This window comes from Staurois parvus, unplaced genomic scaffold (assembly GCF_062004578.1).
Source record: "Staurois parvus isolate SC_StPar_1 unplaced genomic scaffold, SC_StPar_1.0 ptg000014l, whole genome shotgun sequence".
NCBI classification, from domain to species: Eukaryota; Metazoa; Chordata; class Amphibia; order Anura; family Ranidae; genus Staurois; species Staurois parvus.
Window position 1 is genome coordinate 2,496,322 of NW_028317810.1, and position 144,179 is coordinate 2,640,500.

The 144,179-nt window shown below is 42.9% G+C and overlaps 1 protein-coding gene across 5 annotated transcripts; it reads left to right on the top strand.

Moving 5' to 3' along the window:
* Positions 1-2,844: 2,844 nt before the first annotated feature.
* ATXN2 (ataxin 2) lies at positions 2,845-109,845 on the top strand. Of its 5 annotated transcripts, none has more exons than XM_089676790.1 (24): positions 2,845-3,390; positions 37,010-37,043; positions 42,431-42,490; positions 46,279-46,350; positions 46,466-46,616; positions 48,525-48,670; positions 50,197-50,288; positions 50,548-50,745; positions 50,854-51,038; positions 51,414-51,623; positions 58,981-59,163; positions 65,167-65,364; positions 71,691-71,795; positions 87,789-87,859; positions 88,014-88,327; positions 89,490-89,553; positions 93,934-94,101; positions 98,739-98,799; positions 99,344-99,528; positions 99,819-99,951; positions 107,472-107,617; positions 108,363-108,587; positions 108,772-108,937; positions 109,221-109,845. In XM_089676790.1, the coding sequence occupies exons 1-24, from the start codon at positions 3,293-3,295 to the stop codon at positions 109,247-109,249; spliced, it is 3,294 nt and encodes a 1,097-aa protein (XP_089532916.1). In that variant the 5' UTR covers positions 2,845-3,292; the 3' UTR covers positions 109,250-109,845. The 5 variants fall into 5 exon arrangements, with proteins under 5 accessions (XP_089532916.1, XP_089532932.1, XP_089532910.1 ...); XM_089676806.1 differs by having other exon boundaries at positions 93,949-94,101; XM_089676784.1 differs by having other exon boundaries at positions 2,846-3,390; positions 98,739-98,805.
* The last annotated feature ends 34,334 nt before the right edge of the window (positions 109,846-144,179 follow it).

The following is a 144,179-nucleotide window of genomic DNA, read 5'->3' on the forward strand; positions in this document are numbered from 1 at the left end:
GCACACCCCTGGATCTCTAACTATACCCTCCTATAATCTCTACTATTTGTTGAACTATTTCCTGCCAAAATTCTTGTATTTTGGAACATTCCCACCATATGTGTACCATTGTGCCCTCATTCCCACATCCCCTCCAGCATAGCAATGAGTTCTCTGAATGTAACTTATGGGCTCTACTGGGTGTAACATACCATCTTGCTAGAAATGTAGAATTCATCTTTACTGTGTTCATATCGACTGCCCCGTTAAAAAATCTAAATATTTTCTCTTTCTCTGCTGCTCACTCAACTGTTTTCAACTCTTTTCCCCAATTTACCAATATACATAACCGGTTCAGCAATTATAGAAAGTGTCTCACAAATATGCGAAGCGCAATGTTTTTCTGTTTTCTTTAAATTCAATTACAATTGCTCCTATGGCCACATCATGACGGGTGCAAGGCGGTTCTCTCATTCTGGGAGGATGTCATATGACGTCCTCCCACTCTAACTGCGCATGCGTGGCTCCAGAGGCGCGCAGTGTGGCGATCGGTCGGTGCGCTGTGTCCCTCGGACACAGCAGATCACCAATCAATGTAAAGAGCTGAAGACGTTGGCTCCGTCATGTGATCAGCTGTGTCCAATCATAGCTGATTGCATGTAAATAGGGATATGCCAGTTATCAGCATTTCTCTCCACATTAGCTGACAGCTCGTGAGGAGAGGAGAGACGGTAATCGGCATCCCTCAGAGAGGCCATGTACACTGATCATCAGGGCACTGATGATCAGTGTAGCCCCAACAGTGCCATCTGTCAGTGTCCATCAGTACCAGCTGTTGGTGCTCATCAATGCCACCTGCCAGTGCCCATCAGTGCCACATATCAGTTCCCATCTGAGCTGCCTTTCAGTGTCACCTATCAGTGTCAGTCAGCGCCACCTATCAATGTTGCCAATCAGTGTGACCTAACAGTGCCAGTCAGTGCTGCCTAACAGTGCCAGTCAGTGCCGCCTAACAGTGCCATATATGAGTGCTGCCTTTCAGTGCCCATTAGTGATGCCTGTCAATGCCCATCAGTGCCACCTACTAGTGCCTCCACATCAGTGCCCATCAGTACCACCTATCAGTGCAGCCTCATTAGTGCACATCAGTAATGGAGAAAAATCACTTATTTACAAAATTTTATAACAAAAACGTTTTTTTTTCAAAATTTTCAAGTTGTTTTTGGTTTGTTTACCAAAAAATAAAAAACCCAGAGGTGATTAAATACCACCAAAAGAAAGCTCTGTCTCAAAAAAATGCTAAAAATTTCATATGGGTAAAGTTTTGCATTGTTATTCAAAGTGTGACAGCACTGAAAGCTGAAAATTGGCCTGGGCAGGAGGGGGGTATAAGTGCCCTGTAAGCCAGGGGTTAAAATTTCGAGTCCCGACCTACTAGCCGGTTACAAAACTTACTCTCCACCAGTTGCCCCACCCAAACTTGCCCAGGTCTGCCCCCAGCCCCACCCCCTTAAAGCTTATGAAATTAAATTTTTCTTTAGAATAGAGTCCAAAATATAAAACTACACAGTAGCTCCCCTGTACTCCATTATAGTGATATGACATGTATGCAGTATGTATATCCCAGCTCCCCTGTACTCCATTATAGTGATAGGACATGTTGTATACAGTACTTACTGTCCCCCCCCCCCCCCGAGTCCCCCCGCTGCGGTGGAAAGGGTGTCTCCTCTCAGCGGAGGAGAGTGGACCTCTCCTGTACCTGTCCCCTCGGCGGTGGTGCCGCAGAAGCCGAAAGTTGTAAACCGGAACTCGGCTTCACAATGAGGCTTGGAGCGCAGGTGCAGTCGTTCCATGCTTCATCTGTGCTCGCTACAAAGGAATTTCTCCTCGCATTTGGCGAGCGGCTTTTTCAAGCCCTGCTGTAGGCTAGTGGGTAAACACAAAAAGTTGCGTTTTTGGTTCTATAGACTGCAATGAAGTGCTGCAGAAAAGCATGTAGTGCACTTTTGATGTGTTTTGCATTTCAATCTGCCTAGTAAGAAGGAAAATAAAACGCATGTGCAAAAATGCAAAACACACTGCAAAAAGCACAGTAAAAACGCATCAAACGCTAACTGTATGGGTGTAAACCTAGCCTAAGTAAATAAACCCGTGTCTCCATGCAGTTTGCATGCGCCTGAAAGGGTTTCCTTCCACAGTCCAGACATGCTGGTGGGCTAATGGGCTCCTGAGTGAAAGTGGCCCTTGTATGTGCGATAGGAGCCTTAGATTGTAAGCTGTTGTCCTAGGAACCCATGTGCACTATGTAAGGCACTGTGTATGTGGTCAGTGCTATAGAAGTAGTGGCAGGCTCAGGGGCAGACTAACCATTTGAAAACTCGGGCACTGCCTGAGGGCCCGGGGTCAGTAAGGGGCCCCATGAGATGCCCCTGGTACCTTTTTCATAGGGTTTTTTGAGTTTGGGCAAGGACACAGGGGCCCCATAATCCCCTATTGCCCAGGGGCCACATGAGTGGTACGTCCGCCCCTGGTCAGGCTAGAACTAGGAGTGCTCCCAGGCATACAGTACAGAATGTATTTATATACCCATGGTGCTCTGCGTCAATATCCAGCATGATGAAGAGTCAGCAGTCCCTCGCACTGCGTGTAAACAGCGCCTTGTATCTGTCGGTGTACAGACAGTCCATGTGCCCCGAGCAGCCTGTACACACATAGCGCGCACACACTGCTCGCTCCCTTCCCCGCACCGCTTCCACTTCACAGCAGTAGCAGCACAGACCGGCTCACGTGCTGCCAGTCTACTCTCCGCCTCCCTCCGCTCAGGTATCCTTCCGACTTCCCGTAAATAGTCCCTACCCTGACACCTCCCCTTTCACCTACACTTGTTCCATCGGTCTCTCCGGCCCTCAGTTTCGGTCAGAAGTGTCACGGACGGATTTTATAGTCGTCTTCTGCGGTTCTTCTGGGCGCTCAGCTCTCGGACTCGGTGTCGGCGGATATAGTAACGGCGTCTGGCCCCGTATTCCTCCGCGGGCCCGTTCTCCTCCTCAGACTGTTTTGGTCTTGCTCGCCTGTGGCAACGGTGGAGGCTTCTCCCCTGGCTCCGCTCTTACCTCACAGCAGCCGGCGAGGCCTCCAGCCACAGCCCCTAGCCTCACGTATTCGCTAGGCCTCGAGTGTATTGTGCTCACACAGACTGCCATCCTAACCCGGAGGAAGACGAAGAGGGCAAGCCGCCACCGCTCTCCGCTCTGTCTATCGGGCTTGTCAGCAGCTGCCGCCGACTCCGCTGGTGGTTTATGGGACCGTCATCATGTCCATGAAGCAGAGCGGTAATAACAGGAAGCCCGGCGGAGGGAGTAGTGTGCCGGCACCCGGAGGAGGAGGAGGTGGCAGGCAGAACATGGGCAGGTGGGTGAGGAGCTCTGCCAGGCTATTATTATTACTAAAGGGCGTTGCGGGTGTGGGAGGCGGAGGGTCGGGGCACTAGGCCGCGGGGCTCTCTGCAGGCCTCACCTTCATCCCAGGCCCAGCGGGGAGGACGAGGCCTCGGGCTGTCCCTGCGCCGACCTGTCAGGCCATCCGGCCTGAGCGCACTGCAAGGGACAGTCCCACACACCAGGCCCTAGAGGCCACTCACTTTATCGGGTCACCCTCTGTACACTGATCGGGTCACCTCCTGATCGGGTGACCCGTGTCATGCTGTAGATGGGGTCGTGTTCATATATTTGGTGTGACGGACGGGTGAGATCGGGCACGGTGTCCCGAAAAGGCAGTGTCCGCCCTATGATCGCAGCCTGTTTGCTGCAAGTGCTGGGTGCCCGGCCGGGCTGTCAGTGGAGCAGTGCGGTGTAAATGCCGGCCGATCCCCGGGGTGTGTGCGCCTGGTGACATTGGTGTGTGATGCCGGGCTGTAGTGGTGGGGTGTGCATGTCACAGTAAAGGACGGCCAGGCCCGGGGTAGGACATGGGTTGTAGTCATGTGGAGGAGGAGGGGGGGGGGGAGCTGCTGCTGGGATGGTTTCATGCCGCACATGTGACAGCGGAGTGTGGCGGCGCTGTACGGGTTAATCCGCAGTGCTCACCAATGGCAGACAGGGCGGTTTTGCCGGCTGCGCATTATTCTAGGTGTTGCTTCCTGAACCCCTCCAATCCCAGCCCCCCTTCCCCGGTAATATTGCCTGTATTCTGCATCTGTCTAACGGGGCTCCGCTGACATCCAATAGTGCGGCGTGTCCCCAGTACTGTCCTACACCCGGCCGGGGGCTGTGGCACCTTGTAGCCGGGCCGTCCTGGATCTGCCGCAGCCTGCAGTGGAGGTAGGGGGTCCCCGCCAACGTCTGATCTGTGTAAGGATCCTGTCATTGGTCTTCTATCATCACTGACCTGTCACACTGGTAGAGACTGAAACATGGCACACAGGTCTCCGTGTGTCTGCAGGTCGCATCACTACTATGGGCCACACTGTGGAGGTGTACAGCAAACCTCTGTACCTGTCATCAGTGTGTATGTATGTGTGTGTATGTATGTCAGGAGCAGACTGACCATTTGGAAACTTGGGCACTGCCTGGGGTCAGTAGGGGGTCCCATGAGATGCCCCTGGTACCTTTTTTTTTTCAATAGGCTTTTTTGAGTTTGGGCAAGGACACAGGGGCCCCATGATCACCAATTGCCCGGGGGCCCATGAGTTGTCAGTCCGCCCCTGATATATATATTATTTGTGCAGCGTGTGTGTGTTTTATATAGTGGTGTTCCATTCTCTAGATGTAAGCTCCCCATTGTCCGTATTGTGTGACAGGTATCAGTCTGGTTGCAGCATGTGGTCCTGTTTCTGATGCGTATGAGTCGCAGGAAATAGTTTATTCCATAAAATCGAAACCTGTGTTTTTATATGCCAATTTTTGTTTATCGTGTGACCGTGTCAGGTGGTCGTGTTTTTTTTTTTTTTTTTTTTTTTTTTTTTTTCCCTGTTACACAGTTTGTGTGAAAGGGATTTAAAGGTATGATACTTTTACTTTTCAGGGGAAAAAGTAATAAATGCGCACAATTTGGCACAAAATAATGTGCATTTTTTAAATTTATTCCTACAGGAGACTGCAAAACATTGCACCCACAATCAGTGGATCACACAGGTGCAGCTTCAGGCTCCTGCAGACAAGTCATCCAGCTTTCTGCTTGAACCTCTGTACAGACTTTTTGTTAAGCTGGAGGAAGTGTGAATGGGTTAGGACACTCATCAGTACACTCTTAGGCCATTGAGAGCTACAAGCTGTCTGTCACACTTGCAGATGGGACTCGTAGTTTATTCATTTACAGATTCCTGTAACTTTGAATGTGACAGCGGCTGCAGGAAAGAAAAACTCCCACTCACTGTCATGGAGAAGGGGGTACTCCTGAAAATGATTGATGCCTGGATGCAATAATGACCTTCCAGTTAAAATAATTTCAAAAATCACTGAACCCGGAACATGGTTATAGATTGCTTCATGTGTATTACAGGTCTGTGAGCCATCATATTCAAGCCTGAGACGGCCAAAAAGCCAGTATTTTCATAGAAAGGCCAGAAGCGGTAGTCTTAAAGCCAAACGCTCAGGAATTCAGCCAGTCTGTAAAATGTGTTGCCATACTTAAAGGATACGTTCATCAACACGCCATTCACAACACTGCCCCTAACTACCTCACCGACCTGATTCCCAAGTACCACCCTACCCGTACCCTTCGCTCTTCACAGGACCTCCTTCTATCTTGCTCCCTGGTCTCCTCCTCACACGCACGTCTGCAAGACTTCTCCAGGTCCTCCCCCATCCTCTGGAACTCACTACCCCAATCCATCAGGCTGTCACCTTCCCTCCTCACCTTCAGGCGCTCCCTGAAAACCCACCTCTTCAGGGAAGCCTACCCCACCCTCACCTAACTGCTGCTCTCCTTCATTCCTCCTACCACTCCATCCCCCACAGCCACTTCCTCCTGTACCACTACCCCCTCCCTCCTAGATTGTAAGCTCAAAAGAGTAGGGCCCTATAACCCCTCGTGTGCTGTTTGTAGTTGCTGTAATGTTTCATGTATTGTCCCCCCCTCTATTGTACAGCGCTGAGCAAACCCTTTGGCGCTATATAAACTCAATGTAATGTAATGGAAGGCGTTAACATCCAGCTGAAACATGTTCCATTACCTGCCCCGCTGGGTTCCTCTCCTCGGCACCTGTTGTCGCACTTAAAATGAGTACAGCTGTGCAGGGCTCTCACATTCATTCATGGAGATCTGTGAATGAATATCCTGCATGTCCCATCTGCCACTGCAGGAGATGGCTTGCAGTTCTCATTGGACCTCAAGTGTGCTGATCAGCGGCCTAATGCTTTGCAGACAACAGCAGGAAAAATAATAAATGCACTTTGTTTTTTTTTTCTGCAAAATTCTGTGCATTTAATTTTTTCCCTTCAAAAGTGAACTTAGCCTTAGGTCCAACAAAGTGAATGCTAGTGAAATTTTTATGGTTCTCTTTTAGTACAGCCACACTCTCGGCGCTCTGACAGGAGTGTCACTACATTCTTGCACACAGCATCTCTGGTCACCCTTCCTCCCTGCTGCCCGTTCACAGCAGCCTTTTTATTTTGTCAGTAAGTTCATATAACACAAAGCAATCTGTGATTGGGCAGAAGGAAGGGAATGGTGGGCACAGAGACTGCATTAGGTTCTTCAGCTGCTGGAGCAGAAACCAGCGGGTCCAGGTATAGCAATGTTTCTAGCGCTCTGTAAAAATAGAAAAATGTAAATGAATAAAGAGATGAGTCCACAAGGTGGTCTTTGTTAGACCTAACTCTAGTAATCCAGAACACCTGAAGTTTAGATGTGGCAAGTTTTTACATAGATTCATTGGTCCAGCTTAGACTAATGTACAGTTGTGCTCAAAAGTTTGCATACCGTGGCAGAAAGTGTGACATTTTGGCATTGATATTGAAAATATGACCGATCATGCCAAAAAATTCTCTTTTATTGAAGGATGACGATCATATGAAGCCATTTATTATCGAATAGTTGTTTGGCTCCTTTTTAAATCATAATGATAACAGAAATCGCCATGATCAAAAGTTTACATCCCCTGGAATGTTTGGCCTTGGTAGAGACACAAAAGGTGACACACACGGGTTAAAATGCCAATTAGAGGTTAATGTCCCACATCTGCGGTTTTTTAAATTGCAATTAGTGTCAGTGTATAAATAGTCATTGAGTTTGTTAGCTCTTACGTGGAAGCACTGACTAGGCTAAATACTGAGCCATGGCGATCAGAAAAGAACTGTCAAAAGTCTTGCGTAACAAGGTAATGGAACTTTATAAAGATGCAAAAGGATAACAAAAGATGTCAAAATCCTTGAATATGCCAATCAGAACTCTTAAATCCCCTATTAGGAAGTGGAAAGTTCAGGGATCTCTTGATGCCAAGGTCAGGCAGACCAAGAAAGATGGGTTTCTCTTTGTATCCCAATTCTACTGGCAGTTGTGGCTGCAATCTTTCTTGGTCTACCTGTACTTGGCTTGGTGTCAAGAGGTCCCTGGAATTTCTACTTCTTAGTGGAAGTGATGACTGACATATTCAAGGCTTTGGACATCTTTTTATGTCCTTTTCCATCTTTATAAAGTTCCATTACCTTGCTACGCAGTACGTTTTAACAGTTCTTTTCTGATCCCCATGGCTCAGTTTCTAGCCTAGTCAGTTCTTCCACAGTAAGAGCTAACAAATTCCTTGACTATTTATACACTGACACTAATTGAAATTTAAAAAGCCACAGATGTGGGACATTAACCTCTAATTGGCATTTTAACCCGTGTGTCACCTTGTGTGTCTGTACCAAGGCCAAACATTCCAGGGTATGTAAACTTTTGATCCGGGCCATTTTGGTGATTTCTGTTGTTATGATTTAAAAAAGAGCCAAACAACTATTTGATAATAAATGGCTTCATATGATCATCATCCTTCAATAAAAGCATTTTTTGGCATGATCAGTCATATTTTCAATTTCAATGCCAAAATTCACAATTTCTGCCAGGGTATGCAAACGTTTGAGCACAACTGTATGTATGCATATACCATACCTGAGGGATCCCCCTGAAAGCTGCAAATCACTGTAGAAGCCAAGACTTTTACAGCGATCACCACTAGCTTCCAGGTTCTGTCTCGAATAGCTTGCCTGCTGCTTATTCAACACTGAAGGTCGATTACTTGGCATAATCACTATTTAGGGAACACTTTGCATTTCAACAGTGAATGCAAGGCATTCTCTGATTGGACAAGGTGGGTATCATGATTTTGCCACCCCACCTCTCCAACTTGTCCAATCAGAAATCTTTGCGATCATTGAGGAAATGCAGAATATTCCCTTCATGGCACTCATGTCGAATGAGCAACCTTTTGTGTTCACTAAGCAGCAGGGCAGCTTCTTGGCAAAAGACCCGGAAGCTAATGGAGACTACTACAGTGACTTCCAGCTACCTCTGGGTTCACACAGGCATGTTGCATACATACTTTTCTGTTGATCCAAAATGAAAACTGTAGAAAATCATCTTGCCTAAACCTGTAGTTTGCTTGTTCAGGGTAAAGCAATAGTTTTTATTTTAACTTCTTGGCGCCGGCGCCTCCTGGCCCTTTAGGAGTTTCAGAAGCCAGGAGGCGTGTGGGGTTTTAGGGTCATGTGACCACCGTGATTCGCCGTCACGATTGGAAAAGGTCCCGATCAAAAGGGGAGATCGGGACCTTTCCGGGAGTCGCGGACATAAGTGCTGGGAGCGCGCAGGGCGCGTGCTCTCAGCACATATGTATTTTCTAATTGCACGCAAATATGTGGCTTCTTGCGTGTGATCAGCGTCAAGGGGTTAATGTTAGTTCCACCAGAAGTCCATACTGATTTTCGTTTGCTAACATTTGGATCTGTTCAAATGCTGGGGGTGAACGAAAATACCCAGCATATCTTTGTAAGGGTGAGCATGTGACCCCCTTTGTTGTCTCTCTGTTCTGTGAGCCATGTGACCTTTTGTCCCAGAGCTGGTGACTGGCTGTTCAGACAACTAGCACTATATCATGGTGAGAGGGAGAGTACTCAACCCTGTGTAAGCTCTAAGTTGCAACTTGCAGCACATGCAGGTCTCCCACTTTCCCTTTTTGTTGGCCAAATTCACCTGCAGGAGAAAAGTGAAAGGATAGTGTGCACTTCAGGTGGGACCATCAATAAAATTAACCTGTTGCTGTGCCCAGTACTGGCAAAAAAACCCAGATTCAGTTAAATATCTTTCAGTATTGTAATATGTCTGTGGCCAGAGTTGGAATTTTTTTGTTCCATTGAAGGCTAAGTTCACCTTTTGTAACATGTTCCACCTGTATTTAGGGGAGATCTTCTCCCTGCACCCACTGTTGCAATTTTAAAACCGCACTGTCATGTTGGGTTCCTCCTACACAGCCACATCATTCATTCACAGAAATCTGGCTTGTAGCACTAAATGAACTAAGAGGGAGCTGGTGAGCATTCTCTGTGAGTGCTCTTGAATGCTCTAGAACTGACTGTAAGGAAGTAGGCAGTGATCAGAAGGCTTATAACCATTTATAAAAAAAAAATGTGGAAAGATATTATTGACCTCTTTTTGAGGAGACTAGTTACCTGGCTGTCTCTGGCCTCAGCATGGTTAATGACCTAGAATAAATATGCTGTAAGTCAAGTGTCTTGATCTGCATAGTTATGTGTCTGTGGTTCAAAAGATTAAAGTAGTTTGAGATATACGGAAGTTGGAAATGCGTGTGGGTTTATTTATTTTTTTTAAACTAAACACTTTTGGATAAAGTAAGGTAGGGTTAGGGTTAGCAACTCTAGATTTTGGCTTTAGATATATTGTATAGTAGACAGTCATCCTTCTTTGTAATTCAAAAACAAAAAAAAAGGTTTTATTGGATTTTTTAATAGTTGTGTAACAAGGTACAGAAGACTGAACACACAATCACATTGGAAGGCATAGGAAAACTAATGTACAGCAATCAAAATGGGTATTTTCCAACTGGCCCATGTAAATTTAAGAAAGGTATACAAGAACTCTTCACAGATTGAAAATGGGCTTAGAAATTATACAAGTCCAGTAACATAGGCACATTGATGGGGAAATGTGTTGCCATTGAAAAAATAGACCTCAAACGCTGTCAAAAAATAAAAGTCAGCAGCTACAAAAACTGTAGCTGCTGACTTTTAAAAAACAGCCACTTGCCTGACCCTCGGTCCTGTGGTGTGTCCCTGGCAGCCTGTTTCACCGGCCATCCTGTATTCCAGTAGGCCGGCATCTTCAGTGTGGGCACCCGGCTGTGATAGCTTGTGGCTTCACACCTGGGTACCCACTGCGCATGCGTGAGTAGTGCTGCGTTTCATGAATGGTCCTGTGGTCTTCTGTGACTTGTCACGTGTCCCAAAAGACTACAGGGAGGGAGGCAGGACACCTAGGCGATCGGACCAGAAGTGGGAGCTGGTAACTGTCAAATTTGGGTACCCCACCCTCAAAGGTGCCAATCCTTAATGGGGAGCAGTCCTTAAAGTGGAACTTCCCCTTTTGGGTGGAGCTCCGTTTTAAGGAAAGTGGAGGAGGAGGGGACCAAGGAGCCCAAATCCAGTAAGGGCATCTAAGGCCAAGGAAAAGGATGGTAAAGAAGGGCTGCCTAGTAGATTGAGCAGCCCAAGGAAAGGGGGGGGGGGAGAAGGGTGGAGAACATCCTGTGCGGTGGAATTTATTGTGCCACCCTAAGACGATTTTTAGACGGTCAGATCATAACAGGGTGTGGTTTAGGTCCACATAATCATAAGTGAGCCAGGGGTCCCATACCTTTTAAGAACTTGGAATGGGTGTCTGTGAAAATAGATGTGAACATCTCATGCACCGTAGTTCCCATAAGGTGCTGTTTAACCTGTTGTAGTCGACAGTACGCAAATATGTAGCCTCTCGGCGGCTGGACCTTGCCACCAAGCAACCTCATATTTGCGTACCAAGTGTAAACAAACGGGTCGAGATCATGCGTTCTACGCGGTTCCGGCATATATTTACAGGGGCCTCGTGGAAAGGTCCCCATCACTACTTGCGAGCGGGACTTTTCCGATCATGTAACCGCTATGACAGCCAATCACGGAGGTTCTATGAACATAAACCCTGCCTTCCAGTGTCGCAAACCCCTTAAAGGGCCGAGCGGCATCAAGGAGTTAACCTTCGCAAAGTTGAGGAGTGGTTGACTCAAGGCCTTAGCTATAGTCTGCCATGCTGCCAAGGAGACAAACTCCACCAGCTTTCTCTGGGCTTTAGTCAAGGATGGGTGGACTTGTGCAGCAAGGCTTCCCAGGGTTTGCGTGCTAATGTGATAAGCAGAACAGATCTAATCAGGGAGTAGACTTTGGTCCAAAAGCTTGGAGCAGCAGTTAAGAGCTTTCAGGTAGAACCACAAGGTGCAGAGGAGGGTGCCAGACTCCCTGCAGCCTTGGAAACAGGAGGGGAATGCCAATGAAACAAACTTGGCCACTCTCACCAGGGTCATATAGCAGCGGGAAAGTAGCTTTTAGGCATTCTCTTAAACAAAAATGTTCATAGAGCATTTAGAGTTCAGCCAAATTTAATTCCAGGAGGACTGACCCCAGGGCCTCTGTGAATGAGCCATAGAGATCCAACACCAAACCCTTTAACGATCGGTCCTTGCGGCATCTGTTTTCAAAAGGGGTTAGGTGCTTAGGGGATTTTGCTTGAAGTTTGCACAGAGTACATGTGGTGCTATATTTGGGTATAACAAAAGATTTCTATAGCAGGGATATGGCGATGGTCTCTTAAGTATTCAAACATTTTGATACCGTCCAGCGGCAGAAGCTCATAAATGTATCTGGTCCCTCTTGCCCTACACCATAGATGCAGTGAGTGTAACAAGATGCAGACTCTGGAAGTGTTGGACACGGCCAAAAAAATGTGCTTGTACACAGGGCATGTGTGATATGCCCGGTCTTGCTGCCCGGCTTCCAGGACATCCCGTCACAGTACTGCGCAAGTCAGCTCTGATTAATCAAAGAGGCATTGCCCAAAGAGAATTCTGACAGCTGGAGCAGTCTGGCAATGTTTATCAACATTGCTCAAAAGAAACTACGGAACTTCGATCTGAGGATGAAGTCGGCTCGGGCACACTGATCTGAATTTTTTTTTTTAATAGAGCTAAAAATATAAAAACCACACAGGTGATCAAATACCACAGAAGGAAAGCTCAATTCGTAGGGGAAAAAAAAAAGATGTAAATTTGATTTTGGTGCAGCGCTGCATGACCACGCAATCCCGCTATAAGTCGCTGATCTCCGCCATTACTAATAAAAATAAAAATCCCAGTGTATATACCGCCATTTGTAAACGCTATAATTTTCATGTAAACCAATTAATTTACACGTGTTTTTTTTTTTTTTCTTTTTCTCAGCAAAGACATACATTTTGGCCTAAACTTATGACAAAATTTTACTTTTAAAATGTTTTTACTGGACATGTTTAAAAAAAATTAAAACCGCACAGTGTTCTGTCCTAACGAGCCTCTCGGGGCCATACAGCGGCACGATCTATCATCGGCTGTGTCCACGTGACACAGCTGATGACATATCACTACATCGGCCTGTTGCCAGTGTCATGTGACTGCTGTAACCAATCGCAGCAGACCACATGTCAATTGTATACAATGGATGGCTTACTGTCATGGCATCCATTGTATACAATTATGTTAGCTGTGACTGGTCAAAGCAGTCACATGATACAGACAGGGCCAATCACAGCTTATCTGTATCATGTGATGAGCTTTGCCCAATCACAGATAATCACAGCAAAAGACTGAATGAATCAGTTTCATTCAGTAACAATGATTGCAAAAATCAATTAAATACATTGGTATTAGCAATCTTAATGTGTTAAAAAAAACAAATCCTGATCACTTGCCCAGAGTAGTTCAATGTTATGATGGTAACATTGTTTGCTTTGGTCACAGTGTGTTGGGGAAAAAAAAAGAAAAAATTAATGAAAAATTTGAAAAAAAATATACAAATTATAATTGTTTTCTTTTTTTTACGTACTGTCACCAGTCAGTGTCTCTGATCACCGCTACACACCAGTTATAAATTTCTACATTTTCCAAAAAATGTTAACAAAAAATTACAACCTCCAAAAAACTCACCATGCCTCTTACTAAATACCTTGAACTATTTTCCAAAAATGGGTGATTTTGGGGGTATTTTGTACTATCCTGGCATTTTCGGGCCTCAAGACATGAGATGGGCCGTCAGTACATCAGGATTGATCGGTTGTCAGATATATATACCTTGGTTTGTGGAGTCTCTAACTTTCCAACAGACTAAATATTACCTAACTAATTTGGGGTATTTTCACAAAGGAATTGTAGTAGAATACATTTTTACCTAAATTTAAGAAGAAATGTAATTTATTTGCAAAATTTTATAACCGAAACCAAGAAATGCGTGTTTTTTTCCAAGTTTCAGGTTTTGTTTTTGTTTTATTTAGCAAAAAATAAAAATAAAACTCAGTGGTGATTAAATACCAGTAAAAGAGCTCTATTTGTGTGAAAAAAATGATAAACATTTCATATGGGTACAGAGTTGCATGACCGCGAAATTGTCATTCAAAGTGCGACATTGCTGAAAGCTGAAGATTGGCCTGGGCAGGAAGGGGGTAAAAGTGCCCGGTATTGAAGTGGTTAAGGATTGCACAAAAAAATTTAAAAAATATTGTTGCAAGACAATATTCACAAAAAAGCCCTGCTCTGGTCCAGTAAAGTAATTAATAGGGTTGTATTAGGGTGGGTCTATGCTGCGGTGGCATTCAGAGGAGATTGTGGACCAGGGAGCAGTCCATAATCACCAGGTGCACCCAGTAGAAGTATGGAAGGAGACAAATGGAGCATTTTGTACGTAATCTGAATTGTGATCTGTGGCGGATTGCTTTGCAGAGAGCAGTTACACTGTGGCTTCCATGTGTTTGTGAAGCAATCCTGCCACCTCCTGTGCCACAACAAAAACTGTGAATGTGCCCCAACTGTAATCCAAACAAGCACAACAAGCTAAGGCCTTTCACATGGGCCTTAGTTTTTCATCTGTCTGTTTAGGGATGAAAAACGTCCCCCAATGTATTTCTATGGACTTGCGGATGTAAACAGATGAACCTTTTTCTTTTTTTTTTTTTTGAACGGAAGAAAACCCTATTTTTCTTCTATCAAAAATGGATGGTAAATGGATGTACACGGATCAAAAAACGGATGTAAACTCACCTGTTTTTTTTTTTTTTTCTTAAAAAAAAAAAAAGTGACTAAACTGAAGATTGCTGGGAAGCTTCCCAACTGTCACAACACAATAGCACAGCAGGGAGGATTGTCCCTTCCCACTGGTTGAATGAAAAAAATGATTTATGTATGGCCAGCTTTAGGGGCAAGCATAGCCATAGTGTTTCATGTTGCAAGATTTCCTTTATTACATTGGATCCCCTCCAGAAATGACTTTTTAGTATTGATGCCACAAAACGTAAGACCGTCTGGCCCATATTATGGGACTTCCACAACTGTAATTAAAAACAGTTTTTTAGGAACCTTCCTGACATTATGCAAGTATTCCTCTGTGCAGGTCTGCAATGTTTTAATTGTATAGCCAATGTATTAAAGGCTTCATAGACATGCTTGCGGCTCCTCTTCTCAGTACGCACCATAGTAAGGGAGGTTCACCTCTATTGACACACAGCTCAACTCTGCACCACCTCCTGCTCTCTGCTCACAGGATTTGATTGACAGCAGTAGGAGCCAATGCTCCCACTTCTGCTTCTGAGAGCAGGGAGAAAGGAGAGAGCCACTGCAAATGGGCACAGTGCTTGATGGAGATTGGGCTCAGGTAAGTATGCAGGGGCGTAATGGGGCAATACAAATACAGGGACATTTTTTATATTCATACAGGGGAATGCCTTAGGGTAAAAAATATCCAGCCTTTAGGAGACTGGGTGAAGATGTCAGCACTGGTAAAAGTGAAGTGAGATTAGTTCTCACCAGAATCACTTAGGTACATGTTCCAAGTTCCTGTGCTTTTTCCTGCAGTGCAATTTTTCAGCCAACATATTTCAAATCTCCCTGGAATACACAAAAAGTAGTGCACTACATTTGAAAAATTTGCATCAACAAATCACATTCTGAGTTTGAGTTGCTGTTAACAATGTATTGGCACCAGCAACAGGTTGGAAAAGGCAGTGCATTTTGAACACTGTGCTGGAAACACATGGAACGTACCTTTCCAGGACCAAGTTCTGGTGAGAACCAGCTCTAAGTGCAGAAATTCAGAGCTATTCGGTATACGCTTCAAAGGATTCTAATTGGCCGCCTTAGTTTTTATCTTGGGCTTCAGTATCATTGTTTGTCTTTATTTTGGACAGCACAGTGGCTAAATGGTTATCACTTCCACCTGGCAGTACTAGGGCCGTTAGTTCGAATCCCAACCATGGCACCACCTGCCTGGAGTTTGCATATTCTCCCTGCGCCTGCGTGGGTTTCCTCCGGATACTTCGGTTTCCTCCCACACTCCAAAGACCTGCTGGTAGGTTAATTGATTCCTGTCCAAATTCGCCCTAGTATGTATGATTGTAAGTTAGGGACCTTAGATTGTACACCCCTTGAGGATCAGGGACTGATGTGAATGTACAGTATATATGTAAAAGCGCTGCGTAAATTGACGGCGCTATACAAGTACCTGAAATAAATACATTTTGCAGAGATGAGGATGGAAGGTTTTGAGCAGTTTAGGAAGGGTTGACACCATTCAGCCCATATAAAAGTGGTGTCTTGTCAGCTTACAAAAGGACTTTGAAACTTAGAGTGCCTTTCTGGCAGACAAACAGGTATTCTTCATAAGGGATTTTGTATAAGCATCTTGTAGTTTCTGTACAGTGGAGTTTAGATTGGGGGAAGCAGCACAACGAGCCAATCAACTAGACTGCAGTGCCAATAAGGGGCAAACTAAAGCTGGCCATACACTTGTAGATTTTCAAATGAAAATTAACATTCCATTTTGGAATGAGTGGAGGTTAATAAAGGAAATACCAAATACATTAGGAATTTGTTTGAGTGGATATTTCCATCTTTGAGTTTTTCAACACTGGTCGATTTTTAACCACTTTAAGACCAGCCACTGCATTAAAATGTTTGCAAGGTGGCATGGCTGCGCAAAAGCACGTTTTTTTTAAAACGTGCTATTGCAAAACAGGTGGGGGGTGCGCGCGTGCGAGGCGCACCACCGCCCTACCTGTCTCACCAATCGCGGCCGCGGATGTCAGTCGCCGGGTCACGGTCAGTCATTACCAGCCGTTTCCCGCGATTAGCGGCAAACACTGACAGAGCAGGGCTGCATTGTTTACACACAGCTCTGCTCTTTGTCAGTTACCTGTCAACTCCTGACAAGCTGATCAAGTTTATCTGTCAGGATCAGCATGTCTCCCTGCAGTACACACCCTCGCCCCCTAGTAAAACACTCCCCTCACACAGTTAACCCTGTCATTGAATAAAAATGTTAACCCCTTCCTCCCCAGTGCCATTAGTACAGTGTCAGTATTTTTTTTTTTTTTTTGCACTGATCACTGTATTGGTGTCACTGGGGATGTCAGTGACCCCAAGTCAGTTCCCCCCTAGTGTCAGAATGTCCGCCGCAGTCCTGCCATAAGCCGCTGATCGCCGCCATTATTAGTATAAATAAAACTTAAACATTCCAGTATCTTTCCCGCCATTTTGTAAACGCTATAACTTTCACGTAAACCAATTAATTTACACGTATTTTTTTTTTTTTTTTTTAGCAAAGACATGTCGCAGAATACATTTTGGACGAAATTTATGACGAAATTTTATTTTTAAATTTTTTTTTTTTACTGGACATGATTTATAGCAAAAAGTCCAAAATATTTTTTTCTCAAAATTGTCAGCCTTTTTTTTTTTTTTATAGCGCAAAACATAAACGCACAGGCGATCAAATACCACAGAAAGAAAGCTCAATTTGTGGGGAAAAAAAGGATGTAAATTTAATTTGGGTGCAGTGTTGCATGTATGCGCAATTGTCAGTTAAAGTAACGCAGCACCGTAACACAAACCTCTTCTGTAACCGCTTCCTGATCACCCTATAGCAGAAATACTGCTACAGGGCGGCATGGGTGCGCAAAATCACATATATATCATATATACACATGATTTGCGCTCCCATGGTTTTCACGCCCCTCCCAGATAGCGTCAGATTGCCCTTCAGTATACCAGTCATCACATTTAACCCCTTGATTGCCAGGAGCACGCTCATGTACAATAAACCTCCATTGCTAGTATAGTGTTTGAACGGGTCAATATCTTTGATCAGATCAGCACTATACCAGTGTTCACATTAGTATAGCGTCCCCAAAAACGCAGCATTAGCGGGATCAGCCCCGGCACCTGCCAGCACCTGTGTTTAGCCCCTACGCTTACCCCCCCTTCTCCCCCAGCAAGTGCAGTGTCAGTAGGTCACTGTCACTTGATACATTGCACACAAAACTGCAGTGTTCGCAGAATCAGTCCTGATCTCTGTTAGCACTTGACGGTAAATTTTGATGACTCATATGCAGCAGAGTGCCAGTACTAGTGCCGCGCTACCTTTTGGTGAACTGGCGAGTACCAGCGGTCTAGTACATCCTGGTCTTTCACATACCTCCTTCATTTTTGGAGCGGTTTTTCACGGAAGATCTTTCTGCATTGATTGTGGATCAAAGCAATTTATATGCACAACAATTTATCGCCGCCAGACCATTCGCATGGAAACTCATTACGGTTTTCAAATTTACATTTTTTGGGGGCCTAACCCTCAACATGGGCATAACTAAAAGAAATGTATTGCGGTTGTATTGGTCCGCAGACCCGATTCATCATATGCCGTGTTCTCTGCTGCCATGGCCAGGCATAGATATGAGAGTATGTGTTTTATGCATTTCAGCGACAATACACTCTGTCATCCTCGGGGTAACCCTGAATTTGACCGGCTCCACAAAATTCAGCCCCTCGCAAATCGCCTTAACCAAAAATTTGCAGATGTCTATACTCCCCAGCAAAACATCTGCGTTGAGGAGTCCCTTATTAATTTTTCTGGCCGCCTTGCATTCAAACAATTTCTCCCCTGCAAGCGTGCCAGATATGGGGTCAAGATGTAGAAGACCTGTGAGAGGGCAACAGGCTATACTTAGAAGTTTTGGATTTACGTGGGAAAAGATAGTCACGTGGAGCCCCCTGGATGCCCAGACTACATGGGGAGCAGTGACAAGATAGTTTGGGACTTGGTGTCATCCTTTTTCCATATGGGGTACCACTTATACGTGGACAATTTTTATTCAAGCGTGCCACTATTTAGACATTTGTTCAATCTTGGAACTGGCGCTTGTGGCAAATTGTGACCTAATGTGTGGACACGGGGCGGTATATTCTAATGGTGGGCATACCACATACTTTTTCTGGCAGAGATTTCTTCTCATTTTTGTCATTCAGTCCACAGGCTGCATACAAAAAAAAAAGAACATAGTATATATACCCAACAAGGACCAGCGACGTACTGGTACATCACTGGACTTTGGTTATACCAGGATGATGCCTACAGCTGCAGGCATCATCCTAGTATCGTTTTTTTCAGCCGGTGATCGGCTTTCATGTAAGTGCAATCCTAGTGGCTAATTAGCTGCAAGATTGCTTTTACAAGCAGTGGGAGGTGATGCCACCCCTCCCCCGCTGCCTTCCACGGCCTTCTCGGGCACTCTTGTGCCATCGGGGAACCTGAGAATGCAGCCAGTGTTTCTGCCAGCTGACCATAGAGCTGATTGGAGACCAGAATGGTGCCAATCATCTCTATAGCCTAAGAATTCGGAAGCTACAAGCATTTCATCACTTCAGTTTCGCAGGATATAAACAGTGCCATTTGTAAATTGGGAAAGCATCTGATCACACCGATTTTGGTTTGATTAGATAATGTAAGGGCAGAGGAGATAACTAGAGTCTGATAGACCCCAGATTTCTCAAAAAAGAATATATGACAATGCCCATTGAAGTTATAAGGGATATTTGCATTCCCTGTTATAGCTTTAGAAGTGATCAAAGCAAAAAAAAAAAATGAAAGGCACAAATGTAAAAATAGTAAAGAATCAAAATAACTAAAAAAAAAAAAAAAAAAATCGCCCCTTCCATGCGCGCACACCTGTGTGCACAAGCCTTGACCCTGTGGCGGTATGTAAACAGCGGTTGCACCATGCATGTGAGGTATTGCTGTGAACGTCAGATCAAGGGCAGTAATTCTAACACTAGACCTCCTCTGTAAATCTAAAATGGTGGCTTTTAAAGCGTTGCCTATGGATATTAAAAATGTTTGCAGATTGTCGCCATTGCACGGGGCATGCGCAGTTTTAAAGCATGTCATGTTTGGTATCTATTTACTCGGCATACCATTATCTTTTATATTTCATGAAATAATTGACCAATATATTGTGTGTTTGTGCATTAAAAGTAAAAAAAAGTGTTTTTTTTTTTTTTTTTTTTTTTTGAATTAAATTTGCTTTTGAAAAATCGCTGCACGAGTACTATGTGCCATAAAAAATTGTAGTACCCACCATTTTATTCACTAGGGTGCCTGCTTTAAAAAAATATATGTTTGGGGGTTTAAATTAATTTCCTAGCAAAAAATACTGATTTGTTTCATGTGAACAAAAAGTGTCAAAGGCTTGATCTTCAGGTGGTTAGAGTGAGTGATGTGTGGCATAAACTCCTAATGCTGGGCATAAAACACCCCCACCCCCCAAAACGACCGCTTTTTGTAAAGTAGACTCCCCAAACTATTTGCTGAGAGACATGTTGAATCAATAGAAGAATTTTTTTTTTTTTACCACAAGTTTCTGGAAAATGACAAAAAAATATAATTTTTTTTTTTTATACAAAATTGTCACTTAAATGATTTACTGCTCACACATGACATGGGTATATGTGGAATTACTCCCCAAAATACATTCTGGTACTTCTCCCGAGTATGGGGGTACCACATGTGAGAGACATTTTGGCAGTCTAGCCAAGCACAGGACCCCAAAATCCAATAAGCAACTTCAGGCTTTTAAAGGGCTTTATTTCCTCATTACACTTCCTGACTAAACTATCACAGTTTTGGAGGCCCTGAAATGCCAGGATAGCACCTAGCCCCCCCCCCCCCCCCCCAAATGACCCCTTTTTGGAAAGTAGACACCCCAAGGAATTTGATAAAGCACGGTAAGTATTTTGCAGATCTCATTTGTTGCCACAAGTTTTTGGAAAACAAAAACATATTTTTTCTATTTTTTTTTATATTTCAAAACCTCATGAGAAAAAATGAGATCTGCAAAATACTCACTATGCCTCTTTTTAAATTCCTTGGGGTGTCTACTTTCCAGAAAGGGGTCATTTGGGGGGGGGGGGGGGGGGGGGGTTGATGCAATCCTGGCATGTTTGGGCCTTTGAAACTGTGATAGGTAGTGAGGAAGTATAATGAGGAAGTTACGCACCTTCAGACTTTCAAAGTGGTCATTGGATTTCAGGCTCCTGTATGTGGCTAGGCTCCCAAAAAGTCTCACACACGTGGTATCCCCATACTCTGTAGAAGTAGCAGAATGTATTTTGGGGTGTAATTCCACATATACCCATGGCTTGTGCGAGAAATAAATCATTTAATTGACAACTTTGTGTAAAAAAAAAAAAAAAAAAAAAAAAAATTGTCATTTTCCAGAAACTTGTGGAAAAAAAATAAATCTTCCATGGACACAATATGCCTCTGAGCAGATAGCTTAGGGTGTCTACTTTCCGAAAAGGGGTCATTTGAGGGTGTTTGTACTATCCTGGTATTTTTGCACCTCAAGAAATGTGATGAGCAGTCAGAAAGTAAAAGCTGTGTAAATTCCATTATCTACTGTATACCATATTTTGTAGACACAAACTTTCACACAAAGCAATCAATATACACTTATTGGGAATTTTTCAATCAAAAACATGTAGCAGAATACATTTTGGCCTAAATTTATGATGAAATTTTAGTTTTTTTTAATATTGTTTGACCAAAATGAGAAAATATTGTTTTTTTTAAAAAAACAATTTTCTGGTTATAGCAACAAAAATAAAAAGCGCACAGGTGATCAAATACCACCAAAAGAAAGCTCTATTTGTGTGAAAAAAAAGGACGTAAATTTTGCTTGGGTGCAGCATTGCATGACCGCGCAATTATCAGTTGAATTAGTGCAGCGCCGAGTAGCAAAAATAGGCCTGGTCATTAAGGCTACGTTCACACTAGCCTTGTGTGCAGGCGGCAGAGAGGCGTTTGGGAAGCGTTTTTTACCGCTTCCCAACGCCTCTGCCAATTCTGCACATTACAGCACATGGTGCTGTTCGAACAGGAGCGTTTGCGTCGCGTTGCGTCGCGGCAAAACGGACGCCTCTGGTCGAGTCAGGAGGCTTTGAAGCCTCCTATTCTCGTCTATGGTGCCGCTCCGCAAACGCCCGGCCGGCGTTTGCGGTGCGGTTGCGGGGTGTTTGCGTAGCGGTAACACCACTTAAATGCATTATAGGCGTTTGTGGGGCGTTATTAACGCTCGGCAAACGCCTAGCAACCGCCGCTAAACCGCGTATGCGGCGTTTGCGGAGCATATGCCGAGCGTTTTTAACGCTCCGGACCAACGCTTGCCAAACGCTATAGGGGCGTTTGGCAAGCGTTGGCAAAACAGCCTAGTGTGAACGAGCCCTAAGGGGGGTAAATCCTCAGGAGCTGGTTAACAAAAGTTGATTTGAACCCAGTGATTAGAAAATCAAACAAACATTCCTAAAACCAAAACATTTCAAGTGGAATTACAGATGAGTTCATTGCTGTGCTGCTAAAAAAAAAAAAAAAAAAAAAAACTAAAAAAAGATGGCTCCTGGCTTTAGTGTGGTAATGTCTGTAAAGCAACTAGTTCACGTCTGTGGGCTTTAGTAGTACAGAATGTGGTTTTAACTTGAGAAAAAATAGGGGGGGGGGGGGGATTCTCTGACAACTAAAAGGGTTAAGCCTTCTTCATTTCAAGGTTCTCTCCACATTTTTGTTCAACTTCAAAATCGTTTGACTTTGACCAAGGATGATTGTGCTGTACCAAGTCGCATCTATATCATTCAGATGTGACTGAAGGGTTTACACTGAAGTCTATGGCCCTCAAGTCACATGAAGTCAGACCAAAGTAGTACAGGAACTGCTTTCAAGTTTCAGTGACTTTAAGTCCCACAGATATGAATGGTACTCATTGGGAAACATGTGGTGTGACTTGTCATGCGACTTTGGGGTCAAAATTCACATGACAAGTCGCACAAGTATGAATGGGCTCTTAAACCTCAAGTTGCCTTCACATTGGATGGATATAGAAAAATGCAGAACTTGGATAGTGACTATGAATTGCTATTTGTATTTACTAGTGCAAAAGCACTTGCTCAGCTATACTAAATATTGTTATATTTTTGCACTTGTGTTGATGCTTAACCACTTGAGCTCTGGAAACATTTTACCTCCATCACCAGACCATTTTTTTTTTCCGTTATTCAGCACTGCGCTACTTTATGACAATTGTGCGGTCATGCAGCTCTATACCCAAATAAAATTGGTATTTGATCATCACTGTTTTTTTTGTTTTTTTTATTATGTAAATAAAAAAAAAGATATTCATCTTAAGTGTTACTAAACCCAGGACCCTGCATTCACTATATCTGGTCTCCCACAGTACACGCTAAAAGGAAGTGCAATTATTTTAGTAAATATAACCAGCTAAATACCTTTTAATCATCAGCAGTTGGAGCAGTCTTGTGACTTCTATCAGTGTTCAGCAGAGCACTGGTTACAGCTTGCAGGAGGAGCGTTCTTTCTGCTCTAGGCGGATGTAGAACCCCTGGCCTCTGTCTGGACAGTGCTCATTGGCCCTGTGCTGATCACGTGCCCTCTCCCAAGATTAAAAAGAAATAAACCTCTATAGCAATACTCACCAAACTGAGCATGTGCAGTGTCTCCACACGATATGTCTTGTCAGGAGATAAGAGGGGGACACTGGAAGAAGGGGAGAATTAGAGGAGTCAGAATCAAATGGCCTTTTTTACACAATGCAGAGGATTAACCCCTTAGGTTCCACAGTGAGTATATCAAGCTTGCTTTACTGCATATACAGACTGATTTTACTGTTGTGGGTTTAGTAACACTTTAATGCCTTCTCTGCATTAAGGTATAAAAAAAAAAATGTTTTAAGAGCAGCCCACCCTAAATACTCATCTGAGCTTAATCTCAGTCCAGCGCTGTGCATGTCTTCAGCAGCTTCTCTCTCGGCTCTCACAGCCTTGGATGAGAGCATTGGGAGCCATTGGTTCCTGCTGCTGTCAGTCACACCAGTGAGCAGGGGCGAGCTGGGCTGTGTGTCTGAATAGACGCAAGAATCAACTTCCTATGGCAGAAACCCGAGAAGAGGAGCATCAGGGCTGCTCTGTGCAAAACCATTACACAGAGCAGGTAAGCATGAGACTTTTAATTTTAAAAAACCTGAACCTTTTAATGTCACTTTAAATCCTGACTCTTTCAATAAAAGAATATTTGGAAATCCCGCCATATTTAGCTCCTTGTTCAGGAACATCTGTTGTGCTGACAGGGCCACTTGTAGTATCCATTAAATCATATGTTTGTCAGGCATGGTCCAACATTGTTTCTCTGGAAATTGGTCCAAAAGCAATGGTATGTATGTAGATGGGAAGTAGCTGGAGACCAGCAGCATTGAGATGGCAAGAAGGATGAAAAAGTTGAAATGCATCCTTAGCAAAGTGTTGTCTAGTTAGGGTGGTTTGGATGTATATTACACAAATTCTATTTGTCATTTAGGTCTGAATGTGAAGGAAAAGGTAATCAATATATACAGAAATCAATCTGCGCAAAAGCCAGCTTTGTTTTGTTTGTTTCATGTTGAATTTTTTGTGACGATTGAGGTGACAATACTTTTATATAATACTCAAATTATAATGAGAGGAACTTATTTTCACTCTGTCACCACACTGCACAGCAATCTATTGGCCTATTACCAGGGACCTACTTGACTTTCCATGAAATCTGCAATATCTTAAAGCTAAACTCTAGGCAGATATAAGGCACAAAATAATGCAGCTTTGTAATAATCTATATCTCATTTTAAATGCAAGCTGCTTATGTACTTGAATTGGATCTGGCATTGGCCTCTTGCAGTCCCTGCAGGGCTGGTGTGTGAGAAGAAATGCTGCAAACGGCCAATCCATTCATGGGGTGACCAGAAGCATGCTGACAGAGGAGCTCATCACTGTGCTGCTCTTCTTTTTCACGGTCTAGTCCAGGGATGGGCAAACTTTTTGACTTGAGGGCCGCAATGGGTTCATATATTGGACCTGGGGGCCGGACCAAGAGTAGATGAACGATGTGTATGTGTCATCCATAGTAAGTATAGTAATATTCCCCCATAGTAAGCATAGTAATTCATCCCCCCTATAGTAATTCATCCCCCCTATAGTAATTCATCCCCCATATAGTAATTCATTTCCCATATTAAGTCCCCCCTGTGTCAATTCACTTACCTTTGCTCCGCGCGTTCCTCTCGCCGTGTTCCCGCGCCGTTCCGGTGTAGCATGAAAATCTGTCTCCTATGAGGATCTGTCCCCCTCGACGTATCTGCGCATGTGCCAGTTTCAGGCATTAGCAGCTGATCGGCGATCTCCGGCACATGCGCAGATACGTCGAGGGGGACAGATCCTCATAGGAGACAGATTTTCATGCTACACCGGTCTTCAAGGCGGACTGTGAGAGGAGCCTAGCTCCCCTCACGTTCTCCGCGGGCCGGATTAAAAGGTCCGCCGGGCCTTATATGGCCCGCGGGCCGTAGTTTGCCCATTGCTGGTCTAGTCATAGGCTTGGGTGAGTCCACGAGAGTTATACCATGGAATGGCAGGGCTATTGGTGTGGTGTGTGTGTGTGGGGGTTTTTTTTTTTTTTTTTTTTTTTCTTTTGCAAGGGTCCAATCCCCCTGTGCCCCTCAAATTCCTGCACAAAGCCAGGTTCTGAAGACCTGTTTGAACAATTTCATGTGACATAAGTGACCTGCAGTGCTCTGACCTCTTCTTCTTCTTCTTCTTTTTTTTTTTTTTTTTTTTTTTTTTTTTTTAAAAACGGTAGTAAAGTCATGGCTGAAAAATTAAAAAGCTGGTTTCTCTGCGAATTTAAGTTTTAATGTACTAGTATGCACTGCTTACTAGAACACTGACAGACTTGCCTGTAAACGGAGTCCTCCAGCACAGTGCTGTCACAGCTTCCCTAGTGCTTCCATTTTCACCTGTGGTCTTTCTGGGTTTTTTTTTTTTTTATCTTTTGGCTGCTTGAGTGGCCGGGCTGTGGTGACGTCACTTCCACACATGTGCACGGGAGTTACTTTGCTGCGGCTCGCAGAGCGGACTGTAAATGTGATCTCCAGCATGCTGTCAATCAAGTTGTGGGCCACATCCTGACTGACATCCTGTCAGAATTTGTGGGGTGTTTGTTTTTTTTTTTTTTGTTCACCTACCTCTTGAGGATTGACCACAAGTTCTCAATGGGATTAAGGTCTTGGGAGTTTCCTGGCCGTGGACCCATAATTTCGTTTTTTTCTTTTTTTTTTTTTTTTTCCCCTACAATGATGGCTGGGAACTGCTGATTGGCTATGTCAAATCACAGCTCAGATGCTTATACAGGACCCTGAATTGGAGAAAAGGTTAAGGCAAGAAATTGAGCACTTTTTTGAGTTCAGTGAGACTGAGGAGGTGTCGGTGGCCACAATCTGGGAGGCACATAAAGCATATATCAGAGGAATATTGATTTTGATGGCCCTACAAAATTCAGCTAAAGGAAAGCGCCCTGGCCCAGACGGATATACTGTGGGTTATTTATAAAAAATTTAGCGATCGCCTAGTCCCTAAAATGTGTGGGTATATGAATGCATCAGGGGAGGAGCTGGAAATGAGGGAGGAGTCATTGCAGGCACATATAACGATTATACTTAAAGAAGGAAAATATGGCACACAGTAAGCAAGTTACAGGCACATATCCTTACTAAACATAGACTCCAAATTGTATGCTAAGGTGTTGGCAACCAAACTGAAGGAGTTGATGTTGGAGTGGATACACCTGCATCAGGTAGGATTCATTCCTGGAAGAGAAAGTAGGGACAATGGCCTGAGATCATTGCTTCCTCCTACAAAGGGTAAAAAGAGAGAAACTGCCGACATTATTCCTGTCAATTGACCCCAAAAAGACTTTTGAAAGGGTTAACTGGGGTTTCGTGATTGATACGCTAGAGGTCTGAGGAATTAGAGCCTAAAATGTTTAGGTGAATAAAAGGGCTTTATAGCGCACAGTCAGCCGCGGTTAAGCTCAATGGATCCCTCTCTGTTCTTTAAAATGTACAGTTGTGGCCAAAATTATTCAACCCCCACTGAAATTGAGTGTTTTGGCCAGTTTGACATTGCTTTTGATCATTCAGTCATCTTGCTTACATTTACATTAAAGAGGCACTTGTAGGTCAGACAAATATAACATAACAGTTATAATGAAATAACCACAAATGTCTTTTCTGTGCTCACAGCATTATCAGTTTTATTCAACCCCCAAGTGACATTCAATCTTAGTACTTAGTACAGCATCCTTTTACAGTTATAACAGCTTTTAAACGTGAAGCATAGCTTGACACAAGTGTCTTGCAGCGATCTACGGGTATCTTCGCCCATTCTTCATGGGCAAAGGCCTCCAGTTCAGTCACATTCTTAGGCTTGCGCACTGCAACTGCTTTCTTTAAGTCCCACCAGAGGTTCTCAATCGGATTTAAGTCTGGTGACTGCGATGGCCACTCCAAAATGTTCCAGCCTTTCCTCTGCAACCATGCTCTAGTGGACTTGGAGGTATGCTTGGGATCATTGTCCTGTTGAAAGGTCCAACGTCTCCCAAGCCTCAGGTGTGTGACGGACTGCATCACGTTTCCATCCAATATCTCCTGGTACTGAAGAGAATTCATGGTACCTTGCACACGCTGAAGCTTCCCTGTACCTGCAGAAGCAAAACAGCCCCAAAGCATGATTGACCCTCCACCATGCTTCACAGTAGGCAAGGTGTTCTTTTCATCATAGGCCTTGTTCTTCCTCCTCCAAACATAGCGTTGATCCATGGGCCCAAACAGTTCTAATTTTGTTTCATCAGTCCACAGAACACTATCCCACAACTTTTGTGGTTTGTCCACATGGCTTTTGGCATACTGCAGTCGACTCTTCTTATTCTTTGGAGACAGCAAGGGGGTACGCCTGGGAGTTCTGGCACGGAGGCCTTCATTACGCAGTGTGCGTCTTATTGTCTGGGCTGAAACTTCTGTACCCACATCTGACAAATCTTTTCTCAGTTCCTCAGCAGTCACACGGGGACTTCTCTCCACTCTACGCTTCAGGTAGCGCACAGCAGTCGAAGTCAGCATCTTCTTTCTGCCACGACCAGGTAGCGTTTCAACAGTGCCCTTTGCCTTGAATTTGCGAATGATGCTTCCTAAGGTGTCTCTTGGTATGTTTAACATCTTTGCAATCTTCTTATAGCCATTGCCCTTCCTGTGAAGAGAAATCACCTCTTCTCTTGTCTTCCTGGACCATTCTCTTGCCTTCACCATGTTTGTAACCACACCAGTAAATGTCTAGAAGGAGCTGAGTATCACAGTCATTTTAAAGCTGCCTAATTGGTGCTTATTATGCTTGATTGCTGCTCGGTGACATCCACAGGTGTTTTCAATACCTGATGGAAAGCACCTGTATGAACCTCTGTTCTTCAGAGTGGTAGTCTTTAAGGGGTTGAATAATTGTGGCAATGAAGAAACCACATAAGAACCATTTACTACTGTATTACATAAACAATTGATGTCATTTTAGTTGCATTTGGGTAGTTACAACGTCCTTGTAGGATTTGATTCTGAATACAATTCCAAATGTACACTATAGTCCCTAAACCCCTTTACAGCATTGGGGGTTGAATAATTTTGGCCACAACTGTATAAGAGAACCAGACAAGGATGGCCACTTTCTACATTATTTGTTTTATTCCTGGAACCTGTCTTGGCGAGGGTAAGAAAGTGTGCAGACATAGCACTGTTGAATGTAACTATAGTTCCTAAACAAGGCACCTCCAGGATTTATAAGAGTCTTGTGGATATGGAGGATGCGAATCCTCCCCAGTTCTTGGAAAAATGGGAACAGGAGCTTGGAACAAAATTGAACAAGCAACAAAAGAATAAAATATTCAAATTAACACGAGATGATGAATTTGATTAGCACAGTTGAAACGAATTACAAATGTTTGGCTAGATGGTATATTACACCGAGTAAGATACATCAACATAAAGGTGAAACCTCTACTTTTTGTTTGAGAGGATGTGGGGAAAAGAGAACAATGGTACATGGTGGGATTGCCTGAAAATACAGGAATACCAGAAGGGAATATTACAATATATCCAGGAAATACAGGCATACCTCAGGTTACGAATTTTAATTTGTTCTGTGGGACTATTTCGTATAGTGAAAAATTTGTACACTGAAACGCTGTTTCCCATAGGAATACATTGAAAATCAATTAATCCGTTCTGGAGGTCAGAAAAAAGTAAACGCTCCTAAAATACTACATGAGTACTTATCAAGTCATGCGGTATTTTAGTAGTGACAACCATGTGTTTAATGTTTCAGCTGTCAGCGGGGTTCCCCACTGACAACTGAATATAGAAGAATTGCTGGCAATTAAAATAAAAAAAATGGTCTGGGGTCCCCCACTTCCATCCATACCAAGCCCTTTGGGTCTGGTATGGATTTTGAGGGGAACTCCCACACCAAAATAAAAAAAAAAAATCCATACCAGACCCTTTTATCCGAGCATGCGGCCCGGCAGGTCAGGGGGGGAGACGAGCGAGTGCCCCCCCCTCTCGCACCTTGTTCCCATGTTGATAGGGATAAGGGTCTCTTCCCCACAACCCTGGCCAGTGGTTATGGGACTCTGCGGGCAGGGGGCTTATCGGAATTTGGAAGCCCCCGTTAACAAGGGGGGCCCCCAAATCCTACCCCCCTCCCCATGTGAAAAAAGAATTAAAAAAAAAAAAAAAAAAGGCTCCCCTTCTGACGATGGCCCCCAGCTGTCTGCCGGCTCCGGTGGTTTGTCAGTTCTTAAATATGCAGGGGGCGGGGCCACCTGGGGACATCACCCAAGTGACCCCGCCCCATGTGACATCATTGGGGGGTGCGGTCTCTGGGTCATCGTGATTGACTTTGGATCTACTGCGGGGGACATTCTTTTATTTTCTTTTAATAAAGGACTTGTAAAGACCGTGTCCTGTCCTGTCCTTTTTTTTTTTTTTTTTTTTTTTTTTTTTTTTTTTTTTTTTTTCATGCTACACTTTTGTGAATGAGTAGCAGTACCATGTACCCCATACTTATTCACATGGGGGGGCGGGATCTGGGGGCTCCCTGCCCCCAGACCCCTACAACCACCGACCAGGGTTGTGGGGAAGAGGCCCTTGTCCCCAGCAACATAGGGACAAAGTGCTTTTGTGCCCCAAAGCACCCCCCCTCCTCATGTTGAGGGCATGTAGACTAGTATGGTTTAGGAGGGGAGAGGGTGCTCTCTCAACAACACCCCCCCCCCCCCCCCCTTCCTGACCTGCCGGGCTGCATGCTCGGATAAGGGTCTGGTATGGATTTTTTTTTTTTTTAATTTTGGTGTGGGAGTTCCCCTCAAAATCCATACCAGACCCGAAGGGCTTGGTATGGATGGGAGGGGGGGAACTCCCACGCAGTTTTTTTTTTTTTTTTTTTTTCTTCATCACTATAGCTCAGAGATTCAGCTGCCGCTTTCCTAAGAGTTTTATTTCCAAGAGTTTAAAAGAAACAATGTTTCTTTTTTAGTTTCTTGACTCCAGGGAAAGTGACAGCTAATTCTGTGAGCTATAGTGAAGAGAAAAAAAAAGCCATCAATTGCTTTTAATAATCAGCATCGACATACACTTCATATTGCGAAAAAATTCGTAAACAAAGGCATTATTTTCAGTGGATACTCATTCACAAACTGAAAAGTACATCAACTGAGGCGTTTGTTAACCGAGGTACACCTGTATGTGGGATTAATGTACAGAGAAACCCGTGGACATGTTTATTTTATAAATTTTAACCTTTAACCACCTCCCGCCCGCCATATAGTCCAATGACGGACGCAAGGTGGTTCTCTTGTTCTGGGAGGACGTCATATGACGTCCTCCCATTCTCACCGTGCATGCGCAGCTCAGGGAGCACACGGCGATCGGCAGTGCGCTGTGTCCCTCGGACACAGCGGATGATAGATCACGGAAAGAGCTGAAGATTTCGGCTCGGTCATGTGATCAGCTGTGTCCAATCACAGCTGATCACATGTAAACAGGGAATTGTCGGTTATCGGCATTTCTCTCCTCTCGAGCTGTCACGCTGACAGAGGAGAGGAGAGCCGGTAATTGGCTTTCTGCGGAGGGGACATGTACACTGATGATCAGTGTAGCCCCAGCAGTGCCACGTGTCAGTGCCACATATCAGTACACATCACTGCCACATATCAGTGCCCATCTGAGCTGCCTTTCAGTGCCACCTATCAATGCCAATCAGTGCCGCCTATCAGTGTCAGTGCCATGTATCAGTGCTGCCTTTCAGTGCCCATCAGTGATGCCTGTCAATGCCCACCAGTGCCACCTACCAGTGCCTCCTCATCAGTGCCACCTATCAGTGTCCATCAGTGCAGTCTATCAGTGCCCACCACTGCAGCTTCATTAGCGCATATCAGTGAAGGAGAAAAATCACTTATTTACAAAAACTAAGAAAAAAATGTTGTTTTTTTTCTAACATTTTCAGTGGTTTTTGGTTTAAGAAAAAATAAAAAAACCCAGAGGTGATTAAATACCACCAAAAGAAAGCTCTGTCACAAAAAAAATGATAAGTTCATATGGGTACAGTGTTGTATGACCGCACAATTGTCATTCAAAGTGCCACAGCGCTGAAAGGTGGAAATTGGCCTGGGCAGGAAGGGGGTATAAGTGCCCTGTAGGCTAGTGGTTAATAAAACTGCATTAGAAAAAGTTTAGTATATCATTTAATCAGTGCAGCTAAGGGCTTGATTCCCAAATTCTGGCTAGCCCCAGACCCACCAAGAATAAATGACTGGGTTAACAGTGGGAAAATATCTACAGGATGGAGGCGTTGTGTCATACTGAGAAGGATAGAAGAGAAAATTTTAGGAAAATGGAGTAGCTGGTTAATTTTTCAAAACCTCTAAAAGATATTTGAAACTGGCTGGAATATGGGTGGAAGAGTATTAGAGGGAGTTCTAATGGAGTACCTGACTGAGAGAAGGAGATAGGAGGGAAGGGATATAGATAATCGGAGGATAGAAACTAGGAATTCGGATATGGACTGGGGTAACTGGAGGGGGGGGGCAGGGGATAAGACTGTGCAAATGGAATTTTATGTATTGGTGAAGTTTTTTTTTATTTTGGTGTTCATTAGATGCTCTTTTTGTATTGGAAAATTTTTTATAAAAGCTATAATGTTTATATGTTTGACATGAACAGAGGGATTGATCACTTTGATTTTGTTTTTCCCTGCTTTGCAGGAAAAAGAAACAGTCTGCAGTACAAAGCAGCACATTCTGCATACACAAACACTTGTTTAGGCACACAACCCCTTGATTTTCCCCTAGATGTTAACCCTTTCAGTCAGTGTCATTAGTACAGTGACCGTGTAGTTTAGCACTTATCACTGTATTAGTGTCATTGGAGGTGGCAGTCAGTTCCCACAGTGTCAGATTGCCCACTGCACTATCACAGTCCCTCTACAAATCACTGAACAGCTGCCATTACTAGTATAAAAAAATTTAAATTCCAGTATATATCATTGTTTGTGGATGCTATAACTTTCATGCAAACCAGCCAATATACACTTATTGGGATTTTTTTTTTTTTTTAACAGACATGTTGCATAATACATTTCGGTCTAAATTTATAAAGAATTTTTTCCCCCCTCCAAATTTTCAGCCTTATTTTGTTTAGGTAGAATAAAAAACAAAAATAAAGAGAGGTGTGTGATCTAAACTTCATTTGAGTACAGCATGACTACGCAATTGCCAGTTAGCATAGTGCTGAATAGCAAAAACTGGCCTGGTCATGAAGGGGGTAAAACCTTCTGGAACTCAAGTTGGTAAATGAACCCCAGAGTGTAGCTGTAGCTCTGTTACCTTAAGGCTAGGTTCACACTGTTGCGGAGTTGGCGGCACGGTAGCCCTTTCATTTGAATAGGCAGGTTCATGGAGCTTTTTCTAAACACGGCCATGGGGAAATTGCATGGTTCTTTTGTAGCGTATGTACTCTCCAGCGCCTCAGGATATGCACAGCCAAAAGGGAAGCCAAGGGTACCAGGACAGCGACAACCAAAAGGAAATGTTCCAGGGGTGCAGCCCTCCTCAGACGGGGAAATCAGCCACTGGATAGAGAGAAAACAGGTGGCGCACACACCTAGTGCATTATCCAAGGTTTATTGTAGGAATTAAATCATAAAAACATACTCACAGACGAAGCATGTATCTAAAAAGCATAGAAAAATGACAATAGCTACAACGGCGGGCAAGGTGTTCTCACTGTCAGTGCGTTTCGGGGACGAATCCCTTTCCTCAGAGCTGATGACCAACCTCTGATGCTGATGAATGGAAAGTGAAGTAAGAGCCCTGCTGTTGATGCTTCTTTTGTACCATGTGACTTCCCTGCAGTTCCTGCACCTGCAATCCTGCTGCATTTACAGATGAATGGGAGTGCCATTAAGGAAAAAATGGCAACCCAGCTCATTTTTAAAGATTGGTATGTTTGGGCTGCATAATGTAAAGCCAACCTAAAGGAATAAGACTGGCTCGTCCCTGTACTATGTCATAGGCTAGTACGGCAGTCCTTCCCACTTAACTAGTTGCTGTCTGCAGATAGCCGAATGACAGCTGCACTGCGGCCGGCCAGTTCTGGTTGGATGTCATGTGACGTCCTCCCAGAACGTGCTCTCCTGCACACACCCAGTGATCTCTGTGATAGCTGTGTCCTACGGACACAGCTGATCACGTGATGTGGTAAAAGGCCAATCACAGCTGCCTTTTACCACGTGATCAGCCGTGTCCAATGACGCGCTGATCACAGGGAAATGCAGTTGCCGGTTCTTGGCTGCACTTTCCTCAGAGAGCGTGAGAAAAGTACTGCTGAGAACCGGCAGTTTGTCAGAGCAGGGATCGGCACCGATCATCAGGGCCCTGATGAGCAGTGCCCTGATGATCGGTGTCCAGCAGTGCCACCCACCTGTGCTGCCAGTCAGTGCCCAGCAGTTGCGCCTATCAGTGCCCTTCAGTGCTGCGTATCAGTGCTGCCTCTTCAACGCACATCAGTGAAGGAGATAAATTACCTGTTTGCAAAATTTTATAATAGAAACAAACTTTTCTTTTTTTTTTTTTGCGCAAAAAGTAAAACGCCCAGCGGCAATTAAATACCACCAAAAGAAAGCTCTATTTGTGAGGGAAAAAAAGATAAAAATTTCATATGGGTTCAATGTTGCATGACCACGCAATTATCATTCAAAGTGCGACATCGGTAAAAGCTGAAAATTGTCCTGGTAAGGAAGGGGGTATAAGTGCCCGGTAGGCAAGTGCCTTAAGAATACAAAGGTTTTGGATACTGTTGGCCTACATGAACACTGCAGGAAAATGTGCATAGTGTTGTATTCTAGGGAACACTTTGAAATGTATCTTTACAATGGTCTTCTTGAACCCTCTAGATACTTGCACATATTCATAACAGAGTGTTCTGGGAGTGAGGGGAAATGGCCTTTCACTTTCAGTGTGGAAGATTTCACTAGAAGTCTGACTGCATGTTGTTCATGATGGTTACAGGCAGTGAACCTAAAAGCAGGGAGCTTCACTGCATATAACACTGACCCTGTAGTAGTTTTATTGCATTTCCCGGCTTTTGGAGATCTTTGCATAGTTTGCGGACATTTTAAAGCATACTTTTTTTTTAAATTGGTGCTGCATGTGTTTCTAGATTGCATAGCATAAGTTGCTGTGATTTTATATACAGTTTTTTTTTTTGGATGATCTCTAAATGTGCCTGAATAGATGATTGCAGTCTTTAGTATAACTTTTCAGACTCTAGCCTTAATGTGTATTAAATCCTTGTTGTCTTGTAGATTAACATTGAGCGCTATAAAAACCTTTCCCAGTAAATGATTTGGTAAAATTTTTACCTAGAACCTGTAGTTTACAACTGCTCCTGCCCTCTGTGCGGCTTCCCTGAGCTCCTGGTCTTCACTGGAAAGAGTGGATAGTCTCCATTCAGTCTGTTGGCCGAAGTAGGAGCAGGAGCATGTCTTGCCATACAAGGCTACAGGGCTGTGCATTTCAAATGATTTACAATTTAAAAAAAAAAAAAAAAAAAAAAAAAAGGGAAGGGGTTTGAGAGATTGATTTACAAAAAAAAAAAATTCTAATTGTAAATCAATCTCTCTCAAACGCCTTCCCCCTTTTTTTTTTTTTCTTTCTCAATCATCTACACTCAGTACCCCATAATGACAACATTTTATAAATGTCTGTTTTAGAAAAAACCTGAAATATCACGTACTTGATAGTAGGGATGCACCGAAATTTCGGCTGAAAATGGCATTATCTGCATTTTGCTGATAGGAAAAATTGTGCCGATACAGGGGGACTGTGTGTACTGCATATGAAGGGTGGGTGGGCGAAGAAAGGCAGGAGAGTAGCAGTATATACAGTGACTGTCACTGCCGGTTTTTAAATGTAATTGCTGGGTTTTATTTTATTTTTTTCTTTACTATAGCTCAGAGAATCAGCTGTCATTTTCCTTGAGCTAAAGGAAACAAAGATTCTTTTTAGTTTCTTTCTCGAGCTAAAATGGTGGAGAAAAAAAGCCAGCAATTACATTTAAAAACCGGCACTGACATATAGTGACAGCCAGTGAGGGAGCCTCTCTGTATACACTGCTCCCTCATTGTATTCACTGCTCCTCTCCTACCCCTCCTTGCACACACTGCCCCCCTCCCCCCTACAAAGATGGCCTGTCACTCGTATGCTATCACATAGCGGACTAGTGGTCCCCTATGTGATGGCAATAAAATCATAAGTTAAAAAAAATAAAAATATACTTGATAGTGGTGCACCAAAATTAAAATTCCAATACCGAAAATTCAGAATGCATGTGGCTGAAAACCGAACCAAAACATCTGCATATGTGGGGCTGGGGAGGCTCCAATTTTTTTTTCTTGTTGTTTTTTTTTTTTTTTCTACTTTCGTGTGTGTGTGTGTGTGTGTGTGTGTGTGTGTGTGTGTGTGTGTGTGTGTGTGTGTGTGTGTGTGTGTGTGTGTGTGTGTGTGTACACGAAAGTAGAAAAAAAAATTGGGTGCCCCCACATAGACTTTTCGGTTTTTGGCCACATGTATTCTGAATTTTCAGTATCAGAATTTTTCATTTCGGTGCACCACTATCCAATATATATTTTTTTTTATTTATTTTTTTTTTAACTTATGATTTTATTTCTATCACATAGGGGACCACTAGTCCCCTATGTGATAGCATGTGAGTGACAGGCCATCTTTGTAAGGGGGGACAATGTCGCAATGAAGGGGCAGGAGAGGAGCAGTGTTATCGGTGAGGGAGCAGTGTATACAGAGAGGCTCTCTCACTGGCTGTCACTATTGTCAGTGCTGGTTTTTAAATGCAATTGCTGGTTTTTTGCTTTTTTGTTTTTTTTTCTTCACCATAGCTGTCACTTTTCCCGGAGCTAAAGGAAACTGTTTTTTAGCTCAGGGAAAGAGACGGCTGATTCTCTGAACTATAGTGAAGAATTAAAAAAACCCGGCAATTGCATTTAAAAAGCGGCACTGACAAATAGTGACAGCCAGTCACTGTATACACTGCTCCTCTTCTGCCAGTCAGTCCCTGCTGCTGCAAAACACCCCCACAGCATGTTGCTTCCACCACCATGCTTCACTGTTGGGATGGTAGTGGGCAGGTGATGAGCAGTGTCTGATTTCCTCCAGACATGATGTTTAGAATTAAGGCTAGACAGTTCAATCTTGGTTTCATCAGACCAGAGAATGCTTGTTCTCACAGTCTGAAAGATCTTCAGATGCTTTTTTGTAAACTCCTACTGGGCTTTCATGTGTTTTGCTTGAAGGGGAGGTTTCAGTCTAGCCACTCTTCCAGTAGGACAACCAACACTGTAGCCCTCCACTGATCTGTGCTTTATGGCACTTTTGTCCTGTCTCCCCACAGGATCTCTGGAGCTCAGGCAGAATCGCACTGGTTCTTGATCACCTCTTACAAATGCCCTGCTTCCCCGATTGCACAGCTTGGCCAGGCGACCAGCTCTTGGAAGAGTCCTGGTTTTGGCAACTTCTTCCATTTGAGAATTATGGAGGCCACTGTGCTCTTGGAGACCTTCTGTGCAGAAGAATTTTTTGTAGCTTTCCCCAAATCTGTGCTTTGCAATTTCAAGTGCTGTCGCAAAGGGTCTGAATGCTTATTCCAATGTCCTATTTTTGTTTTGTTTTTGTTCCATACATTTGCATACCTTTCTAAAATTCTATTTTCACTTTATCGTTATGGGGTACTGAGTGTAGATTAATGAGAAAAAGGAGTTTAAACAACTGTAGTATCAGGCTGCAGCAACATAACAAAACTGAAAAAAGTGAAGGTATTTTTTTGTGTTCTTGGCATGTTCAATTAAAGATCTGAATTTGCTTGTTTATAGGATATCAAGTCTTCCACTTACTGCTTAAAACATGACAAATGTATGTCTTTTATTTATATGTATTTTTTTTTTTTTTTTCAGAGGGCGCAGCAGTGGCAAAGGACCTCCACAGTCTGTAAGTTACATTCAAGTAACTCTTAAATGTACACTGAAGTGTGTGTTGTGTGTGTGTGTGTGGTTTGTTCCCCCCCCCCCCCCCCCCAACACAGGCTTGCGTTCCAGCCTCACACTGTTTATAGTAATGTTTTGTTTGCTCCATTTTCCTGTTGGGGCCTAAGAGTAGTGATTATGTGTAAGTAGCTCTTTTTGGAGTTTACACAGGGTCAAGGACTCTCTATCACTATGTGACAGTGCTGATGCCTGGAAGCTATTTGACTTCTAATCAAGTGGCCGAATTGAGGGGAAGATTAACTAAAGTCTGCCACAGATGATTTGAGATTCAAACTATTTATGGACAGGCTGAATGTACTAAAGTTGATTGATCTATCAACTTTGGTACAACCAGCTTGTCGGATTTTACATGCGATTATTGCTAGCGGCTGTTATGGCTCCACAGGAGGGATTCCCCCATCAGTACTGACTATGTTGATGGGGGTTTTTAGAATTGTGGACAACTTCAGTCCTACTGCTGTGGACTTTGAGGGCGTTTGCTCCACAGTGCCTACAACTGAAGTTATACTTGTAAGGGTTTGTTACCACTCTTCTCCCAGAGCAATTATTTTAAAGTGTGTGTGTAGATAGACAGACAGAGATAGAAAAACAGTGCAATTTTATATATATATATATATATATATATATATATATATATATTATAGAGAGACACACACACACACACACATTATGCCTCTCTCCAGCACCACACCTGGGGACTAGCAGGGAGGAGAGAGACCTTGCAGTGTAATGAGCACCGATTGGGTGCCTGTCATGAAAGGGGAGTGTCGTACTTATCTTTTATCCATTTCGCTGGCGGAGCTGTTTTTGCGTTATTTGCACACATTTAAAAAAATTTTTTTAGGCCTGAATATGACACAAACCCTCCAAACATTGTATCTTTTCTGAAAGCCCTAGAGAATAGAATAGCGGTAGTTCCAATTTTTTTTTTTTTTTTATGTCATACGATATCAAAGTCTAGGAAACACAAAATTTCAGTAAGAAGTACACTTAAGTTAATTTTAGTGCACAAAAAGCAATAAATTATCCAATATTTTTGTAAAATATAAAATAGGTTATATCTTAAATAGTGAAGCGCTAAATAAATCAATAAATATATATATTAAGGTGCCATCAGTGGATATAAGTGCTATAGTGTTATTAGTTCCTTGTAGGTCACTGGAACATTCCAACCAATAGTGTATAAAATTAGAAACCAAACTGAATGCTTAATATATCAGTGAAAAATACTAAATAAATATATAAATATATATAAACACACCAGTGATAAATATTCTAATACCTCCAATAAAATCTTTCTTCTCATTCACAAAAAAAGTGCTCATTAGTGAACAAATAATCAAAAGCTCAAAAAGTGAACAAGTGTATAAAAAGCTTTTCTACGTGCATATACAAAAAATATATATATAAATATTACATATATATATAAATAAATAAAGTCCATGCAGGTGTAGCTTGTGATAAAAAACAGTGATCTTCACTTCTAGTGCTCACACACAAATCCTCAAATGGCAGCAGTGCCTGCTCACCTCCCCGCACTGACCCTCAAGGGGCCAAAAGGCTACTTAATCTCCTCTATGGCCAAACTTTCTCCTTCGGTAGCTCAGCAGGGAATCACAGGGTCTCCACTTCTCCTCCACTCATACGTCATATAGGACATAAAACAGAGCTCCCATAGTATAATATTGTTTATTATAGGCCACTTCTATTACATATTGGTTGTACTCACAATTTTCTCCCTGGTTACAAAGACCTTCCACCTCATCCCATAGGTGTATCACATGAACACAGGGGAACACCAATATGGCCGCTCCGTTCGGACATGCGTCCCACGTGACTGGAAGTGACGTAGTTCTGAACCGGATATGGCGTACCGACGCGTTGTGTAACGTGCGTCGTGACTTCATCAGGGTTCAATAGGTTGCAGCAAATAGATATCCAACATGTCAAACCTTAAATTTGCGTGCACTCGTGAAATGGCAACACACTTTAGTACCCTATATTTTCTATAGGCGACACTTTTAAAACCCCTTCTAGGTTATCAGTATAGTGTACGGAGGAGATCTGGTGCTAGAATTATTGCTCTCATTCTGGCGTGCACCGCGATATGTAACGTGTATTGCAATCGTCGTTCTCATGTGTAGGCGCGCGAGTATGTGCTTTTACGTTTGTGTGTGCGTACATATGTGGGGGTGGGGGGCCTTGAAAAATTTGGTGGTGTTATATGCTTGGGTGTAACTTCCATTTAAAAAAAAAAAAAAAAAACATGCAGGGTCTAACAGTACTACACTGAATTTAATGCGGTGCACATCACACCACATTACATTCTTGCCCGGCCTCAATGACTGGGAATCTGTCGAACGGGGACCCAGAAGTGACGTTGCATCACATCCGGATCAGGAGAAGGGGAGGGGAGCGGATGTGTCTGGTGCTAAGGGCAAAAAAAAAAAAAAAAAAAAAAAAAAAACCTACTTGCCCAGCGTCCAGAACTACATGTTTCGGGCGATTGGAATTTGACATCCATTATATGTATGGCAAGGTTTTTGTTCCACCAAAAATGTTGGCACAGCAATATTCCATGCAGAGTACATTCACTAAGAAATGGGAGCATATGTGTCCATTAGATCTTGCGGTCTCTTAGCTCAAAAAAACTCTAATCTTACTGGCAGATGTGGTCCTGGTATTGATCTTACTGGCAGATGTGGTCCTGGTATTGATCTTACTGGCAGATGTGGTCCTGGTATTGAAAGGATGTCTTGGACAAATGTCTGGAGGCCTTATTTAAAATCTCATTTGCGTTGGTTCTGGCTGCTCTACAACTGGCAGTTGTGGCTGTAGCAGTGTGCCAAAGCCTTAAGGCCTGCTCCCTTTGCATGAGAGGGATCCTGCTAGTGGGGGTACTAAAGAGAGCGGAAACCTGAAAGATTTTCCACGTGCTTAGTTCCTCAATCAGGGATATTTGTAGACCTTCACAGAAATTTGGCAGGGGAGGTTGTAGATGAGTGGGTCCACAACATGGTGGCTTGAGGTTACTAGCTGGAATTCCAGAGCTTCCCATTGCCTTCTGTATTTCAAATGTTTGATAGATTGCAAAAGAGTAAGTAGTCCTTCTTTCTTTTTTTTTTTTTTTTTTTTTTCTTTTTCTTTCTTTTATGGGTTTAGTCTTCTGTCTGAAGATTGTTCATTCCAGTTCCAGAGGGTGAAAGGTCTTGTGATTTCTAATCTAACAACTTCACGGTTCCAAAGCCGAACTGCAAGGTTTGCCCTAGATGTTTCTTGATCTCTTTCCACCAATTCTTGTAATGGAGAACTGCCACTTTCAGTATGTGGCCCTGCCATTCTGTTTGTCTGCAGCTTTAACAGGGTTCCCCAAGGTCCTGTCTCTGGTCCTGAGGCTCCTGTGTACCCTGGATATTCCTATTGTAGGGTCTCTGAACAACTTACTTCAGAGGGAATCAATCTGCTTTTCTACTGGAGGCCAGTGTGTCATTCGCAGTGCATACTCCTAGGTAGGTTTGGGTGAGTTCTGAATTTGAGGTTTGGTTTAGTCCTAACGTAGTTGTTGGAGTTTATCCAGGGTAAGACCTAAATATTCCAAGTAAGAGATGTGCCTTGCTCTGCGGGCTCAAGTAGACTTGCTCAAAATTGAAAAATTCCTTGATTTTGCTTTTGCATGACGTTTCTGTGAAGGATGGTAGCCTCCTTTTGTGGCAATGCCCTTTCCCAATTTCATTCCAGGCCCCTCCAATTGACTGTCTGGGCAGCCTGGGAAAAGAGGGGACAGTCTTTGGATTCCCTGATGCTGTTACACCCCACTATGGGATGGCCTCTGGACCTATGGATTTCCTCCCAGGTGCTGAAGCTAGGGAAATCATTTCTCCTCTGTTCTTGGGTCCTGACCATGAATGCCAGCCTGGTGGGCTGGTGCATAGTTCTGTGCATTATCCCTTGGTCACTGCATGAGCCGTTGTTGCCCATCAACATCTTGTAATTGAGGGCAGTTTGCTTTACTATACTGTGTTGATCTGTGCAGTTTAGAGCTTCCTGTAACGGTTCAGTCAGACAACACCACGGTGGCATTCATAAATCAAGGAAGCACCAGTAGTCGAGCTACTCAGGAAGAAGGGGATATTATCCTGTGTTAGGCTTAACTTCATGTTCCTGCACTGTCCACACTCCTCCAGGCGTGGAAAATTGCAGTTGATTCTCCAGTTTTCCCTAATTTTATACCTCTCCCTTGCCTGCATTAGATGTTTCAAAAGTGGCTGCTCTTACCTATAAGGAGAACCTTTCCTGGTGCTCCACCTTGACAAGGTGATTCTATAGTCTCATTTGTTCTTTACCTAAGCTGGCTTCTTTGTTCCATCTCAACCAATACATTGTATTGCTGGCTTTCTGTCCTAAGCCTCAGACTCTGAAGGACAAGGCTTTTCACACTTTGGATGTGGTTCCTGCTGTCAGGTGTTACCTGAAACTGACTGCTGCACTTAATCAGTCTGTGCCTTCTGATGGCCCAAGGAAGGCTCATAGAGCTTCCAAATCTACTATTTCTCAATGGATCCATAAGCTCATTGTCTAAAGGGCAAAGTTTAACCATTTTTGGTGACTTCTCATTCTATCAGGAATTTCTGGTGCTTTATTCATCATCAGGCTTTGGTAGCTAAAGTTTTTGTAAAGCTGCTACCTGGTCTCAGGTTCATACTTTATGACAAAGTTTTAGCAAATGGATGTTCGAGCTGCTGAGGACGCTTTGGTTGGCAAGTCTTGCAGGTTGCTGCATCAGGTGGTAACTTGATCAGGTTTCATTGTTTGGACCATATGGCTTATTGCCCTCTTGCTTCCGCTCACATTCTGTGCCTTGGGACATCCCGATTGTAATGAATATGAAGATTTCCTGTGTCCTGGGATATACTATAAAGGAATTTTTGGTTCATCTATAAAATCCTTTTTTCTTGATGTATATCGCAGGAAATGGGGATCCCACCTCCTCCTTTTTGTGGTTCATGGCTTGCGTAGTTGTGCGGGGGTTATATCTAAGAGGACATTTCCATGTGTGGTGTTTTTTCATCATTGTCCATTCACCTGAAGGTGGCAGCATAATTCTTTTTTTTTTTTTTTTTTTTTTTAATGAATACTAGGATGTTTATAAACATACCCTGGTAGACAAGGTGGGGGTTAAAGCTCATTTATTGCTTAAGAATATGTAAACACTTGAATGTCCCCAGTCTGGCCACGATTTCACATTGGCATGTACGTTATTAGACTTTCTCCAGGCAATGTCATGAGATACTGCTTATTAAAATAACATCTTAACTTTTTTTTTTATTTTAGATTTCTTTTGATGGAATCTATGCAAACATGAGAATGGTCCACATTCTAACTTCAGTAGTTGTAAGTTATAATTTTTACTGTTCTTTTGTTTTTGGTCTGCATTTCCTTTCAGGTTTGTTCTTCATTTAAACTGTATAACTAATTTTACCTTTCTTTGCTGTAGAATTACAAATTATTTTGTAGTTAACAGATGTTTTAAATGCTCAAAAATAAACTATTTTAATCTTTTGGCCTAGCCTAAGTTGATTTGCTGTGTTCTTGCCAAAAAGCGGCTCCATTCAAACTTTTTTGAATGGGGCACAGATGCCGCCCCTAGGAAGAGCATGGCCCCCTCTAGTGGCTATACATTAAGTACAAGCTTTATTTAGTATACTAAGGGGTAGGGATGCACAGATATCATTTCCTTTTTTTTTTTTTTTTAAAGCAATGTTTAAAAATAGTGTTATTGCACTTGAAAAGTGCACATTGTATTCTGAAATTAGTCCTGTTTATGATTCTGGTACAAAGCATTGAAGAATTATTTACCAATTTTTTTTTTTTTTCTTTCCATTTTGTGCTTTTTTTTTTTTTTTTTCCCAATGTGAAAAGTATAAATATATGTTAAAGGTGTAAAAACCTATTAACGAACAAAGCAAAGTTTTAATAAGTTTATAAAATAGAAACAAACAAAAAATCAGGAGGATGAATGGAGAAGGTTTTAATTAGGGCTGACTAGAGTAAACTAGGGGTTAAGCCGAGGAAGACAAAAAAAAAACAAAACCCTTTTTACTGGACAGGCTGCTTTTTAAATTCTCATCTGCTGAGGGGAAGTTCATCCTTTTTGATCTCTGGATGAATAAACAGATACAAAAATTTCTTTATCTTTCTGTTTTAGGATGATCAATGCTGTTGATAAACATTGTCAGGCTGCTTGCTTTTTTGACAGTTCAACTTGTTTACACTTCAGCTGTGGGTACAGAGCCCTGCTGACAGCTGAATGAGTATTTGGATGTTAACCATATCCTGACCGCCCTATAGCAGATACAGTGTATGTGTATGTGTGTGTGTGTGTGTGTGTGTGTGTGTGTGTGTATATATATATATATATATATATATATATATATATATATATATATATATATATATATATATTTTTATTTATTTTGTATTTCCGGGTAAGGGGTACGTGCCCTACCTGCGCCGCCATCCGCAGCTGTGAGTCACCGTGTCCCGGCTGGTGATTAACCGCCAGCACCCGGTGACTACTGAGGATCTCCGGCGGAGGGCTGCTTTGTGTACTAAAAGTCCTCCTCCCTGTCGGCTTGGGCACACTGCTCTGGATGGCTGTGCACCAAATAAAAAAAAATTCCTGTGTGTGTGTATATATACCACCATTTTGTAAACACTATAACTTTCATGTAAACCAATTAATTTACATGTCTTGGGATTTTTTTTTTTGTACCGGCAAGAACATGTAGCAGAATATATTTTGGCTTAAATTTTGATTAAATGAAATTTTTTTTTTTTTTTTTACTGGACATGTTTAATAGCAAAAAGTCAAAAATATAATTTTTTTTTTTTCTCAAAATTGTCAGTCTTTTTTTTTTTTTTTGTTCTGTTTTATATCACTAAAAATAAATACCACAGAAAGAAAGCTTAATTCGTGGGGGGGGGGAGAAAAGGGATGTACATTTCATTTGGGTGCAGCGTTGCATGACTGCGCAATTGTCAAAGTAACGCAGCGCTGTAACGCAAAATAAATGGCCTGGTCAGGAAGGGGGGGGGGGGGTAAATCCTCAGGAGGGCAAGTGGTTAAGGATGCACAGTCCCGCTTCATAAAATTTTACTAAACCCATGACCCTGCATTTGCTATATCTGGTCTCCCACAGTCACAGAACATGGAATGCAATTATTTTTAGTAAATATAAACTGCTACATACCTTTTCTCATCAGCTGTATATAGCAGTGTTTATGACTTCGATCAGTGTCCAGCTGAGCATTGATTAATGCTTGTAGCAGGAGTTTTCATTCTGTTCTGGCTGTCTTATGAGGCTGCATAACTCCTGACCCTCTGGACAGTGCTTATTGGCCCTGTGCTGATCACAAGCACCCTCTCAAAGCAGAACCCCTCCCCCCCGCGATCAATACACACTAAACTGAGCATGTACAGAGTGACTCCTAGAGCTCTGTACTATCAGCAGATGGATTGCGGGCAGTAGAAGGGGAGGATCAGAGAAGTCAGGATCAAACAGCCTTTTTACACAGTGCAGAAGATTAACGTCTTGGGGTATAACAAGCATGCTTCACTGCATATTATTATTTTTACAGGTACCTATATAGCGCCGACAATTTACACAGCGCTTTACCTTCACATCAGCCCCTAACCCTCAAGGGGTGTACAATCTATGGTCCCTATCTCACATTCATACATACACATACTAGGGCCAATTTAGATAGGAGACAACCTACCAGCATGTCTTTGGAATGCGGGAGGAAACAGGAGTACCCGGAGGAAACCCTCGCAGGCACAGGGAGGACATGCAAACTCCAGGCAGGTGGTGCCGTGCCTGGGATTCGAACCAACGACCCTAGTACTGCCATGCGGAATTGCTAACCACTGTGCTGCCCATATACAGACTGATTTTATGGTTGTGGGTTTAGTAACACTTTTGCCAACTAGTAATTGCCGGCTTTTTTTGTTTTGTTTACATGTCTTCTGTCAGCGGGGAATCCTGAGAACTGAGCCTGAAGGTATTGGAGCATTTACATGAGTACCGATACTCGTGAAAATGCTTCGTATCGGCACTGATACTGGTATCGGTGCAACCCTACTAAGGAAGCGGGTCTTCTCACTAGTTTTGCTCAACCAAGGCTTTCTAGCTGAAGATATTTCTATCAAGCAGCTATTGACAAAGCCAAATGGGGCCACCAGATCCAGGGTATTCACACCAGCACTTAATCTGCTGTGAACCTTTACTATACAATTTGGTGTCTCAGTGAGAGAGCCCTGCCACTCTGACTTGCAGTCACTACAGCGGGCATACTGGCATGTCTGTCTCTGCACCTGCTTTTCTCTGTACCATAGCGATTTTTCTCCTTGTTATCCCTTTCCCATAGAATTGGTTTTGAAGGTGGTCTGCTCCACCCCTAGTTGTAGTACCTTAAGGTGACCATATTTACTGTTCCTAAGGAGCAAACTATGAATACATCTGAATTTCTGTAGATTTAGTGTCTCTGTTCTGAGACCAGTGTCTGTCTCCACCTGAGTAGTCAGTTCTGAGTAGTTCGGCTGCATGAACATCTGCCCCCACCCACAGATACAATGGGGTGCGGGGGGAAAAAGTTCTCTTGTTTTCTCTTCAAATGAAAGGACACTTGACTTCCTAGTCTAAAGTAGAACTATAGGCAAAATGTGTGGGTGTTTTTTTTTTTTTGTTTTTTTTTTTGTTTTTTTTCCCACCATCTGTATCTGTGGAGATTTCCCTTCACTTCCTTTTCCATAGCCCAAGAAGAAATGGGAGGAAATATATGCAAATTCAGGGAGTTCCTTGGGGAGCCCCAGGTCACCAAAACTAGTGTCCCTATTGGAAGATTTTCCATCTATTACATTTCTGGGGACTACTGAAAATGTTGGGTTTTTCTTTTACTTTCAATGACAATGGTAAACAGGATAAATAGGATAAATCTCCCTAACGGGGGCAAAGACAGCCATTAAACCTGACGGGTTGTAATCCCTCTGCACTCTAAATAACAAAAAGGCACATTTTTTTTGTTTTGGATAAAGTACTGCTCACTCTTTTTGTGTTGCGTAAAGGTGTTGGCTTTTTTCTTTTGTAAAAGTGATATTTTTGTTTTCATCCTCATTTTAGGGATCAAAATGTGAGGTACATGTAAAAAATGGAAGTGTGTATGAAGGGGTTTTTAAAACCTACAGCCCTAAGGTAAGAGAGGTTCTTGAGTTACAATCTGTTCTACCCGATTTTTGTGCATTTAGAAACATATGGTAAATGTATATGTGATGTTGGTCTTGTTTAACTCTGATCTCTTGTGTTACAGTGTGACTTAGTTCTTGATGCAGCTCACAAAAAAAATAAAGACTCTGTTGGTGGGCCAAAGCGTGAAGACATCGTGGATAGTATATTATTCAAGTCTTCCGATTTTGTGATGGTGCAGTTTAAAGACATGGATGTGAATTATGCAAGAAGAGGTATTGTGTAGTAGTAACAAATATTCACAGTTAAATCTTAAAAGCCAGGAAGATTGTAATCTAAAGTGGATTCGCATGGAGTTGAAGATTGCTGTCTGATATCAATACTCTTTATGGTAGGGGGGTTAAATGGGAGAGTTTTAACATAAACAGTTGAAATATATCTGAAGTTTCTTTTTTTTATCCAGGTAATATATAGCCAGTAGTAGTTAGTCACAGTAAACTGGGCCTGTTCTGTAATATTGGAAGTAGGGATGTACCGAAGTTTTGGTGGCCGAAACGTTTCGGCTGAAAACGCCCCTTTCGGCCATTGGCCGAAATGGGGAAGAAAAAAAAGCACCGATACAGGTGCTGAAAAAAAACCCCTCGCCGCTCGGTAGTTCTCAGCATTACCTGAGAAACCATCGAATGATCCCGGCGCTGGGCATAGAGATGAGTGAAGGAAAGATGGCCTCCACTTATCTCTATGCCCTTGGAAGACCAGAGTGATGTCCCTTCCGGTTCCCTTTTTTTTTTTTTTTTTTTGTAAAGCACTAGATCAATGCTTTTTGATCCAATGCTTTATATTGCAGAGGAGAGATGTGGGGTCTTATTGACCCCATATCTCTCCATAAAGAGGACCTGTCACTAATTATTTTGATCACAAGGGATGCATTTCTTGTGATAAGAATAAAAGTGATTGTGTTTGTTTACAATTTTTTTTTTTTAAAGGGACAGTGCAAAAAAACATTAAATAAATAAAAATAAGTTTAAATTGCCCCGTCCCCCCGTGCTTGCAAATAGTGGTGAACGCATACGTAGGCCATACCCACATATGTAAATGGTGTTCAGACCACACTTGTGAGGTATCGCCTCGAACCTCAGAGCAAGAGCATTAATTCTCGCACTAGACCTCCTCTGTAACTTTACACTGCTAACCTGTAGATATTTTTAAAGCATCACCCATGGAGATTTCTAAGTACTGCAGTTTCATGCCATTCCACGAGCGTACGCAGTTTTTGGGTATCTATTTACTCGCCATTTTTATATATATATATATATATATATATATATATATATATATATATATATATATATATATATATATATATATATATATATATATATATATATATATTCAAAGTGTATTTTTTTTCCAAAAAATATATTCACTTTTAAAAGCTGTGCATTTCGGTTTTCGGCCAAGTGCATTTTGCATTTTTGGTTTCGGCACCAGAATTTTCATTTTGGTGCACCACTGATTTAAACCCTTTTGCTGCTTTTCCAAATGGCTTTTTTTAGGGAAGTTAATGAGAAATTATTTAATTTTTCTTTTCTAGCAGTATAGAAAAGTTGAATTGTATTCAACGTATCTTGATAAACTAAGACTGCATTCTCACAGGCATTTTGCCACAATGCAAATGGCAGTGGCAGGACTCTAATTCCTGCTGCTATTCCTTGACAGGTATGAGCGGCTAGCTGCCAAAGATACCATGCACATTTAATGATGGGTTGTTGGCGGCTGCAGCTATTCGTAGCTGTTTGCACAGCCAGTGATTTACCTGCAGTGATTGCTGCTAGACACACATCCACCAATAGCACTTTGTAGTGTGTAGTAGATTGGGCCTTCTGACAATAATTTCAGAACTTTCAGTGTTGTCACTCTGTTTTAGTTTGGTATGTTAAAATCTGCTGTTGCAGTCATTACACAACGGTTTTCTGTCTTTTTTAATAAATCTTGACTAACTCCAAGCAAATGTTGAGCTATGTGTTAAGTTCATATTGCATGCAATCACTTTGCTTACTGTAGAATTGTTTTTTTAAGTCACACTTTTTTTTTGTGTTCGTGTAAAATTGACTTGTTTATAATGCTTACTGCAGAACTACCATACCAATAGCCTAACAATTTTTTTTTTCCCCCTTTTTAAGATGGCTTCACTGATTCGGGTATAGCTTCTAAAGTTAATGGTGAACATAAAGAGAGAGATCTGGAGCCATGGGATGGGGGTGATGTCCTCCTTAGTAGCAATGCATCTACTAATAATGATGAGCTGGAATCTTTAGATACAGATGTAGTAAGTCTTTTTCAGACATTCTGTTTTTACGATGCATGGTTTTTTGTGTGTGTGTCAGAAGAAACCCTATTGGTTTATTCTGTCATAAATGCTTCCTCCTGCCTCTCAGCTGGTAAGTATAATAAGCTGAACAGTTCAGCAGACATGTATGGAATCTGGTCTGTACCATGATGTCATCGTAGAAGGAAGAGGCGAAGATGGAAGCGCCCGGGACCCGTGAGATCAGCTCAGCGCTGGAGAGCACATTGACAGGTAAGTCTTTCATAATGTGCTAGTATGTGGTGCATAGTAGCACATTATGACACAAACCACCTGGGAACACCTGGGGTCCTTTCACACATTTTGTGTTTTTGGAGGCTTGATGTGCATTTTTATCACACTTTATTGTGCATGTTCATGCGTGTCGTTATGCCTTTCCATTGATTTTAAACAGAAAATATATATTGGGGGAATAGTGAGGTATGAATCCTGCCCAAGCAAGAAAGAGGAGCTCAAATGTATTTACATACACCTCTTTTTTAATTTTTGAATTTAATTTTTTTTTTTTAAATGTTTTAATTTTCAGCTAAATTATTTCAGGGTGCTCTTGTTCTGAACATACTGCAGCACATGCTGAGATTTTTATTAATGAAGCCCTGCATTGAGGCTACTTTCACACTGATCTTAGCTTGCATTTTTTACGGCATTTTTGCCGCATTTTTTACAGCACATGACTCAAACGCAGCGTGGATGCGGTTTTCAATGTTTTTACCACATTTTACATTGATTTCAATGGGGAGGTGCTTTATTTGTTAACCACTCCAAACCTGCACCAAAAATGCAGCAAGCAGGAATTTTAAACGCACTTGACCTGCAAAGGATCAGTGTGAAGAGTCCCATAGGAATATATGGTCACGTGTTTTCTTCTGCTTTTTTTAAATGCAAGAGTGGAAGTAAAAGGGTTCTGCATGAAAGCAGCCTAATTATGCACTTGACTGATATGGGGGGGATTCTCTCTACTAAGAGTTGAGGGGGCTGTCATTCCTCTTACTAATTCAACCAGTTTTGTGCATGCGTGCATATTCTGTGATGCTATTCTGGTCTTTCACAGCATTGCAGTAAAGTTTTTTTGAAACCCTGGAGTACCAGACTGCAGAGTGTAACTATGAAATATTTCTATGCAATATTTCATACTGATGGCCGAAGGTTTCCCAAAAAAAGTGTAGTCTGGCACGAAAGATAAACCTATGGAAAACACTTGAGTTGTCTGGAGAGTACAATCCTAAGCTGACCTTTTACAATTCCATTGCACAGAGCAGGTAAGTATAAACTTGTTGGAGAAAAAAAAATAGCATTTACAATCACTTTAAGAAAGGCAATTTCACATCAATGTATGTCAGATATTGAGCAGATTCTAAATGTGATACAACTTATTTTAGAACAGGTGGTTTGTACAAAAAAAATCACTTGACTGCTGTACTTGTGCTGATAAAATTATGGTGATTGGCTTGACTGTGTGTTTATATTAACCATGTTTTTGGTTTCAGTCTAATGGTTGGGATCCGAATGAAATGTTTCGGTATAATGAAGAAAATTATGGTGTAGTATCCACCTATGACAGCAGTCTCTCCTCATATACGTAAGTAGAGGTTTCCAGTTTAGTTTTTATGTTTTTTTAGTGATATATTTCTGAGGCGCAGTCCTGAAAGATTATAGTGCTGCAGCCACAAAATAGTCAAAACAAGATAAAATGTAGCTTTAGCTCTTGTATATTCTTGTGTGTGTCATTTTGCCATTCAAAGGCTTTCAGTTTGGTAGTTTTCTCTTCCTTCTAGATTTCCTTATGTGAATACTAGAAGCCTTCTTTATTATGAACAACATTCTTAACTTTTCCACAGAGTTCCTTTAGAAAGGGACAATTCTGAAGAGTTTTTAAAGAGGGAAGCACGAGCAGCTCAAATAGCTGAAGAGATTGAGTCAAGCTCTCAATATAAAGCCCGTGTTGCCTTGGAAAATGATGACAGATCTGAAGAGGAAAAATACACTGCTGTTCAGCGCAACATGTGCGACAGAGATGGACATTCTGTGACTCCTAGGTATAGACATTAGAAAAAAAATAAATATTAAAACTATATTCTATTTTTTTTTTTTTTTTTTTACTGAAACTTTATAATTATGTGCTTAATGCCTTTTAATTTATTTAGGGAAAACAAATATGTACCTCCAGGGCAGAGAAGTAAAGATGGCATGTCATGGAGTAGCCATGGTGTAAGGCAAAATTCACCAAGAATGGGTCAATCTGGATCTGGACCTATACCATCAAGAACTGGATCACATTCTTCAGAATACAGTCCCAGTTCTGGAACTGACCAAAGAGTTGTTAACGGAGGCAAGTTTACAAACTTTATACCCCTGATTGTGTATGATCTTTCTAATTTTGCTTTTTGTTTAATAGAAGTGTTAGAAGCTTTTTTTTGATCACTTTATAATTTGTGTAAAATAGGTAACCTATTGCACAAATGGGTGTAATTACAACACTGTGTAAACTAGAGCTTTTGCACTGTATATAATATGAACTTTAAAGCTCTTATTTGCAAGCTTTTTTTTCTTTCTTAATAAATTGCAGATAGTGCCAAAAATCATTTCCCCTCTGTTTATATTTTACTTTTTTCTGTTCACCTATGTTATTTTCTATTTTTCCCACTTTCCTTTTCCCATATTTTTGTTTTTTTTATACTTTCCTTCATCTCATTTGTTCTGTCAGGTGTTCCCTGGCCATCGCCTTGTCCATCTCCTTCCTCCCGCCCACCTTCTCGCTACCAGTCAGGTCCCAACTCTCTTCCACCTCGGGCAGCCACCCCTACAAGGCCGCCCTCCAGGCCCCCTTCGCGGCCATCAAGGCCACCGTCTCACCCCTCTGCTCATGGTTCTCCAGCTCCTGTCTCTACTATGCCTAAACGCATGTCTTCAGAAGGTACAACACCTCTGTTTTTTGTTTGTTTTTGTAAATCCCCTTTACATACTGCATCTACGCTTATGGCATTCGTAAGACCTTAATAATCACATCTACAGCTTCCTTGTTGCAGCTATGGTCACGTTTCTTAAAAGTAATATTTGTTTAGGGCTGCTTAGCTGGACTGCAATAACAAATCTTCTCTGAGCGCATAGTGTATCATGGAATGCATGATCAGCTTGTGTTGCTTACTTTCACTGCTCATATAATTTCATCATGTACTTGGGATAGCTGCTCACAGTTGTTGGTCAATTCACTGGCTTTCAATTTTTTTTTTTTTTTGTTACCCAAGTAATGCCAATTTTATTTCTAGTGTTATGGCAAACTTTCTTTCTCCCTGTGGCCATGTTAGGAAGGGAAAATTGTTATTTTTGTGAATAACTTTTTGTTTTAATGCATGTAATACTAATCATGTACCGCACAGTACATATGCTTAACAGTGGCAATTTTTCCTCTGCTGCTTGTTAAAGTAGACTTGCAAGTTTTTCTGGTTACTTTTGCCTATTGCTACTCATGCTTTTACCCAACTGGTAATGATGATCTTATAAAGTTAGAGTTTCAGATTATTTTTGTTTGAACAGTCTGTCATATGTTGCTTTTGTTCAGTTGCTTTTTGCTTCTTTTGGTATGAATCTTCATTTGTTGTACTTTGTCATAACTGTGTGCATATAAAGCTGTTTCTACCCCCAAATGTTGCTTTATTTGTTGCATTTGTAGTTATTTTCAGTTTCCCCAATTTTGTTTGTGTTCAAAACTGTTGACTGCGCATACTCCTGAGAAGTGTCCACATTGCAGATTTGTTGGTGCAGGAGAGTGGATCCAGATGAATGTAGTGTTAACACTCATCCTTGTGCTCCTAATTCTGCTTTTGTGTTCTGTAATGACTCAAGTCTGGCCATGTTATTTATTTACAGTCATGACATATGTCAGGTCTGTGGAAGATGGTGGGGAAGGCCCTGACACCCAAAAGGTTTGCAGAGTGGGTAACAGCCAGAATTGTGTCAAGATGTAATGGTTTTTCATTCTCAGATCTACATTACTTGGAGTAATTTTTAATCCACTCATTGATCAAAGTCTAGGAACAGTGTTTTCAGTACCTCTTCCGCATTGTTTACACTTGTGTTTGATGGAGTGGGGGAGGTTGGTCGTAAAACGCTTATCTGAGCAGTGTTTAGACTGCCCCCTAAACAGTCCCTTTAAAGCCGCAAAGGGAGGGCGGAGTGCATAGGCCACAACAAAAAATATTCCTGTTCAGCTGAGTGGGACACTAGTGTGTGGTTTAAGGGATTAAAGCAGATGGCAAGGCAATAAATCTCCCTCCTCACCTGATGTCAAATGTTCTGTGAAGAGCGATTCAAACCTGTGTAAGTGTAGAAGAAAAAAAAAAGTCCTTTACACTGTCAGATAAAATGTTTGTTTTTTTTTCCTATCAACATGCACCTATACTTCTGGAGAAAATTATATTGATAAAGAGGTAGGAAGGGAATGTATCTAGTTACATAGCTGGTAAGGTTGAATAAAGTCACCTGTTCATCCAGTTCAACCGATGTGGGTATGTGTGTTTTGTCAATACCATTTCCCATATCCCTGTATATTGCGTTCGCTAAGATGTCATCTAAGAGTTTTTTTGTTTTGTTTTTTTTTTTTTAAATTGACAATCCCTGCTGAGACCACCAACTGTGGAAGAGAGTTCAACATCTTTACTGCTCTGACAGTAAAAAACCCCTTAGATTAAACAGCATCTCGTCCAACTTCATTGAGTGGACACATGCCCTTTAAGCAACTTGAGACTGACGGTTTTCTGCTGCTAGAATTACCATCGAAATATTTATACTTTTTATCGCTAGCATATCACCTCTTAAGCGTCTTTTTCTCCAGGGAGAATAAGTTTAGTGTTTGTAGTCATTCCTTGTAACTGAGGTCCTCCAGTCCCCTTATTGGCTTTGATGCCCTTCTCTGGACTCTCTTCAGTTCCAGCACATCCTTCCTGAGGACTGGTGACCAGAACTGGGCGTCATATTCAAGATGTGGCCAGACCAGAATTTTGTAAAGTGGTAGAATTATATTCTTATCTCTTCAGTAAATACCATTTTTAATGCATGCCAATAGTCTGCTAGCTTTGCTTGCTGCAGCTTGGCATTGCATGCTATTGTCGAGCCTGTAATCTGCTAGGATCCCCGAATCTTTTTACATCCAGAATTCCCCCAAAGGTTCTCCCCCCTTTAGTAACTTGTGCTCATATCTTTAGCCCCCAAGTACATTCCTTTTACATTTTTCAGTTTTTAAACCTCATTTGCCATGTAGTTGACTATCCTTTTTTTTTTTTTTTTTTTTGTAAAATCGGCACTCTTTGAACATGTCCCTTAAACCAGTTTTCTATCCAGGTACATACATGTCGTCCATGCCAACATACCTAAATTGGTAAATTAAGCATTAATGGGGAACTTTTATTGAGTGTTTTGGCAAAATCCAGATACACCATGGCCACAGGCCTTCCTCTGTCTAGATGACCTCTCACTTCCTCATAGAATGTTAACAGGTTGGTCTGGCAAGAATGATCTTTCATAAATCCATGCCGATTTACGAATACTGTTTTCATAAGCAAATTCTTGAATATAGTCCCTTTTATAATCCCCTCGAATAGTTTACATACTATTGATGTTAGGCTGACTGGCTTGTAGTTACCAGGTACCTTTCCCTTTTTTTTTTTTTTTTTTTTTTTTTATTTGTTGCCCATTGGAATGTACTGGTTAATGCTTTTTATTTAATATGTTCATAAAGCACTCCCATTTTTCCTCGTGTTCATTGTTTCTGGAATTTGATCCTATTTAATATCTTGTAGTATGGAGCTCCGGTTAGAAATGTTGGCTCTTTTGAAATTTGTGTTCTAACTTTTTCTTACGATTTACGCTAAATGCTGATTCACACATGTGCATTCAGGATTTAAAGGTCCAGTTTCAGTGCGGATTGCAGCCTACTTGTTCAGCGGTTCAGTACTGGTGTTTGTGGCACAGCTGCAGATCTGTACTGTTTACAGGATCAGAGTAGATCCGGTTTTGCAAGGCTTTTTTGTTTTACTGAGGAGGGGGGGAGAGCCAACTGCTGAAACCTGATCCTGAACTGTAACCCTGATCCTACATTGAAATCCTGTTCACAACTGATGACCTGCGGTTCCTATAGGAATCAATAGCCTGTAATCCACACCTGAACTGGACCGCACTGCTCAGAAATTGAACAGAACTCTTTTTTTTCAATCCTCACTGAATCCGCACTGCCAGTGTACCGGACATATGCGAACAGGCACCATAGGAAGCAATGCTATTTCACATTATTCCAAACTGCATGTACAGTGCTCAGCATAAATGAGTACACCCCTTTTATTTGAAAAGTAAGATTTTAATCAATATCTCAATGAACAAAAGAACAGTTTCCAAAATTTTGACAAAATGATTTTTATAGAACTTTTAGTTTTAGCTCATTACATGTAAGCAAAGTTAATATAATTAGCATTATAAAATCTTTAGTTTTACTCAAGTAAGTGGATGCAAAAATGAATACACCCCACATAAAAAAAACTATTACATCTAGTTTTTTGTATGACCTCCATGACTTGTAAGGACAGCACCCAATCTTCTAGGCGTGGAATTAACAAATTGGTGACGTTTTGCAACATCTATCTTTCATTTTTCAAGAATGATCTCTTTTAGAGCCTGGCTGCTGTATGGAGAGTGATTATCAACTTGTGTTTTCTTAACCCAATCGAACACTTAATGGGGAATTTTGATCAAGAGATATACTTGGCCACTGAATAACTTTCACCCTGTTCTTCAGAAATGCAACAGTGACCTTAGATGTGTGTTTTGGATCATTGTTAAAGCAGAGTTCCAGCTGATTTAATAAATAAGTCAGCAGCTACAAAAACTGTAGCTGCCGATTTTTAAACTACAGACACCTGTCCCTCGGTCCAGCGGTGTGGGCACCCGGCTATGACAGCTTGCGGCTTCACAGCCAGGTGCCCACTGTGCATGCGCGAATAGCACTGTTCTTTTGTGAATGGCCTGTAGTCTTCTGGGACCTGTCACGTGTCCCTGAAGACTACGGGGGGAGGGGGGGCACAACATCCGCTTCCGATCACCTTAGGTGATCGCAGAAGAAGTGGGAGCAGGTACCTGTCAAATTCGGGTACTAGCTCCCCAAAGGTGCCAATCCTTAACAGGGAGCGGGGGACAATGCATTAAAGCCAAACTTCCCCTTTTGGGTTGAGCTCCGCTTTAAGTTGGAGCAGTGCACAATGACCAAGGACACAGAGTGGTGGTAGCCTCTTCTCTTTCAATATAGAGCAATACATCTGTGAATTCATGATATCATCAATGAAATGCAGCTCCTTGACACCAGCAGCACTCACGCAGCCCCACAGGAGGACACTGGCACCACCATGTTTCACTGTAGGCACCATGCATTTTTCTTTGTACTCCTCACCTTTGTGGTGCCGTGCACTTTTGAAGCCATCAGTTCCAAAAACATTTATCTTGGTCTCATCACTCCAGAGTAGATTCCCAGTAGTTTTATTTTTCAGAATGGGCTCTGGCAAATTCTAGGCGGGCTTTTTTTGTGCATGGGCTTTAAGAGACGCATCCTTCGTGGATGACACCCATGCATGGCATTCCTCTGCGGTATACGTCATATTGTGTCTGGGAAAAACAATCACCCCAATTTGGCTTTCCACTTCTTTAGCGCAGTACAGTGAATTTGAATGGTGATTTTTCTTCAACCCTTCTCATCAGAAGATTCTCCTGACGAGGTGTTGACTTCCGTGGATGGCCGGATGTGTCTGTGAGACTGTTGCAGTTCCATCTTTGTTAAATTTTTTGTATCAATTTTGCTATAGTATTCTGACTGACAAGTAAAGCTTTGCTGATCATCTTGTAGCCTTCACCTTTCTTGTGTGAAGAAATGATTTTCTTTCTCAGGCCTTGTGACATTTCTCTTCCATGTGGTGCTGTTGCTGACGGCATGAAATGGGAGGGGTTTTCTTTAAGTAACACCCTTTTTTATAATCAGCTGTGTGCTGGACACTTGTATAGTGAATAATTTAGACTCACCTGTAATTGAATTCTTGTTAGGATTTGTCTAAAATCTAGCTTTGCTCCATAAGCCTTTCATTGGGGTGTGTTCGTTTTTGCAACTTGGTCTTGAATGAATTTTATGAGAAATACTTTGTGTGAGCAAATTAACAAATATTTTGCAATCAATGGCCTGCATTCGTGGGCATATTTTGTAGTAGTGTCCCATAGAAAATGTTGATTCTGAAAGGAAAGGAAATGTTTTCTGACAAATCTGTTGGGGGTTTACTCCTTTTATGCTGAGCACTGTATACAAACCGGCACTGAATGCACTCTGTGATTAATGTTTTATAAGTTATCCCTTATTTTCACATCTACAATCAGATCTGTTTGTCATTAGTAGATCTAGCAGAGCATTATTTCTAGGTGGGGCCTCCACCAATTGACACATGCAGTTGAATTGACACATGCATTTGTCCGACAAGAGATTTAAGAAATGTCAAGCCTTAAATGAGAGAGCAGTTATGTCTGCCCAGTCAATATCTGGATAATTGAAGTCCCCTATTAAAATAGCATTGCAGACAATGCTTTTTGCTTTGAATGTTTTAAAGTGATTGTAAAGTCTCCAGGTTAAAAAAAACCTGTGTGCAGCAGTGCCTCCAGTCCTCTCAATACATAACTGAGCCTCATGGAGATTCAGTGATGTGCTGGACGGGGGTTTCTGCCTCCCCAGTGGCTGAGACAGTAAGCAGGAGCCATCGGGGGACCCAATAAGAAGAGTATCCGTGCGGCTGTGTGCAAAACTACACAGAGCAGGTAAGTTTTTTTTTTTTTGTTTTTTTTTTTTTGTTTGTTTTTTTACGCATAGGTCAGTAGCGGACAGTGCTGGTACTTGTATACACTCAGGGTAAGTATAGATCTGAAGGGATTAAATCCTTAGTAGGGTTAAGGTAAATTGTAGGTTTCATCTGAATCTTAATTTTGATAGAATCTATTCCTTTTCACTTTGTAATGGGTTTGCAGTATATTGAAATACAAACAATTTAAGGTTTTGATAGTGGTTAGGGGTTGGAACCTCTAATGGGCATTTATTGCTGAGGAGGTTATACTGTCTTGGTGACGACAGTCGTCCCAAAAAGTCTGTTTTTTTTTTTTTTTGTTTTTTTTTTTTATTTAAAGTATAGGTAAATGGTAAGATCTTGTGATGAACAGTGATGTATTTTTGTGAGTGTGTCTGGAGTGTCAGAAACTGACCTCTGCTTGCTTGCGAGAGCTCGTTTTCTCCTAAATACCTTCTGGAAATGTGGTACCACCTCTGCTGCTTAACTCTGCACATTTGGCAGGTGTGTGTAATTTAAGTGATCTCTACATATTTTATTCTACAATTTTACCTTAAATGTCTTTGCTCACTGTAAGAATTTAGAGAACATTTAGCAGATTTCTGACCTGTTGCTTTGCAGATTAAAAGTAAGGCTTGTAAAGTTGACCAATACAAAAGAAACTTAATACATTTATTACTGCAAATATGTGTTGTTAAAATTAACTTTCTAATCTGTGAACATGCATATAGCAGTTTATAGTGAAGGTCCATTTAATGTTCTCTCCTTACTGATATGCTGCATAATGGTATTTGTTTTGTCTGTCTGCTTCATTTTTAACAGTAGATTAAGGCCAATTTTTTATTTTCAACATAGATTTTTACAAACATTAGTTTGATGTTTATTACACTGCCATTTCTTTGGAATTATCATGATCCCTTGTCCCTGTTGATTCTTCTACTTCAGGACATTTAGAAGGCCCTTTTTTAAATTGTATTTATAATAATATTAGTGTTAGAACTTAAAATTAGTATCAGAACTACATATAAGTGGAATCTGTACATACAGTGTAGCAAACTGTTAGTGACATTCTTTGAGTGCTTTCTGAACCGTTCATGCTGGATGGATTGATATTCTATTTTATCTTTGGCATCTGAAGCTTTTCTATGATGTATACACATGTATGTTCGAATCTGTGCACCCACAGTTAGTAACTGGTGTGTTGTACTAATACAGCTTTTGGTGTGGCTTCAACTGATATTTTAAATGGAGTCTTGTGTGTCTTCCTCCATCCTTTTGCTGTGTCGTGTACTATAATTTCTTGAATGCATTCATTTTCTTGGATACATGTTCAGTTTACAAATTTCAGAATGTGAACAAAATACCATCCTTTTGGCTATGTTTGCTAAATATTTTATCAAGTGTTTTTACTTCTAGGACCTCCAAGGATGTCACCCAAGGCACAGCGGCATCCTCGACCTCACAGAGTTTCTAATGGTAGGAGCACAATGTGCGGGGGCCTTGAGTTTGTTTCACGTAATGAACCTGGAGAAGTGTCTGCTCCACCTGTAGCTCGAAACAACTCCTCGGGCAGCTCGTGGTCATCTGTTGTGAGCGGAGGTAAGATTGAAATCTTGCTCCCTCAGAGTTCCTACATTTCATAATCATTATTTTGGTAGTTCTGATTCTATTGCTATATCAATCTAATTGCTAATTATGATTTGGCTGTGAATCCTGGGGAAAAAAATATTTTTTTTTATATTTGAATAACTTGTTTTTTTATAGGTTTAAAAAAAAATAAAGGGATCACATTACAATGTACATTAGCAGTCAGACATTCCCTCTGTACAGACAGAGTGGTCTGTGCTTTACAAAAGCGCCTAGTTAGCAAAATAGTCTGAGATTGATCATTTGGCAAAATAAAGAAGATTTATCCTCAGCCATGAAGCCCATGCAATGCCCCTCAAGTCCCTACACACACAAATGTGTGAGGAGTAACAAGTGTTAACTGTTTTCAGCACAAATAATAAACAAGGAGCAGTACCACTGCTATGCCATTTCAACAAAAACACGCAGTGTGCCTACCAATTGTGTACCCCAACCACCCATATCTGCCAGTACAATAGATCAAGCAGGTTCTTAATATGAATACTATGGTAACATTGTACTGCTCTGGTCACAGGAGTAGAAACAAAAATGGTAAAAAAACCAAACTATTTTTACTTATTTTTTTATTTTATTACTTTATTTTTCTAATTTAAAAAAAAATAATTTTCTTTTCTTTTTTTTTTTACATTCGGTTGCCAGTCAGTGTCCCTGATCACTGCCACACCAGTTATAGTATGACACTGTACTACATTGGTGACAGTAAAAAAAAAGAAAAAATTTGTGTAACATTTTTCTTTTCTTCACTTTCCACAAAATTATGACAAAATGACACTTCAAAAAACTCACCATGCCTCCTACTAAATACCTCCGACTATCTACTTTCCGAAAAGCAGTCATTTTGTGGGTATTTGTTCTGTTCTGGTCTTTTTGGGCCTTTGAAGTGAGATCAGGATTTAGCAATCTTTAGATATATACCATAGTTTGTGGCATCTATAACTTTCCTATCAACTAAATTATAAACACTGGTTTGTGTTATTTTCACCAAAGACATGTAGCAGAATACATTTTGGCCTAAATTTTGTGTAGAAAGATTTTGCAAAATGTTATAACCGAAACAAAGATATTTTTTTTTCCCATCTATAAATGCCACCAAAAGAACGCTCTATTTGTGTGAAAAAATTTTTTATAATTTCATTTGTACAGTGTTGCATGACCGCGCAATTAAAGTGCAGCAGTGCTGAAAGGTGAAAATTGGCCTGGGCAGGAAGGGGGTGTAAATGTGCCTGGTAGGTAAGTGGTTAACATTGTATCTGCAGGGACATGAGCACTAAGGGGGCCAGTCCTGGGACCTGCAGCCATGGGTTCCATAGTTTATTAAACCTATGAGGGGTGCCTCTTTGCATCAAAATTTGCTTTTCTTTAAGCTGGGTGGAGTTGACCTGCATTCATCAATCCTCAAATGTAGGAGAAAGTGGCAAAAGCCAGTTATCATAATACATTTACATGCCAGGTACAGTAGCCTAGAGTTAGCAGTCCTGACATGCGGTGAATATATTTCTTCATCCAAAAATCCCAGTGCACAGATCAGCAGGTCATAAGAGAGGATGGAATGCCTGATTAATAGTAGTAATAACACTATGCCAGTAGTGTTCCACTTTTGGCTACTTCCAGAGCATATGTAAGATCTGCCGGGGATCCGCCATATCTGGGACAATCCGGACTCTCTCTACGGTCCCATAGATGCAACTTATACGGGGTTCTATAATGCCCTCTGTATGATAAAAGGTTGGGACAAGTGTTGTGTTGGTGAAAGAGACATTAGGAACTGTTCCAGAAGAACTTGCCACGTCTCCCCATGTAAGGCAGCTATATCTTTAGACAATCCTCTTCTGTCAGAAAGCTGTATGTTACCGAGGGAACTATCCAATAAAGATCTGTAAAGGGAAGACATGAGGCTCTTTTTATCTCAAGTGGTAGGTAACTGTTCTATGCAAGGGGGGTTAATCCCAAGAGTAGTCCACTTGGCTTAGGAAGAGAGGGTGTGATGGAGTTGGAGGAATTGGAAGAACCTACGAGAGGGGATCCCAAACTCCCACTGTAGTGTTTTGAAATGATTTCTGTTGGTCAATATCATATAACTTCTGAATGAACTGAAATGGCACAAAGGTATGGTAGGTAACCTGCCAGAGGTAGAAAAGTTTTTAGGATAACAAATACTGAAAAATATTGTAAGTTTCAAAATTATACAAAGGCCTTTTTCAGGGCAGAAGTAATTGTTTAACAACTTGGTGGTTCTGTAACAATGTAAGTAAATTAATAACATCAGTACTGGGCCGGTTCTGACACTTCTCTCATACATGTAGAAAAAAATCTTTTTTTTTTTTTTTTTAAGAAAAAATACACAATGCACAAGAGCACAATATAATACCCCATCTTTTGGTAAAATCTAAAATGTTACGCCGAGTAAATAGATACCAAACATATCACACTGGAATGGTAAAAACGACTGCTAAGAACCACCTTCCACTGCATTTAAAAGCGATCCAGTAGCTCTACAGCTGCTCAAATTGCTTTTACATTACATGGCATCACCAGCAGAAAACATTGGTGCTGGGGTCATGACTGCAGATGCAGCAATATCCCCAGTATAACCACTTCAACTACACTGCAGGTACTTCTTACAGATGGGAAGTGGTTAAGCTTTAAATGTTTATGCTAACAATTTTTTACAGGTGTCCTAACGTTTGATTACTTTTCAAGCTCTCTGTATAAAGAGAGTTGAAACAGACTGCTACTGCACTCTTAAGCAATATTTGGACAGTATTGTACTGCAGGAAGTAGTACATTGCGCTCAAAGTGGTGAAAAGGGAAGACCTTTTTAATAAAAGAAGGTATCGGTGAGTACAGTTTTTGACACCATCAAAGACACTTGGAAATGGACTCGTAGACCCAAAGCCACAGGAGAGACAGGCAGCTTACAGGAGAGCAGCTTTAAGCACAGTGTAATACTGATCGACGTAAGCAAGTCTCAGTTTTAACTAAAGAGAAGACTTCGAGCTGCAGGTTTGACAGGTTGAGTGGTTGTAAGAAAGCCATTGCTAAAATGACAAAAACAAGGCTTGCCAAGGCCATGAAGCACTGCCAATGGACTACTGAAAACTGAACCAATGAATCAAAATTTCAGCTCTTTGGTTCATCACGCATGATTTGTGTACGCCATCTAGTAGGTGAAAGGATGGTTCCCTGAACCAAAACTGCTCCCACAGCATTTTGCAGCGCCATGCAATACCCTCTGGAATACGCCTAGTTGATCAGGGGTTTATCCCACAGCAAGATGATGACTCAAAACATAGCTCCAGGCTGTTTTAGAAGAAAAGAACAAGACTACAGGCTTCAAATCATGGCCAGCACAGTCTTCAGACTTGAACCTCATCGAGCTGGTTTGTGATGAACTGGACAGAAGGGTGAAAGCAAAGCCACCTACAAGTGCAAAACATTCTGTGAGCACTTCTGCAATAGTGTTGGGAAGAACTTGCAGAACAATATTTGATTGCCGTTGTAGAAAAGAATGCCACGAGTGTGTTCAGCTGTTATATCTGTAAAAGGTGGCTACTTTTGGGTCAAATTTTTAGATTACATTTTGTTATAACAATTCCATGATTTTTTTTTTTTTTTTTTATGTCTAAATGTCTGGTTGCAAATTTTCCCTTGCACGTTCGGAGCTGCATTTCTGCAAATGGAGTTGGAGATTTGATTAGGATCAATGGTAACCTCATTGCTGAGAGATACAGACAGATACTTATCCATCATGCCATACCATCTGGGAGATGTGTGATTGGCCACAAATTTATTCTGCAGCAGGACAATGACCCCAAACATACAGCCAATGTCCTTCAGAACTATCTTCAGTGTAACGAAAAAAAAGGACACCTGAAAGTGATGGTTTTGCCCTCACAGAGCCCTGACCTCAGCATTAAGTCTGTCTGGGAATATTGAAGATCTGTGATCAGTTCTCCAAGATGTTTGGAAGAACCTACCTGCTGAGTGCCTTCAAAAACTGTGTGCAAGTGTACCTAGAAAAACTGAAGCTGTTTTGAAGGCGAAGGATGGGCACACCAAATTTTGATTTGGATTTCTCTTCTGTTCATTTTACTTTCCTTTTTTTGTTAATTGATAAAAATAAACTAACACTTCTGTTTCTGAAACCTTCTTAATTTACAGCATTTTTCACTCATGCCTAACACCTTTGCATGGTAATGTGTATATGTTGTACAGGGCCTGGGAATGTGTCCCAGATGGCAGGTATATTCTCCCAGTATTTGAGTTGAGATCCCTTTTTTTTTTTTTTTTTTTTTAAGGGGAGAGTTTGAAGACCTTGAGTACTTAGGGGTTCTCACCCATGTAGGGTGAGGAGTTCCAGGTTAGTCTGAAAAGCAGAGGACTGGCTTACCAAGTCCTTATTCGAGACCTGGAATTTCAGATGTCTTGAAGAGCTTTGTGTGGGGAGAACCTCCAAATCTGGATACAGGGACTTTGGTCCAGTAGGAGTTAATTAATGTGCCTCATAGTCCAGAAAAGGAAGAGGAAACCGCTGCTAGCTGTGAGAAAGTGAGCTGGACACCTGTGTGAGCAGAGTGAACTTAGCTTAGGACTGAGCTACAGTGGGTGAACTATGAAAACCTCATCCTTGGGACCTTTTTAAAGCTGGTGTGGTGGTGGTGCACCTTTTTTAGGTAGTTTGGCAATTCTGAACCATAGTATGGAATTTTTTTTTTGTTTGTACAAAAAAAGCAAAGGTGTAAAGGACTTTTAAGGTAGGTGCTTGTATACCTTCAGGATAGAAACCTTTGACACATTGGATGTATAAAAAATATTAAGTTTTATTACACATGATGAAATAGAACAACATACACGCCCTCCCATAAAAACAGAACCTGAACCTTTCAGTACAGTGAACCCTATTTGTCATCTTCCCTCTTATAACCATGACCAAAAAGGTCACAAATAAATATAACATGAATTTAGGAAGATAAGATGGTAAACCAGCGTGTTTCGCTGAGTTGGCTTCTTCAGGAGTTCAAAGGAGGGGAAAGCCCTGTAAATACAGAAGAGATCATGGAATACAGTATATTCAAATCGTATTTCTTTTCTTACACATCAAAGTCTATGTGACAACACAGATTAACCTAGTTATAACCAACATCAGCACAGTGGCTAAATGGTTAGCACCTCTGCCTGGCAGTACTCGGGTCGTTGGTTTGAATCCCAACCACGGCACCACCTGCCTGGAGTTTGCATGTTCTCCCTGTGCCTGCGTGGGTTTCCTCCGGGTACTCCGGTTTCCTCCCACACTCCAAAGACATGCCAGTAGATGAATTGGCTCCTGTCCAAATTGGCCCTAGTATGTGCATGTATGAATGTAAGTTAGGGACTTTAGATTGCTCACCCCTTGAGGGATAGGGACTGATGTGAATGTACAATATATGTAAATCGACGGCGCTATATAAGTACCTATAATATATAAATTATATTAATGTAAATTACCCACACTGACGGTTGCTCAAATCAAGGATCTTTTTTTTTTTTTTTTTTTTATAAGAGGGAAGGTGTGAAATGGGGTTCACTGTACTGAAGGGTTAATTTTCTTACCTGTGTTTATGGGAGGGCGTGTATGTTCTATTTCACGATGGATAATAAAACTTAGTTGTTGTGTGTGGGGTTTTTTTTTTATTTTTTTTTTTACACATCCAGTGTGTCTGTTTTTACTATCTTGAGGCTGTACCAGCACCTTTTTAGAAGTCACCTTTTGCTCTTCTCCTTTTTTCTTTTTTTTTTTTTTTTTTTTGTACATGTAACTATTTGGACATGGTGCTGATGGATCAGACGTACCAACTGAAAATTTGTTGGAAACAAGCTGTGTGTGTGTGTGTGTGTAATCTTTCATGATACTATATTGTGCATCTTGAACACTTTCTGATTTATTTCTGTGTGGTGTATTTTTTCTTTTTTTTCCAGTGCAGAGACTTTCTCCAAAGACTCACCGACCCCGATCTCCAAGACAAAGTGCCATGAGTAGTGGTTCTACAGCTCCACCTCTAAACTCTCCTCAGGCTAGTTCTATGGCGCCTGAATCTGTAACTGTGCCTATACCCACTGGATCACCAACACCTGCAAGCCCAGCTTCAAATAGAGCAGTTACCCCATCTTGTGAAGGTAAAATATTTAAAAAGCATGATGGAAAAGGACTAGTGATAGGAAGCCATCGATACCTTGAGTTATGATTTAATGACTCTACAATCTAATAGAAAATTGTTCACAAATATTTAATTACACAATTATTATTATTATACAGTATTTATAAAGCGCCAATAGTTCGCTCAGCGCTGTACATTACAAAGGGGGACAGAACATGTGACAGAACAATACCAATACAATGCAAAACATGAGGGGATCGAGGGCCCTGCTCTTTCAAGCTTACAATCTAGGAGGGAGGGGATGGTGGCACAGGAGGAGATAGCTGTGGGGGATGGAGTGGTAGGAAGAGTGGAGGAGGTCGGCAAGTTAGCAGGGGGCGGGGTAGGCTTCCCTGAAGAGATGGGTTTTCAGGGTGCGCCTAAAGGAGAGGAGAGTAGGTGATAATCTGATGGGTTGGGGCAGGGAGTTCCAGAGGATGGGTGACACCCTGGAGAAGTCCTGGAGGCGGGCATGGGAGGAGGAGACCAGGGAACTAGAGAGAAGGAGGTCTTGTGAGGAGCGGAGTGTGCGTGCTGGGCGGTACTTGGATATTAGGTCAGTGATGTAGTTCGGGGCAGTATGGTGGACAGCTTTGTACGTCAGAGTTAGGATTTTGAATTTGATCCGTTGCGCTATCGGAAGCCAGTGGAGGGATTGGCAGAGGGGGGTGGCGGAAACGGAGCGGTTGGAAAGGTGAATGAGTCTGGCAGCCGTATTCAGGATGGACTGAAGCGGGGATAGCCAGCGGCGAGGCAGGCCAGTGAGGAGGGAGTTGCAGTAGTCGAGTCGTGATATGATGAGGGAGTGGATGAGCTGTTTAGTGGTTTCTGGAGTTAGGAACGTGCGGATTTTGGCGTTGTTGCGGAGGTGGAGTCTGCACGAGTTTGTTAAAGATTGGACTTGGGGCTGGAAGGATAGGTTGGAGTCCAAAATGACACCAAGTACTCTGGCCTGCGGGGCGGGTTTGATGGTGGCGTTGTTGGACATGATGGAGAAGTCAATGGGGGGTGGTGTCCGGGCTGGAGGGAAGACAAGAAACTCGGTTTTGGAGAGGTTCAGTTTAAGGAAGTGGAGCGACATCCAGTCTGATATGTCGCTCAACAGGTGTGTGTGATTCGGGCGGAGACCGAGGGGGTGAGGTGGGGGGTTGAGAGATAGATTTGTGTGTCGTCGGCATAGAGGTGGTAGTTGAAGCCGTGAGAGTGTATGAGTTGGCCAAGGGAGGAGGTGTAGATAGAGAAGAGAAGGGGCCCGAGGACAGAGCCTTGAGGGACCCCAACAGAGAGGGGGAGTGAGAGGGAGGTGGTGGCATTATAGGTAACGCTGAAAGAGCGTTGTGACAGGTAGGATGAGAGCCAGGAGAGAGCAGAATCTCTGAGGCCGAGGGAGTGTAGTTTTTTGAGGAGGAGGGGGTGGTCGACTGTGTCAAAGGCCGCAGAGAGGTCAAGGAGTAGGAGCACTGAATAGTGGCCATTAGCTTTGGCGGTTAGCAGGTTGTTGGAGAGTTTGAGTAAGGCAGTTTCGGTGGAGTGTAGGGGACGGAAGCCGGACTGTAGGGGATCGAGGAGGTTGTTGTCGTTGAGGTGAGAGCATAGGCGGGCGTAGACTAGGCGCTCAAGGAGTTTAGATGTAAATGGGAGCAGGGAGATGGGTCTGAGGTTGTTCGGGTCATTGGGGTCCAGGGAGGGCTTTTTAAGTATGGGGGTGATGTGTGCATGTTTCAGAGGGGAAGGGAAAGTGCCGGAGGAGAGGGAGAGATTGAAGATGTGGGTGAGGGAGCGTAGGATGGAGGGGGAGGGAGGTTGTAGGAGTTGTGAGGGGATAGGGTCAAGGGGGCAGGTGGTGAGGCGGGCATCAGAGAGGATCTTGGAGACTTCTTCGATGGTAGTAAGGTCAAAGGTGCGGAGTGTTGGGGGAGCTTCAGTATGAGGAATGTAGGGTGGGGTGGGAGAGGAGGTCAGAGCAGTGGTGGGGCCGTGGGAGAGGGGTGTAGAGGGGGTAGCTGAGTGAGGGGGAAGGGGGTTGGAGGGAGTTTGAGCAGCGACGAAGTCCCTGTGGGTTATGTCGAAGGGGAGGGGGGATGAGGGGGTAGCTGTGTGAGAGGGGACGGGTTGAGAAGGCGTGTGAGTTGCGGCAATGTCCTTGCGAATTGTGTTAATCTTGTTTTTGAAGTGATTGGCAATCTCAAGGGCAGTGAGTGAGGTGCTGGGCGGAGGTGGGGGTGGCGAGAGTAGAGAGTTGAAGGTGGAGAAGAGTTGGCGAGGATTGGAGGAGAGGGCCTTGATGAGGGTCAGGAAGTAGGCTTGTTTGGCAGTATGGAGGGAGGAGGTGTAGGTGTGGAAGGCAGATTTGTATCGGGTGAAGGCTTGTTGGGATTTGGTTTTGCGCCATAGTCGCTCCAGGGCACGACTGTGTCGTTTGAGGGTTTTGGTGTGATCAGTCTGCCAGGGCTGGAGCGGTCGGGGTCAGATGTTGCGTGTGGTTAAAGGCGCTAGTGAGTCAAGAGCTTTTGACAGCGCATTGTTGTAGGCGGTCATAGCCAAGTCGGGGCAGGACAGGGGGAGGATGCGGTCATGGAGTTGATCAACTGCGGAGTGGAGGGAGGCAGGGTTAAGGTTGCGGAGGTTACGGCTGGTAGTAGTGTGACATTTGGAGGGGTAGGCGTTGGAGGATGAGGAGATAGAGAAGGTAATCAGGTTGTGGTCAGAGAGAGGGAAGGGGGTGTTAGTGAGGTTGTGGGGAGCGCAGCGGTTGGAGAAGACAAGATCAAGGATATTACCGTTGGAGTGGGTGGTGGATTGTATGCACTGTACAAGTGCAAAGGAGGAGGTTAAGTGGAGGAGACGGGCTGTGTCTGGGTTGTCGAGGTTGACAGGGATGTTGAAATCCCCAAGGATGATAGTGGGTAGCTCAGAGGAGAGGAAGAAGGGTAGCCAGGAGGAGAAGTCTTCCAGGAAGCTGGGTATGGATCCAGGAGGCCGGTATATCACAGCAATCTTCAGGGGGGTTGGGGAGAATAGTCGGACGCAGTGGGCCTCGAAGGAGGAGAAGGATAGGGAGGGGGGGTTTGGGAGGACTCTGAAGGTGCTCAGCGGTGACAGGAGCAGGCCAACCCCACCACCTTTACGACCGTTGGGCCTGGGTGAGTGGGTCCAGGTGAGACCGCCGTAGGAGAGTGCAGCAGGGGAGGTAGAGTCAGTGGGCTGGATCCAGGTTTCCGTAATCGCCAGGAGGTTGAGGGAGCGGGAAACAAAGAGGTCGTGGATGGCGGTAAGCTTGTTGCACACCAATCGGGCGTTCAGGAGTGCACATGAAAACGGGGGGAGATTTTAGGGAGCAGGGGGACAGATACTAAGTTGCGGGGGTTGCGGCAGGACGTGGAGGCGGGAGGGTTTTGTGCGGGTGAGGGAGGTGGTGGAGGGCCAGGATTCGGGGAGATGTCACCCGCGGTTATGAGGAGGAGAAGGGTGAGAAAGGTGGCATGGGAGCGGGATGTGCAGGAGCGTGAGAAACTACTAGTGGAGGTGTTCGGGTCAGTGGGAGAGCGGAGTAATAGGAGGAGGTGGTGGGTGCCATAGAGGGGTGAGGGAAGCAGTGAGGGCACAATATACAAATGTTTGGGAGGAGCAGAGGGATATAGTGAATGGATTTTGGGAACAGAGGAGAGGAAAATGAGGAGTGGAAGAGGCATTTTGGGGAGGTGATGAAAGCAATAGTAGGGAGATGATAGCAATGAGGGGTAGATGTACAAGTTTTGGGGTGGAGCAGAGGGGTAAAGAAATGAGATTTGGGAACAGAGGATAGTAATATGAAGAGGAGAAGAGGGGTGTATTATATAAAAGGTACACGGAGTGGGACTCAGGTATGTAAGAGATGTTTCCCAGGGTGTTTGCTTGCAGTCTGTCCAGCATGCAGTAGAGTTTCTTGCTGTTGTTGTGTCTTCCTGCTGCTTAACCTCCTTAGTGGTTTTCCCGAGTGTAGCTCGGGGTAGAATTTCTATACCAAGAACGGTAACCCCGAGCTATACTCGGGCTTACCATGCAGCGTTCTCTGGGGGTCCCTGCAGCACTTACCTTGTCCTTCGCTCCCACGATGTGTCCCCTGCAGCGTCCCCGTCCATCTCCTCCGGCGGATGCCGGCATCTGACTTCCGTGTTCCGGTCCCCGTGACGTCGGAACGTTCGGGCGGCGGAACCGGCGGGAAATTTGAAATTTTTAAAAAATTACATTTTTGCTGTCATTGCTTTTTCAATGCATTTCACATACATTTTGTCCCCACTGCTTTGTCCTGTGCCCTGCCTGCATTTTGACTGTTCTTTCTGCCTGGAAACTTAGAAAAGTCCATGGCAGCCAAAAAGCGTCCCTTTACATCAAAAGCGGTTTTAGAACAGCGATAGTAAATCAGAACCACTTGCAGAATTGAGTGATAATGATTCGTGGGGAAATTCGTCATCAGACACTGAAAACGATTTTGCGACTTTGCTCAGCGATGTGCGAATTTGCCTCTGTATTTCAAATTTCAGTGTTTTTGGTTTGATTATATTATTGAATTAAATTGATTAATATTATATTATTATTTTTTATGATTATTAATTAAATTATAATTTATGATTTTGTGTTTCATATCCGGAATGTTTAATAGACTCTTGTTCGGACAGATTTCAGTGAGTTATTCCTAAAAATTACAGCCTACAATTAAAAACTACATATTTCCATGCAAAAAAATGGTACCGCTTTCAGCACAAAATTCCTGACATGATCATACCGCCAGGGAGGTTAAGTTCTCCTGCTTTAGTTCAACTGCTGTGTTTAACTGCTCTTCACTCATTCAAAGCCGCACTCCATCATAAGCAGCACCCCCATCAGAGACTGTGCCCCCCATCAGAGATCTCCCCCATGAGCTGAACTAAATCATATGAAAAGAATCTGCACTAGACCAGGTATTCCCAGTACACAGAAAAATTTAAGATTTTAAACTCCTTTTTGTAAATTAGCCATTATACAGTTGAAGTGAATGATAAAATGTAGTTTCTACATGCAGGGAATAACAGCAGGCAGTACATGCAGGAGGTAATGATGGTCAAGATATCCTCCCAGGTCCCTAGGGGCAGCGCAGCAGTGCAGGCTACCACTTGATCATTACGGATCATTGTACCAGGCCTGTAGAAACATCATTGTACCAGTATTGAAGAAAAACAAAACTTATTAATTTTCCAAAAATTGAGCAAAATTACAAATTAAAAAAACTCCCTATACCAGTTACTAAATACCCTGGGTGTCTACTTTCAAAAAAATGGGTAATTTGAGGGATATTTATACTGTCCTGGCATTTTAGAGCCTCAAGAAATGAGTGTCATATTGGTACTGATCAATTTTCAAATATATACCATAGTTTGTAGACTCTAATTGTCATACAGACTAAAGAATATACACTGATTTGGGGTATTTTTTTTCCAAAGTAATTCGTTTTAGCAAAAAATAAATTCCAGTTGTGGTTAAAGTGGAGCTGCACCCAAAAGGGGAAGTTCTGCCTTAAGGATTGGTCCCCCAGCACCTTTTGGGGAACAAGTACTTGAAATTGACAGGTATTGTCACAGCCGGGTGCCCACACTGAAGATGCCGGCACCAGGAACACAAGGCAGCTGGTGAAACTGGCTGTGGGGGAGACACAGTGGGATCAAAGGACAGGTAAGTGTCCATTTTTTAAAAGTCAGCAGCTACAGTTTTTGTAGCTGTTGACTTTAATGTTTTTTATTTTCACTGGAGCTCCACTTTAAATGCTCAATCTCAAAATAACCTTTCCATTTGGGTACAGTGTTGCATGACTAATTGCATTCAGATTGCTGAAAGCTGAAAATTTGCCTGGGTAGGAAAGGGGTAAAAGAGTCCAGTATTGGTGGTTAAAATGGAAAGTTACAATTTCTTTTTAGAACAAAGGGTTGAAACTTGCCTATCCTGTGAATCGTGCTCTGAAAAGCTGATATGGAGTTTGCATCCGTGTTAATTTTGTCAATGAAATTAACACTTATTTGGTCAGGTAAAATGCATCAAAAACAATATGAATGACTAAAATAGCATTTTAGTAAAAAGACTGACACATATACTTGGTCACATATTTTTCTTTTGCATTTTCAACACAAGGTTTGGAATTAAAACGTATCCGTGTAAGAGTAACTTTAGGAGGGGCCTGTGTTTATTTTTGTGTATGGTGTTGTGTTTTTTTTTTTGTTTTTTTTTTTCTTTGTTATTTTATATTGAAGTTGTGCTTTTTTTTTTTTTTTTTTTTTTTTTTTTTTTTTTTTACAGCAAAGGACTCAAGGTTACAAGACCAGAGGCAAAATTCACCAGCTGGGGGTAGAGAGGCCATCAAGCAAAGTGACTCCTCTAGTTTTAGCAAACCCGAGAGCAAAGGTATGCAAATGGGGTCTTAACACAGAACACATATTTTCCTGCCAGGCTTCTTAGCTAAACTGGTGACACCACTCCTTCTCAAACCCCCCCCCCATCTTGGTAGATTTCTAAGTCTCCTTTCTTTTCCAAGATACACAGTTCACACACAACTGTATTTGGTTGTTTTGTCAAGGGTTCTGCTTAAGTGTGTGTTCACATGAACTTCATTTTGGCTTAAATGGAGATGCTGGAGAGTTGAGATCTAGTTCTTAACCTCTTTTTGGATGTCAGATGAAGATTTGTATGCTTGAATTTCCAGGTCTGCTACAGACATGCTGTAAGCATTGCAATGGGATCCTGCTCTTCCTGTGAGGTTAGATTGTAAGGAACAGAAGAGTTAGGATCTCAAAAACAGGTGGAAATGCTCAGCAACCCTGGCTCCATTGGAGTAGAGCTGGCAACTGTGGGAGAGACCTCTCCCCACAAAAAATATTTTAAGAATGGAAGTCTTTCCTTTTTAGTCCATTGAGGGACATGGGAAAATTGCCACATACAGGAGGATTGGACACTGGCAAACTGTTGGCCAGGCCTCCATTATTTGCTAGTGTTTTTAGAATGGATGTCTTTTTTTTTTTTTTTTTTGTTTTTTTTTTTTTTCTTCAGCTTCGATGAGTTTAAGACTTAATCTATACTATAAACTTTCTCCTCAACTAAGTCTCTTCACCGTGTAACTGTTTGTGGTTCCCACCTTTCTTGCAGTTAGTCTACCTTGACTTATGGATTTTACTGCTCCTGGACCCTGCTGATGTGGATGTTGCGGGATGAGTCTGGAGGTGACTCTTGGACATTGGATTCCACATGAGTGCCTTCCAGAGTGGTTCTTGTGTTAGCTATGGAGGGCTTTCCAGGTCCACAGATGCTGGCATTGCCTTGCAGTTGCTCTGTCTCGAAAGACTCACTAATGTGAGTGGGTCATTTGGGCAGGGCACTGGGTGCTCCCTCATTTTAGTCCTGGGCAGCAACATTTTATTTTTCCTGCCAGTTTGCCACAGAAGAGTTAATGCTTTGGGACAGAGTGCTGATGTCCTTCTTGCTGAGTTAAGTGTTGTGCGCTCTCTTCCCACTGAGATGACATCCATGATCACACTCCCCTGCTGCAAGACACCCCCCCCCCCCCCCCCTTCCCATTCTGGACCTCAAGGTTCTGAAAACGTTTGAGTCCCAAAATTCTGGATGGGATAGTTGAGATCTTGTTACTTTCCCTTACCAGTCAGACTTTCAGGCCTTGGTGGCTATTAAAGGGATAGTTCACCTTCATCAAAGAACTGCCTATGCAGGTAATGGGCGTCTGTGGATAAAAACAAACTGTGTGTCTCTGACTAAGGTTGAATAATGTCTTTGCCATAGGTGTGGGCCATTTACATACCTTTATGAAGCCTGATTGGAATACTCCCAAGACGTTGGTAGGACATTGCTAAGTGAGGCCTAGTCATTAGTGCTCACCTCCACCATCACAGGAATGATCTTTTTCTCTGATTCAGACCCCCGCACATGCTCTCTGTCTCCTGATACAGTAGCTCTGAGCTCAGTGTCTGAGAGCTCACACCTGTGACGGAAGAGGTGAGCAATAACATGTAGGCCTCACTAGCAACATCCTGGGAGTATTCCGGTCAGGCTTCATGAGGTATGTAAATGGCCTACACCTATAGCAAGGGCATTATTCCGGTTTAGTCAGAACTGCAGTTTGTTTTGATCTACAGGCACCCCTTATCTGCATGGGCAAGTTTTTTTTTTTTTTTTTTGGTAAAGATGAACGAACCCTTTTTAAGGATGCTTACTTGCCTGTACCCATCTTCCAGAGCATTAACACACTTTGAGCGCTTCGTGGGGGCCTCTGCACTATCCGTTGTGTAGCCTTTTTATTTAATGTCTTCTGTACCACTTCGATTCAATAAAGGGGCTGCCTCAAGTGTTGACTTGTGCTCTTAGGGCATCCTGATAGTGGGTTAGTTGAACGATGTGCTTAAGAGGGAACAGTCAGCAAGTGCTTTCGATAAAAAACCATCTCATTGGAGATTTTAACCGCTTAAGGACCGCCTGATAGCAGATACACTATAACAATCTTCCTCCCTGTCAGTTCGAGCACACTGCTCGGGATGGCTGTGCACAGTACTGAAGCACACCCCGCCCCCTAATAAAACACTCCCAGCATAGTTAACCCTTTGATCGCTCCTTGCATTAACCCCTTCCCGCCCAGTGCCACTAGTACAGTGTCAGTGCTGCTTTTTTTTTAAGCACTGATCACTGTATCACTGGGGATGTCAGCGACACCAAGTTAGTTCCCCACTAATGTCAGAATGTCCGCTACAGTCCCACTAAAAGTCTCTGATCGCCGCCATTACCAATAGAAAAAAAAAATTCCATGATCTATACCGCCATTTTGTAAACGCTACAATTTTTTTCACGTAAACCAATTAACTTACACAAATTGGGATTTTTTTTTTCTTTTTTATAGCAAAGACATATTGCAGAATACACTTTGGTCTAAATTTATGACTAAATATCTGATTTTGTTTTACATTTTTTTTTTACTGGACATATTTAATAGCAAAAAGTCCAAAATATTGTTTTTGGGGTTTTTTTTTCTCAAAATTGTCCGGTCTTTTTTTGCTTATAGCACAAAAAATTAAAAAAACCACACAGGCGATCAAATACCACAGAAAGAGAGCTCAATTCATGGGGAAATAGCGTAAATTTCATTTCGGTGCAGTGTTACATAACCGTGCAATTTTCAGTTAAAGTATCGCAAAAAAATGGCCTGGTCAGGAAGGGGGGTAAATCCTCAGGAGGGCAAGTGGTTCTGGTGCAGACATTGGTGTTTTAGGCAACATTGTTCTGACGCTCCATTTCTTTATTTACAAAAGCATTTTAACTCCTTGCCGCTGCCTAGTGGCCCTTTTAGGAGGATCTTGGCACTCTGAGGATGACCTCCCGTCAGGTTACTGCTGTGATTTTCAGCAATCACAGGGAGCTGCATGTGACCTCTCAGACAGCTGTAGTGCAACCACCTCTAGCCCTGCACCCTATGATTAAGTGCATAGCATGAAACGCGTCGGGGGGCTACAGCATTCGGACGTCAAGCCACCGCAGGTGGCCATCCTGAATATATGGTCAGTGTCCTTATTTGATTGTGTTACACCTGTCTTTTATGGAATAAAGTTATCCCTATACAGTATGTGGTGTTCCTTATTGGGCTCTCCCTGTGAGTGCCGTCATTCGCAGAGCCTGCTTTAAAGGTGACCCCAGACTGTGATACATACCAAGGGACCCTGATCACCTAATACAGATGGGACCAGACAGTGTATAGGAGCCTGACCTGGGAGCAGATGACCTGAGTATTACCTGATGAGACAGGATTAATCTCAAATGCATGTTTTTAGGCGCGCTTCTGGTGAGTGCGCACTTTACTTATTCAGACACATCATCTGCCACCCCGGATCAGATATCCACACATGAATTGTGATCATATAGGGATCTTCACTCACTATGGTCACCACATGGTGCCATATTTTGAGATATATATATCTATATATATATATATATATATATATATAGCTTTATTTTTAACTATTTATTTTGATCATTTTATCCATTATGTATTATGTTGCATATCATGTCTTAGCACTGTACCCATCTATTGACAAACCGGTTAAAATCGCCAATTAACAAAACAAATCTTGTTAGACTGATATAGCACTCCATTACAGACCTTCCCAATATTTGTGTGTGTATATGTGGATTCATAAAGTATTCAGACCCCCTTCACTTTTTTCCAATTTTTATGTTACAGCCTAATACGAATTGTTTAAATAAATTTTTTTTCCTCAACCACTTGCCCTCCAGAGGATTTACCCCCCTTAATGACCAGGCCTCTTTTTGTTACTCTGCGTTGCACTAATTCAACTGATAATTGCGCAGTCATGCAGTGCTGCACCCAAACAAAAATCTTTTTTACACAAATAGAGCTTTCTTTCGGTGGTATTTGATCACCTGTGCACTTTTATTTTTCGCGCTATAAACAAAAAAAGACCGAAAATTTGGAAGAAAAATTTATTTTTTTACTTTCAGCTATAAAAAAAAATATATAGTAAACTCAAAGTTGGTTATAAATTTTAGGCCAAAATGTATTCTGCTACGTTTGTGGTAAAACAAAATCCCAATAAGTGTATATTGATTGCTTTGTGTGGAAGTTATAGCGTCTACAAACTATGGTATAGATACTGCAATTTACACCATTTTTTTGCTATACAGTGCATGCACTAGTTTAACTGACAATTTCGCGGTCACGCAATATGGAAATTTATGGCCGTTTTTCACACAAATAGAGCTTTCTTTCGGTGGTATTTGATCACCTGTGCGATTTTTTTTTTTTTTTTTTTTTTTTTTTTTTTTTTTTTTTTTTTTTTTTTTTTTTTTTATGGCGCTATAAAAGTTTTTGAAAGTATAATTTAAAAAAAACATTTTCTCATTTCGGTCATAAAAAATATCCAAAAAAACTAAAATTTTGTCATAAATTTAGGCCAAAATGTATTCTGCTACATGTTTTTGGTTAAAAAAAAAAAAATCCCAATAAGTGTCAATTAATTAATTAATTAATTAATTAATTAATTGGTTGGTTGGTTTGTGTGAAAGTTATAGCGTCTACAAATTATGGTATAGATAATGGAATTTACACACTCTTACTTTCTGACTGCTCATCACATTTCTTGAGGTGCTAAAATGCCAGGACAGTACAAACACCCCCAAATGACCCCTTTTTGGAAAGTAGACACCCCAGGCTATCTGCTGAGAGCCGTATTGAGTCCATAGAATATATATATTTTTTTTTCCACAAGTTTCTTGAAAATGACAATTTATTTTTTTTTTTTTTTTTTTTTTTTTACACAAAGTTGTCATTTTTACATTATTTCTCAAACAATACATGGGTATATGTGCAATTAAACCCTAAAATACATTCTGCTACTTCTACCGAGTATGGGGATACCACATGTGAGACTTTTTGGGAGCCTAGCCACGTACAGGAGCACCATGCATGGCGAGTATTTTGCAGATCTAATTTTTTTTTCTCACAAGGTTTTGAAATATAAAAAGAGAAAAACAAAAGTTGTGTGGTGTTTTTTTTTTTTTTTTTTTTTCTCTCCATTTTACAAAAACTTGTGGCAACAAAGGAGATCTGCAAAATACTCACCATGCTTCCTATTTAATTCCTTGGGGTGTCTGCTTTGCAAAAAGGGGTCATTTGGGGGGTTTGGTGCTATCCTGGCATTTCATGGCCTCCGAACCTGTGATAGGTAGTCAGGAAGTGTAATGAAGAAATAAAGCACTTTAAAAGCCTGAAGGTGCTTATTGGATTTTGGGTACTTGGCTAGACTGCCAAAATGTCTCACATGTAATACCCCCATACTCGGGAGAAGTAGCAGAATGTATTTTGGTGAGTAATTCCACATATACCCATGGCATGTGTGAGCATTAAATCATTTTAAGCGACAATTTTGTATTAAAAAAAAAATACATTTTTTTTTTTCTTTGTCATTTTCCAAAAACTTGTGGTAAAAAAATAAATTCTATTGATTCAACATGCCTCTCAGCAAATAGTTTGGGGTGTCTACGTTCCAAAAAGGGGTCGTTTTGGGGGGGTGGGGGCATTAGAAGCTTCCGCCAAACATCACTCACTCTTCTAACCACCTAAAGACCCGGCCTTTTCTGACATATTTTTTGTTCACATGAAAACAAATCAATATTTTTTGCTAGGAAATTAATTTAAACCCGCAAACATTATATATATATTTTTTTTAAAGCAAACACCCTAGTGAATAAAATGGTGGGTGCTGCAATTTTTTTATGTCATAGTATATTCGCAGTTTTTTTTTTTCCAAACGCAATTTAAAAATAAAAATACAGTTTTTACTTTTAGTGCACAAAAGCACAATATATTGGCCAATTATTTGGTAAAATATAAAAGCTGATGGTATGCCGAGTAAATAGATACCACACATGACCTGCTTTAAAACTGCACATGCCCCGTGCAATGTCGACAAACTGCATATTTTTAATATCTATAAGCAACATTTTAAAAGCCTTTTACAAGCTACCATTTTAGATTTACAGTGGAGGCCCAGTGCTAGAATTACTACCCTTTTTTTTCCCTTAAGTTATTTTGATTTTTTTTTTATTTTTACACTGCCCTTTTTCTTTTTCTTTTTTTTTTCCTTTTTTTTCACTTTTAATGCTATCACAGGGAATGCAAATGTCCCCTATAACTTAAATGGGCATTGTCATATATTCTTTTTTGAGAAATCTGGAGTCTACCTGACTCTGGATATCTCCTCTGTTCTTACATTATCTAATCAAACCAAGATTGGTGTGATCCGATGCTTTCCCAATTTACAGATGGCGCTGTTTATATCCTGCGAAACTGAATTGATGAAATGCTCGTAGCTTCCGATTTCTTAGGCTATAGAGATGATTGGCACCATTCTGGTCTCCAGTCAGCTCTATGGTCAGCTGGCATAAACACCGGTTGCATTTTCAGGTTCCCCCAATGGCACGGGACTGCCCGAGAAGGCCGTGGAAGGCAGTGGTGGAGGGAGGGGGGCTTCTTCCTTTTTCTTTTTCTTTTTTTTGCAGCTTAAGGGCTGAATGGGGAAAAAAAAGAGAAGAAATCTCTGCCAGAAAAAGTTTGTGGTATGTCCACCATTAGAATATACCGCCCTGCATCCACCCACTTTTAATGGTGGGCACACATTAGATCACACTTTGCCACATGCGCCAGTTCCAAGATTGTACAAATGTCTAAATAGTGGCACTCTTGAATAAAAATTGTCCACGTATAAGTGGTACCCCATATGGAGAAAGGATGACACCAAGTCCCAAACTATCTTAGCACTGCTCCCCATGTAGTCTGGGCATCCGAGCGGGCTCCACATGGCTACCCTTTCTCTCGTGAATATGTAACTTATAAGTATAGCCTGTTGCCCTCTCACAGGTCTTACATCTTTATCTCATATCTGGCATGCTTGCTGGGGAGAAATTGTTTGAATGTAAGGCGGGCAGAAAAATTAATGAGGGACTCAACGCAGCTTTTTTTGCTGGGGAGTATAGACATCTGCAAATTTTTGGTTTAAGGTGATTTACAAGGGGCTGACTTTTGTGGAGCCGGTCAAATTCAAGGTCACCTCGAGGACGACCGAGTGTGTTGTCGTTGAAATGCATAAAACGCATTATACTCTATCTATGCCTGGCCATGGCAGCAGAGAACATGGGCATATGATAAATCAGGTCTGTGGACCAATACAACCACAATTCTTCTTTTTTTTTTTTTTTTTTTTTTTTGTAATGCCCATGTTGAGGGTTGGGCCACAAAAAAAATGTAAATTTGGAAACCGTAATAGGTTTCCATGCAAATGGTCTGGCAAGGTTTGAATTTGGGATGGTGGCGATAAATTGTTGTGCATATAAATTGCTTTGATCCACAATCAATGCATACAGATCTTCCATGAGAAACGGCTCCAAAAAATCAAGGGGAGTAGTTAAAGTTGTTTAGAGTATAAGCATAGGGGCTAAACGCAGGTGCCAGGGCTGATCCCGCTAATGCTGTGATTTTTGGGGACACTATACTAATGTGAATGCTGGTATAGTGCTGATCTGATCAAAGATTTTGATCCGTATAGACACTATACTAGCAATGGAGGTTTATTGTGTATGAGCGTGTTCCTGGCAATCAAGGGGTTAAATGTGATGGCTGGCGTACTGAGGGGCAATCTGATGCTACCTGGGAGGGGCGTGAAAACCACGGGAGCGCGAGTCCTGTGTGTGTGTGTGTGTGTGTGTGTGTGTATATATGTGTGTGTGTATGTGTGTGTGTGTGTGTGTGTGTGTGTGTGTGTGTGTATGTATGTGTGTGTGTGTGTATGTATGATTTTGCGCACTCATGCCGCCCTGTGGCAATATTTCTGCTTTAGGGTGGTCAGGAAGTGGCTACATAAGCGGTTTGTGTTATATCACTGCGTTACTTTGACAATTGAGCGGTCATGCAACACCGCACCCAAATTAAATCTATGTCCTTTTTTTCCCCACGAATTGAGCTTTCTTTCGGTGGTATTTGATCGCCTGTGCGTTTTTTTTTTTTTTTTTTTTGTTTTTTGTTTTTTTTTTGCGCTATAGAAAAAATAGGCTGACAATTTTGAGAAAAACAAACACTATTCTGGACTTTTTGCTATAAAACATGTCCACGAAAAAAAAAATCAAATTTCTTCATAAATTTTGTCCAGTATTCTGCGGCATGTCTTTGCTTAAAAAAAAAAAAAAAAAACCCAATACGTGTAAGTTAATTGATTTACATGAAAGATATAGCGTCTACAAATGGCGCTATATATACTGGAATTTATTTATTTATTTTCATATACTAATAATGTCGGCATCAACGAATTATGGCGGGACTGCGGTGGACATTCTGACACTAGGGTGAACTGACTTGGGGCCCCTGACATCCCCAGTGACACCAATACAGTGATCGGTGCAAAAATAAAAAAATAAAAACACTGACACTAATTGCACTGGGGAGGAAGTGGGTAACATTTGGAGGGTTAACTGTGTGAGGGGAGTGTTTTACTAGGGGGTGGGGGTGTTTTCTTCACAGTAACACACTGATCCGGAAAGTTGTGCTCAGCGTTCCGGACCAGTGTGCTGAAAACTGACGGAGGAGAGCTGCGGTGTAAACACTGCAGCCGTCCTCCCTGTCAGTGTTTGCCGGTAATCACCGACCGGGACCCTGTGATTGACACCCGCAGCCACGATCGGCGGCGTGGGTAGGGCGGTCGTGCCCCCCCCCCCCCCCCCTCCCGAAATGCAAAATCACGTGTGTGTATATATACGAGATTTTACACAGCGGTACCACCCTGCCGCAGTATATGTACTGTGACTGGTCAGCAATTGGTTAATCTACACTCGGTGCCCCATATGCCAATGTGATATTTCAGTTTTCCCTTTTATCAGAAGTATTCAGACCCATTGCAACAACTAAAATTTTAGCTCCGGTGCCTCCAATTTCTCTTGATTGTTGCTGAGATGTTTCCACGCCTTGATTGGAGTCCACCTGTGGTAAATTAAATTGGACGTGATTTGGAAAGGCACACGCCTCTATAAAAGGCCTCACAACAGACCATGCATACTGTATTAAAGCAAAAGCCATGACCTCAAAGGAATTGCTTACAGAGCTCAGATAGGATTATTGCAAAATGTAGATCTGTGGACGACTACAAGGGGTAAAGTAAAGGCGAGTGTTTGGGTTTTTACGTTTAATGTAGGTAATGCATTAAGGTTAAAAAACCTGTTGACTTTAGAAGGTCTAAGTATATATGGTGTGTACTTTCTGTGACCGCAGGGACACCCCCATCTGTGTTCAGCTTGCACAGGTCTCTGCTGTTGGGGTCAAGCTGGGGATTCCTTCCTGAGCTACTGGGGACAGAAATGTGGCAATGTTTGCCTGTCCTCATCTCTGAATCCTCACTGGTTTCTTAGTGGCTGTAGCGGACTTATGCCATTTCAGGGATTCTTTGTTCCAGACTTGTGTTTGTGCTATGTCTACAGCAGGAGCAGCTGCAGCTCATTAAGCATTGTCTATGTGGGAACAGAGGTTGCTTTCTCTTATTTTGTCTTGTATTTAAACTGTCATGTACACATTTTTTACTTTTCCAACAGGCTTGCCAACTGCATATTGGGCAACTGCATATTTTTTTTTTTTTTTTTTTTCTTTTTTCCATGTAAATTATTTGTTGACCACTGCATACCATGCAGAGTCTCAAGATTCATTGGTAAAGACGCAAACAGTACAGTCATAATGGGCATAGTATAGCGTGCTTTGTTGCATTGAAAAATCTTTCTGAAGGGTCCACTTGTGATTTGAAATAATTTGTGTGAAGTACTTTAATTTTTCTTTCAAGCAGAGTAACCTTTTCATTATGACTTTCTGGAAGATAAATTATATGTAAACCTTTTGCACATTGGAGTGAAAGTCTGTACTCTTACAGGATAACAAAACAAATAAAATGGTGTTGCGCTAATATCAATAGTACTAAGGACACAATAATTCGAAGAGTGGGGAGACAGAAAAAATAACCCCAAAACAGAGGTGATAAGTATAAAGGCCTGAATCCAGACATAATTAGGTGCAATATGAACTGTGACAAAGACAACGTGAGTAATAATCAGCAACTGAACATACATAATACATAAAAATGTAAAGGCCTGAACCCAGACCAAACTAAGTGCAATATAGATTGTGATGAAATACAACGTGAACAATAGTCACCAAGTGACTGACATGTCCTAAATATAAGTGCACAAAAACACAATGCAAAGAATACTGTGCCAAAGTCTAATGGCAAAAAATATGTGCAAAACTAATCATACAAGGTGCATGAAACTATAAATGCATCATAAATGAATACATAAAGATGTAAAGGCCTGAAACCAGTTTCAACACTACTGAAATCATTACGGTTATATGGTGAGGAAGGCCATATTCCTGTGATCGGTGTGATTCTATCCTCTTGGATATCTATTAAGGGCCCTGGGAGTGTGAGGCCTGAAAGCTGTGTGGTCCATTGGGGTCTTGGTGTGGAGGTGAGGAGGTATTTTAGCTGGTGACGGATCTATCATTCATTTCACCCAGTTGCTTTGTTCGTTTGGAGTTGGCGGTCTATTTACATGGACTTTATGCCGATTTGATGGTCACTCATTTGTTATGTCGCGTTGCTCTAATTATTTTTTGTGCTTATTAACGCACGTTTATTTCCACTGTGTGTTTTTCACTGGCATCAATCCTGATTATAAGGTGCATTTTTAGTTTCATGCACCTTGTATGATTAGTTTTGCACATATATTTCTTTGATTTTTGATTGTCACAGTTTTCTTTGCACGGTAAATAAGTCTGAATTTCTCCTGCGCTTAATGGAGTACCTGTAGTCACAAGCTACTAACACTCAAAACTAATACCTTAAAACCGTGTAATAAATACATAAACCTTATAGTGCAGCGCTACTAAAATGCAATTCCCGTAATTCTTAGTACTATATAAATATGCAGAGATATAAAAGCATAGTCAAACAACTGATGTCACACATGCTTATAAATATATGTGGAAATAGGTGAACTGTAGTCCTGTTGTTTCTTCAGAACTACTCAATACACTAGTGCCCCCTTAAATCACACTCTAGATGCGTGATGAGTGAACATAAGAGTGACCAACCACAAATAATTATTGCCAAAATGTTCGTAAATGGTAGGTATTCGTGCTCCATTTAGGATAAATTAATGCAGGAAGTGAATAACACAGGGGATATCCAGTGATGGTGTAAACACACTCCTCCTGTGGCTAAAATGCCCCCTCACCTTCACTCTGCGACCCAATGGGCCAACATGCCTTTAAGATCACTGTAGGATCTTGCTCCAATAATGGTAGATATCCTCAGCAGGCCATCCGTGGACCCCTCAACCGATAGGTAAGTATCAGGACTCACTGACCTCAGCCATCAGCTAGGTATACCACTCATCCAAACCATGAAAAAAGTGTAGTAATTCGTAAAAACTAAAGTTCTTTTAACCACTTGCCTGCCAGGCACTTATACCCCCTTATTTACCAGGCCAATTTTCAGCTTTCAGCGCTGCCGTACTTTGATTGACAATTGCGCGGTCATGCAACATTGTACCCATATGAAATTTTGATCATTTTTTTCTCACAAATAGAGCTTTCTTTTGGTGGTATTTAATCGCCACTGGGCGCCTTACTTTTTGCGCTATAAATAAAAAAGTTGCAAAAAATTTGAAGAAAAAAAAGTTTCTTTGTTTCTATTATAAAATTTTTCAAACAGGTAATTTTTCTCCTTCACTGATGTGCGTTGATGAGGCAGCACTGATGGGCACTGATAGGCAGCACTAAAGGGCACTGATAGGCAGCACTAATGAGGTGTCACGGATAGGCGTCACTAATATGTAGCACTGATAGGCGGCACTGATAGGTGACACTAATGATGGGTACTGATAGGCGGCACTGACTGGCATCACTGCTGGGCACTGACTGGCAGCACTGACTGGCACAACCGCTGGGCACTGACTGGTGGGTGGGCACAGGTGGTGGGCACAGGTGGGTGGCACTGCTGGGCACAGGTAGGTGGCACTTCTGGGCACAGGTGTGACACTGCAGAGTGGCACAGGTGGATGCACTGCTGGGCACAGGTGGGTGATCTGCTGGGCACAGGTGGGCGGAGTTAGTGGGCGCACTGCTGGGCACAGGTGGGCGGAACTTGCGGGTGGCACTGCTGGGCACCGATCATCAGGGCACTGATGATCGGTGCCGATCCCCGCTCTGACAACTGCCGGTTCTCGGCAGTACTTTCCTCACGATCTGACAGCGTGAGGAAAGTGCAGCCGAGAACCGGCACTTGCATTTCCCTCTGATCAGCGTGTCATTGGACACCGCTGATCACGTGGTAAAAGGCCGCTGTGATTGGCCTTTTACCACATCACGTGATCAGCTGTGTCCGTAGGACACAGCGATCACGGAGATCGCCGGGTGCGCGCCCCCTGGGGCGCGCAGGAGAGCGCGTTCTGGGGGGACGTCATATGACATCCACTCAGAACTGGCCGGCCGCAGTGCAGCCGTCATTTGGCTATCTGCGGTCAGCTACTAGTTAATTAGATTAAAAATGCTCACTGACATAATGAAGTGGTTCACATCATTCTCAGATCCCATGCACGGGTGTATTGCATGGGTTTCAGCTTTTTCTGGGTGTGCCAAGATGGCGGCCGTACCGGATGTACTTCACCGCGGACCGGAAGCTGCGTCACGGCGTATCTACGCGTGGCGTCACTGTAACGTGACTTCGAAGTCAGTTGATGGCTGAGGTCAGTGAGTCCTGAATACTTACCTACCGGTTGAGGGGTCCACGGATGGCCTGCTGAGGATATCTACCATTATTGGAGCAAGATCCTACAGTGATCTTAAAGGCGTGTTGGCCCATTGGGTCGCAGAGTGAAGGTGAGGGGGCATTTTAGCCACAGGAGGAGTGTGTTTACACCATCACTGGGTATCACCTGTGTTATCACTTCCTGCATTAATTTATCCTAAGTGGAGCACGAATACCTACCATTTACGAACTTTTTGGCAATAATTATTTGTGGTTGGTCACTCTTTTATGTTCACTCATCACGCATATACACCATGTTACAAATTAGTATGCAAATTATATTTTTCTCATTTACCTAAATGATGTAAATAACAGTCAGCATAATTCTCATGTTATCCGCTATTAAGAGTACAATTCAAATTTTTTTGAACAAACCTCCTAATGATAACAGTATTTTTTTTAAACATTAAAAACTTACAATGCACTGTTCCAAATTATTACGCACAGTAAGTTTCAAAACACTTTTGAGGTTGTAAAGAACTGAAAATTGTTATTTGTTGTGTTTGCAGCATATTTACTGAAATCAAAAGCTATTTCAAGCAAACTTTTAACAACATTTTAACTTTTTAAACATTTTAACAGGTCACGGTACATTTTAACATAGGACCCCTTATTTGATAGCAGCGTCACAAGTCTTGCATCCATTGAACTTGTGAATTTTTGGACAGTTTCTGCTTGAATTTATTTGCAAGATGTCAGAATAGCCTCCCAGAGCTGCTGTTTGGATGTAAACTGACTCCCACCCTCATAGATTTTGCTTGAGGATGCTCCAAAGGTTCTCAATAGGATTGAGGTCAGGGGAGGATGGAGGCCACACCATGACTCTCTCCTTTTATCCCCATAACAGCCATTGATGCAGAGGTATTCTTTGCAGCATGAGATGGTGCATTGTCATGCATGAAGATGATTTTATTACGGAAAGCATAGTTCTTCCTTCTGTACCAGAGAAGAAAGTGGTCAGTCATAAACTCCACATACTTTGCAGAGGTCATCTTTACACCTTCGGGGACCCTAAAGGGGCCGACCAGCTCTGTTCCCATGATTCCGCCCCAAAACATGACTCCACCACCGCTTTGCTGACGTCCCAGCCTTGTTGGAACAGGGTGGCCGTCCACCAACCATCCACTACTCTATCCATCTGGACCATCCAGGGTTGCACGGCACTCATCAGTGAACAGGACTGTTTGAAAATTAGTCTTCATGTATTTTTCTGCCCAATGCAGCCGTTTCTGCTTGTGAGCATTGGTTAGTGGTGGCCAAATAGAAGGTTTATGCACAGTTGCAAGACTCTGGAGGACTCTACACCTTGATGTCCGTGGGACTCCAGAGGCACCAGCATCTTCAAATATCTGTTTGCTGCTATGTAATGGTATTTTAGCAGCTGCTCTCTTGATCCGATGCATGGATCTGGCAGAAATCTTCCTCAATGTGCCTTTATCTGCACGAACCTGTCTGTGCTCTGAATCAGCCACAAAACTCTTAATAGTGCGATGATCACGCTTAGGTTTTCGTGAAATATCTAATGTTTTCATACCTCCTCCAAGGCATTGAACTATTTCACTCTTTTCGGCAGCAGAGAGATCCTTTTTCTTCCCCATATTGCTTGAAAATGGTGCTCTGCAGAATAATGTAGAACACCCTCCTTTAGTAGTTTTTCCTTAAATTGGGCTCACCGGCCAATCTAATTATCACAGGTGTCCGAGATTGTTTTCAGTGATCAAAAGAGCCCTGACACATAATGCCATCCATGAGTTAAACTGAAAAACAAAATATTTAATCTTTGTGACACTTAAATAGAATTTGCATAATAATTTGGAACACAGTGTAGAATGTGATTTAAGGGGGCACTAGTGTATTGAGTAGTTCTGAAGCAACAACAGGACTACAGTTCACCTATTTGCACATATATTTATAAGCATGTGTGATATCCGTTGTTTGACTATGCTTTTATATCTCTGCATATTTATATACTAAGAATTACGGGAATTGCATTTTAGTAGCGCTGCACTATAAGGTTTTGTGTTTCTTTGCACGGTGCTTTTTGTGCCATTTTTATTTAGGACGTGTTAGTCCTATTATGTTGAATATATCATTTATATTCACTTGGTGATTATTGTGCACGTTGTTTTCATCACAAAACCATATTGCACTTGGTTTGGTCTGTTTTCAGGCCTTTACATTACATTTCTATGTATTATTTATGATGTGTTTATAGTTTCATGCATTTATACTTCCATGCACCTTGTATGATTAGTTTTGCACATATTTTTTGCCATTAGATTTTGGCACAGTTTTTTTTTTTCTGCACTTTTATTTAGGACGTAGTAGTTCTATTATGTTGAAAACATTATTTATGTTCACTTGGTGACTATTGTTCACGTTGTATTTCAGCACAATCTATATTGCACTTAGTTTGGTCTGGGTTCAGGCCATTATATTTTTATGTATTATTTATGTTCACTTGCTGATTATTACTCACGTTGTCTTTGTCACAGTTCATATTGCACCTAATTATGTCTGGATTCTTTAAAGTGAACCTGTAACTGGTTTCATGGCTAAACACTGTTTTAAATTACTGCTGTCCAATGAACATGCCTTTATTTTCCACTGAGACAGTCATTAGAGTTTGCAGCGGAAGTTGATTCTGCTTAGCAATGAAGTTAGTCAGGCCACCGTAAACAAGTAAATATTAGTCAAGGGCATGCAAAAGATCTTGATGGCTAATATAGTAATGAGCATTATATGGCGTCTATTTTTGAAGGCTAGAGATTTACTTCTATCATCCACTAGCTCTTTATGTATGTACGTCATCAAAAAGTGAGCAGAAAAACCAGGGTGAGCTAAACTTTAAGCCAAATATAGACATTTACTTCGCTTGTGCTTTATTTTATGACCTTGCAATACTAATTTTACTGTAAAGGTTAGCTGGTGTGGCTTAAAGAATGAACATTTGTCTGGTCTTACTTTTTCTTCCTTTTTCTTCCCATAGTAATGCCTCCAATGGCTTCAGAACAAAGGAAGCAACTGGATGATTTAAAGAAGTTTAAAAATGACTTTAGGGTAAGTACTGCTGTACAAGTTTCAAGCTACACTTTGTACACAAGAACTGTTAAAAACTAAAAGCTTAATCTTGAGTCACAGCTCTGCTTTGAGTTCTTGAGCATATTCAATCCTTAAATTGTGCAGCTAATGTCCTTCTATGTGTTTTCTATAGCTTCAGTCTAGTTCAAGCCCCGATGCTATTGATCACATTCTCGGAAAAAATCGTGATGGTGTGGAGAAGCCTAGAGAACTTCTTAAGGAAAAGCCAGATTCAAGTTCCAAGGAGTCAGCTAGTGAAAGCGGCAGCAATGCACCTACAAGTAACAGCAGCAGCAAGCCAAGCAGTCCGAGTATCTCCCCATCCATTAGCAGTAGTAGCTCTGAACCCAAGAGAGGCCCAGAGGTTACATCACAAGGTGTACAAACTTCTGGCCCTGGCAAGCAGGATCGGGAGGACAAGGATGACAAAAAGGAAAATGCTGCAGAGTGAGTAAAATTCTTTAGTGTTCAGTTTAGCTCTTCATACTACCCATGACTGTCAAACTGTTCATGGTATCTTTGCAGCTCAAGGAGATTTAGGTTTTGGAAAAAGTGAGGTGTCACTTGCACTGAAGACCAGAGGAGTGAACAAGCTAGGTAGATAATGTTAGGTGGAAACCTATGCCAACTACAGAGAGCTGATGGTAGAAGTACCACTTCTCAACCTATACTTGGTGCTGCCATGATCTTAAGACAGACTTAACTAGAAAAAATTCAGCTTTACTTGTTAAATTGAATCAAGGCCAGTGTCTGCTGTTCTTAATTCCCTGCTTGAGTGCATAATGCTTACTACTAAGTGCACTTTGATTTGAACTCTAGCTCTACTTTTAAGACTTTTTTTTTATTTTCTATAGAGATCCGCCATTGAGGAGCTTTCTCTTCTGTCACATCACCAAAACCGGAAGTGAGGGAATCCTTGGTTGTCATCGGCACTAGTGTCCCCATTGGAAGATTTCCTCTTAATTCCTGTTTTAATGACGACCCAAAATTATTTTTTTTTTTTTGCAGTGAGTCACTCACAAGCACAAATATAGTGTATGAATCTTCCCAATGGGAACTCCGATGGCAATTCAAGACCTGACAGGTGTTCTAATCCCTCTTCACTCCTATTTAAACAAAAGTTTGGCCTTTAGTTATACTTTAAGTTGTAAAAGTGTCAAAGCTGTACTGGAGTGCATGCACCTAGTGCAAAAAAGTACTTATTTTGCGTTTTTTTTTTTTTTTTTTGTTTTGTTTTTTTTTTAAATAAGCTGTCATTATGTGTAAAATGCTATTGCCTCTACTGACCATTGTAGATTTGCTGTTGGAGACAGGGTATGACTTCAGATAGAGGCAGTTTGGACAGCCTAGGATGGTATCGGTGATACATTTGAGGACTAGCACAGGTACTTTTGGGTACCAGAGTACCTGTACTTCAGCACTGTTTTTAGTTTAGGCATTGTTAGTTCTGATCAAGTTCATCTGGAATTTACTTGGCATATATTATTTTATTAAGTTTCTAGTGGCACAGGCTAAAGTTCATTGTCTGTTAGCTATATAAAAGCACAGTATTTTGTTTAGTTTTTTTTCTTTCACACAGTAACTGTATATCATTTGTATTTTCTTCTAGCCAAGTACGAAAATCTACCCTAAATCCTAATGCTAAGGAGTTCAACCCACGGTCATATGCTCAGGTAATTGCTTTAGTTACTTTGCTGCAATGCAAATTTTCCTACCCTCAATTTCTGAATTCCTGCCAAGGAATAAATATACAGTTGAGGGATCCTGACACCCATTCCTTTTTGTTGGATACGAAGGCTTTTCTCCTGGTGGTTCCTTCGGCCTAACAAATTGATAGTTTATGCAGAAACATGAAAGGAATTGGCAGTTGTACTTCCTTTTTTTTAATCTTTCTTGTGTGTAAGCCGTTTCTTTCGAACATGGTAGAAGTATCCTTCCTTAACCTCCCTGGCGGTATGATTATTTCAGATTTTTTGGTGCTGAAAGCGGTACCATTATTTTGCATGGAAATATGTAGTTTTTTTTATTGTAGGCCTGTCATTTTTAGGAATAACTCACTGAAATCTGTCCGAACAAGAGTCTAGTAAACATTCCAGATGTGATAAAACTTGAAACACAAAATCATAAATTATAATTTAATAAATAATCATAAAAAATAATATAACGTTAATTCAATAATAGAATCAAACCAAAAACACTGAAATTTGAAATATAGCGCCAAGTTTGCACATCACTGAGCAAAGTCGCAAAATCGTTTTCAGTGTCTGATGACGAATTTCCCCACGAATCATCACTCAATTCTGCAAGTGGTTCTGATTTACTATCGCTGTTCTCTAGCTGGTCTAAAACCGATTTTGACCTAAAGGGACGCTTTTTGGACGCCATGGACTTTTCCCAGTTTCCAGGCAGAAAGAACAGTCAAAATGTAGGCAGGGCACAGGACAAAGCAGTAGGGACAAAATGTATGTGAAATGCTTTGAAACAGCAATTATTTGCTATGTAATAATCGTTTTAAAAAAAAATATATATTTTTTAAAAATTTCAAATTTGCCGCCGGTTCCGGCGCCCATACGTCCCAATGTCACAGGGACAGGAACACGGAAGCCGGATGCTGGCATCGGCCGGAGGAGATGGCCAGGGATGCTGCAGGGGACACATCGCGGGAGCGAAGGACAAGGTAAGCTCTGCAGGAAATCCCTGAGCAACGCCGCATGGTAAGCCCGAGTGTAGCTCAGGGTTACCGCTTGTACTGAGATTTTACCCCTACACTCGGGAATACCGCTAGGGAGGTTAAACTTGTGGTTTTCCATTCTCCAGGGTTGCAAACAGAATGGTTTTTCTCCGTAGAATTTTAGTGGTTCCATTAAACCACAGCACCAGCCAGTATTTGCTTTCAGTTTTAAAGTGATACTAAATGGCAGAACATATAGAAGGTTTTTATATGGTATGCAAAGTATGGCATTAATGTTTGTGTAGTTTTAAAAAATTTAAACTGCTCAGTACCCATAATGCCATAGCTTTATACAGCGGTCATGTGATTCATATGTAATGCTGAGCCAAGTGCTGGGAGAGATCATAGGAGGAGCTTCCATTCTCTTTTGATGTATCTATGTACATCAGAAGAGGAAGCATGAACTGTGAACCTTGTGTCCAGACAGTGATTGTGACAGTGACAGTGATTGATGCTGTCCCGGTCACAAGACAGCCTCCAGAAAGTCTTTAATGATGCAGTAGGAAAATGTATGATCATTTTATACTATGATGTAATGTTAAATCTAAGTACATATTTGAAATTAAAGCTTTATTATGCAGCAACAACGTGGTGTGGGTGGAGTTGCACATTGATGATAATCTTTCTCTATCTTTAGCTATCACTCACTATTTTGCTACTTAGTGGGCATGGAGGAGGAGGGAGGATGTTGGCTGTCATTAATCACCTGCCTATACATCCTCATGTATAATGTCACACAGATAAAACAGAGCATTATCATTGCCTGAATTGGGGACAGTGAAAGAAGGGAAAATCAGAGACTGGCAGGATCAACCAGGTTTTTTTTACACAATGCTGGGGATTAACTTTTTAGGTGCCAGAGTGAAGGTTACAAGGATGCATTACTGCATTTACAGACAGATTTTATTCTTGTGGGTTTAGTTACACTTTAAGTTACTGGGACACTCTCCAGCAGGGACACTATTTTCAATAAAAGCACCAACATGCACACAAGTTTCTAACTTTTTTTTTTTTTTCTTTCTTTTTAACCAAAATAAAAAAAAAAAAAACTATGGCTCCTGTGTTCTGTTTTAAACCAGTTAAGACCTCTGTCAATCATCCTTGCAATGTTTATGTAGAACAGCTTTCTGTATACCGTATTTGCCGGCGTATAAGACGACTTTTTGACCCTTGAAAATCTTCTCAAAAGTCGGGGGTCGTCTTATACGCCGGTACACATGTTAGGGGGGCTGCGGCATTAAGTGCAGGGGCTGACGTCTCTTACCTGGATCCAGTCCCACGACGATCCGGTCCAGGAAGCGCGGCGTCTCCTTCAGTTCGGCCACTGGATGTTTGTGCGGCTGCGCGGCTCCGCCTCCTCACCGGTGATTGGCCGCCAGAACTGTAGCTCAGGAAAGGCACACAGGCGGCCAATCACTGGCGAGGGGGCGGAGCCGAGCGGCCCCGCGAAAATTGAGTGCCGGAGCAGCAGGTAAGTGCTCTGTGTAGAGGTGCTGCTGCAACCACATATGCTGGCTGCAGCAGCACCATATGAGAACAGGGTCAGCAAGTCTCAGTGGGAGGAATAGTGCCCCATCATTGGTGTCACTGATACCAATGATGGGGCACTATTCCTCCCACTGACACCAACGATGGGGCACTATTCCTCCCCTTCCACTGACACCAACGATGGGGCACTATTCCCCCCCCCACTGACACCAACGATGGGGCACTATTCCCCCCCCCACTGACACCAACGATGGGGCACTATTCCTCCCCCACTGACACCAATGATGGGGCACTATTCCACCCCTCACTGACACCAATGATGGGACACCATTCCTCCCACTGACACCAATGATGGGGCACTATTCCTGCCACTGATACCAATGATGGGGCACTATTCCTGCCACTGATACCAATGATGGGGCACCTATTCCCCCCACTGATACCAATGATGGGGCACCTATTCCCCCCACTGATACCAATGATGGGGCACTATTCCTCCCACTGATGCCAATGATGGGGCACCATTCCTGCCACTGATACCAATGATGGGGCACTATTCCTCCCAGTGACATCAATGATGGGGCACTATTCCTCCCACTGGTGTGCATTGGAAGAGGGGTAGTCTTATACGGCGAGTATAGCCCAAACACTACATTTTAGCAGGAAAAGTAGGGGGGTCGTCTTATACGCCCAGTCGTCTTATACGCCGGCAAATACGGTATTCCAAAAAACTATAGTCCCCCTTTTTTTTTTCTTCCAAGAAAATATCTCTCCTATTTTCAATCTTCAAGTCATGTCCAAATATTCATATACCTCAAAAATCAAAAAAACTCAACATAGTGTATTATCCTTCTATCAAAAGGAAAAACGTGGCATATAAAGTGAGTCACATCAAACACTAAAATTTTTTTCCTTTTGATATAAGGATAATACACTATGTTGAGTTTTTTTGGTTTTTGAGGTATATGAATATTTGGACATGACTTGAAGATTGAAAATAGGTGAGATATTTTCTTGGAAGAAAAAAGAGGACTATAGTTTTTTGGAATTGCACTTGTGGACATTTGGATAAGGAGGATATTTATTTATATTTTATTTTATTATTTACTTATATTAATACATTAAAAAAGTAATCATAAATAAAAGAATAAGTAAATAATAAAATAAAATATAAATAAATATCCTCCTTATCCAAATGTCCACAAGTGCAATTCCAAAAAACTATAGTCCTCTTTTTTCTTCCAAGAAAATATCTCACCTATTTTCAATCTTCAAGTCATGTCCAAATATTCATATACCTCAAAAACCAAAAAAACTCAACATAGTGTATTATCCTTATATCAAAAGGAAAAAAATTTTAGTGTTTGATGTGACTCACTTTATATGCCACGTTTTTCCTTTTGATAGAAGGATAATACACTATGTTGAGTTTTTTTGATTTTTGAGGTATATGAATATTTGGACATGACTTGAAGATTGAAAATAGGTGAGATATTTTCTTGGAAGAAAAAAGAGGACTATAGTTTTTTGGAATTGCACTTGTGGACATTTGGATAAGGAGGATATTTATTTATATTTTATTTTATTATTTACTTATTCTTTTATTTATGATTACTTTTTTAATGTATTAATATAATTTGAGAAAGAAAAAAGACTTTATAATTTATAGTTGTGTCAGCTTTCAAGGGTGAAAGTGAATGTTTTTCCTTGGGTTTACTTCAATTTAAAATTAGAGTGTGCTAATTTAGCTACTTAAGCTTTCTGTATATTGTTTTCTATGAAGTGACTGCATATGTCCTTTTTTATTCTTATCTGGATATTTAAATGTGTGAAGATCTCTTTGTTGCAGCCTAAGCCTTCTACAACTCCAACATCTCCCAGACCACAAGCTCAGCCAAGTCCTTCAATGGTGGCCCATCAGCAGCCAACCCCGGTATACACTCAGCCAGTATGTTTTGCACCAAATATGATGTATCCAGTTCCTGTAAGCCCCGGTGTGCAGGTAATGGAAAAAAATACAGCAGCCTTCTTTTCCTTATCAAATATTGAAGCAGACCTTTCATAAAAAAGCAAGACTTTTCTATTTAGTAGCCCCGCACTCTTAAGATTTAGAAATGCTACTCAAGAACACACACTACTAGCCACCACTACAACAGTATTCCTTGCTGTCTTTTGAAGGAATGTGTTCTCTGGATGAGGTGAATATATTAGTGCCCCACCTCTCCACCTGGTCCAAGCAAAAATGCTTTGCATTCACTGAGAATAATGGGCATTCTCTGAATGGCTCCTGTGCTCGGCATGGGACCTGGAAGGTGAGGTGAGGATAAATATATTCGCATCTGATGCTACTACAGTGATTCTCCACTTCCACAGGGATCGGACAGGTTTGGAATATACACACTTAAACTGGTGCAAGATGAACCAATGTAACTATAACAAAAAAAAACCCAACAAAATGAAAAAAAAAAAACCTTCGACTCAAGATTTAAGAAAACATGAAAGATGAGATAAAAACTCCTAGGAGTTATCACTACTTAATGTTGACTTTCTAAGTATCATAAATCTGAATAAATGTTGGCATCAGGCAAAACATTTCCTTTGAGCCACAACAGAATGCAGTTGTGCTGCACTGCATTCTGTTGCGGCTCAAAGTAAAAGTTTTGTACACAATTTTACAGCCAGGACAAATATTAAAATGTGAACAGTTTTCGTTAGATACATATGAGATAATGACTGTTTTATTGTGTGCTTCTTTTTAGCCTGCAGCTTTAGGCTTCCTTTCATATCTTCCAGGTTCTCCATTTGCTTCATGTAAAAAGTCAGTTTATATAATTCGGGCTTATAATGACTGAAGTAATGCGTTCACCTTAACCACTTGATTTACCCCCCTTCCTAACCGGACCACTTTTTGCTATTCAGCACTGCTATTTCAACTGGTAATTGCGCGGTCATGCAGTGCTGTACACAAATAAAATTTATCCTTTTTTTCACATAAAGCTTTATTTTGGTGGCATTTGATCACCACTGGGTTTTTTATTTTTTGTGATCTAAACAAAAAAAGACCGACATTTGGGGAGGGGGAAAAAAAAGCTTTTCTAATTTGGATAGCGTGGGGGGGCGCTTCTATTATTCTGGCATTTCAGAGCCAACATTAGAAGCTTCTACCACACACCACCCACTCTTCTAACCACTTGAACAAGCTTTTTCTGTTTACATGAAAAATCTTTTAGAAAATTACTTTGAACCCCCAAACATTTTTTTTTTTTTTTTTAAAGCAATGGCACTAGACTAGAGAATAAAATGGTGGGTGTTGCAATTTTTTATGTTGCACAGTATTTGTGCAGTGATTTTTCAACCACAAATTTTTTTGGAAAAAATACACTTTTTTGAATCTTAATGCACAAACCCTTTGAGGGAAGGGTGATCAAGGATTTCTTAACACTTTACAAGAGCAATAAAGATTGCTTTGAACTGTCATGCATGAGTTAAAAATAAGTGATCTGTCATTGGCTGGAGCTGGTCACATGGTACAGGGTGCTGTGATTGACCCCCGTGCATCTTGTGAGAGCTGTGGGCCAATCACAGCTCACCAGGAGGAAGAGAAGCAGAGCTGCTCTGATAACAGCTTTGCTAACATTGTGATCACATGATCACCGGGTCCTATTCACTGGGATCTTCATTCCACTGTGTCCAGTGGACACATTGGTTGCGGGTGGGGAGTGCTTTGTGCCCGCTCAGGTTCGCAACACCCACCTGTGTTAGTACAGCCAGAGCGATGTACCCATACATTGCTTTGGCTGTAGTTGCCACCCATCCACAATACATGGTGGCTGGTTGGCAAGTGGTTAAGTAACGTTGCACCCTAAATATTTAGGCTGTAATGTTTCTAAATCCCCTGCTACCACTTCAACCTGATCCCTCATTGTGGCAGAGGGCAGGGGATCCTCTTCTGTACCTGCTGTGTCAATTCAAAAACCGCTCTACCCCCCCACAGCCTCGTTATTCATTCAGAGTTCTGTGAATGAATGAACAATGACTACCATCAGGCATTGAGGCCGGCGGCATGTAGTTCTGAATGAAGTACAAGCTCTTGTAATTCTGTGATCTTCCTGGACTGCAGTAACTGCCTGGCTGTATTGGAGGTATGGGCAGGAGCCTGGCATTGCGCTCATTCTGCTGATAGTGGGTGCAATGCTTTACAGGCGCATAAGAAAAAAAAATGCACTTTTTTTTGTTGGTTTAAATAGGAACTGGGTCTTTAACATTTTTTGTGTCGTTTTTACATTTCTTGAGCAATTTATTAAGGACAAGTGTACTAATATTTGTTAGGGCCTCCAATTGCTCTTAAAAGAAAATTTTGGAATCCATGCCATGAAAAATTTGAGATTTTAGTCCATGTTGACTAGATTGTGTCATGCAGCTTGTGGGTTTCGATTTTGATTGAGATCCAGTGACTGGCTTATCACCCGTGTTCTTCAGCAGAAATTGAGATTCAAAAAGACCAGGTTATATTTTCAGTCTTAAACTGCCCACTTTTAACAAGTCTGTGCTGCGTGCAGCCTTATGTTTTTTTCTTTTCCCTGACAGCAGCAGAACATGAGGTGGTTTTCTGCTGTTGTAGCCTTTCCTCCTGAAGGTCTGACATGTTGTGCAATCTGAGATGTTTTTTTTGCTCACCAGTTGTAAAGAGTGGCTATGTGAGGTTACCTTAGCCTTTCTTCTCAAATTAGTTTGACCTCTGACTTCACTTGTGAACAAGGTATTTGTCTGAATGTTTTTTACACCATGCTGAGTAAAGTCTGTAAACTGTGTGAAAATGCCAGGAGATCAGTTACATAAATACAACCTGTCCTGTCTAGTACCAACAATCCTGTCCCAATCCATATCAGTGGGGTCACATTTCTCCCCCCCCCACTTTGTTTTATGTAAACATTAAATGAAGCATCTAATCTGCAGCACAAGGCCAAAACCAAAATAATCCACTCACGATTTAAAGAAGAGGGGGGGTGGAAGCAAACATCTAACTATCATGCAACATGAATAAAAATGTATACATTTTTAAAACTGTACTCAATCAATTCTCAAATGCAAAAGATATCACAATCTCTAACCTGTTATGGCGCAGACTTCCCTGAGTATGAAGATGCAGATAAGATGCCCTTTTTGTGTTTTCTACACCCAATTGAGAACCATGCACAAAAAATGATTCTTATTGTAAGCCGCCTTAGCAATTTTAGTTTATTCAGCACCTCTGAACATGTTGAAGTGGGGACAGTTGAAGCTGTTCAGCATACTTGCCTATGTTTGCTCCACAGCATAAATACAATTTTGTGGGTTTATTTGGTTGCACAGTATTCTTTCCTTGGATATCCTTGCCTCATAATAGTGTCTGTAGCACTCCCCTGATGAAGTACCTGATTGCCTATTTGCCCTTGGCCTAAATGTGCTCATGCTTGAGTACAGGAATTTACAGGGCCAATGGCCATTTGTAGGAAAATGTATGGGTGTCTCAAATTCTGACTGAAGGCTCATCCGCTGTTCAGTTAACCTCTGGTCGTCAAATTGCATTTAAAGTTTTTCCAAAGCCTCAAGGTTTTTATATATCTAATGGCCCCCCCACACCCCAGGCTGCTATCCTGGCTCTCCCTCCTCACTGGCAGTTCCCACTCCTGTCAATCAAATCCAGTGATGAGGGGGCAGGGCCAAGTTGCTCTATCAATAGATGCAGACGGGGATGCTCAGGAGTGAGTCCACTCAAGGGACACCATTGAAAGCTTCTTTCTATGGGGGGGGGGGGGGGATGCAGGAGCGTCGGCAGAGGAATGCCGGCAGGGGCCTTGAGTAGGGGGGAGGATTGGGGCTGCTCTTTGCAAAACCATTGCACAGGGCAGGTAAGTATGACATGTTTATTATTTTTTTTATTTACCAACGCTTTATCACTCTAACCGCTTCCCGTCCTTTCTATAGCAGTATCGCGCGTGTGTGAGTTTTTGCATTTTCGGTTAGGGGGCACGTGCGCCCTACCTGCGCCCTACCTGCGCCACCATTCGTGACTGCAGCTGTCAATCACCAGGTCCCGGCCGGTGATTACTCGCCGGCGCCCAGTGATTGCTGAGCATCTCTGACCGGAAGGAGAACTGTTTGTAAACAGTTCTCCAATTAATTTAATAGTAAACCAATTAATTTACACGTATTTGGGATTTTTTATTTTTTTTGGCAAAGACCTGTAGCAGAATACACTTTGGCCTCAATTTATTATGAAATATGATTTGTTAAAACATTTTTTACTGGACATGTTTATTAGCAAAAAGTCAAAAATATTTTTTCTCAATTGTCGGGCTTTTTTTTTTTTTTTTTTTTATAGCGCAAAAAAGAAAAACACACAGGCGATCAAATACCACCAAAAGCAAAAGAAAGCTCTATTTGTGGGATAAAAAGGATGTTAATTTCATTTGGGTGCAGCTCTGCATGACTGCGCAATTGTCAGCTAAAGCAACGCAGCGCCGTAACGCAAACAAATGGCATGGTCAGGAAGGGGGGTAAATCCTCAGGCGGACAAGTGGTTAATCTAGGGTTTACTTACACTTTGTGTTACTTGATGGGGCATTCTTTCACATGTATTATACCTTTTTGTTTCAGCCATTATATTCAATTCCAATGACAACAATGCCAGTTAACCAGGCCAAGACATACAGAGCAGGTAAAGGTGAGATTTCCGCACATGTGTTGCATGTTTTTATTACCATACTATTCAGTTGTCTTTGTTTTGACAGCTCTGCATTACTAAGTAAGCTTTGCCATTGTAATGCATAAAAACACAATTGATTTTGTAATTGACAGCTGTTGCTTTTGTATTTAAACCATGGATGTCCTGTCAGGAAAACGGTTTATTGTTGTAATATATAAGACATAGGCAATTGGCAATGAGATATTAGAGATATTATTCTAAAAAATCTCAGGAATTGTAATTATATTAAAGATCTTCTAATGCACAAATAGTACATATTCAGAGTAGTTTTCAAAGACTGTTCTGAATATGAGATTTTTAACATATATAAAAAAAAAAAAGATTTTTATTAACCTACGGTATTAGCAATATTTTATTAACCTATTAGGCATAAACTCTTCTGTATTGAGCTTTGGGACTGCTTACTTTTGTTTGTCTGCATAATCTGTGGCTGAAATTGTTATTTAGCGTAAGAAAATTAATGACAAGCTTCTAAGTGGTAGTTTTTGTTTTACAGTACCAAATATGCCCCAGCAGAGGCAAGATCAGCATCACCAGAACACAATGATACACCCAGTGTCTGCAGCAGGACCTCCTATAGTTGCTACATCACCTGCCTACTCTGCACAGTATGTTGCTTATAGCCCACAACAATTCCCTAGTCAGCCTCTCATGCAGCATGTGCAGCACTATCAATCACAGGTAACATTGCTTTCAGGATCTTTATTTTTTTTTATTGACCTTTTACAGGAAGCCATTCTTGGTAGCTAAGATATTCAGTTTTGGTGATGAGATCTAATTATACATAACCTTCCAGTTTTTCTTGCTTTGGAAAAAAATCTCCACAAGTGTTATTTTCAAAGCATAACTATTCTTACATGTTATGGAATGCAGCCAGCTGTCAGTGCAGCTCTGCTTTCTAGCTCTTTTGGGGTATATTTTATTTAAACCACATCAACAGACCTTTAAAACTTCCTGTTTTTGTGTTCCAGCATCCACATGTATATAGTCCTGTAATTCAAGGAAATTCCAGAATGATGGCTCCTCCAGCACATGCACAGGCCGGCTTAGTGTCTTCATCAGGAGCACAGTATGGAGCTCCGGAGCAAACACATGCTATGTATGGTAAGAACTTTAAACCACGGCCATTCTTGTCACGTCATATAACAGACCCTAATAGACACAGTATACATCCAGTTCTGTACAGCTTAGTAGTGTAAAAGGCATTGGGTTAGACTTTCACCATCACCCTAATAATGACTGTAGCTCAAGTGTTAGAAGGCCCTTCAGCAGCCATAGCATGTGAGCAATGTATTATCTATACAGGCCGACACATTCTGAAATGGATATTTACTGCAGAAAAGGTACCAGCTTATAGTAGAATTTTTGTAAATGTCATAAAATTGTGTTTTTTGAGTCAGTTGAGGGAAACTGGACATCTTTAACCTTCTGGTGTATTGTTAGCTACAGGATGATTGGGCACTGGCAAACACTGTAGGCAGCCCATAACTACCCATATTTATCAGTTTTGCAGCAAGAATGAGTGTTAATAAACAGTCTATTGAGGGAGACAGTCCTTACCCCTCTAAGAAAAGGATATTGCAATGAGTTCAAAAATCCCAATTTGTTTCTCATCCATTGAGGGACACATGAGTTCTTGACCTTCAGGACATTAAAAAAGCAGTTCCAACAGAGGGTTCGGCATATACTAATGCAGGCCATAGATTTCCGATTTTTCTTGCCGAATTATTGGCCGATAAAAAAATCAGCCGATATTCGTACCGTTCGTGGGGAAAAATGTCTGCCGTTTTTCTTAGATTTAAGAGATTTTGAAAATCGGCCATGCTGGAAAATCAGCCGATTTTCGCGGTAATTTATGGTCAAATCGGCCGTTCTTCTGGCAGATTTGACAATAAATTGACTATGAAGAAAAAGAAGTAATATAAGAAATAGATTTTGCAGGAGAAGAAGAAATAGAATATCAAGAAGAAAAGAGAAGATGAAATAGATTTTGCAGAAGATGGAGAAGAAAAAAAGTTGCAACATTGTATCTATTTGTATGCATTTTTGATACAGATGTTTCTATTCAAGTACAAATAGATACAATGTTTCTCTTCTTCTGCATAATGTTTCTTCTGTGAAATATAATAGCGGGTCTCTATGCATGGACACCGCTATTATATTAATTGACGGCCGTAGACTGGACTAAAACCCGCCGACTTTTTTTTTTTTTTTTTAATTAGTGGCAACATCGGCCATCTGAACGACCGATTTACGATTTAAAAAAAAAAAAAAAGTCAGATTTTTCCCCACATCTATGGCCTGCATAAAAGGACAATATAGACCATAGAGATCTAGGAGCTGCCCTTCAGCTCAGGGCCTTGTGTCTGAAGCTAGCATTGGAGGGCATCCACTTGGTAGAACATGGTAGGACTAAACGGAGCCTTGTAAATCTGTGAAACAGTTGCTTGATGCTGAAAAGCTCAAGAAGCACTCTCAGATCTAGTAGAGTGTTCTTGGCAGGAAAGGCTGGCAACCCATCCTGGGCCAGTCTGGTGCAGTAAGGGCTCCTGCACACATCACGTTTTTAGATATTCAGGCTTTTTTTTTTTTTCTTTCCTAATCTATATGCAGCCTATTGTTTTTAATGCACACAGGCACATAAACCTTTACTGCATATAGATCAGTAAAAAAATACTAATCTGCATTGCTTGACAGCATTTTATGCATGTGTACGCTACACCTCAAGAGAAGCTAGAAAAACATTTTTCATGCACACATTTACTGTACAGCCCATCCTTATGTTTTACACACACTTTCTGGCAGTAATCTGAAGTTTATACATCAGTAGCGTGTTCAAGAACCCTAAGAATCACCAGATTGCCTTCCAGCTAATTTCTGCAAAGCAGACAAGAGGTTTCAGGGGAGGAAAGGCACAGAGCGGAGGTGTACTGACCCCACAGAATCACCAGAGCATCCACTGCTTCTGCTAGAGGATCTCTGTACCTGGAGAAAAACCACTCTAGTGTTTAAACATGGAGTGCAAAAGGTTTGCATCTGGTGTCCCTTCACTTGTTGCACAGGTGCCGGAACATCTCCAGGTGTACATACCGCACACGTGGGTCCAGGCACTGCGGCAGAGGAAGTCTAATTTTTTTCCATGCAGAGAATATATGTGGCTGACCAGACTGGAATGTAAAGTTTTGCCCAGGGCAGGATCTGTTCTTGCTGTGGCAAGGCTTTTGTTTCCTTCTGATAAATGATGTACACCACTGCTATGGCATTGTCCAGAGTCCAGATGGGAGACGGCTAAGTCACCTGAGTTTCTAGAATGTTGAACAAAAGACCAAACCAACCAGGTCTCCTTTGCCAACTGGTGCTCAGGACTCTTCATGAGCCTGACTGGCTGGCATCCATCATGAGGATCTCTCCCAAAAGAGGGGAGAAAAAGCAACACTTGCAAATTACAAACCTGAGGCCAAAGTGTCTGAAGGGAACACAGGCCTGAGCTGTACCCAGAACAAGGCCCAGATATTCCGAACGACGAGTCTATTCCAGTGATTATTTCTGAAGATTCAGAATCCATGCAAATTGCTGGAATGCTGAGATGTCAACTTCTTTGTCTAAAGGAGCCCATGCTGGCTGCTTCCTCAACAGGTGGTCATCAAAGTATCCTACAATGGGAATGCCAAATGAATTCCAAAGTGTATACGAAAGGCAGGGAGCTGGAACTGGCTCCTGATCTTGTGACCACTGTGATAGCCAATCAGTGTGATGAGGCAGACCTTATCGGTGCCCAGTGTAATAGCCCAGTCAAAGCAATGCTGGACAGGGAGGGATTAAAGATGGGCACAATCTCTGCCAGAATGGCAAAGCCCTGTTAAGGCTGGGTGCTGCTAGATTTAGTAGGAGCAGATTACTTCTGCACAATCCTCACTAAACAGATACAAAACAGTCTTTGCAGCCTTAAGAGGAAGACTGGAAATGACACTGTTAGCAACAGTCTGATACTGTAGTTTTGAATTGCTGCATATTGCATAAAGAAAAGACAACACATTCTTTTAGTTTTGAAGTAAATATTTTTTTTTTCTTTACATAGGGGACAATGTCCCCTATGTGATGATTTTTGGCGACAGGTTCTCTTTGAGACATCCAGGGTCTAAAAGACCCCGGATGCCTTCCCCTGAATGTTCCCTATGTACCCTGTTCACACCACAACATTAGTGTGGCATGCAGATTTTTTTTCCTCACAGAAATCTGCGATATGTATAACTCGCTGAGGCGTGCATGAAAACTAATGGAAACGGATGTCTCTGCAAGTGAAATCTACACCTCGGTTTCCATCAGTTTTTTTGCATGTATGGTGTGAATGAGTCCTAAATCACAAGCAGCTGTGACAGTTATTCACTTGCATGCTTTTGAATGTAAGGGCTCATTCACACGATGGTGCAGAGACCTCGGTTTTTCTGCATGCGTTTTGCAAGGGCACAACAAAGTCAATTGTTCTGTATGTGCCCTGTTCTCTCCACAACACTAGTATCGCATGCAGATTTTTTTTTTTCTGCGCACGTATCTGCAATGTGTATAAAACTCATTGAAGCGTGAATAAAAACTGATGGAAACCGTCTCTGCAAGTGAAATCTGTGTGTCCGTCTCCATCAGTCATCAAGAAAATTGCATGAGTGGTGTGAACAAGGCTTTAAATGTTTTTATAAACCGTTAATTGATGGTTTTAGTCCCGTTTTTAAAAGTGGAACTAAAGGCATCAATTTAATTTTTTTTAAAAAGTTACATTCCAGGCATTCTGGGATTGCTGTCACATTGGTTTGTGCTCTCAACCAAACTGTGAAACCATCAAATAGCTGGTGTCATAACTGATCACATTTGCAGCATCATGGCAATGATAAAACAGACTAAGATGGTAGCTTCCTTGGCTCAAAAACAATAGGAGGGTTTAGTTTTTCTTTAAAAGAACACAAGCCTCTGACTGGCAATCTATCTATCCCATCCATTCAGTTGTATCCGACCGTTGGCGATTGCATGGACCGTCGCTCGTAAGTGACTTTTTCCATGAATTCTCTTAGCAGTTATTTTACAGAGTAGGTTGCCAGGTCTTTCCCCAACCCCTACCATGCAGGAGATCCCGCATGGCCAGGGATGAAACTAGGACAATTTAGACAGGAGCCAATTAACCTACCAGCATGTCTTTGGAGTGTGGGAGGAAACTGGAATACCCACATGAACACAGGGAGAACATGCAAACTCCATGCAGGAGGCGCCATGGTTGGGAATTGAACCCATGACCCATTTACTGCAAGGTAGAAGTGCTAACCACTAAGCCACTGTGCCTCCCCTGACTGGCAATAACTGAGTTTTAATGAAATGTGTGTTGAGGAGGACAGGAAAGGGAGTTGGAGAAAAAAATACAATTACACCTCACGAGGCAAGTCTCATCTTCTAAATCCTTTATTCAGTTAAATACTTATTACATGCTACAAAATATTTCACCTAAGTAATAATTTGCATATGCAACTTGAACAGTAAGATGTAATGAGTTAAAGTAGAATTAAACTAGTTTATCCGGATGAGATGGATAACCAGCTTCCTGAGCTACACCATAAACTTAGGGTCATGTGACGATGGTTGGAATTTGCCAGCAATAGGATAGTGAACAGGCTAGAACAAAAACTCGGTTGTTGAATGTGTTGCTTCCTCACTGGCTGCATAAGCGAGATGTCTCCCTCTTGGCGACTTTCAATCTCTTGCTTACAGAAATGTAGCAGAATGTCACTTCACATCTCTCCTGCGAGGGAGCAACACACGTCTCTAGTGATCTTTTCCTGGCAAGTTGCCACCAGCAATAAGGACGGAACACAAGGCACATTAGCACTTGCTATTACCTGTAATAGATTTTGGACACTAGCCACGTGCTAGAGATTTTTTACTAATTTTTTTTTTTCCATCTTCAGTAAACACTGGATGAGCACAGTCGTCTTCATGTTTATGTAGCATTTACTAAATTTAGACTTTGCCATTGGTGTGTTCTTCTATATATTCATGCTGCCAAGATGTTTCTGGGAGGAGTATCTGGTATTTCTTGTTGAATGCTTGATATGTTGTAATTGGCATTTATTTTAGTGGTAACTATATGCGGTGTTAGGAGTTTTATTTTGCTGGGGTAAGGTTGTTTAACTGGTTTTATTTAACGTATCGTTCAACATTTCTGTATATTTGATATGTTTTTTTTTTTTTGTTTTTTTTTTGGCTTTTGTCTGCATTACTGGTCTTTTTATAAAAGCGCTTTTACATGGTCACGGGGATTCCCCTCTTGCATGATCAGCTGCCGCATCACGGAACAGAGAATCCTTGTCTGTGGCATCCTTTGCAGTTTTTCGTTTCTTTTCAGTTCCCATTCATAGGCATGCTGAACATTTGCTTCATGAAAATTGTAGAATATAGAGTATGGACAATCCCTGCCTTGTCATTTTGGTACCCATCTGACTTTATTGATAACATTTTTTTATATCCTTTTAATCATTAGCAGTATTAAAATTAAAATTTTAAAAGCTGTTCAATTCAATGGAATTGGCTCTGACGGCATTGCTCAGATTGTGTGAACACAATGTGGTTTATGTAAAAGCTCTAGCAACCTTCTCACTAATACTTGGTATGTTTAAGTATTGGAGTGTTAGTCTTTTAGGAGTGATATAGCATTTTAGACAATATTAGCTTATTCTGCACCAAAGACTATATATATATATATATATATATATATATATATATATATATATATATAAATTTTTTTTTTTTTCTTTTACTTATTAATTTGCAATATTTTATATTGGCACTGGAAATTTGCCTGCTGGCTTTGTCTGCTCATTGCACTTTTTTCAGTTCTTTAAAGTGAGAGTAAACTTACTTGGTTGAATTTTACCTATAGGTAATCCTATAATATGGCTTTAGCTAATCGGTACGATAAATATCTTCTAACCGTGCTCCATTTAGTAGATATTTACTTGGGCAGTATCCGGTCACTTTACCAGCACATTAGTTCTGAAGGAACTGCATACCCGTGTGTTCCTTCAGAGCCCTATGCTGTAAAGGGTGATCGCATCACGATTCGGCCATTCATACCGCCGAAGCCAGCGAACCCGGAAGTAAGACTGGGTGAATATGGAGGCACCTACAGCAGTGACAGCGTGCCACTGGAGGGCTTAGTGTTCAGGTGCATACTAGCACATTATGACTTAAACTGTCCGGGACCAATTTAAAAAAAATATCTTTTTGGCTATGGTTTACTGCCACTTTGGTTTTCCAGTTCTGGCAGGGCGTCATGTGACGTCCTCCCGCGTGCCCCCGGTGATCTCTGTGATGTGGTAAAAGGCCAATCACAGCGGCCTTTTACCACGTGATCAGCTGTGTCCAATGATACAGCAGATCACCAGTAAATGCAGTTGCCGGTTATCAGCTGCAGTTTCCTCATGCTGTCACAGCGTGAGTTACGTACTGCCAATAACCGGCAATTGTCAGTGGACGGATCGGCACCGATGAGCAGTGCCCTGATTATCAGTGCCTAGTAGTGCTGCCCAGCAGTGCCATCTGTCGGTGCCCATCATTGTTGCATATCAGTGCAGCCTCATCAACGCACATCAGTGAAGGAGAAAAATTACCTGTTTGCTAAATTTTATAATGGAGATTTAAATCTTTTTTTTCTTTGTTTATTACTCCAAAAATAAAACGCCCAGCAGCGATTAAATACCACCAAAAGAAAGCTCTATTTGTGTGAAAAAAAATGTGTAAAAATTTCATATGGGTATAGTGTTGCATGACTGCGCAATTGTCAGAAAATTGGCCTGGGCAGGAAGGGGGTAGAAGTGCCCAGTAGGAAAGTAGTTAAATCTCCCCCCTATGCTTCTATGCTACTTTCTTGGTTCGCTTCTAATACGGTCAGTGAATGGTGGTGGGAGGCTGACACCTACACCTGGCTTTGAATAGAATTCTTTTTAGAAAAATGACGGCAGAATAAGACCATGGCCCATCGATTCTGCCCGTGGTTTTTTGTTTTGTTTTGTTTTTTTGAGTATAGATCTGTGTTTGTCCCAAGCATGTTTGAAACTGTTTGCTGGCTCACTACCCTTTATTCCAAGCAACTACCCTTTCAGTAAAGTACTTTCTAAGATTAGTTTTTCCTACAAGGAGAAGCATCCCCTGCCAGGGTCATGGCAAAAGTCTAGAGCATATTAAGGTATCCCCTTCTGGTTAAGTGAAATTTGACTACTGAACAGCAAAGCTTTAGACACTTACAGTAGCATAGTAAGTATAGACGTGTGTAGACCTTGGACTTTTTACTAGTAAATTCTATAGAAATTCACTTTTGTAACAGCTTACCCTTACCATTTCAAAGAGTTATTCCTTAAATTTGCCCGTTTAATATGTCAAAAAGCAATATAGAATGCAGCATTCTGACAGGCCTGTGGGAAAATTATGGATAGCCATTCTCTTTTGACATTGCATATGCAACTTTTCACATCACATTAGGGTCTCTTGCAGGGGGTTAACGGTTTCATAAAAATAACCCAGTCTATGATTGTGCTTCTATTTTTAGTCTTGCAAGATTTTTATAATTTTCTGTTTTTGGGTTCTAGTTTCTACTAACTCGCTAGCTCAGCAGTATGCCCACCCCAATGCTGCTCTACATCCTCACCCCCCTCATCCTCAGCCTTCAGCAACCCCTACTGGACAGCAACAATCTCAGCATGGGGGTAGTCATCCAGCACCAAGCCCAGTTCAGGTAAGGGTTATTTGTCATCTTTCTTGGTGAAATGCAAAATTCGTAAATTGTATGCCAGGGCAAAAAAAAAAAAGCATGTACACCTCCCCATTTTCTTTTTTTAAAAATGTGAAAAATTACAGCAGAATACTTGATCCTGGCAGAAATACGCTTGGCTTTTTACTTCCTTTTTATATGCTAAAACAATATTTTTAGGTATACTGTATTCACAAATACTGGAGTAAGCCCTACCCAGTTGAGTCTTCTGGACTGCAGAACCCCTTCCCCCTTTTTATTTTAGAAATGGGGGTGGTTTTCAGTAGTCAAGGGGGGAACTAGGTCAGCAGAGTAGACTGCTTGAGAAAAGCACAGGGTGCGCAGGACACCATCACCTCTGTGGATCCAGAGCTGTTTAACAGTGTTTTTTTGCACTTATTGAACAGATAAAATGAACTTTCAGTGGTATATTTAACAAAAAGTAACGAGACAGAATTTCTTTTGGTTTACATACACCTTAAAAACTTCCACATCCGTCTGAATAAGTTGTCTCCTGTCCAGACCCAAAGACTTCCTTTTAAAGCAGATAGGCTGGTATTCGATACATTTTTAGAGTGATAAACAGCTCTGCTATTAGGAACATTTGCCTCTTTTCAGTGTCCTAAACATTCTTCTGTTCTTTTATATCTCCCCATCCAGTATTAGCAAATGTGTATATGTCCTTAGTATCTTTTGTTGATTTTAAATGACTTTTTTCTCATTCTTGTAGCATCATCAGCACCAAGCCGCCCAGGCTTTACATCTAGCTAACCAGCAGCAACAATCTGCAATTTACCATACTGGACTTGCCCCTACACCACCTTCAATGACCCCAGGCTCCAATGCACAGTCCCCACAAAGCAGCTTCCCCACTCAGCAGACTGTATTCACCATCCATCCCTCCCACGTCCAGCCCGCCTATACCAACGCACCTCACATGGCTCATGTGCAGCAGGTGAATATGTTTCTTGTATACTGTACTAGGCATGTGCTTTGGTACTGCATGCACTTTTCCTCATCTGTGTTTTTCTCCAGAGTAATACTAATGGGTTCAGTTTAAAAGCATAAAATGTGGATATCCTTCTGTTAAATTCTTTAGAAGATTTATTCATTTTTTTTTTTCATTTTTTTTTTTTAAGGCTCATGTACAGTCAGGAATGGTCCCTTCCCATCCTACAGCTCATCCGATGATGCTGATGACGGCACAGCCACCAGGGGGCCCGCAAGCTGCTCTAGCACAGAGCGCTTTACAGCCCATTCCCGTTTCTACAACCGCACACTTCCCCTATATGACACATCCTCCAGGTGAGTAACAAGACTGTCTAGAATATGGTCTTGTAACGGGCCACTGCCTGCTGGCTCACAGAGAGGTATAAATAAAATAAGTATGTTATTAGAAATAAATAAATATAGATATAGATCTATATCATATAGTTATGTAGATATTGTATTATAAAGATATTAAACTTTTTTTTTTTTTTCTTAAATCAACTGTATTATGTACAGTATTTGTTTACAGTCCATAGGTACAGGCTAATCCGGTATTGTAGCTGTGTGGCATAACAGTAGTTTTTGTTCTGTCTTCTAGTGCAAGCACATCACCAACAACAGCTGTGAATCTGGAGCTTCTGTGAAAAGGCTGGAACCCTTTTGTAGGCCAAAAATTTTCCCACTTTCTGCTTCCTTCCAGTGGAAGTCCCAGCATCTAGAATTTCCCAGTTTTGTCTAAGAAAAAAAAAACCCATTGATTTCTGCTAACCTTCATTAGGAATGCTAATTGATCATCTTGCAGTGGGAAAGATTTGAACTGCGTACTGGCATGTAGGAATTTGCAGACTACACTGCATCGGTCCTCCAAAATCCCAAACTTTGCTTGCTGATAACTGGAAGTTATTTATTTTTAATGGCCCTTCTAAGTTATGAACTCATCAGCTAGCAAATGAAATAACACGAGTGATTCTTGCTGCTATCTTCACCTTTAAAAACAAAAAATCAAGACTCTAAAATCCCTTTTTATGTCTAAACTTGAAACCAATTCAGTACAGATTCTTATCATCAAACTGATGGATTATTATTTATGAATCAGGTTTGATGTGGCTGTTGCCTCACAGCAACAGTGTAACTTTTAAGTTAAGGAAAAACTTTTACTTTGTAGATAATATAAAATAAAAACAAAAAAAAAATTAAAAAATTAAAAAAGTTTTAAAAACTGACTGCTGGCGGTGTCCTGTTAATCTAGTGGATATAGTTTTTGTTATTTCTGAAATGTCTGTTACCACCTTTATGATGAATAATTTTTGTGTCGTGTTCTTTTGACGTGAAATATACCACATGTGGTATCCCTGTGGGAATTTTTCTTTGTTCCATCTCCTAAAATGGTGTGTGTTCATTCCTGAGAACTGGAGGAAAAGGTATGCCTTTTCAGATATCAAAATTAATCTGAACCTGATCAGCTCCTGTGGGCAACAGCCTACATTTCTGTTTTTACAGAAATCCTTTCCATTACTTGTAAAAACCCTGCACCTAATTCATTTGGGCATTTCTAATTGTTTCCCCAGTAAAGTTTCAGCTTCTTGTTGGTCAAAAATTGTAACAAATGTGGAGGAGTAAAAGGAGGAACCAAATTCCAATTTTGTTTTTAACATACAGTGCCTTGAAAAAGTATTCATACCCATTGAAAGTTTCCAGTTTTTGCCATTTTACAACCAAAAACATAAATGTATTTGGGAATGTGTGGGAATTTATGTGATAGACCAACACAAAGTGGCACATAATTGTGGAGTGAAAAGAAAATAAGTGGTTTTCAACATGTTTTACAAATATCTGAAAAGTGTGGTGTGCATTTGTATTCGGCCCCCCTCAGTCAATACTTTGTAGAACCACCTTTGGCTGCAATTACAGCTGCAAGTCTTTATGGGGATGTCTCTACCGGCTTTACACATCTAGAGAGTGACATTTTTGCCCATTCTTTGCAAAATAGCTCATGCTCTGTCAGATTGGGTGGAGAACGTCTGAACAGCAATTTTCAAGTCTTGAATGTCTCAGAATGGCCCAATCAAAATCCAGACCTAAATCCAACTAACACATGAATATGCTTTGATCTAAACCATTCCATTGTAGATCTGACTGTATGTTTGGGGTCATTGTCCTGCTGGAAGGTGAACCTCCGCCCCAGTCTCAAGTATTTTGCAGACTCTTTAACAAGTTTTCTTCTAATCTTCTAAGATGGCCCTTTTATTTGGCTCCATCCATGTTCCAATCAACTCTGACCAGCTTCCCTGTCCTTGCTAATGTAAGGCATCCCCACAACATGATGCTGCCATCACCATGTTTTCACGGTGGGGATGGTGTGTTCGGGGTGATGTGCAATGTTCGTTTTCTGTCATACATAGTGTTTTTTGCTTTTAGGCCAAAAAGTTAAACTTTGGTTTCCTCTGACCAGAGCACCTTCTTCCACATATTTGCTTTGTCCCCCACATGGCTTCCCGCAAACTGCAAATGGGGCTTCTTATGGCTTTTCAAGTTCTTCTTTCTTTCAACAATGGCTTTCTTCTTTATACTCTTTCAAAAAGGCCAGATTTGTGGAGTGTATGACTAATAGTTGTCCTGTGGACAGATTCTCCCACCTGAGCTGTGGATCTCTCCTGCTCCTCCAGAGTTACCATGGGCCTCTTGGCTGCTTCTCTGATTAATGCTCTCCTTGCCGGCCTGTCAGTCTAGGTGGCCGGCCATGTCTTGGTAGGTTTTCAGTTGTGCCAGCCATTTTCGGATGATTGATTTGAACTGTGCTCCATGAGATGTTCAAAGCTTGGGATATTTTTTTTATAACCTAACCCTGCTTTAAACTTCTCCACAATTTTATCGCTGACCTGTCTGGTGTGTTCCTTGGCCTTCATGATGCTGTTTGTTCACTAATGTTCTCTAACAAATCTCTGAGGGCTTCACAGAACAGCTGTATTTATACTGAGATTAAATTACATACAGGTGGACTCTACTAATTAGGTGACTTCTGAAGGCAATTGGTTCTACTAGATTTTAAGTAGGGGTATCAGAATAAAGGGTGCTGAATACAAATGCACACCACACTTTTCAGATATTTATTTGTAAAAGATGTAGAAAACCATTTATCATTTTCCTTCCACTTCACAATTGTGTGCCACTTTGTGTTGGTCTATCACATAAAATCCCAATAAAATACATTTACGTTTTTGGTTGTAGCATGACAAAATGTGGAAAATTTCAAGGAGGGTATGAATACTTTTTCAAGGCACTGTATGGTTGCTGTGTAGAACAATTCACAGCAATGCACTGGGTGTCAGGGTCAAGGAAAGTAAAGGAATATCAGGGAAGCGGATCAGAGTTATGTAATGTGCCCTGCCTGTTCTTTGGAAATCAGAAGAGGTTGACCGTCTTACAGTTAAATAGAGTTGTTGCTTGTTTGATGCATGTGTAAAGGAATCCTTATGCAATGTCTGCCCTAAATCAAAGTTGTCATAATGACCATTATTTGTCGAATTGAACAGATTTACAGCTGGCGTTGAAATTCAGTTTAACGTCTCATTGCTATGTCCTCCTGTACAATCCTGTTAGAAATTCTAACACAAACATGTCCTACAAATTAGAAGATGTTAAGACTTATTGAGAAAATTGGATACAAAACTACTGGATTCCATCCACTCTGAGTCCTCATGCACACTTAAGCTCATAAAAGCTGCTCTCATGGGTGTTTGAGTGTAGGTTAACATGGAGGGGCATTTAGAGGCAGAAAAAACCTCCCCCAATGACCACTTTTTATTAGGTACACCTGTTCAATTGCTTGGTAACACAAATTGCTAATCAGCCAATCACATGGCAGTAACTCAATGTGTTTAGGCATCTAGACATGGCGAAGATGACTTGATGAAGTTCAAACAGAGCATCAGAATGGGGAAGAAAGGGGATTTAGGTGACTTTGAATGTGGCATGGTTGTTGGTGCCAGACGGCTCAGCTCTGCGTATTTAAAAAAAAAAAACTGTAAACGGTTTTGTGTGAAACTCCCAGTAGATCAGCAAAGGATGGTCCATAAAATAGAAAACATCCAGTGAGTGGCAGCTGTGTAGACAAAAATGCCTAGTTGATGTTGGAGGAGAATGGGCAGACTGGTTCGAAATGATAGGGAATAGTAACTAAAATAACCACTTGTTACAACCAAGGTATGCAGAATACCATCTCTGAATACACATGTTGAAGCAGATGGTCTACAGCAGCAGAAAACCACACTGGGTGCCACTCCTGTCAGCTTAGAACAGGAAACGGAGGCTACAGTTTGCACAGGCTCACCAAAATTGGACAGTAGAATATTGGAAAAACGTTGCCTGGTCTTATGAGTCTTGATATCCCTAGAGATGGTTGTGCATGAAACTCCCAGTAGATCAGCAGTTTTTGAAATACTCAGACCAGCCTGTCTGGCACCAAAAACCATGCTACGTTCAAAGTCACTTACTTGAACTTGGGCACCTAAACGTGGTGAAGACTACTTGCTAAAGTGCATTGAGTTGGTGTCATGTGATTGGTTAGTTAACATTTTGTGTTACCAAGCAATTGAACAGGTGTACCTAATAAAGTGACTGGTGAGTGTTTGTTTTTTGTCCATGCACATATAGGAGTTTAGAGGAAGAAAAAAAATCACTTGTGTTTCAGGAAAGAAGCTTTTGAGCATAAAAAAAACGGCTCAAACGTGCCTAAAGGAAAGTAAACACTAGTTATGTTCCTGCATTAATCCATTCTAATGGCCAGAATTCTAGCCATTAGAATCTATGAACATGCATGCAAAAACACAGCTTTTTGCTGCTGCTAAACTCCTAGTGATTTTTTTTTTCTCTCCCCTACAGAAGTGTTCATGAAGCCTAACAATTGCCAATAGCTAATTTAGAAATGAGTGGGAATCTTTTCTGTTAAGGGCTTGAAAACCATGCTCCGGGTTTTATTCTTACATGTGTGTATGTATGTATACGTATGTGTACACACAATTGCCAAAAGTATTGGGACACCTCTCCAACTCATTGGATTCAGGTGTTCCAATCACCTCCATGTCCACAGGTGTATAAAATCAAGCACCTAGGCATGTGGACTGCTTCTACAAACATTTGTGAAAGAATGGGTCGCTCTCAGGAGCGTGAATTCAAACGTGGTTCTGTGATAGGTTGCCACCTGTGCAATAAGTCCATCCGTGAAATTTCCTTGCTACTAAATATTCCACGATCAACTGTTAGTGGTATTCTAACAATGTGGAAGCAACTGGGAACAACAGCAACTCTGTCATTTTACATGGCCTACCACTCCATGGCTGAGCGGGGTCTGTGCACAGAAGTCACCAACTCTCTGCAGAGTCAACAGCTAAAGATATCCAAACTTCGTGTGGCCTTCAGATTATCACAGCAACCATGCGTAGAGAGCTTTATGGAATGGGTTTCCATGGCTGAGCAGCTCCATCCAAGCCTTACATCACCAAGTGCAATGGCAAAGCATTGGATGCAGTGGTGTAAAGCATGTTCGCTGGAGTGATGAATCATGCTTCTGTCTAGCAATCCGATGGACTTGTCTGGGTTTGGCAGTTGCCAGAAGAACAGTACTTGCCTAGCTGCATTGTGCCAAGTGTAAAGTTTGGTGGAGGGGGATTCTGGTGTGGGGTTGTTCTTTAGGGGTTTGGCTTGGCCCCTTAGTTCTAGTGAATGGAACTTTTAAGGCGTCAGCATAGCAAGACCTTTTGGCCAATTTCATACTCCCAACTTTGTGGGGACAGTTTGGGGATGGCTCCTTCCTGTTCCAAAATGACTGCGCATCAGTCCACAAAGCAAAGTCCTTAACCACCTCAATACTGGGCACTTTTACCCCCTTCCTGCCCAGACCAATTTGTACCTTTCAGCGCTCTCACATTTTGATATTTACTCAGTCATGCAACACTGTACCCAAATTAAATTTGTCTTTCTCCCCCCCACACAGAGCTTTCTTTTGGTGGAATTTAATTAGCCCTGGATTTTTATTTTTTGTGCTGTAAATTAAAGACCGAAAATGTAAAAAAAAAAAAAAAAGCATTTTTCTTTGTTATAAAATTTTGCAAATAAGTAATTTTTCTTCATAAATTTGGGCCAAGATGTATACTGCTACATTTTCTTTTGGTAAAAGACAGGACAGTACAAATTACTTTCCAAAAAGGGGGGTATTTGGGAAGGTGACATTCCAAGGTATTTAGTAAGATGCGTGCCGAGTTTTTTGTACATGTAATTTTTTTCCCACAATTCTTTGGAAAATGAAGAAAGTAAATAATATAACAGCTGTGTGAAAAAACAAAAAAACTAATTTTAACAGGTTAATCTCACACCTATCACCTATCCTGACTACCTATCACTTTTTTTTGAAGGCCCTGGAGCACTAGGACAATGGAATTACCCACCAAATGACCCCATTTTGCAAAGCAAACACCCCAATGTATATTCTTTGAGGCATAATGAGTCTTTTGAATGTCATATTTTTTTTCCACAAGTGTTCAGAAAATGTGGGAAGAAAATGAAAGTACTTTTTTTACATAAAGTTGTCTATTTCTAACACATAGCATGTACATATCAAAAATTACACCTCAAAACACATTCTGCTACTCCTGAGTATGGAGATACCACATGTGTAAGACTTACACAGCCTGGCCACATGTAGAGGCCTAACATCCAAGTAGGACCTACAGGCGTTCTGTAGGCATAAAATTACACATCTCATTTCCTGACTACCTATCACATTTTTGAAGGCCGTGGAGCAGCAGGACAATGGAATTACCCACAAAATGACCCCATTTTGCAGAGCAAACACCCCAATGTATATTCTACGAGGCATAATGAGTCTTGAACATGTCTTTTTTTTTTTTCTTTTTTTTTCCCCCCACAAGTTTTCAGAAAATGTGGAGAGAAAATGAAAAAGTATTTTGAAGGCCCTGGAGCACCAGGACAAAGGAATTACCCTTGGATGCCTGCCTATCTTCTGAGTGTGCTGCGCTGCGCTGCTTGTACTTGCCACTGTGCTACTGGTGGACGCCTGCTCCTCAGATCTCCTGAACCTCTTTGGACTCTCTCCTCAGAATCTGTTGCTGATCCACTGTTTTCAATTGGCTCATACTTAGAATCTGAGTCTGACAAAGAGAGTTTCCCGCTACTCTTGTCCTTCACTCAGTATCTGGAAAGCCTCCTCGATGGTGTATAATTTTTTTAGACATTTTGATGTTCACTGGTACAGATGTTGATCTGATACTGGTACAATGTGACCGATATTAAGCAGTGGTAAACTGTGACAGATGTGGATTTGACCCTGGTAGGCCGTGACAGATGTTGATCATTGGTACAGAAGTGGATGAGCACTGGCACACTGACAGATGTGGATCACTAGTGCAGATGTGAATTTTACACTAATACACCATGACAGATGTGTATTACCACTGGTACACCGTGATGGATGTGGATCACTGATGCTGTGTGATATGTGGATCACGGGCACTGTGACAGATGTGGATAAGGTGTATGGTGACAGATGAGGCTCACAGTACTGTAACGTGGATCACGGGTAAGGGGTACGGTGAAAGATGTGGATCACTGGCACTGTGACAGATGTAGATTGCAGATGTGGATCACTGGCACTGACAGATGTAGATCACTGGTACTGTGACAGGGTGATGTGCTTGTACTCTCTGATCGGCTCTGCTTCTCCTCACTCACGGGCTCTGAGGAGAGGCAGAGCCGTTCAACTGAATGGTGGATTGTTAACATCACATGACAGTTGTGATTTGACACAGCTGTCATGTAATCAGAGGGCCCTTTGGCCGAGCGGTGTTGGCTATGTCCAAGGGACACAGGCAAACCGTGAGCGTGCAGCTACCAGGCCGTGCTTGTGCGTATGTTCTGAAGGACTTTCCTGAATGTCCACTTAGAACGGCGAAGCTCCCACCTGGCCGTTTATGTGCGGTGGCCGGGTGGGAAGCGGGTAAAGACATGAAGCAAGTTTTGGGGTGGAGGAACTTGACTGGCCTGCACAAAGTTCTGACCTCAACCTGATAGAACACCTTTGGGATGAATTAGAGCAGAGACTGTGAGCCAGGCCTTCTCATATGACATCAGTGCCTTACCTCACAAATGTGCTTCTGGAAGAATGGTCAAAAATTCCCATAGACACTCCTAAACCTTGTGGACAGCCTTCCCAGAACAGTTGAAGCTGTTATAGCTGCAAAGGGTGGGCCAACATTGAACCCTAAGGATGAAGACTGGGATGCTATTAACGTTCATGTGCGAGCAAAGGCAGGCATCCTGATACTTTTGGCAATATAGTGTATGTATGTAGAGATATACAGTTGTGTTCAAAATAATAGCAGTGTGTTGAAAAAAGTGAATAAAGCTCAAAATCCTTCTAATAGCTTTTATTTCCATACACACAAATGCATTGGGAACACAACACATTCTATTCCAAATCAAAAAATGAAGAAAAATATATTAAATTTATGTTGTTCCTCTAAAACAAATTGAAGAAAAGTGAATATTAGACTGCTGAAAAAAATAGCAGTGTTTGTATTCTTCTTTACAAACTCAAACATTCACTATATAAACTGAAAAATGTTTGAAGATTTTGCTTTCCTTTGAATCAATTAATATTTAGTTGTATAAGCACTGTTTCTGAGAACTGCTGTACATCTGTGTTGCATGGAGTCAACCAACTTCTGGCACCTGTGAACAGGTATTCCAGCCCAGGATGATTGGACTACATGCCACAGTTCTTCTCTATTTTTTGGTTTTGCCTCAGAAACTGCATTTTTGATGTCACCCCACAAGTTTTCTATTGGATTAAGATCCGGGGATTGGGCTGGCCACTCCATAACGTCAATCTTGTTGGTCTGGAACCAAGATGTTGCATGTTTACTGGTGTGTTTGGGGTCGTTGTCTTGTTGGAACACCCATTTCAAGGGTATTTCCTCTTCAGCATAAGGCAGCATGACCTCTTCAAGTATTCTGATGTATTCAAACTGATCCATGATCCCTGGTATGCGATAAATAGGCCCAACACCGTAGTATGAGAAATGTCCCCATATCATGATGCTTATGCAACCATGCTTCACTGTCTTCACAGTGTACTGTGGCTTGAATTCAGTGTTTGGGAGTCTTCTGACAAACTGTTTCCGGCCACTAGACCCAAAAAGAACAATCTTACTTTCATCAGTCCACAAAATGTTGCGCCATTTCTCTTTAGGCCAGTCAATGTGCTCTTTGGCAAATTGTAACCTCTTCAGCACGTCTTTTTTTCAACAGTGGGACTTTGCGGGGGGCTTCTTGCAGATAGCTTGGCTTCACATAGGCGTCTTCTCATTGTAACAGTACTCACAGGTAACTTTACACCTTCTTCGATCTTCCTGCAGCTGGTTGAGTCCTTGCCATTTTGGATATTCTTCTATCCATTCGAATGGTAGTTTTTCGCTTTTTTCAACGTCTTTCAGGTTTTGGTTGCCATTTTAAAGCATTTGCGATCATTTTAGCTGCGCAGCCTATCATTTTTTGCACTTCTTTATATGTTTTACCCTCTCCAATCAACTTTTTAATCAAGGTACGCTGTTCTTCTGAACAATGTCTGGAACGACCCATTTTCCTCAGAATTTCAGAGAGGAATGCACTGTAACCAGCATGTACAACATTTGCTGCCTTCTTTCCTTAAATAAGGGCAATAATTGCCACCTGTTTTTCAAAGAATGAATGACCTCACTAATAGAACTCCACACTATTATTTTGAACATGCCCCTTTCAATTAGTGATTCAATTACACAGAATCAGCAGCATGCATGTCATGACTGTTGGGTCTGTTGGATTTCTATTACTCTACTACACCTGCTAGTAAATGATTTGCCATGTAGAAATATCATTTCTACCAAAAACAGTTATTGATCAGGTTAGTGATGTCTGACTACTATTATTTTGAACACAACTGTTTGTGCCACTTTGTCTTGGTCTATCACATAAAATCCCAATAAAATACATTTATGTTTTTGGTAGTAACATGACAAAATGTGGAAACTTTCAAGGGGTATGAATACTATTTCAAGGCACTGTACATATTTTGATACTTGATGTACCATTTCTCCTGAAATTTTTTCTTTAGCATCTTATTCTGCTTGTCATAGTCCTGTAACCAAGTGCATGTCTGCTTGAGACAACAGAATTGCCCAAAGGGAACATTGTTGATCCACCTCTGGTGATGGTGGCATGCAGATATGAGTTGCCAGACAACGGCTTGAAATGTGTCCAGGACTAGATCTGCAGGTCTGCATCCACCATCAGTTCCAGATCTAGGAACATCAGCCTGTGGTCATTCGCAACGTGAGTGGTTTGGATGCCATGTGGATTGCCCTGGCAATGATCAAGGAATGATTCTAGCTGGTGATCTGTGTCATCTCAGATGATAAGGATATCATTGATGTAATGGGCATAGAGGATCATGTTTGTCCCAAAGGGACTGTGGGTCTGAATGTGAAACTGTTCCCAGTATCCCATGAACAAAGTTGCATATCTGGGGGCAGACCTGGCCCCCATAATGGTGCCCCTGACTTTCCTACAGAAGTCATCCTGGAACATTGAATAATAGTGTGCCAGGGAAAACTCAATATAGCGGATGAGGAACAAGATCTGCATGGGATGAAGATGGGTTTTCTTTGGCAAGAAAATATTGTACTGCCTGTATTCCAAATTGGTGCTGGATAGAAATGTATAAAGGGGCTAATGACACCCATTGGCTTCCATATGGCCAGAGTCTCGAACATATGATGGAAATTGTGTGACCAACTCCTGAAGGAAGAAATCTATGTAACTACCCAAAGGGTAGTATGTATCAATGGCTCTTGAGTAATCTTGTAGCCTCGGTTAAATAGTCTACCTTTTTTTTTTATTTATTAACTAAGCTCCTTTTTTGTCTGCATGCCTGATGATGATGACCATCATTGTTCCTAAGTGCATCAAGAGTGGCCTTTTCTGCCTGTGATATGGAGGAGCTATGATCCTGTGGCTTCACTGCATAGAAGAGAAAATTCAGCATAAACCATCTCATAAAAGATGGAAATGTAATTTGCCTTTAGTCCAATGAGGATGGAAGATGGACCTGGGCCTGAAATGAGTATGAGTGACTGGAACCAGACTGACATAACTGCTGGGGGGATCTGTGTGAGGAATCTTCATGTGAATCATGTGCATTCTCAGACCATAGGTCCTCCAAAGTATGTAGGATGTCCCTATCTTGGGACTCATCCAAAATGTCACAGGTGTTTGGACTTTCATTCTCCAAAGGAGTGTTTCCCTTCAATGTAAAATACTGTTTCAAAGTGATATTCCGTGTAAATCTGTTGAGATCTACAAAGAGCTCAAACAGATCTGAGGGATTAGGTGGAGCAAAGTCCAACCCCTTGCAGAGTAAGGCTAATTCTACATCACTAAATGTGGTAGAAGATAAGTTGTAAATTTTAATGGTGTCATTCTGAACAGAGCTTTCCTTTTTTTTTTTTTTTTTTTTTTTTTTTTTTTTTAGCTTCTTTCCTCCCCATTTTCCTCTCCTTTTCCTTTGGTTGACACCCCCCCCAAGGTGAGGCTGATGCTACAAAAGGCGATGGTGTCAGTGCCGGGTTGGGCAGAGGTTCTAAGGCACCCACCACAACCATGTCATCTACCTTCTGGGGCAATAAGGAGGCCAGGTACCAGATTTTGGGGACCTCCTCTGAGCTAGATGTCACCGGACCAGTGGACATACTAGACAAGCCAGATGGCTCCAAGGGATGCACATCCCTCCCCCATCTGATGGACCTATGGGATGGTGAATAAATGTCCCAGCACCTGGGCAGGGTTCTGGACCATCTTCATGGGTCCTAGTTTCACCACCACACCCTTTCACCGTATTGTCACTAGCAGATGTGGGGTATTTGAATTTCCTATTCTGTTCATTTTATTTGGCTCAGAGTTTGTTGTGGTTGCTGGTTTGTTTGGTTGGTGACCTTTGACATGACCAGTGGCTCCACCCCCTATAATGAGGCCAGTGGTCTTCAATATATGGTGTAATATATATATACAGTATCTCACAGAAGTGAGTACACCCCTCACATTTTTGTAAATATTTTATTATATCTTTTCATGTGACGACACTGAAGAAATTACACTTTGCTACAATGTAAAGTAGTGAGTGTACAGCTTGTATAACATGTAAATTTGCTGTCCCCTCAAAATAACTCAACACACAGCCATTAATGTTTAAACCGCTGGCAACAAAAGTGAGTACACCCCTAAGTAAAAATGTCCAAATTGGGCCCAAAGTGTCAATATTTTGAATGACCACCATTATTTTCCAACACTGCCTTAACCCTCTTGGGCACGGAGTTCACCAGAGCTTCACAGGTTGCCACTGGACTCCTCTTCCAGTCCTCCATGATGACATCACTGAGCTGGTGGATGTTAGAGACCTTGCGCTCCTCCACCTTCCATTTGAGGATGCCCCACAGATGCTCAATAGAGTTTAGGTCATGCTTGGCCAGTCCATCACCTTTACCCTCAGCTTCATTTGCAAGGCAGTGGTCATCTTGGAGGTGTGTTTGGGGTCATTATCATGTTGGAATATTGCCATGCAGCCCAGTCTCCAAAGGGAGGGGATTATGCTCTGCTTTAGTATGTCACAGTACATGTTGTCATTCATGGTTCCCTCAATGAACTGTAGCTCCCCAGTGTCGGCAGCACTCATGCAGCCCCAGACCATGCCACTCCCACCACCATGCTTGACTGTAGGCAAGACACACTTGTCTTTGTACTCCTCACCTGGTTACCGCCACACATGCTTGACACCATCTGAACCAAATAAGTTGATCTTCGTCTCATCAGAGCACAGGACATGGTTCCAGTAATCCATGTCCTTAGTCTGCTTGTCTTCAGCAAACTGTTTGCGGGCATTCTTGTGCATCATCTTTAGAAGAGGCTTCCTTCTGGTACGACAGTCATGCAGACCAGTTTGATGCAGTGTGTGGCATATGGTCTGAGCACTGACAGGCTGACTCCCCACCCCTTCAATCTCTGCAGCAATGCTGGCAGCACTCATACGTCTATTTCCGAAAGACAACTGCTGGATATGACTCTGAGCACGTGCACTCAACTTCTTTGGTCAACCATGGCGAGGCCTGTTCTAAGTGGAACCTGTACTGTATGGTCTTGGCCACTGTGCTGCAGCTCAGTTTCCGGGTCTTTGCAATCTTCTTATAGCCTAGGCCATCTTTATGTAGAGCAACAATTCTTTTTTTCAGATCCTCAGAGAGTTCTTTACCATGAGGTGCCATGCTAAACTTCCAGTGACCAGTATGAGAGAGTGAGAGCAATAACACCAAATTTAACACACCTGCTCCCTATTCACACATGAGACCTTGTAACACTAACGAGTCACATAACACCAGGGAGGGAAAATGGCTAATTGGGCCCAATTTGGACATTTTCACTTAGGGGTGTACTCACTTTTGTTGCCAGCGGTCTAGACATTAATGGCTGTGTGTTGAGTTATTTTGAGGGGACAGAAAATTTACACTGTTATACAAGCTGTACACTCACTACTTTACATTGTAGCAAAGTGTAATTTCTTCAGTGTTGTCACATGAAAAGATAGAATAAAATATTTACAAAAACATGAGGGGTGGACTCACTTCTGTGAGATACTGTATATATAGAGCTGGCTCTATAACATGCTGGTTAGCATAGCTCTGAGGAAGAAGACATGCCTCCAAAACACATCAGCTTGCCAGTCCAACTGGGTTGCATGGACGCATGCGATTCCCCTTGCTGTGGCATCTTGTGGTTTTTATGCGATTTTACTTTCCAGTTCTGTGAGTATCCATTTGGCATCTATGTTTTGTGAATAATAAATTGTTGGTAGTACACTAGGCGTTTGCATCCTCCTGTTTGTTCTTTTTGCAGACAGACAATATACCTGGTAAGTCCACTGACATCAACCTCTGGAGGCTGTTTGAACATCTCCAACTCCTTTTGTAGAGCTTAGAGTTCTAGGGTTGTGGTGTCACCGGATAATGCCAAGGCATTTCATTACGTTGATTGGCAATATATGGATGTAGTGCTAGAACTTCCGTCGATGGATTTTAGTATTATATGGCAACCCTAAAATAGCTCTTAAACTTCACAATGTATTCCGGGATGCAGGTGAATTGGACTAAGTCCACTATCCTTTCCCTGGATCCTGGGCATTCAAACCCTTCATCAGTATTCTTCTATTCTATTTATTGTGCTGCACTGGAAAGCACCTGCAGCCCCTTTGGTGGCCTTTCGGAAGTTTTTAGTCAAAGTTGACACCTTTATCGGTTTCTCCTAATTGCACTAGGTGATTGTAGCCGTATTAGTGCACTTGTGACATAAACAATTGAGTCTGTCCGTGATACCTTTCTTATTTGTACTAACATACAAGTATTTTACCTTTTTCAAGGTCCAAGCAGTACTGCTTGAAGAAGGGGACATACCCCAGAAGCTTTTCCTGAAAATTGTATGTTAGTGCAAATTACAAAAAAGTATCACGGACAGTACTCAATTGTTTCTGTCCTAATTGCACAGACTTGATGTCTCCTGCTATGTGCTTGAGGTCTCATATGTCTCTATGGACCTGGTACTCTGGTGTTATTTGGGCTACTTGATTCACTTCTTCACCTGGAATGGGTTGCAGTGTGACATTTTTGGGAGTTGGGGGAGATTCTTTTTCTTGTTCTAGCGGTTATTTTGTTCTGTTAATTGTAAGTTTTTACTTCTGTGCCAAGCTCTATTGAACAATCAGGTGCACTGTTTTGTACTTGACATTTTAAAATCAATAAACAGAATTTGTTTAAAAAAACAAAGGAAGGGGAAAGTGATACAAAAAGGCAATAACTGTGTGAATCAGTTGCTGGAGAGAGGGAAAGTTCAGTTAGGATAAGGTAGGCTATGCTTCTCTGAGAAGATTCCAGTCTATGGCAAAAAAAATGAAAATCCCTGCACAATATTGTGTTGCTGCAATCATGTGTCTAAGGCAGCTCATACATTATGAATCTTTTTCTTTTTTTCTTTCAACCAGCACACTCAATGTAGATAGGGGAATCCCTCCCACTGTGATATTGTATTCTGACAGCAGGGAGCCTTCCCCACCATCAGAGTACAAAGAATGTTGCCAGTTATAGCTGAGGGTACTGATTGGGAAAAACCCAACAGGCTGGTTGTACACAAGTCAAGCAATAGATCAGCTTGAGTACAACTAACCTGCCCATACATGAAATCAACATCTGGTTGCTCCCTGCTGAACTGCCCAAATTTTGATTCTTGAATGGCTTAATCCAGACTTCAGAGAAAGGGGTGGGAGGGCAACATGTTCAGTTCTGCGTATCAGATCAGGAATGATCCAGCACTATCATGGAAAATGGAAAGGGCATAGGTGTGGTGTAGTAAAAGTAGTTTTAATACTACACCATAGGATAAAATCACTTACCTGGAGCACTTGTATAGGGACAATTGGGATATCAGCCAGTGGTGTAAAGGTCAGTAGCTTGCTTGGGCTGTATGGTCCTAGTAGGACCTGCTTAAAAAGAGCAAATGCTCAACTTCTACAGGTCTCCTATCTTATGATCAATAATGTTATGGGAGGTTTGGCCAAACAAAGCAATGCATTTTGGGGTGCCTTCCCCATTTTCAAGCCTAACGCCAAAGCAGCAGGGGGTGCCTTTAATTTAATTAGTTTTCAGAATTATGGCAGGTAGGTAGTCTCAACGATAATACGTTTTCATAACGTTGCAATATCTGGTATACGCTACAAAAGCATAGAGCATCGTGAATAAAACTGAATACTTACGTTACTAGTGAAAACAGGTATAAAGCCGTGCAATTTCAGAAGGGGCCATGGGGGGAAGATATACAAATCTATAGCATTATGCAGCTAAAACATTCATGTTGGGTAGATATGGACATTAGGAATAAAAAAAAAAAAAACAAGCTCCGCTATACACTGTAAGTCTTTCACAATATGCAAGAAACAAGCTAGGCATCGGGCCAGAATATTACATATAGGGTAATTAACCTTTAAGTTAACAAAAAAAAGGTAAAATTGTATGCACATGGGCAGCAGACTGGACTATAGTATTGATTTCAAACTGTTTTTTTTTTCTTTTTATTCAATTTTAAAAGTTTAGAAATATACAAAACAGAACCTATAGGGCATACCCAGGCTCGGTACTACACTTTAACAAAGGTACAAACTAGAAATTGCCAAGAACAAAACAAAAAAACAAAGAGCATGCTCAGTCACTATGCAGGAGTCTGGAACATTCCCTAGACACCAAAAACTCAGTGTGAACATGCCATCCAGGAATCCAACAGAAATGACAACTCTAGGGCTTCTGTAATAGTGTTACCAACATAACATCATAGAGCATCTTCTGTACTGTGTCTGCAGTCTCTGGTCATCTCCTGTACTGTGTCCGCAGTCTCTGGTCATCTCCTGTAGTATGTCTGCAGTCTCTGGTCATCTCCTGCACTGTGTCCGCAGTCTCTGGTCATCTCCTGCACTGTGTCCACAGTCTCTGGTCATCCCCTGTACTGTGTCCGCAGTCTCTGGTCATCTCCTGCACTGTGTCCGCAGTCTCTGGTCATCCCCTGTACTGTGTCCGCAGTCTCTGGTCATCTCCTGTACTGTGTCCGCAGTCTCTGGTCATCTCCTGATCTGTGTCCGCAGTCTCTGGTCATCTCCTGATCTGTGTCCGCAGTCTCTGGTCATCTCCTGTACTGTGTCCGCAGTCTCTGGTCATCCCCTGTACTGTGTCCGCAGTCTCTGGTCATCCCCTGTACTGTGTCCGCAGTCTCTGGTCATCTCCTGTACTGTGTCCGCAGTCTCTGGTCATCTGTACTGTGCCCGCAGTCTCTGGTCATCCCCTGTACTGTGTCCGCAGTCTCTGGTCATCTCCTGTACTGTGTCCGCAGTCTCTGGTCATCTCCTGTACTGTGTCCGCAGTCTCTGGTCATCTCCTGTACTGTGTCCGCAGTCTCTGGTCATCTGTACTGTGTCCGCAGTCTCTGGTCATCTGTACTGTGTCCGCAGTCTCTGGTCATCCCCTGTACTGTGTCTGCAGTCTCTGGTCATCCCCTGTACTGTGTCTGCAGTCTCTGGTCATCCCCTGTACTGTGTCCGCAGTCTCTGGTCACCCCCTGTACTGTGTCTGCAGTCTCTGGTCATCTCCTGTGCTGTGTCTGCAGTCTCTGGTCATTTCCTGTACTATGTCTGCTGTCCATTGGTTCAGAAAATCTTTTTTCTTGTTTTCCTCCTCTAAAACCTAGGTGCATCTTATGGTCAGGTACGTTTTATGGAGCGAAAAATATGGTACTTACTAGAGCAACTAAATGTTCTTTTAACCACTTCAGTATTGCTGTATGTATATATATATATATATATATATATATATATATATATATATATGGCCTGGTTTGCAGCTCTTATACCAAGATCATGATTGAGGCTACAATGATGATCCCAGTATAATTATTTTGTGCTTGCATTTCTCTTTTTTGTAAAAGCAGTCAGAGCTATTGCTGGGCTCTCCCATGTGACCAGTGGCATCTGCTCCCCCATCCATAGTTGGTGGAACTGATGATGTTCCTCCCGCTGTGTGATGTCAGAAACCAGAAGCAATGATGATTTAGTCATTTCAGGTTTTGGCTCTGTGTTTACTGATTGGATACTGGCCAGTGAGGCAGACGATCAGACCGATCTGTGTCTGATTGGCTGCATTGGAGGACCTGTCATGGCCCATGCTGTTCATCCCTTCTGACAGCAATAAACGTGATCCAAAAAAATAAGTGTACAGTGTAAAAATAAAAATTTAAAGCACCCCTGTGCTTACACACAAAGGTGAACACATGCATCAGCCCAGCACGCATATGTAAACAGTGATGGCACCACACTTGTGAGGTATCATCTTGAATATCAGAGTGAGAACAATAATTCTAGCACCATATCTCCTGTGCAACTCTAAATTGGTAACTAGAGATGAGCGAATCGAAGTAGCCGAAGTGGAATTCGAGTCGAATATCGGAAAAATTTCAATTCGCGCCGAATCCGAAAAATAGCCTAATTCGGACGCGCGAATCGAAATTTTTCCGAAAATGGCGGCTGACATGTGCGGCGACGGAGCAGGGATGTCTGGGAAGGCACGCAGACAAGGCGCACTGACCCATAATGCATTCCTCAACGACGTGATCGCATCAGCCAATCGGCAGCCAGCCAGCTAGCACTGTGTAATGGTCGAGCTATAAATAGCGGCCATTTTGGAATTCTTCATTTGCCTGCAGTCATTGAACAGAGGCAGACCGCTCTGTATTAGGGACAGGGACAGAGTTAGGGCCACAGAAACGATACTTGGGGACAGAGAAACGATACTTAGGGACAGAGAACTATTACTCAGGGACACAGATTTGTTAATTAGGGCCACAGAATCGTTACTTAGGGACAAAGAAACGCTAGTTAGGGACACAGAATTCATACTCAGGGACAGACAGAATTGTTACTGAGTGCCAGAGAATTGTTACTTAGGGCCACAGAAACGTTATTAGGGCCACAGAATTGTTACTCAGGGACAGACAGAATTGTTACTGAGTGCCAGAGAATTGTTACTTAGGGCCACAGAAACGTTATTAGGGCCACAGAATTGTTACTCAGGGACAGACAGAATTGTTACTGAGTGCCAGATAATTGTTACTTAGGGCCACAGAAACGTTATTAGGGCCACAGAATTGTTACTCAGGGACAGACAGAATTGTTACTGAGTGCCAGAGAATTGTTACTTAGGGCCACAGAAACTTTAGTTAGGGCCACAGAATTGTTACTCAGGGACAGACACAGAATTGTTACTGAGGGCCACAGAACTGTTACTTAGGGCCACAGAATTGTTACTCGCACAGACACAGAATAGTTACTCGCACAGACACAGAATTGTTACTGAGGGCCACAGAACTGTTACTTAGGGCCACAGAATTGTTACTCGCACAGACACAGAATTGTTACACAGGGACACAGAACTGTTACTGAGGGCCACAGAACCGTTACTTAGGGCCACAGAATTGTTACTCGCACAGACACAGAATTGTTACTCGCACAGACACAGAATTGTTACTCGCACAGACACAGAATTGTTACTGAGGGCCACAGAACTGTTAGGGCCACAGAATTGTTACTCGCACAGACACAGAATTGTTACTCGCACAGACACAGAATTGTTACTGAGGGCCACAGAACTGTTACTTGGGGCCACAGAAACGTTAATCAGGGACACAGAATTGTTACTGAGGGCCACAGAACTGTTACTTAGGGCCACAGAATTGTTACTCGCACAGACACAGAATTGTTACACAGGGACACAGAACTGTTACTGAGGGCCACAGAACCGTTACTTAGGGCCACAGAATTGTTACTCGCACAGACACAGAATTGTTACTCGCACAGACACAGAATTGTTACTCAGGGACACAGAACTGTTACTGAGGGCCACAGAACTGTTACTTAGGGCCACAGAATTGTTGCTCGCACAGACACAGAATTGTTACTCGCACAGACACAGAATTGTTACTGAGGGCCACAGAACTGTTACTTGGGGCCACAGAAACGTTAATCAGGGACACAGAATTGTTACTGAGGGCCACAGAACTGTTACTTAGGGCCACAGAATTGTTACTCGCACAGACACAGAATTGTTACTCGCACAGACACAGAATTGTTACTGAGGGCCACAGAACTGTTACTTAGGGCCACAGAATTGTTACTCGCACAGACACAGAATTGTTACACAGGGACACAGAACTGTTACTGAGGGCCACAGAACCGTTACTTAGGGCCACAGAATTGTTACTCGCACAGACACAGAATTGTTACTCGCACAGACACAGAATTGTTACTCGCACAGACACAGAATTGTTACTCAGGGACACAGAACTGTTACTGAGGGCCACAGAACTGTTACTTAGGGCCACAGAATTGTTGCTCGCACAGACACAGAATTCTTACTCGCACAGACACAGAATTGTTACTCAGGGACACAGAACTGTTACTTATGGGCCACAGAACTGTTAGGGCCACAGAATTGTTACTCGCACAGACACAGAATTGTTACTCGCACAGACACAGAATTGTTACTGAGGGCCACAGAACTGTTACTTGGGGCCACAGAAACGTTAATCAGGGACACAGAATTGTTACTGAGGGCCACAGAACTGTTACTTAGGGCCACAGAATTGTTACTCGCACAGACACAGAATTGTTACTGAGGGCCACAGAACTGTTACTTGGGGCCACAGAAACGTTAATCAGGGACACAGAATTGTTACTGAGGGCCACAGAACTGTTACTTAGGGCCACAGAATTGTTACTCGCACAGACACAATTGTTACTCAGGGACACAGAACTGTTACTGAGGGCCACAGAACTGTTACTTAGGGCCACAGAATTGTTACTCGCACAGACACAGAATTCTTACTCGCACAGACACAGAATTGTTACTGAGGGCCACAGAACTGTTACTTGGGGCCACAGAAACGTTAATCAGGGACACAGAATTGTTACTGAGGGCCACAGAACTGTTACTTAGGGCCACAGAATTGTTACTCGCACAGACACAGAATTGTTACTCAGGGCCACAGAACTGTTACTGAGGGCCACAGAACTGTTACTTAGGGCCACAGAATTGTTACTCGCACAGACACAGAATTGTTACTCAGGGACACAGAACTGTTACTGAGGGCCACAGAACTGTTAGGGCCACAGAATTGTTGCTCGCACAGACACAGAATTGTTACTCGCACAGACACAGAATTGTTACTGAGGGCCACAGAACTGTTACTTGGGGCCACAGAAACGTTAATCAGGGACACAGAATTGTTACTGAGGGCCACAGAACTGTTACTTAGGGCCACAGAATTGTTACTCGCACAGACACAGAATTGTTACTCAGGGACACAGAACTGTTACTGAGGGCCACAGAACTGTTACTTAGGGCCACAGAATTGTTACTCGCACAGACACAGAATTGTTACTCGCACAGACACAGAATTGTTACTCAGGGACACAGAACTGTTACTGAGGGCCACAGAACTGTTACTTAGGGCCACAGAATTGTTACTCGCACAGACACAGAATTCTTACTCGCACAGACACAGAATTGTTACTCAGGGACACAGAACTGTTACTGAGGGCCACAGAACTGTTACTTAGGGCCACAGAATTGTTACTCGCACAGACACAGAATTGTTACTCGCACAGACACAGAATTGTTACTGAGGGCCACAGAACTGTTACTTGGGGCCACAGAAACGTTAATCAGGGACACAGAATTGTTACTGAGGGCCACAGAACTGTCACTTAGGGCCACAGAATTGTTACTCGCACAGACACAGAATTGTTACTGAGGGCCACAGAACTGTTACTTAGGGCCACAGAATTGTTACTCGCACAGACACAGAATTGTTACTCAGGGACACAGAATTGTTACTCAGGGACACATAATCGTTTAATTAAAGAGTATGTCAGACAACATGCAGAGGAGTGGCAGAGGAGGCAATGTTTTAGGAGCGAGCAGACGTGGCAGCAGAGGAAGGGGTCGAGGCAGCACTATTCGCAGCCAGAGGCCAGTGCTCCCGGTGTCATCCAGCGGTCGTGTCTCCACCGACAACCCTGCCGTCGTCGATTGGTTGGCTCGGTCGTCTTCCTCTTCCCAGGTCACCTCTGACACCTACAGCCAACGGTCGGTGGGTACGTCAGACACAACCGTTAGTTGGCATGGCCCGGGACCAAGCCCACTGAAATCACGTGTCCTCTACCTGCCCCTGTCCTTTGGTGTTCCCTCACCAAGCGAAGTATCGCATGCTGTGGGCTCAGCCCCACTGTACAGTGAGGAAGAGCTAACAGAGGGCGGTCAGGAACGGGGGGAGACATCCGCCTTTTCAGCAGCCAGGCAAAGAAGTAGTGGCGAGGAGAGTGGCCCGGTAGCCGGTCTAGAGACAGGTCTGTCTCCTGACCCAGACGCAGCCGAGGGGGCTAGTAGTGAGGCGGAGACCCTACTTGATGATGAGGAGGTTGATCGCACTTGGCAGCCTCGTCGTCATCAGGCAATTTCTTCCGCATCATCAGGAGAAGAGGGTGGCAGCTTGGCAGTGAGCGAAACAGTCGGTGGGTTGCCCAGGAGACAGCAGCAGGGTCGCAGCAGTGTCAGTGGAAGCAGTGTCAGTGGAGCCAAACGGCCACGGAGTAGAGCACCAGCTCCACTGCAGCCTACCACCACGGCCAGTAGTGGTGTCGGTGTGCACGGAGGAAGCAGCAGTCAGCCAGTGAGGAGTATCGGGGGCAAAGTTTCCTACTCGGCGGTGTGGCAATTTTTCGTCAAGCCGCCCGAGGAAGTAAACGTAGCCGTATGTCGACTATGTGGCCAGAAAGTCAAGCGTGGCCAGGGGGCCCATGTTGGGACTACAGCATTGCGGCAGCATATGCAGCGTCGCCATTTGGTGGCCTGGGAAAACCGTGATAAAGATACGGCGGTTCTGCCCGCCCCAGCCCCCGCTCCATCACCCGCTCCGTTACTTGCTCCGTCACCCGACGTCAATCGCCCTCCATCAGCCAGTCAAGGCTCCAACACCTCTGCTGAGGGGGGTTGTCGCTCGTTGGCATCTTCCGCTCGTTCAGATGCTCCTTCTCCTGCTACTCCTCTTCACGGATTCCGTCAGCAGTCTTTCTTGGAATCCGTTTCCAAGAGACAACAGTTTGCGAGCACGCACCCGACGGTGCAAAAGCTGAACGTCCTCCTGTCCAAGTTGCTGGTGCTGCAGTCCCTCCCTTTTCAAGTGGTGGACTCAGCACCTTTCAGAGAAATGATGGCTTGTGCCGCGCCGCGGTGGAGAGTGCCAAGCCGTCATTTCTTCGCCAAAAAGGCAGTGCCAGCCCTGCATTCACATGTAGAAGACATGGTGGGCCAGTCTTTGAGCATGTCGGTCTCTGCCAAAGTGCACGGCAGCGCCGACGTGTGGAGCTGTAACTACGGTCAGGGACAGTACATGTCATTTACGGCCCACTGGGTGAACGTGGTGCCGTCACAGCCGCACCAGCAACTTGGACAGGTCACGCCGCTTTTGCCTCCACGTTTGCACGTCCTTGGTCCGGCAAAGATGTCCGCCTCTACCACCTCTTCTTCCGCCGTGTCCTCAGCCGCCACCCCCGTGCCAAGTCCCATTACCCGACCGGCATATCACATGTGCAGGGCGCAACGGTGTCACGCTGTTCTGCACCTGGTATGCCTTGGCGAACGTAGTCACACAGGGGAGGAACTTCTGAGTGTAATGAACAGAGAAATCGACAGATGGCTGTCTCCGCGCAAACTGAAAATCGGAACCATGTTGACCGACAACGGAAAGAACATGGTGTCTGCTCTGCGTCAAGGAAGGTTGTGCCATGCGCCATGCATGGCTCACGTGTTCAATCTGGTTGTCAAGCGGTTCCTAAAATCCACCATCCCACTGCAAGACATCCTTAAAATGTCATGTAAACTTTGCATGCATTTCAGCCATTCCTACACCGCAAAGCACACCCTCCTTGAGCTGCAGCGGCAGAACGGAATTCCACATCATCGCCTGATCTGCGACGTTGCAACAAGGTGGAATTCAACCCTACACATGTTAGACCGCCTTTACGAGCAGCGAAAGGCCATCACCGATTTCCTGATGTTACAAGCGGATAAAGGTACTCCCCTGTGTAACTTCGATGTCAGCCATTGGCAGCTCATGCGTGACACCTGCCGCTTGCTCAGGCCCTTTGAGGAGGCCACGCTATTCGTGAGTCGGCAGGACTATGGGATGAACGACGTCATTCCTCTGTTGCACGTCCTTGAACAAATGCTGTTAACAATGGCTGGTCAGGGTGCGGTAGACGTGGCGCACAGATCTCAACGCCACATGACCCCTGTGGGGGCAGGACAGGAAGAAGAGGAGGAGGTAGAGGAGGACATTTGTGCTCAGGAATTATTGAGTGAAATGGGTGGTTTTTCCACTCAGCGGACAGGAGTGGAGGAGCAGGAGCATCTGGTAGAGGAGGAGGAGGAGGAGACAGAGGACCCAGACGCACCGTGGCAGTATGCTGTGGAGATGGAGGCAGGGAGTCCCTCGCATTCCTTGGCACAAATGGCCCATAGCATGCTCGGTTGCTTGCGTAGCGACAGCCGAATAATAACCATCAGACAGAGGGATGACTTTTGGCTGTCCACCTTGTTGGACCCTCGCTACCGTTCCAAAATGGTGGCCTTTTTCACACCTGCTGAGAGGGAGGCCAAAATAACGTACTATAAAAACCACCTATGTAGTCAGCTGGTCTCTGCCTTTGTGCGCCAACGTCCATCCTCAGACACTGTGGGCCCTGTGCGCTCGCGTTCCGCTGCCATGGCAGCAGGGGAGGGGTGGGGTGGTAGGAGCAGTGGCAGCTCCACCAGCAGCGGCTGCCTCAGTCTGCAGTCGATGATGAGTAGCTTTCTTCACCAGCGCAGTGAGGAAACTACTAACCAGCCGCAGCAGCAGCAGCAGCAGCAGCATCAGGTGGACCTGGAGCAGGACCTCAAACAACAGGCTTGGGCCTACTTGGACAGCACCCTGCCAACCGAGGTAGACAATCCCCTTGACTACTGGTCAACGAAACTTGACCTTTGGCCCCAACTAGTTGAATTTGCCCTTGAAAGGCTGTCATGCCCGGCCAGTAGCGTGGCATCGGAGCGCGTGTTTAGTGCGGCAGGAGGTATTGTAACTCCGCGGAGGACACGACTGTCCACCCAAAGTGTGGAGAGACTCACGTTTGTGAAAATGAATCAGGCGTGGATTAGTCTGGATTTCAAACCACCAGTTCCTGACACAACTGACTAAATCCGCCATGAATCATGCCTCAAACATGTGCCACTTTGAGGTCTCCTCACACACTGCTGGTGTGTTGAATTTTTTGACATAGGGTGCTGGCAGATTACGGGGCTCCCATTGCTGCTGCCAGGCCCCTAATCTGCCATAGGCCCCTATATACCGCCTCCTCATGCTGCTGCCAGGTCCAGAGTCTCTCATGGGTCCCTGTACGGCCTCCCATTGCTGCTGTCTCCATCGCCACACTCTGCCATGTGCCACTTTCAGGTCTCCTCACACACTGCTGGTGTGTAGAATTTTTTGACATAGGGTGCTGGCAGATTACGGGCCTCCCATTGCTGCTGCCAGGCCCCTAATCTGCCATAGGCCCCTATATACCGCCTCCTCATGCTGCTGCCAGGTCCAGAGTCTCTCATGGGTCCCTGTACGGCCTCCTATTGCTGCTGTCTCCATCGCCACACTCTGCCATGTGCCACTTTCAGGTCTCCTCACACACTGCTGGTGTGTAGAATTTTTTGACATAGGGTGCTGGCAGATTATGGGCCTCCCATAGCTGCTGCCAGGCCCCTAATCTGCCATAGGCCCCTATATACCGCCTCCTCATGCTGCTGCCAGGTCTAGAGTCTCTCATGGGTCCCTGTACGGCCTCCCATTGCTGCTGTCTCCATCGCCACACTCTGCCATGTGCCACTTTCAGGTCTCCTCACACTGCTGGTGTGTAGAATTTTTTGACATAGGGTGCTGGCAGATTACGGGCCTCCCATAGCTGCTGCCAGGCCCCTAATCTGCCATAGGCCCCTATATACCGCCTCCTCATGCTGCTGCCAGGTCCAGAGTCTCTCATGGGTCCCTGTACGGCCTCCCATTGCTGCTGTCTCCATCGCCACACTCTGCCATGTGCCACTTTCAGGTCTCCTCACACACTGCTGGTGTGTAGAATTTTTTGACATAGGGTGCTGGCAGATTACGGGCCTCCCATTGCTGCTGCCAGGCCCCTAATCTGCCATAGGCCCCTATATACCGCCTCCTCATGCTGCTGCCAGGTCCAGAGTCTCTCATGGGTCCCTGTACGGCCTCCCATTGCTGCTGTCTCCATCGCCACACTCTGCCATGTGCCACTTTCAGGTCTCCTCACACTGCTGGTGTGTAGAATTTTTTGACATAGGGTGCTGGCAGATTACGGGCCTCCCATTGCTGCTGCCAGGCCCCTAATCTGCCATAGGCCCCTATATACCGCCTCCTCATGCTGCTGCCAGGTCCAGAGTCTCTCATGGGTCCCTGTACGGCCTCCTATTGCTGCTGTCTCCATCGCCACACTCTGCCATGTGCCACTTTCAGGTCTCCTCACACACTGCTGGTGTGTAGAATTTTTTGACATAGGGTGCTGGCAGATTACGGGCCTCCCATAGCTGCTGCCAGGCCCCTAATCTGCCATAGGCCCCTATATACCGCCTCCTCATGCTGCTGCCAGGTCCAGAGTCTCTCATGGGTCCCTGTACGGCCTCCCATTGCTGCTGTCTCCATCGCCACACTCTGCAATGTGCCACTTTCAGGTCTCCTCACACTGCTGGTGTGTAGAATTTTTTGACATAGGGTGCTGGCAGATTACGGGCCTCCCATAGCTGCTGCCAGGCCCCTAATCTGCCATAGGCCCCTATATACCGCCTCCTCATGCTGCTGCCAGGTCCAGAGTCTCTCATGGGTCCCTGTACGGCCTCCCATTGCTGCTGTCTCCATCGCCACACTCTGCCATGTGCCACTTTCAGGTCTCCTCACACACTGCTGGTGTGTAGAATTTTTTGACATAGGGTGCTGGCAGATTACGGGCCTCCCATTGCTGCTGCCAGGCCCCTAATCTGCCATAGGCCCCTATATACCGCCTCCTCATGCTGCTGCCAGGTCCAGAGTCTCTCATGGGTCCCTGTACGGCCTCCTATTGCTGCTGTCTCCATCGCCACACTCTGCCATGTGCCACTTTCAGGTCTCCTCACACACTGCTGGTGTGTAGAATTTTTTGACATAGGGTGCTGGCAGATTACGGGCCTCCCATTGCTGCTGCCAGGCCCCTAATCTGCCATAGGCCCCTATATACCGCCTCCTCATGCTGCTGCCAGGTCCAGAGTCTCTCATGGGTCCCTGTACGGCCTCCTATTGCTGCTGTCTCCATCGCCACACTCTGCAATGTGCCACTTTCAGGTCTCCTCACACTGCTGGTGTGTAGAATTTTTTGACATAGGGTGCTGGCAGATTACGGGCCTCCCATAGCTGCTGCCAGGCCCCTAATCTGCCATAGGCCCCTATATACCGCCTCCTCATGCTGCTGCCAGGTCCAGAGTCTCTCATGGGTCCCTGTACGGCCTCCCATTGCTGCTGTCTCCATCGCCACACTCTGCCATGTGCCACTTTCAGGTCTCCTCACACACTGCTGGTGTGTAGAATTTTTTGACATAGGGTGCTGGCAGATTACGGGCCTCCCATTGCTGCTGCCAGGCCCCTAATCTGCCATAGGCCCCTATATACCGCCTCCTCATGCTGCTGCCAGGTCCAGAGTCTCTCATGGGTCCCTGTACGGCCTCCTATTGCTGCTGTCTCCATCGCCACACTCTGCCATGTGCCACTTTCAGGTCTCCTCACACACTGCTGGTGTGTAGAATTTTTTGACATAGGGTGCTGGCAGATTACGGGCCTCCCATAGCTGCTGCCAGGCCCCTAATCTGCCATAGGCCCCTATATACCGCCTCCTCATGCTGCTGCCAGGTCCAGAGTCTCTCATGGGTCCCTGTACGGCCTCCCATTGCTGCTGTCTCCATCGCCACACTCTGCAATGTGCCACTTTCAGGTCTCCTCACACTGCTGGTGTGTAGAATTTTTTGACATAGGGTGCTGGCAGATTACGGGCCTCCCATAGCTGCTGCCAGGCCCCTAATCTGCCATAGGCCCCTATATACCGCCTCCTCATGCTGCTGCCAGGTCCAGAGTCTCTCATGGGTCCCTGTACGGCCTCCCATTGCTGCTGTCTCCATCGCCACACTCTGCCATGTGCCACTTTCAGGTCTCCTCACACACTGCTGGTGTGTAGAATTTTTTGACATAGGGTGCTGGCAGATTACAGGCCTCCCATTGCTGCTGCCAGGCCCCTAATCTGCCATAGGCCCCTATATACCGCCTCCTCATGCTGCTGCCAGGTCCAGAGTCTCTCATGGGTCCCTGTACGGCCTCCCATTGCTGCTGTCTCCATCGCCACACTCTGCCATGTGCCACTTTCAGGTCTCCTCACACACTGCTGGTGTGTAGAATTTTTTGACATAGGGTGCTGGCAGATTACGGGCCTCCCATTGCTGCTGCCAGGCCCCTAATCTGCCATAGGCCCCTATATACCGCCTCCTCATGCTGCTGCCAGGTCCAGAGTCTCTCATGGGTCCCTGTACGGCCTCCCATTGCTGCTGTCTCCATCGCCACACTCTGCCATGTGCCACTTTCAGGTCTCCTCACACTGCTGGTGTGTAGAATTTTTTGACATAGGGTGCTGGCAGATTACGGGCCTCCCATAGCTGCTGCCAGGCTCCTAATCTGCCATAGGCCCCTATATACCGCCTCCTCATGCTGCTGCCAGGTCCAGAGTCTCTCATGGGTCCCTGTACGGCCTCCCATTGCTGCTGTCTCAATCGCCACACTCTGCCATGTGCCACTTTCAGGTCTCCTCACACTGCTGGTGTGTAGAATTTTTTGACATAGGGTGCTGGCAGATTACGGGCCTCCCATAGCTGCTGCCAGGCTCCTAATCTGCCATAGGCCCCTATATACCGCCTCCTCATGCTGCTGCCAGGTCCAGAGTCTCTCATGGGTCCCTGTACGGCCTCCCATTGCTGCTGTCTCCATCGCCACACTCTGCCATGTGCCACTTTCAGGTCTCCTCACACTGCTGGTGTGTTCAATTTTTTGACATAGGGTGCTGGCAGATTACGGGCCTCCCATTACTGCTGCCAGGCACGTAATCTGCCATGGGCCCCCGTACCGACTCCTCATGCTGTGACTTTGCAACAAGGTGGAATTCAACCCTACATATGTTAGACCGCCTTTACGAACAGCGAAAGGCCATCACAGATTTCCTGATGTTAAAAGCGGATAAAGGTACTCCCTGTGTAACTTAGATGTCAGCCATTGGCAGCTCATGCGTGACACCTGCGCTTGCTCAGGCCCTTTGAGGAGGCCACGCTATTCGTGAGTCGGCAGGACTATGGGATGAACGACGTCATTCCTCTGTTGCACGTCCTGGAACAAATGCTGTTAACAATGGCTGGTCAGGGTGCGTTAGACGTGGCGCACAGATCTCAACGCCACATGACCCCTGTGGGGGCAGGACAGGAAGAAGAGGAGGAGGTAGAGGAGGACATTGGTGCTCAGGAATTATTGAGTGAAATGGGTGGTTTTTCCACTCAGCGGACAGGAGTGGAGGAGCAGGAGCATCTGGTAGAGGAGGAGGAGGAGGAGACAGAGGACCCAGACGCACCGTGGCAGTATGCTGTGGAGATGGAGGTAGGGAGTCCCTCGCATTCCTTGGCACAAATGGCCCATAGCATGCTCGCTTGCTTGCGTAGCGACAGCCGAATAATAACCATCAGACAGAGGGATGACTTTTGGCTGTCCACCTTGTTGGACCCTCGCTACCGTTCAAAAATGGTGGCCTTTTTCACACCTGCTGAGAGGGAGGCCAAAATAACGTACTATAAAAACCACCTATGTAGTCAGCTGGTCTCTGCCTTTCTGCGCCAACGTCCATCCTCAGACACTGTGGGCCCTGTGCGCTCGCGTTCCACTGCCATGGCAGCAGGGGAGGGGTGGGGTGGTAGGAGCAGTGGCAGCTCCACCAGCAGCGGCTGCCTCAGTCTGCAGTCGATGATGAGTAGCTTTCTTCACCAGCGCAGTGAGGAAACTACTAACCAGCCGCAGCAGCATCAGGTGGACCTGGAGCAGGACCTCAAACAACAGGCTTAGGCCTACTTGGACAGCACCCTGCCAACCGAGGTAGACAATCCCCTTGACTACTGGTCAACAAAACTTGACCTTTGACCCCAACAGCTGAATTTGCCCTTGAAAGGCTGTCATGCCCGGCCAGTAGCGTGGCATCGGAGCGCGTGTTTAGTGCGGCAGGAGGTATTGCAACTCCGCGGAGGACACGACTGTCCACCCAAAGTGTGGAGAGACTCACGTTTGTGAAAATGAATCAGGCGTGGATTAGTCTGGATTTCAAACCACTAGTTCCTGACACAACTGACTAAATCCGCCATGAATCATGCCCCAAACATGTGCCACTTTCAGGTCTCCTCACACACTGCTTGTGTTTTCAATTTTTTGACATAGGGTGCTGGCAGATTACGGGCCTCCCATAGCTGCTGCCAGGCCCCTAATCTGCCATGGGCCCCTATATACCGCCTCCTCATGCTGCTGCCAGGTCCAGAGTGTCTCATGCCATGTGCCACTTTCAGGTCTCCTCACACACTGCTGGTGTGTTCAATTTTTTGTCATAGGGTGCTGGCAGATTACGGGCCTCCTATAGCTGCTGCCAGGCCCCTAATCTGCCATGGGCCTCTATACCGCCTCCTCATGCTGCTGCCAGGTCCAGAGTCTCTCATGGGTCCCTGTACGGCCTCCCATTGCTGCTGTCTCCATCGCCACACTCTGCCATGTGCCACTTTCAGGTCTCCTCACACACTGCTGGTGTGTTCCATTTTTTGTCATAGGGTGCTGGCAGATTACGGGCCTCCCATTGCTGCTGCCAGGCCTGTAATCTGCCATGGGCCCCCGTACCGCCTGGTCACGCTGCTGCTGGGTCCACAGTGTGACATGGGTCCTTGTACCGCCTCCCATTGCTCCCACTGCATGTGCCACTTTCAGGTTTCCTCACACTCCTGCTGGTTTCCATTTTGTCATAGGTTGCTGTATGGCCTCCCATTGCTGCTGCCTCCACCGCCACACTGTGGCTCCAAACACTGGTTTTGGCCCCGTGACTGGCCAAATGAGTGAAGTGTGCGGTGATTCTAAGATCGACGGCACTCATCTGCATGTCATACTGACTGACAGTATTATTTCTCTTCCCCAGCAGACTCCAAGGGCATTTAAATTAAAGGTACAGTGTTCTGCACTAATATTAAGTCTCTCTGAAGCCTAGAAACACCCTTTTTTAAGTTAAATTCACAGCGAATTTATTCGACTCGAATCGAATATTGTCCACGAATTCGCCGAATCAGTCGAATCGAATTTTTCATTTCTTCGCTCATCTCTATTGGTAACCTGTAAAGGCTTTTAAAGAATTGCTTATGGATAATTTAACCGCTTGCCACCCTGCCACTGTGTATATACGTGTGCAGGGCGGCAGTGGAGCGCAAAACCACTTTTTAAAACGGGTTCCGCGCTCCCGACACTTTCGCCGGCAGGGGGCGCGCGCGCGCACGCTCCCGCCGACCCGCGGGTGACACTATTTGATCCAGGAGGGATCAATCATTAGATTTCAGCCAGTGATTTCTGGCTGAAATCACATGATCGGTCCCTGTCCTATCCTGTCCTGTCTTGACATACACAGGGCAGGATATGATGTCATTCTTCTCTGCCTGGACACATTCCGTTCCAGACAGAGAAGAAGACATCCAAAAAGTGAGTACACAAGCACTACACTACAGTTAGAACACTCTAGGACACATTTAACCCCCTGATCGCCCCCCCCCCTCCAGTTAACCCTTCACTGCCCTGTCACCAGTGTTACTGATCAGTGAAGCGATTTTTACTGATCAGTGTCGCTGGCGACTTCCGATAGAGTTAGCGCCCCTCCCAGATAGCGCCAGATTGCCCGCCAGTACACCAGTAATCCCGTTTAACCCCTTGATCGCCCCCCCCCTCCAGTTAAACCCTTCACTGCCTGTCACCCAGTGTCACTGATCAGTGAACCAATTTTTACTGATCACTGTATCAGTGTCGCTGGCGACTTCAGATAGAGTTAGCGCCCCTCCCAGATAGCGCCAGTTTGCCCGCCAGTACACAAGTAATCCCGTTTAACCCCTTGATCGCCCCCCCCCCTCCAGTTAAACCCTTCACTGCCCTGTCACCCAGTGTCACTGATCAGTGAACCAATTTTTACTGATCACTGTATCAGTGTTGCTGGCGACTTCCGATAGAGTTAGCGCCCCTCCCAGATAGCGCCAGTTTGCCCGCCAGTACACCAGTAATCCCATTTTAACCCCTTGATCGCCCCCCCCCCCCCCAGTTAACCCCTGCACTGCCCTGTCACCAGTGTCACTGATCAGTGAACCAATTTTTACTGATCACTGTATCAGTGTCGCTGGCGACTTCCGATAGAGTTAGCGCCCCTCCCAGATAGCGCCAGTTTGCCCGCCAGTACACCAGTAATCCCGTATTAACCCCTTGATCGCCCCCCCCCCAGTTAACCCCTGCACTGCCCTGTCACCAGTGTCACTGATCAGTGAACCAATTTTTACTGATCACTGTATCAGTGTCGCTGGCGACTTCCGATAGAGTTAGCGCCCCTCCCAGATAGCTCCAGTTTGCCCGCCAGTACACCAGTAATCCCGTTTAACCCCTTGATCGCCCCCCCCCCCAGTTAACCCCTGCACTGCCCTGTCACCAGTGTCACTGATCAGTGAACCAATTTTTACTGATCACTGTATCAGTGTCGCTGGCGACTTCCGATAGAGTTAGCGCCCCTCCCAGACAGCGCCAGCTTGCCCGCCAGTACACCAGTAATCCTGTTTAACCCCTTGATCGCCCCCCCAGTTAACCCCTTCACTGCCCTGTCACCAGTGTCACTGATCAGTGAACCAATTTTTACTGATCACTGTATCAGTGTCGCTGGCGACTTCCGATAGTGTTAGCGCCCCTCCCAGATAGCGCCAAATTGCCCGCTAGTACACCAGTAATCCCATTTAACCCCTTAATCTCCCCCCCCCCAGTTAACCCATTCACTGCCCTGTCACCAGTGTCACTGATCAGTGAACCGATTTTTACTGATCACTGTATCAGTGTCGCTGGCGACTTCCGATAGTGTTAGCGCCCCTCCCAGATAGCGCCAGATTGCCCGCCAGTACACCAGTAATCCCGTTTAACCCCTTGATCACCCCCCCCTCCAGTTAACCCCTTCACTGCCCTGTCACCAGTGTCACTGATCAGTGAACCAATTTTTACTGATCACTGTATCAGTGTCGCTGGCGACTTCCGATAGTGTTAGCGCCCCTCCCAGATAGTGCCAGTTTGCCCGCTAGTGCACCAGAAATCCCATTTAACCCCTTGATCGCCCCCCCCCCCCCAGTTAACCCCTTCACTGCCCTGTCACCAGTGTCATTGATTACAGTGAACAGATTTTTACTGATCACTGTATTAGTGTCACTGGTGACTTCCGATAGTGTTAGCGCCCCTCCTAGATAGCGCCAGTTTGCCCGCTAATGCACGGGATTTTTTTTACCAAAAACATGTAGCAGAATACATTTTGGCTTAAATTTATGACTAACTTTGAGTTTACGATATATTTTTTATAGCTGAAAGTAGAAAATATTGTTTTTTTTCAAAATTTTTGTGGTTTTTTTGTTTATAGCGCAAAAAATAAAAAGCGCACAGGTGATCAAATACCACCAAAAGAAAGCTCTATTTGTGTGAAAAAAAGGACGTAAATTTTGTTTGGGTACAGCATTGCATGACCGCGCAATTATCATTTGAATTAGTGCAGCGCCAAACAGCAAAAAAAGGCCTGGTCATTAAGGGGGGTAAATCCTCTGGGGCTCAAGTGGTTAAAGTACTGTAGTTTGTTGTCATTCCATGGACGTACATAATTTTAAACCTGACATGTTTGGTATCTATTTTTTTGGCATAACATCTTTTATATATATTTTTTTTATTCAATTGTATTTATGTTCACTAGAATTCTTTAACTGTATTTTTTACAAAAGAATTGTGTCTGAAAAACTGCTGCACAACTACTGTGTGGCATAAAAAATTGCAACACCCATCATTTTAATCTCTACTTTGCTTAAAAATTGTTTAATGTTTGGGAGTTCTAAGTAAATGCCTAGCAAAAAAAAATGATGATTTTTAAATGTAGGAGAGAAATATCAGAATTGACCTGGGCAGCAAGTGGTTAATATTGTATTCTATACCAGCACAGTCCTGAAAAGTATTTGGCCCATGCCTGATGAATTTATATGTAAGACTTTTTTGTAAGATTTTCTATCCCTTCTATTTTTTTTAGTTTTTTTTTAATTTACCTTTTTATTTAGTACTTCTCATGAAACATCCATAACAAACTTGATACAGTATAGTAACAGCAGGAAAAGGATCGATGTAATAATAACAACAATCCAGGTTCAGATGAACATTCTTTGAACATTTAAATCAGGGGTCTCCAAACTTTCTAAATAAAGGGCCAGTTTACTGTCCTTCAGACATAACAAGGGCCAAACTGCAGCCAGTGGGAGTAGAAAGGTCCCAACGTCAGTGGGAAAAAAATAACGCCCCTTTGTTTGGTATTAGTGAGAGGAATTTTGCCCCATCATTGATGTCAGTGGACCGTATCATTTGTGTCACTGGGAGGAATTGTGACTCATCATTGGTGTCATTGGAAGGAGTTGTGCCCTCTTCATTGGTGTAAGTGGGGGAGTTATACCCAATTGGTATCAGTGGATGAAATAGTGCCCAACGTGCCAGATAATAGCAAGCAAAGGGCCGAATCTGGCCCCTGGGTCGCAGTTTAGAGACCACTGATTCAAATGAAAAGATGTTAACATTTATAGAGCGTATACAATAAAAACCACCTGAAAACTCTAAACATTCAGTAAGAAAGCTAACCATGTAATCAAAATAGTTACCAGTAATGTTATTAGCCCCAAGTTATATACCACAACAAGGAATCAAGTAATGAATCTATTACTGTAATTTCCATTTCGCTATGTAAAGTATCTCTTTATTTTTCAGGTGCTCATTCTTCTTCCTGTCTCACAATGGAGGTATTGTTTTCTGTAATGCAAGGTTGTTGATTTGGTTAGTGCAATTTGTTGCTCCCCTTGATCGCAGGGGTTTGAAATGCTCACCACCACCTTTCTCCGCAGAATATGACTGACTTATTGGATACTGAGTCCCTCCCATTACTAAGGAGAAGACCTCACCAGCTGAATTTCAGTCAATTCTGGGTTTACCAAAATAAAAGGAAACTGTTTCCTTTGTAAATGAGGCTCTGTGGTGCACATTAAAACAAGGAAATTACACCATTCCTTCCCCTACTACAGTGTCTGGGCTTGGTTCTCCTAGACCTAAATGTTCGATCAAGGTGTTGTCTCATCTGCCCCCATTCATTGATTTTTACCTTCAAAGTCTGGCAACACCCAGACAAACAATTCCTCGGGCATTCCTTGTGTCTTGCCTTACAAAGGATAAGGTTAAAAAGAAAAAGAGCACAAAAAAAATATTAAAAACAATATGGCAACTCACACATTAGATGCTTGAGATGGTGCATGACAGGACAGATGTCATCTGCACGCCATGGCCAGTGGGGGTCCAGGATGGATGTTAAACTGTTGCTTCTATAAAAACAGGG

Bases quoted from the DNA above. Each gene is read 5' to 3' on its own strand.
- ATXN2 (XM_089676784.1), top strand. From the start codon at position 3,293: ATGTCCATGAAGCAGAGCGGTAATAACAGGAAGCCCGGCGGAGGGAGT. The intron at 51,624-58,980 runs GTACAACACCTC...TTTTACTTCTAG, and splicing joins TAAACGCATGTCTTCAGAAG to GACCTCCAAGGATGTCACCC. The intron at 108,588-108,771 runs GTGAATATGTTT...TTTTTTTTTAAG, and splicing joins ACATGGCTCATGTGCAGCAG to GCTCATGTACAGTCAGGAAT.